Below are 110,264 nucleotides of genomic sequence, written 5' to 3' on the forward strand. Positions count from 1 at the left end.
ACTCATGTACTGGATCAATTTACATTGACTGTTTTAGTTGCCTTATTATTGTACAATAATACTGTAAAGTCACATTTTTCCAATATTGTTGTCCCAACTTACACACGGAAGCAAATTACTCACACTTGTACACAATATTCATACTTTTGAAGTGACTTAAAGGTATATATGATTTTAAAGTTTACAATCTGAGTTTTATTTTGACCAAATTTGTTTAATACACACTCAGATAATATATTTACTATGCATAATTCTAGGTTAAGTATGTTTTTAGCACTACATAGAGGGGTGGCCATTTGACCTGGAAGTGACAATCGAGATCTTTGCTTTGGGATACTGTATAATTAACTCCCTTTGAATTTTTCTATGTTCATGAAAATCGCCATTTTATTTTGTTCTCAGCTACCTGAATTGATGAAATTGACATGAAAAAAAATAGTTTAGCATTACACAACTGAATTAATCTGTAGATCTGAAGATAATATTACTATGTGCCAATTGCTGGAAGGAAAACGTCATTTATCTTGAACGTGATTACAGTCAGAGGAGACTGGAGGGGAAAGACCTTTCAATTGTTCTAGAATAATTGACCTTTTAACTTATATTTATAGACGTTAAAAACTCGTTTTAGTTTTTGAAATAATTATGAAGGGCACCGATTGTTATTTTACATTCAATCTGCGCATCCCATCACGTTTATTTGTTCTCATACTAGCTTGCACGCGCATGTTGCCGTAGAGATATCCGCTCTCGCAGCTCGAGTAGTGCTGTATATTAATATCTAAGCAGGACTGGTTTCTAGCAACCTTTGCAAAAAGTAGCGGTATATTTCTTCAGACAGGGTAAATATTAAAACACTATTTCACTGCTTCAATTTTATATGAAAAATGAAAGTACATGTGTATACGCTCTTGGGAAAGCATGTTTTAATTAAATTCAACAAATATTCCCAATACTGACTAAAGTGTGATATTTTCAAACTTTCAAATTTCATACTGTGTAAAAGATAAATTAATGAAGTATAAATGTTATAGTTCAAAACACATCTCAATTGCTCCCTAACCAACACTATATTGTCATGTTACACATCTCAACAGCACCAATGTCAAATTGTCTTCACGAATCAACGACACCAAGGTAAACTTGAATGTTATTCATTGTTTTGTTACGTAAATGAGGTTATCATTGTTAAAGTTTAAATTATTAACTATAACTAAATCATTCCTTTTTGTCGACAAAATATCCAAATTTTTCACATTTTATGTTGAGTTCATCCTTTAAGCAAATACAATGTATACGTTTTCTTATATTAACCTGATACGTAGTGTTTTGTAGTACATCACATGTATACATGTAGGGAGCTCAAGGGATCAATTACATGTTATTGTGCGATTAGTATTGAATTGCATCATCCGTCCGGGTGTGTTCAGTCACTGTTCGGGATTTTCCTGATGACGCAGAAGGTTACCTTCATATTTTTCCTCGTAAATTTTCACCGGATTTTAAAAGTTCACTTTAAAATTACTGTAATAATTCACGTCTATAAATTAAAACAAATAACTATTTGCCACAAACACCCTTTATTGCAAATAGTCATTTGTTTTAAAATAAATATGAATTTTTGTAGTACTTTTACCGTGTACTTTTAAAATCTGATAAAACTCACGAGGACAAAGAAATTTCGTAAAATTAAAATGTTACTCATTAGTTCGATTATTACCATAATTTACAAACAAATATTGTAGTTTCTAAAAAAAAATACGTATACATATGTAATATACGAATTTTGTAAATTTTTCCTTATTGAATGAATTAGTGCTTTTAGATACGTATTGTACTAAAATGTTTTTTCTTGTGTCCAAATATTAATTAATTTGTTTGTTTTTTGCTTATGTAGAGATAAAATTGAGATGTTCCAAACATTTCAGGGATACTAAAAGAGAAAGTTCTCACTTGAATTGCATAATGTTAAGTTTTATCGCGATATGTGTATCTATGTTTTTTTCACGAATGCAACACTACGGAAGCCTTTTAGGGCCATGCAATTTACTTTTTTGTTATAATTCGTTATAATAGATTAGTGATATGATATAACAAATTACTAATTACTCATACAAGCAAAATCAGTTTCAGGAGCAGGATTATTTTTAATCACAAAAAATATTTTTTTGTTTCCATATTTGAACCATTATGTGTGTTCTCAGACGTATCCGCTTTCTATTTATTACTGTCTATATTATGCCCCGTTTTTCGTCTATCTCCTTTTTTAACAAGGCTAGAAACTATATAAATTCTAAAAATAGAACATTTTTTGCCCACCTTTGACTCAGCTCTTATTTCTCTTAGAATTTTTCCCGGTCGGTATCGACGAATCGTTCGTTTGTTGTCGTATTTTCCTCCTTGCACAATATTTATTTTCGGCACGACATTATATCTATATTCAGAATTTAAACTTTTAAAATTCAAATGCACAGAAAACGTTTCCGAGCCCGGAAGCTTCTTTGAATTTCCAGGGGAGTAACACATATTGACTCCCAAAACGTTCCGAAATAACTGAAATGACCGAAAAGGCATAAGAAGTTCCATATAAGGAGTAAGCACGGACAGGTTGGTAATACCTGAAGTAAGCTGCCTTAGTTTTTTGGTCAATAAGTGGAACGGATCAATTATATTTGTACATATGATTTAATTCTAAAAGGTCACAATATTTGCTTATCTCGACAAGCAGATACTGGGAGGTCCTTTGTAATTCATAAAACAGATTAATCGTTAAGTAAAGGGTGGGGGGGGGGCATGTGGCACTAACCTGCTCAACTGGTATCGGAGTAACGGTGTTTGAGGACGAGAGAGTTATTTTGAGACGAAAAACTGGGCATGGTATTAACAGTAATGAATAGCAAGCAGAAACGTAGACCTGAGAACACACTTAGTAACTCAAATATGGAAACAAAATGATTTAATAATATTTTTTGTGATAAAAAAAGTCCTGGTCCCAAGAGCCTGTGCATTCTAACACAATCAATACAAATCAACTGACTACAATACATATATAAGGTAACTTGAATTCGGTTTTAAATTAAATATAGAACTGACCCTTTGAACTATTTAACATATTAGAAAACCAACTCTGTATAAATTTGTCTTTTAGAATTTGTTGTATACATGATTTTATTTCAATTAATTCCAGTGCACATTGACCGTCTAACTATAACTCGGACCTGCGTCATCTAAATTAATCGATTTAATAAAATTGATCCATTTTGCCTTCAAAAAATATGTTGAGTGCAGTTTGAAAAGTAATTGACAGTTCTGTAGGTCATCTGGCGTTTCAGATTAAAATTGCTGTATCATCAACACAAAACAATATAAATATCATTATGTATATTCTAAATATATCTTTACATTTATCAATAATATTCTGCAGCCCATTTACATTATTATGAACAAATATTCTTCTAGGTCTGACAAAAATATACTGAACAAAAAGGGAGACAAATTTTCACTTCTAGATACATCACCTCCTAATTTTACACACGATTTAATGTTACATGTACGATACATATTATATACCACATTTAGTAATTTACCAGAGACATTATTTTTAACTAGCTTTTGCCATAACCCAAGCCTCCAAACAGTGTATAGGCCTTTTTCAAGTCGACAAATGTACAAAAAAGTTTCTTCCCAATACCCAAACAGATCTCTATCAATACATGCAAGCAGAAAATGTTATCTATTGCAGTATATCCCTTTCTAAACCCAGACTAACTGTTCGGAAACAAAGATTATAAATCAGCGTATTCAGATAATCTGTTATTTAATACAGAAGTAAGGACTTTTCCATTAGATGACACTAATGTGATTTCTCTGTATGCATCTGGGTTCGTACGATCGGGTATAACAAAGTCAAAATCATCACACTCAGAATCTTGCGGACCACTATAGAAGTTCATGTTGAAATTATCTAAAAGCTTCAATAACTCACGGGATCCGTTTTTTGCCGTCACGGTGTTGCGTCGACGATTTTCTAATCTGAACTGATAATCCGCGAAACTCTTAGGATGCACTAGACAGTTACATAAAGGCGCACTGTTTCACACACCAAGTTACCCCAGTCAAATTTTGTAAAACTTAAAATTAAAAGTTGAAATTTGATGGATATATTGTTTAAATGTAGATAAGCATTTATACATAGACAGATGTAATATGTTATGGTAAACTGGTGTAATTTAAATGAAGAATGGTGTCCGGAACGTTTCAGTCCCCAGCCGTATTAGGTTCCCTCCCCAGAATCAGATGGCTGATTTTTCAAAATACCTTATTTCCGCGAACTTTTGGGACTAAAATTGTGAGAGAATGAATCGAAAGAGGTCTTATTATTTTTACCTTTTTTCCACCTACTCCATGCATGCTTTCACCCTGTTGTAGTGTCTAAGTGCCTGATATTTTATAAAACAGTATTGGCTGTTAGTTTTGGAAAGGCACCCCTGATTTGTACTAAAACTCAGTAATATTTTTTGTTCAGTATGTTACCATGGCTACTGGATTTCATAAGAATAATCACTAAATTACTTATAAATAACTTGAACCTACACACACCAAGGATTTAAAAAATATACACTTTTTTATGACAAAACACTAGAAATTTCTGTGCGGACTGCCTCAAAACAGCTTTATTTCAACAAAATGAGACCAAATTTTCAGAAATGACCACTTTATTGTACTACTTTATTAAGTTCTCGTCTAGATAATTTTTCAGGTAGATTTTAATTTAACTCTGCTTTCCTCGGTTTTTAACTCGCTGTCTGTGTTTCGCTTCATGAAAAAACTTTCTCTTTCGTTGGCAATTTTTATTAAACCAAGGTTGCTCGGTATCTCTACGTGATCGATTCGAAGTCCTACGTCCAACCTCCCATAGTGGTATTAACTCAATGTGGATCCTGAAAAATTCGATAGATCTTCGTGAGACCCTAAATTTAAGATTACTATCAGAATAAAATAGCTTTAAAACCTATGATTTTTCAACATTTATACTTCTATTCCCCATGCTCAGTTAAAATCCCGACTCAGAAACGTTATACATCGTTGTTTCTCCAAAAAGAGGGTACACCTAAATACAAATATATAGTTCTTGGTAGAGATTCCTCATACTTTGTAAAAAATAGTTCCAAATCATCTTCCAAATATACAGAAGAAGACGCTTTCAAAATGCTGGAATTTCTTATCGACAACATATTTGTCCAGTGTGGTGGACGCATTTTCCAACAAACGGTCGGCATTCCAATGGGAACACATTGTGCTCCTCTATTTGCTGACCTATTCCTTCACTCTCATGAAGCTGACTTTATAGCTGATCTGATCCGAAAGAAAGAACAACGCTTGGCTAGACTATTAATCTCAGTTCCCGCGGTATAGATGACGTATTATTGTTAAACAATCCTACTGTGCAGGGTCAAAGGATTTTGATTTTCGTGAAATATTACGGAAATTGGTGAAAGTTAGACTTACTTATATTCATCAGAAATAAGGGTATATGGCTTGTATGGCTATCTCCTCATCTAAAATATTTATTGCAGGATGTTTCTATACATAATGATGGTATGCAAGGTCAATTTGTGTCAGAAATTTATCCCCAGCAAAAAAGTTAGGGATTTGTTATGAGGGTATTCAGGGACGTAGTTACGTAAGGCTCGTACAGGCTTGTGCCTGTACGAAATTTTGACTATTTTTTTTCTTTTTTAATATTTGATGGATGCATATAAAACGAGTACAGTAAAAGCTGATATTATTACTTCAATTGCGCTTCATGTAGCAACATGGAATTGGAAATCCAACGTCAGTTACCCGTTATCGGTTTTCTACTAATCATTCCAACGTTCCGATAACTTCTATAACAGTAAATTTGCGATTTCCGCAAAATGGACAAGTTTGTCATTCTACCAAAAAGAAAAAGGAAGAGATGAAAGACCAGAGGAAGGCAGTATTGAGAATGAGCCTTCAGCGTATATTTTAGCAGATACTGAGCCAGCGACCACTGCCAGTATGATATTCGCACATACATGTATCCTTCAGAAGTGACATCAAATTCAAGTAGCTCTACTAGCGTTACACAGTTCCAACCACCATACCCAGATGAAGCTAAACTTCGAAGCGTCAGTGAAATATCTGATACTGACAAACAACCAATTTTGTGCTCCAAATGGACAGATGCCTTCAGCTACCCTTTCCCTGCAAGGAATCAATTTCTTCACCTAATAAAAACAACTGGATTTTACCAACCGTCCCTCAACGCAAACTACTTACCCTATTTTTTTGTTCCTTTTTTACCTAGATTCTACCATCGCCAATTTTTAATTATTGGTAAATTTTGCCGGGAGAAACTTCGAGAAATATAATGATTTTGGTTAAGCAGCGTTAACTTTATTTTTTAAGTCAAGAAGTGTGCCCCTTTCTAAGTCTATAAAATGATTTTGAAAAATAAAATAATTTATCTACCCTATTTTTTCAACCTGAAACAGGCATAACTGTATTTTGTATTGGCCTAATACGACTTTCCGTCTAATAAAACTAGTGTAAATGTCTGAGCTAGATGTATATGTTCCCTGGGCGTGAACGGTCCAGCCGTTTGAAATTTCGTTATCGAAAATTGATCAATGTCCATGTATACAAGAGGGGTAGACAGGGGGTTCCTCTTCCATTTTGCTGTCGGGTTCGAGACCTCTCTCACAAGTTTTCTCTCCTTTACTCCCCATTGTAATATCCCGACAAGCTTGCACCCTTACTCCCATTCCTACCTCCCCTTATTCCCGGGTTCCTATCCCCGTGTCCAACCCGTCATAAATAATTTATAAGGAAATAATTTGATACAAAAAAAAAAACAAAAAAACTGAAGTTAACTTTGTAATTAGAAACATAAATAAAATTATGTTCATAATATTAAAATGTACATGTACATATTAATATAAAAAGAGAAGATATGGAGTGAATGTGCGTATGACAACACTTCACATGATATATTGAAAGAGTAATCAAGATTATGGCGGTAATCAAAAGAATGTAACCCAGGGACAAAGACCCGACATGGAAAACAGACATACACAACAAAGAACATACAGTAACTAAAATCATACATACAAAGTAACAAAAGCAAATGAGCAACTCGGAGTAATGCAACATATGCACACTTATACTGTAGTATATTTTAACATTTTCAGATGTTATGTACTTTAACATATAGGATGCAATAGTACCAATAAGTTTTTTAATTAATACGCCTATGAAAAGTAAGTAATGGTATTATTAATAGACATATATGTGGTTTTACGTCACCGGTAAATGGACCAACCTGAACAGTGTTCATTATTAGGAACTTTATCAATTGAAAGTTTTATCAATATTCCCAAACAAGTTAAATTTTACACATCTTTCGAAAATTATAACCATTTCATGCTGTTTTTTTAACTGTTTAGGTCCAGCTGTACTAGAATGAAATTACCACTGCAATACCCTTCATCCTAAGGATCAGCTGTTATTAACATTAATTAAACTAGGTCAGGCTAAGGAAGATATTGAATTAAGTTTTATGTTCAATATCTCAGTATCTACTGTGTCTAAAATTGTAATTTATTGGATTGACTTTCTCTACTTTCAGTTGAAGGAATTGAATATATGGCAATCAAGAGATGTCATTGATGAGCATATGCCAGAAGATATTTCCCTCCACACGTGTCATTTTGGATGCAGCAGAAACTCCAATGCAAAAACCATCACATGTAGATGCCAAAATTGTTACATGGTCTTCTTACAAGCATAAAAACACATTGAAGACAGTGATTGGATGTACATCCAGAGGGACTGTTTCTTATATCCTATGGTGGATCGGTTAGTGACAGGCAAATTATCGAGAAGTCACCCTTATTACTACCAGAAATTCAAATGTTTGAAAGGGAAGACAGCATAATGGATGACAGGGGCATAATGGTTCAGGATTTATTTGCTGTTCAAGATGTGCAGGTGCATACCCCAACCCTTTTGAATGGTAAAAGCCAACTTGAACCAAGTGAGGTAATGGAAGACAGGACAGTTGTATCCAAAAGGATACATGTGGAGAGAATTATTGGTTTAGCCAAGCGCTTTAAAATTTTGAAAGAGGATCTTCCTTCTGGAAAATTAGTAATGGGTTAACGTATTGTATGTTTGTTTTTGTATTGCTAATTTCAGAAAATCTATTGTGAACAGAAGTGCTTAAGATTTTTAAAGTAAAAATAGAATTTATAAAATTACTCAAAATTTCTGTCGTTTTAAGCAAGGAAAAAATGCTCATTTGACCAGACGGGTGCTTTTGTCCTAATATGACATTATTCATCACTTTATGTAAAAAGTTATTACCTGCATTACTAATAGTGAAAGCGGATCTATTAGCTACTGGACTCCATCCGTCTGTTCGCCCGTCACCCTTATGGGTAACTACATGTACTTTGTGTAATCTGCAACTCAAAAATTTTGCTTGCTGCTCAGAAGTATAATGTAAAATTTTAAAGATAATTCATTATTTAAAGTTTTATAACTGAGTAGCTAAAAGGGTCTATGATGCTTCCCATAGAACAGGGATAACTTTGGAATTAAAGAATTAGTACAATAGTCATCATCAATTGAAATCTTCTGGACAAATAAATCAACAAATGTATACACTGTAATGTAACATTGCTTTTTTAGACAGGAAAAGCTGACCCTGAATTTGTGCAAAGTACTTGCTGTCCTCACACAGTACAATTTCGCTAGAACTCTTCTTGTGGAGATATGGGAAGTTCTTTCCAGGAATAATTAGTTCGTTCCTTCCATTATACGGACATTTTACCTATACAGTTGCACTGTCTCCAACTACCCCATCTGAAGATGCACCTAAATGTGGGTAATCTGTTCGAATAAACATCTCTGCTTAGATTATATTATGATTCAAACTTTTGAATTGCCTTTTGTTCAAATTGTCGACCATGGAGCACTTGAAGGGTAAAAAGGCCATCTCGATTTACCAAACTTATACAGAACTTCAATTTGTTCCTCCTATTTGTCATTTTAGTTATATCCCCACACCTTGATGCTGTGAGCCGCCACTTCCTATGATAGAACCACTGATTTGAAGCACTCTGGTTTATGGTTATTTTCTCAATTACTTCACATTCCTTTTCAGTTACCTTTTAAGGAATCATAAGATAGCAGCTGAGAGCTAGTGTATTGTGTACAATCAAAATGACATTAGAACGATTTTTTTCAAAAAAATTGAAGACATGATTTTTGTAGAAACTTCTTTCAAGAATTATTGCCCTTTAACTTTCAAGCTTTAGTACCATGTTTTTGCTTTACTTTATATAACATGATTAAAGGTTGCACTATACAGATGCCATAGAGGTGCACTGTTTCGTACACAAAGTTGACCCAGACCTAATTTTGTAAAACTTAAAAATAAAAGGTGAAACTTGTTGGAAATATTGATTGTGGGTAGTAAAGCATTCTTACATAAATAGATCTCCATAATGTAAGGATTTTAAAAATGTATAGGTTTTACGGTAAAAATTAGTTGGATGTCTCAATATAGCTTTATTTCCACAACAAAGATATTGGCATGATATATACATCAGAATACTGTAGTTGTATTTCTGTATATTGCAGGTCTTGGATCTTCAAGCATACTAACTAAATGCTTCCTTTTGATGGAATTTTCTCTGCCTTTACTGGATGAAAATAGAAGAAAATATGTGTATACTATGAGAAAATATAACAATATACTGATACTTTAGTAGTTGTCTTTGTAAGAATCATGCAAATTATGGAAAATGTGATTCACCCTGAAAAAGGCTACATATTTTTATTTTGTAATTAAGTTGTTTTATGGGTCTATACTATGAAATGTGTAATTATTCATTCAAATCTGCCTGCTCTTAGGAGATAATCAACATAGAAATTCCAATATAGGTCTCAGTATCGTATTAATTTTCCCATAGACCTCTATAGTGAAGTGCATATTTTTAGGATTTTTTAAAAAATATGTAAATTGATTCAATAAAACTTTCACTTATGTAGCATTTCTAAGGACATGTGAAAAAATAATTTCCTGCAAAGAAAATAGGGTGAGTCCACGAAGATTGGACAGAAAAGTAGTCTTGAACTATAAATAGCCATTTTCCCTACTTTCACTTTCGTTTTGCACTCACCTAACCAACCTTTTCAGTGGAACATTTTTATGATATTATGTTAGATTTTCTTTTAAAAAAGTTCTTCATCTTACAGTGTGATGTTTGCTCTATTTTTTAAGTCATTGTTCATGTCTTTTGACAAAACATTAGTTTGTAGAGAGGCAAAAAGAAAATGCACTATATTTTTATGGCATCCATGTTTTGACGTACACCCGCTCAGGGATATGCAATACGATACTGGTACCTATATTCTATTGTATAAATTGAGCGTCATTTACAGAGTTATCTCCCTCAATTTTGAAATCTACAGTGCATTCTATACATTTTTTTATCTCCTAAGAACATAGGTTATATGAAAAACTTAATGTTAATTTCTGTTTACTGTGGCAATTCAAACAAAATATCAAAAATAAAAATATACAGGCTTTTTACCCATGATAAATGTTTTGCATGATTCTTAAGAGTGCTACTTTTTAAAGGTACTGTGCATATTTAAGGAAATGTGCTGTCTATCTTTTTCCCCTTTTTTGGTGGGGGGACATGAGATACATTGTAAAAATTCTCATTTTTCTGATAATTGTGACATGTAGCCGGACTAATATCCCCCATAGCCTGTTGAACATTTCATCTGGGGCCCAATGTGGACAAAAGGTTCATATTGGATAGTATTTTTAAGAATTGATAGAAAGATATTATTGTTAATCCAATTTTGGTGACTCTGTTGTCAATGAGTTCATTTTGAAATAATGTTTTTAGAGTTTCCACAAGATTCTTCAATTGATAAAGTCCCAGTGTCAAGTTGGTTTATACAAATAACCTATGGAATACGCCCAAGGATACCAGGTCAATCAGAAGGATTATCAAAAATCAAATTAAATTATTAGAAAAAAGCTGATTCTTAAAACGTCAATGTACTATGGATACCATAGGCTTTAGGCTTGTGGAATGTCTGTAGGTTCTCAGTGCAGCATTTCTCCACCTGCACATCACCAGTATCAAGGAAATGTAAAATAATTTAGAAAACAGCAGCGATGGACCCTTTCCTGCATGATATTCAGTGTGAGTTCTGAGTCTCACCTGTTAACTTATTTATTCTTACTTTGTAGTAATAAGTCACCTATAATACAATTTATTAATCAGAGAGGTAAATCTACAGTTTGACAAAGTAGCATGAAATTATATAATTTACAGTATGAGGTTAGTAGTCCCCAAATTTTAAGGAAGAGGACTTTAGCATCAGTCCAACAAATAAATTCATTTGATATTTAATACCTTGCTTAATTGTAATAATGTACAGACCAACTTTAAATTTTCTCCTGCCCATCTATTTTTTATGAGTTATCTTCTTTGGATTTAAAAAATTAATGCAATAAACAGCTGCGCTCAGAGCGCAAGATACGCCCGTCCGTAAGAATAGCTGATGGTATAAATTTAAAAAAACAATCATCTGATTTCTGATTACCAAAACATTAGTCTGTATATATAGTGAGCAAAGTTTTTTCTTCAGTTATTCAAAAAGTATAAATGATCTTACAACTGTTTGTCATGATGAAAGTATACAATAGCATTTAAAGGGATTCTTTGTTTTTGAACTAGATAAAACTATAATAAACTACAGAATTGAAAACTGGACAAATAATTCATTATGTAATAATATTATTACGAGGTAAGACCTACAGTTAATAGTAAAATTCCTTCTACTTCTACTGTAAGGAAGTCCATATTGCCTTGTGGTCAGAATAATAAGTTTCTAAGGTACCATACTGATAATTGTCAGTATTCATAAAAATCAAATCTATCGTAGAATTGAAGTCGTTTGTTGGTCCCAATATAATACAGCTTTTCAAAACTGTAAGTAAGCAGCAATCTTATGTCGTGGTAATTACATCAGATTTGACAACAATATAAATTTTTAAGTGAATAAAGTTCCGTAACTCTGGAACGACAAATAAATAATTCTTCAGAACCGAAAAGGAACGTTCTTCCGTGAATATTAATATTGTGCTAAAATTTCATTTGAATCCGTAAAAGCGAATTTGAGTGATGGACGGAAGGACCAAGGGACGGACGGACGGACGGACAATGGTATACCATTATACAACCATAATCTAGCATGTCTATAAAACTGTACGCAAAATTTCAAGAATAGTATCAGTACAGCTGAGTTATTACATCAGATTTTACAACAATATAAATTTTTAAGTGAATAAAGTTTCGTAACTCTGAAACAACAAATAAAAAATTATTCAAAATAGAACGGGAGCGTTCTTCTGTTAATATTAATATTGTGCTAAAATTTCATATGAATCCGTAAAAGCGAATTTGAGTTATCGCGCAACGTGTGGACGGACGGACGGACAACGGTATACCATAATACGTCCCGTCTATATAGACGGGCGTATAAAAACTTGAAACTTTTTCTCGTCATGCTTGCTGATTTACATTACCATGACAATTTGAATTTTGTTCTGGTTTGATGGTTTTTTATGACTTAATTCATACTCAGTTATGTTAACAAATTATGCATTAAGTCTGCAACAGATTTTTATTAAGGTACTTTTGTATTGTCTTGCAATACTCTCAGAATGCTTCTTTTTAATTTACTATAAAATCAGGTCTTTCACATTATTATAAGGAATGCATAAGGCTTATATAATCAAAATACATGTAGGCAGGTATTAGACAATGAAATATAGGTAAACATGTTGCAAGTGGAATGAACCCCTGTATAGGATGAATTTATTATTTTCACCTTATGCCTCATGGTGGCTTCAACAATACCACTAAAAACATGTTGTTAGATTGCTGATTAAAACTGCAAGCCAAAATCCTATGTCCCTGAAACATTGCCTTCCCTTCTTCCATATCCTTGATATCATTGCAGGCTTCTCCATCTGTTGCCATTCTGCATAGAAAGTAAGCTTCCATTTGGTCTAATGCCATCTTTGGTAATAGGATTTTATTTTCTGGTCTTAAGTAACAGTCCACCTAAGAATCATGCGGTGGGTGATTTATCGATGTCAGACATTTGAACCAAATTGAGTTACAATATGTAGGATTTAATGGAAAAACAAGAATTAATATAAAAAAATGAAAAATGTTTTCACCGTTACCATAGCAACGACCATTTCTTAGCAACCCCCAATTTTGGGCCTAAAAACACAAATACATCACAATTTGAATGTATTTATATTTAATGGTTGAAATTTGTCAAACAACATAATTATATTAATGAAATATGTCTTAGGGGAAACAATTGACAATAAAGTACAAAGCAATCTGATTTGTTTAGATCTGGTTACCATAGCAACCAAAATTCTTAATTTTTGACATTTTGAAATGTACGAAAATAGGCTATATTCAGACCCGTTTTGCTAACAAGAGCAAGAAGATATTAATTAAATGTATGCATGGAAGTGTAGTAAGTGCTCTCCACTCACTGAAACATATCAAAAATAAAAATATGTAGCATATCTTTGTTTTTTGCTCATCTGGACCCAAAATCACCCCCTGTAAGGACTTTTCTTCTTCTCAAGTTTTTCATACAAACTTTGTCTAGACCATAACTTTTTTGTCTTTTGACCTAGACTTCTAATATTTGGTATGTTGGTATATCCTCTCAGGGTAGATTGTTGCATACCAGAGTGGAAGACATTTGACCTTGACCTTTTACCTCAAGGTCAAATAACATACAAATTTTGGCAAAATACGATACATAATTTTGTCTGTACTATTATGTTTTGGTCTTTTCACTTAGATATCTGATCTTTGGCATTTAAGTATATCACAACAAGGCAAGGAGTAATGTTTTAGGTAGGTGACATTTGACCTTGACCTTTGGCCCCAAGGACAAATAACAAAAAAGTTTCGGCAAAACACCATAAAAAACTTTGTCTTTGGCCATATTCTTTTGTCTTTTTACCAAGATATCTGATTTTTGGTATGTAAGTAAATCACATTAAGGTATAGTGTAATGTTCAAGATAGGATAACTTTTGACCTTGACCTTTGACTCCAAGCTCAAACGACATACAAAATTTTGGCCAAATACCATACAAAATTTTGGCCAAATACCATACAAAATTTTGTCTGACCTAAAATTGTTTTGTCTTTTCACTAAGACATCTGATATTTGGTATGGGATTATAAAACCTGAAGGCCAGGCATCACATACTAGGATGGTTGAAATTTGAACTTGACTTTTGACCTCATGCTCAAATAACATACCAAGGTTTGACGCCATTCATACAAATTTGTCCATATCATAACGCTTTTTGTCTTTTGACCTAGACTTCTAATATTTAGTATGTTGGTATAGCCGGGGGCTAGGCGCTCTGTGTGCCCCAGGTGGTGGAATGGGGTACCCCTGGCATGTTACATGCTTGGGTTGTCAGGCTATAATACGGTAAACCTGACCGCAAACCATAGTGGTGCACCGTGTTGGGAAAGGTGTCACGTTCCTCGCACGTTAAAGAACCCTGCTGTGGTATTCGATAGGAGTAGGAACCTTTGCTCTCCGCCACAGGAGAATAAATTGCTCGACCTTACCCATCCCCCCTTTTTCTAGTGGCAATCAAAATTTGTCGACCCTATTATCCTTGTGTCTCATTCTTTTTTCATTTCATTATCATTTCATGTTCATTTTATCATCCGCATATAGCTGAAATATTGCTAAACCCCAACAAACAAACAAACCTTAACCTGTCAACCTCATGGTCAAATAAGATACACAATTTGGCAAAATACCCCCCAAAGTTTTGTCTGTGCCAAAACTTTTTTGCCTTTTTACTAAGATATCTGACATTTGGTATGTGGGTATTTCACGTTAAGGTTGAGTGTCATGTACCAAGGTGTATGACTTTTGAACATGACCTTTGACCTTATGGTCCAATGACATACACAATTTTGGCTTAATGACTGATTTCATACAATATTTCACCTCACAGTATGTCGTAAATGTAAAGAATCACTTGCCTTTTATCACCTGATTGTGCGTAACTCCAGTAGCAGTACTAATCGTTTACATCTGTTATGGACTATGTGTTCTCTTAATTTCAAAGGAGAAGAACTCTGTTTCTTTGTTTGTTTGTTGGGGTTTAACGTCCGAGCAGCAATATTTCAAGTAATCTTCTAACGATGAACATGAAATTGATGATAAAATGAACAAGAAATGATGATGAAATGAAATAGGGATGGGACACAACGATAATGGGGTCGACATATTTTGATTGCCACTTGAAATAGGGAGAGGTGGGTAGGGTCGGGCAATTTAGCCTCCTGTGGCGGAGCCCTATGGTTCCTACTCTGGGAGAATACCACAGTAGGGTTCTTTAACGTGCGAGGAACGTGGCATCTTTCCCAACACAGTGCACCACTATAGTTTGCGGTCAGATTTCCGTATTATAGCCTGACAACCCCAGCATGTAACACGCCAGGGGTACCCCATTCCACCACCTGGGGCACACATCCCAGTTGCTCTGTGGGCAGAGCGCCCTAGCCCCCGGCTAGGTTTCTGAGCACTATTTAGTCGCCTTTTGCCACAAGCTTAGCGCTGCTGCAGGCCTATTCTTTTAACACCCGGACCTGCACGGGGCAGAAGAACTCTGAGCTTAAATAATTATATCTTAATTTTTCCAGACACTTGCAGATATTGAAATATTTTTTTGATTAATAAGTTCACCATGATAAGTTAAAAGTCAGGTTTACTTTTCGATAATTTTTACCGAAATTACGGGCTTTGTACTTATCAAAATTCACAGAAATAACCGTTTTCCTGACATTTTTTTCTGAACATTTTTACATATTGACATGATTTTTATTATAAATTAACCGTGGTAAGTTACAATACAAGTTTGTATGGTTTCGCTTCGATGATTTTACCGAAATTACGGGCCTTGAACTTAGCAAAATTTACAGAAATAATCGTTTTAAGGACTTCTTTCCTAAACGCTTGCAGATGATGACATGATAAGTTCACAATGATAAGTTTAAGTTTACATTTTGTTCCAATACGATGATATTTAATTTAGATTAATTAAAACTTAAATTAATCAAAGTCTGGCGTTTTCAACTAACATTCTGAGTAACAGAATTTAATTAGAAGAGGTTGGTTTTCTCATCGTATATTTAAGCTCATCTGGGACGAAGGTCACTGTGAGCTATTGACATCACTTTGTGTTCGTTGTAGTTGTCTGTTGTAATTGTTGACTTTTTCAAAAATCTTTTTTAAATTTTATTTTGTTGCAATCTTTTCTGATGCCTATAAAAATCATTGTCAAAAATCTTTTTTAAATTTCATTTTTGTTGCAATCTTTTCTATACCTGATTTAACACTAATTCCTAGGTCCTTCTAAATGTATTTCTCTTATAAATCTACCTACATGTTTATGTCTGTGTTCCAACATAGTTGAATATATGGAAAAATATATAAAGGAATATGCCAAAGAAGACAAAAAAACTTAATTTTTTGTAAAAACATCACGATTTAGTACTTTTGGTATCATACCTCATTAAATATAAAAGGCAGGATAATATAACTGAAGTCATATACGGATGCATCAAGGATATTGAATCAGCATCCAAACGAAGTCTGCAACCAATATTTTACATTCCATTGACTGTATTAAAGTTTACCTCTGATCTCATGTATGGGCAATAATAAGTAGGAAGATCATGTAAACTTGTTGACTATAAATTAAAGTAGTTCGCATTTTACAATTATGCAATTTATTCTTAAATGCCACGACAAAATGTCATCAGAAATGAGGGTGACCTCAGCGGTCGTATCTACTATCGCTGTCACCCCCTGACCCTGGACCGCAACTGGGATTCTTAACATGTTCCCTCCCAACACATGTCGGACTGCAACAGTCTCAATTTCTTCCTCCGTCCCGGTTTCTGAACTTTCAATAAAGTCGATAGAATCCCCCTGATTCCTTTCCTCTGTCACCCCCTTGCCTCACTGGGTGATTTTGTTCTATCCACTACCGTTTCAGTATCTACTGTCCCATGATTTCTTTTTCCTTGATCCAATTCCCCTTTTTGACTCACCAACTCCTCCCAGATCTGAGGAGGGAGAGTGTCCCCTTTGTGCTCTTGATCTTCTCACCATTTCGACCAATTTTCCAACTCAGATCTCACTAACCACTTCTAACGTTTCCAATATTACATGTTAAAATAGTAATTTTCCAAGTTTCTCTGTGAATTCCCAGGACAAATGTTGCATACCGTTGCAAAGCTTGGAAAATAAGGCTTCCAAAATCATTATGCTATTGGTACGATGATTGTAGATGTTTGTTTGTTTGTTTGTTGGGGTTTAACACCCTAGCAGCAATATTTCAGCTATATTCAGGCGATGAACATGAAGTGGATGATAAAATGAACATGAAATGATGATGAAATGAAAAATGGGATGGGATACAACGATAATGGGGTCGAGAAATGTTGATTGCAACTGGAAATAGGGAGATGTGGGTAGGGTAGAGTCGGGCAATTTAGCCCCTGTGGCGGAGCCCTATGGTTCCTACTCTGGGAGAATATAACAGTAGGGTTCTTTAACGTGTGAGGAACGTGGCATCTTTCCCAACACAGTGCACCACTATGGTTTGCGGTCATATTTTCCGTATTATAGCCTGACAACCCCAGCATGTAACACGCCAGGGGTACCCCATTCCACCACCTGGGGCACACAATCCAGTTGGTCTGTGGGCAGAGCGCCTAGCCCCCGGCTAGGTTTCTGAGCACTATTTAGTCGCCTTTTACGACAAGCGTAGCGCTGCTGCGGGCCTATTCTTTTGACACCCGGACCTGCACGGGGCGATGATTGTAGAAATTCTTCACAAAATTTACTTGAATAAATAATACTGAAAATCCACATTTTTACCTGTTCTGCTAACTGACAGCATGGAGGCAAATTACTCACACATGTAAACAATATTCATAAACTTTTGTAGTTTATTACATACATGATTTTAAAGTACACACATTCTCAGCTTTATTTTGACCACTTTTAATCATAATACAAACAAATAATGCACTTACAATGCATATGTCTAGGTTAAGTGTGTTTTTGGTACTACATAGGGGGAGGGGGTGGCCATTTGACCCGGAAGTGGTTAGTGAGACCTCAGTACTATCAATTGTTATCTTCCCTGCATTCAGGCGTATGGTGTCATCACTACTAGACAAATCATCCCCATTGACTAACGCCCCAAAGAAGTACTGCGTATCAGACTCATAGCCTTTTTCTGGAGTTGCGGTTACATTATATGGGTCCCAATGGGATAGCTTTTTGTCCCTATTAGTGTCATGTGATGGCAATGTATAGCCACCTGGGCTTGAGGATCGGAAATTTCTAGGCATGGGGCTAGGAGAACGTTCTGGACTTTGCTCACTATGGGCTTGACTAAATGCTGATATGCTATCTAGTCCATGATTTGGAGAACGAGTCACCCGCACCCCCTTTTGTGGTGATGGGCTGTTAGAACGGCACGACTTGACGAGTTTGGGTCTCCTAGGAGTGGTGTCCCCAGATGGGTCCTCCCTATCGTTCTAGGGCAACCTTGTTGGGCTCAACCCCTCCCTGGATACACTTGCCCAGGGTGGGGATTCTCCAACATTGTGTTTGATTCCAGTTGGGCCATGGTTTGAGGTTCTACCCCAGGTCGGGTCCTAGGATACTCTGAGGGAACTTGCTGTCCCTTGCCATCCACATGAGCCCCCGGTTTAAGTTGTTTTTTTTTAGAATAGACCCTTGCACCCTTAATGTACTGTCTGCCCTAACTGCTTCACTACCGGTGAGACCTTTGAGTTCAGGGGTCAAGTTCGGGCCTCGTGAACTGGGTATAGGCTACGGGAGACTGGGGCCTGAATTAACCAGCCATATTGGTAATCAGCCTCCTTAGCTCCTCAATTTTTCCCTCCAGCCGTTTAATTTCATTTTTCCAGGGAGCCTGATTTGCCTTCCCCCCCCTCTGCAGTTGTACATACTTGAGGAAGCTTTCCACCATTTTAACTTCACTTCTGGGCCCCTACCATATATATCTTGGTAGTTATAGTGAAACCAGCGCATCTTATCAACTGCCTCCTCAATGCTTGTGGGGCGTATATTGGAAGCATAGCTCCCTACTTCTTTGTCTGCCGCACCCTGACAGAGTTTCAGAATTGCCTGCTGGTACATGTGGGGATCTGGGAGAGACCTGAATGCCTTAGTAGCCATGGTTAGTACCCTATCAGCCCAGTTCTCAAGGGACTCTTCTGGGGCTTGTCGGGCATTATTGAACTGCACTTGGGCCGTCTCTGGGAGTTCTTTAAACCCAGACCGATTTTCCAACTTTCTGATTAAGTCACCATAAGCCATATTGTGGTTGCGCTCCACCAGAAGTGCGTAATACTCACTGGCCTTCCCTTCCAGGGTCCAACACAACTGGTCCATGCACTCCTGTGGGGACCACTCATTCACCTCTGAGTACCGGGAGAACTTGGCATAAAAAGCTTGCCAGTTAGACTTCCCATCATATTTTAAGGCCTTTGGGATGGTGACACCTTTGGCATTTCCCTCCGTCTCTCATCTTGTTCCCAATCATCTCTACCCATAGGTGCTTAAGGTTACTTAACCCTGTTGTCCAGGTTTGGACCTTGTCCTTACCAACTCGTCAACTCTTTTGACCGTTTCTCCATGCAAATCAAGAATTTGCCCCGCTAAAGCTCTACCTATACCTGGGAGGTCTAGAAGCTCTTCGTATGAGCAGTAATTCACTCTTACCTGTGTACCCATCGTACGCGAAGTGGCTGATGGCTGCACCTCTTCTATATAAAAAAATATCCGTAGGTTTCCAAAATAGTCTGAAAATTGGGGGAAATTGGGCAAGGGCTTTTTTCTGTTATGCATGTATGTAGGTTTTTTAAGGGAAAACTAGATTTTTACACTAGGTCCCTTTTCCTGTGACTCAAAACAATGTTCTTTTGTAAGAGATTAACTGCTGTGATGTAAACTTATATTCCCTATTCCTAAATGTCCTAGACCTAGCTGTCCCACAGCGTACCAGCCCTTCCAGACCTTCCAGGCAATACCCTAGGATTTGGGAAAAATAATTTCCACCGGAAAATTCTTACAGAAAAGAAAAACGAATTCTCACTGTACTATCTCTAACCCCAGATACACAGAGACGATTCCTCTAAATCCCTTAAACTTCCCGAGTGAACAACGAAAATCGGAAGCGATCGTAATGGCCGACCCTCGACCATGCGGTCAACGAGTTCCCTCCCTCAAGTTTTGGAAAAAACAGAATTTTCCGCTAAATCTGCGGCTGGAAAATCCCACAGGTTGTAAATAGTCGCAGCACCAATATAGGGCTTACGACTACTTACTATTTAAATGGTGTACACCGGACTGGAAAATATGGATTGTACAAGTATAGTTCTTGAGCTGTTGGAAGCGTCTAATCTGGTCAATGGTCTGGCAATCGTCTGCCTAGTTCCGGCTGGCTGGTTTTTGGCGGGAACAGTGTCGGGGATTTCCCAAAGCTGCATCCTATTGGGGCGACCTAAACCCCGGACCACTACAGCTTTCTATTTTTAGAAATTCAAATGCACACATAAATGTATACAATGTCTCTGATGTGTGACTGGTCACCTAATGGGTTTCAATTAATTTTAACGCAATACCGGACAGTTAGGAAGTATTAATCAATGATAAATATTTATTTTACAATTCTTTTCTTCTTGAAACGAAATCACAGTGATTATGAACTTCTTCAATTCGACTCATGATCCGGGGTCAAAGGTTATTAAAAAATTACCACCCAGCAGTAAGACATCATGGAGCAACCTCTTACAGAGTTCAAAATTCTACAGTTGACTATGCCAATGTGACCAAGCTCCTTTTTATCTGTCTAGTTTCTGCTTTATCTTCTTGTGACTTTGAGAGGGGATTTAGTAGGTACAATCTGATCAAGACCTATCTTAGGAAGAGGCTCAAGGTTTCATCAGCCTTTTCTAAAGATCTGTCTCCATCCTTCTCGTTTGAGGAGTTTTAGTTTTGAAGAGGGCTTTTGAGGTGTGGTGTTTGGGAAAGGATTTTCTCTTATTAGTTTAGTGTCAGGTCATATCATAATGGTCAAGTAGTAGCTATTTTTAGACTGAATGCATCAAAGCTTTATCATGACATAAAAATCTATTTTTCTAATAGTATCTATTTTATTTTATTACGTAGCACACATATTTTCTTATAGCGAGCACCGCGACGCGGTGTGAGCTCTACGGTTATTATATGTACTATCTAAATTTCCCTTAAGATTCCCTAATATACTAACGAAAAAGAGTCATGTCTCGGAAGTTACAAAAAGTGTATGTCCTTACGGAGAAAATTCATTGCTTCCTTAAATCAAACAAATAAAAATACATTGGTTTAGATTACGTTTAAGTAAAAAATAAATTCACCTGATAGTTTTCGAGTCTTTCTCTATTTTTAACTAATTAAAAGACATGAATATGATGTTCTTAAAAAGTTCGGGAAACACGTAGATGTACGTACGTGTATCTTCGCTGTTCCACTGTCGCTATTGTCAAAAACCTAACCCGCCTTGGAAAAAAATATAACTCCGATTATACTATCCAAATCGAAGCATAGCTTTTCTAAATAGGAAAGGCAATCATATTCTTGTTTGGAATTTGCAGCTGTCAACTGAATTTCGTTTACGTCACATTACATGTGTAAAATATTCCCATCATCCGTGGAGAACTGTAATATTTATGATACCTGTACAGATTGATCCGATTGGCCAAAACTGAAAAGGATGTTGCTAGAGATGCCCTTAAGGGATAAAAAAATGTGAAGTATGGCGAAGTGCTTGAAAGTTATCGACCATTTTGAAGGCAGGAGAAAGAGGGGTATGGGGATGGAATTTTGGAGAAAAAAAACTTATTTTTTTCTCATATTATTCATTTATTGAAAAAAACTTTCCCCATTTAATAAGAAGGCAGATTTTCGAATAAAAATACTGATATTTTGCTTGCTACTGAAATATAAATGGAAATATCAGCATTTGCACAAATATTCCTACGGGCCAACCCGCCCCCTTGTAATTTCCTTTATTATTTTTACGAGTCGAGTCTCATACCAATGGTACATGTATGGAAAAGCTCACGGTGCTCGCTGATTTAGGCAATGCCTACCCCATATTAGAAAATAACAGTTATTTCGTGGTAACATTTATTGTCTTTATTGTTGTGTCTGTATCTGTAAACTTAAGATAAAAATATTAAGCATGTAGTTTATGATACTATTGACTATTTAGAAACTTCTGCTGCCCATAATATGTCATTCGTGCTTTACGCAAAAGTGACTAAAGCCCTCACAATCCTAGCTAAAACACTGGTATAGTCATTAATGGCATGTCGTTTACAACGGTTAAATAGGTAAGACTATTCAAGAAATTGATCACTAATCTTGAGAAACGGGAATGTTGTCTATATTCCAACTTCGATTGGCTTTATAAACCCGGGTTTTAAACCTTGTTCATGAATACATTTTGTTACATGTCACACTTCAAAATATCATAAAACGAGTCGTCTTGGTCATCTCTACAGACTGTTACGCGAAGAGACTTAATATTCAAAACAGTGTCCCGATACTTAACCTTTCAATCAAATCTGTTTTACGACCCTGGGTAGAGGCATTTCGTCGACTAAACTCTGTTTTAAGTTTAGGTACCGAACAACTTGAAATCATTGGCCATTTTGATAATGGAATGAATAGGTTAAACCCCGATAACTTCCGTGGTTCCCTGATTACTCTTCCGAAACGGTTCCGAACGAATAACTGATAGTACAGAAGCGCCACCAGCCGTTAATAACCACGGGTGCAAACCATTCCACTTCGTGAACCGTTCTACAAATTCACCTTGTTATTCAGCGCCTCAACGAACAAGTTTAAAACACCTGTAACAGATCTATTAAATTCTCCTTTTAGTCCACAAATGTATAATATGATTTATTTGTAAAAATGCCAATCTCCAGTTCATCAAAAGCTTCATTCGATGTGTATTTCGAACCCTCAGGTGATAAAAGAAAACCACCACAACAATAAAGATAAAATCGTTACTGAATACCTTAGCAAAAGTAAACCAAAGTACAAAGTCACAATTACTCTTTAAATTCGATGTTCCAAACTCCTTTTTTTAAAAATGACTATCATACCGCCTGACTTTCGTTTACATTTTTTTCTATGTTTTGTATAAAAATTGTTATCTGTATGAAGTTTCAATACATCATAACTAACAGTTTGGGTTTCAACCCATACAAAAAGAAGAAGTTTATTCAATATACCACATACATTTACGTAAGATATTTTCAGGTTATTGGGATCTCCATACTGAACTCTTGTATGCCTAACCTACCTGGCCATGTTATGTACACCTTGTGGTGGGCCAAAATGTCCGTCCAAAAAAGAAGGTTCAATATACTCATGGCCTTGTCGATCCTGTCTGTTCGTGACTTGTGGTTGTGGTTGATTCCCATTGCGTCTGAATTATTCTGGTTTACGCTGTGATCCACTCTAGGAAATGTTCCTGGAAACCATCGGCGGCCATTGATCAATAGTTTATCCCTTCTTAGCTTCACATTCTTATTGCCCATTCTTTCAATAAATATTGAATATATAATGGATACTTTATTTGCAAATTACACCCATATGGGTCAAGCAAATACAATACAAAGAACAAACATAAAATACAAATTGTCCATCAAAAATCAATATATATATATATATATATATATATATATATATATATATATATATATATATATATATATATATATTGGCTAAAATTAGGTTTAGTTTAACAATTTCTGCAAATAGCTTATTTCTTACATTCGAGTATTCGAGTTCTGTTTACAGTTAAGAAAAACTGGTATTCATCATCAACTTCGTATTTACATATTTTACAAAATCTGTTTCCCCTTGAAATATTTTTATACCTGCCTGTTTCAACTTCTAGTGTATGGTCGCTTACACGAAATTTAGTAATCATTTGTCTGTTTTTAAAATTTGGCTTTTTTATCAGATATTCTTCAATTTCTATTTCCGATTTAAATTTACTGTATAGAAATAATTTTGAGCTATCATTGATGGATGAAAGTTTATTTACAATTTTTTCTTTGTATATATTGCTTATTTGTTTGTTAAACTTTACCTTTAAATTTAATTTTATTTTACTACAAAGTTTATCACGGTTATTACATGTACTATCTAAATTTCCCCAATATACTAACGAAAAAAAAGTCATGTCCCGGAAGTTACAAAAAGTGTCTGCTCTTACGGAGAATATTCAACGCTTCCTTAAACCAAACAAATAAAAATACATTGGTTTAGATTACGTTTAAGTAAAAATAAATTCATTTGTTCTAATAGTTTTCGAGTCTTTTTCTATTTTTAGCTAATTAAAAGACGTGAATATGATGTTCTTAAAAAGTTCGGGAAACACGTAGATATACGTACGTGTATCTTCGCTGTTCCACTGTCGCTGTTGTCAAAAACCTAACCCGCCTTGGAAAAAATATAACTCCGATTATACTATCCAAATCGAAGTATAGCTTTTCTAAGATAGAAAAGGCAACCATTTTCTTGTTTGGAATTTGCAGCTGTCAACTGAATTTTGTTTACGTCACATTACATGTGTAAAATATTTCCATCATCCGTGGAGAACTGTAATATTTATGATACCTGTACAGATTGATCCGATTGGCCAAAACTGAAAAGGATGTTGCTAGAGATGCCCTTAAGGGATTAAAAAATGTGAAGTATGGCGAAGTGCTTGAAAGTTATCGACCATTTTGAAGGCAGGAGAAAGAGGGGTATGGGGATGGAATTTTGGAGAAAAAAGAACTTATTTTTTTCTCATATTATTCATTAATTGAAAAGAAAACTTTCCCCATTTATTAAGAAGGCAGATTTTTAAATAAAAATACTGATATTTCGCTTGCTACTGAAATATAAATGAAAATATCAGCATTTGCAAAAATTTTCCTACGGGCCAACCCGCCCCCTTGTAATGTCCTTTATTATTTTTACGAGTCGAGTCTCATACCAATGGTACATGTATGGAAAAGCTCACGGTGCTCGCTGATTTAGGCAATGCCTACCCCATATTAGAAAACAGTTATTTTGTGGTAAAATTTATTGTCTTTATTGTTGTGTCTGTATCTGTAAACTTAAGATAAATATATTAAGCATGTAGTTTATGATACTATTGACTATTTAGAAACTTCTGCTGCCCATAATATGTCATTCGTGCTTTACGCAAAAGTGACTAAAGCCCTCACAATCCTAGCTAAAACACTGGTATAGTCATTAATGGCATGTCGTTTACAACGGTTAAATAGGTAAGACTATTCAAGAAATTGATCACTAATCTTGAGAACCGGGAATGCTGTCTATATTCCAACTTCGATTGGCTTTATAAACCCGGGTTTTAAACCTTGTTCATGAATACATTTTGTTACATGTCACACTTCAAAATATCATAAAACGAGTCGTCTTGGTCATCTCTACAGACTGTTACGCGAAGAGACTTAATATTCAAAACAGTGCCCCGATACTAAATATTTTAATCAAATCTGTTTTACGACCCTGGGTAGAGGCATTTCGTCGACTAAACTCTGTTTTAAGTTTAGGTACCGAACAACTTGTAATCATTGGCCATTTTGATAATGGGATGAGTAGATAAAACCCCGATAACTTCCGAAACGGTTCCGAACGAATAACTATTAGTACAGAAGCGCCACCAGGCGTGAGTAAACGCGGGTGCAAACCATTCCACTTCGTGAACCGTTCTACAAATTTACCTTGTTAGTCAGCGACTAACCGAACAAGTTTAACACCTGTAACACCTATTAAATTCCCGTTTTAGTCCACCAAAGTATAATTCGGTTAAAGTGTAAAAATGACATTCTTCAGTTCAACAAAAGCTTTATCCCTTCTTAGCTTCACATTCTTATTGCCCATTCTTTCAAAAAATATTGAATATATAATGAATACGTTTGACTGGAATGGACCTCAATTTCGCAATTCTAATTATTACTTTAAAAATCACATACTGCTGGCAAAAGTTCAGCTTTTGGAGATAGTATATTTTTTAGTTTATCTAGTGGTTGATATTGGCTAAAATTAGGTCTAGTTTAACAATTTCTGCAAATAGCTTATTTCTTATATTCGAGTTCTGTTTACAGTTAAGAAAAAATGGTATTCATCATCAACTTCGTATTTACATATTTTACAAAATCTGTTTTCCCTTGAAATATTTTTATACCTGCCTGTTTCAACTTCTAGTGTATGGTCGCTTACACGAAATTTAGTAATCATTTGTCTGTTTTTAAAATTTGGCTTTTTTATCAGATATTCTTCAATTTCTATTTCCGATTTAAGTTTACTGTATAGAAATAATTTAGAGCTATCATTGATGGATGAAAGTTTATTTACAATTTTTTCTTTGTATATATTGCTTATTTGTTTTTTTTTTAACTTTACCTTTAAATGAAATTTTATTTTACTGTAAGGTTTATCAGCATATTCAATTTTAAGTTTTTCATTAATGAACGTATGCCAACGTTTTTGTAAGACATAATACTATCCGGATGAAATCTTATCCAGTGGAAATCATTTCATGTTATTTTTTTTCCGGCGGATATCATTTGACTATGAAAAAATTTTCACACCTATTAAATTGTTTCCACTACTTGAACAATTATATTTACTATAGTTTATCTGAAAAAGCTAGAGATTTCCTATTTGTACAAAGGACATTATTTCATACTGCGGTATTAAATAATATCCAAAAAATAGTTCACATAGAGTGAACAAAATTCAAAATTGTACGCAGGATATCATTTCATACTATTGAATAATATCCTGAATATAATTCTCATATGAAGAGAGAACAGAATTTATACTCGTGATAAAATGGATAATATTTTTTTTCAATTAAAAAATATCCCGAATGAAAAACTATGTGTAAAACATCCCATGAAATATCATCCAGGATACTTATTAATATCTGAAAATATCCTGGATGAAAATTAATATCTTTAAGCTAGATACTAGATACTATAACATATTATATTAAAAACTTTCCAAATCTTTAACACCTGTAACACTGTTAACTCTTTTTACCTAACAACAAACCGAGCACCCCCCCCCCCCCGGTTTTATAGTACTTCTTAAGAAAACCCCATTGGACACTTATGTATTTAATCATCATAATTTAAGGTCGATTATAAAAACAAGTTAATAGTCATGGAAACATTTAACTATTATAAAATATCCCCGGTATTATTTTTTTCGGTGGAAAGTATTTCACACAAGATACCATTTGATGTTACATTTTCAGAATGTGTGTTATCAGCACCAATCAACTGTTCATTAGCCGTCTCCCTCTGTTCCGCTGAATAGCTGGTTATCTCTCATCGAACGTTCTTGGATATCTATCATTCGCCTCCTCAGCTTTTCGTTTCCTCTGCGCATTTCCCAATATCCTTTTTAAAGATCTTCATTTCACTCTACAGTTTCCCATCTATATATATATTAGGTTGAATATCTTTGGACAAGATTTTTTTAATGGTGGCAGACTAAGTGACGTACATTTTTCTACGTGTATATGTTCCTAGGAAAGACAGCCCAAATAACATCAGGAAAAAAATGAAATACAAAAAAAAAAAAAAAAACAAACAAACAAAAAAAAAAACCACGAAACTCGCGTGTCATATTGATCACGTGCGATGTCCACCTCTGGTACTAACTACCCTTCAAAATGGCAAAAAATCCTTCGAATTAAACTTTATTTATTTATTCATACATCTCCACGTAAAGGAAATAATTAAAAAAAACAATTAAAAAAGTGTTTGTCCCATACTCATTTCATCGTTTCCATCTAAAAATAAATACTTGTCCCATAGTTTTAGATGGTCCACGCCCATTTGTACTGGTCCCATCCCGTTGGTACATATTACCTGTCCCTTAAATGAAATGAGGGCTTACGATGTACTAGAAAAAAAAATGAATTTTAATTGAATGCGGAAATTAATTTGAAATGATTTTACTCGACTTTGCATTACAACATTTTGTAAAATGTTTGACCTTCAAATTTCATTTCAAGACAACTGAAACAAGTTTTGGTCAAATTAAGAGGCCAAAAAATTATAGTCTTGTTGGCAGGGCTGCTACCAGCAAGAAAAAATAATCTAATTAAAATTATCAATAGTTCCAATTAGTCACTGCCTGTAGGATCAAACGACACGTCATTTTACTAAATCAGACAAAGAACTATTAAAAAAAACCCTCGGCTATCTTATTCATGGTCCAAAATCAGGGACGAAATTCATTTATTGTGTCGTGACGTATCTTGTCACTGCGAGCTTAAAAGTTAATTAGTGTTTTTTTAACAAATGATTTTCTTAATTTGCATTCCGACTTCCATTTATTTATTATCGAACTAATCTGGGTTAGATTTAACTAAATTCAGTGACGGTATAATTATCAATCAAATTTAAGATTGTGTCCCTGATATTATGCAAATGCCTCGGGAATATAATATATATCTACATGAACACATCGGGGTGGGGTTCTCAAAGCTAGCCTAAGATTTGTTCTATGTCACGTCCTACGACCAACTTTAGAATGGAGTTAGGATCATCTTATGACAATGATAGGTTGTGTCTCGATGCTTTCTCAGACATGTCTCCAGTTAAGACGTCATAAAGATTGATTGATAGATGCTTGGGTTTAACGTCCGAGCAGCAATATTTCAGCTATATTCAGACGATGAACATGAAATGGATGATAAAATGAACATGAAATGATGTTGAAATGAAAAAAAAAATGCATATATGATAAGGCAAAAAACATTTGATTATCGGGTAGGGCTCTGTTTTTTTTTCAAAATAGTTTTGTTTCACAATTTTGATGAACAAAAAAATCAAAAGATTGCTTCCCAATTATATGCATGTGAGTGAATTTTTTAGCCGAATGAAGTTATTTATTTTCTATTGTTACATGTATTAGAAATAGGTACAGTAGCAAAATTTGTTTGAATAAAGTGTCACAGAATTGTGAAACATTCAGGTCAAAGTTTAAAATCATTCACATTCCTTAAAAACATGTTTGAACCGACGCGTGCCGGTCATTCTGTGGTAAATAATGAGCAGGAATAAAAGAAATCCAAAGTTTACTGAGGCAGAGTTGCATGTTTTATCAGACGAAGTAGAGAAACAGACCCTAAAGATGATCCTAAGACACCTATTTAGTCGCCCTAAAGTCTTAATTTATGTTGGTTTCGAGGACACGACTTAGGATAGAGACGAATTATAAGATCGTCGTAGTACACGTCTTATCCCTAAGATAGATTCGAGAAACCCAACCCGGCCTATTTGGTTGTTCCTTTATAGTGACAATTGATTAAATCAAACATTGTTTACAAACCTTAAAAAAAAACAAAATGAAGGTTTTATTTAACATATATGCGATTGGGAGTCTTAAATTCTCAAAAACTGTAACTGATGCGAGCTGCACGCATTACCTTCTAAATATGTGTGTGAACACCTTGGAAATTGATTAAAACCTACAAATGTACATTTTGGGCATATTTGTAAGAGTGTTTTCAGCTAATAAAAAAAGTAAATTATAGATGTTTCATAGTTTATGTTTGAGTTTATGAACATAATTTTGACGTGCATTAAAAGAGTGTTAAAATATCTAAAGTTTTCCATTGTTCGTTGATGCAAGATGCATAATTTTCCTTAGCTCTTTGATGTACATATTAAAGAAAATGTGACACTATATTTAAAAAATTAGATAACTGCTAAAACTTCATATCTTTCAATATTTTAGATTTTGATGAGGTAAATCTTTTAGTGCTTTTTTTTGCCTATTTATTTTTATTGGTTTGTTTTGTTTTGTTTTGTTTTGTTTTGTTTTGGTTTTTTGTGAGACACTCTAAAACTGTTTAATAACCTCTCATTTTCGAACAAAAAGCGAATAACTGTTGTTATATTTCTTATTAATAAATGGTATTTCCGGGCATACCATAGACATGAAAAACACAAATAGGTTTATGTACCATTCCATGTAAGAATTAGGCAATGAGTGGCACATTATTTTTCTCAATTTGGTCCTTTTTGCCTCAAAAATGTTCAATACATCTAGAAAACAACTGAAATGCTATTTTCCCGGAAGCATTTGTGACATAGATTAGTTTATACTGCTTATATAAAGAAAAAGGTCAGGAAAATTTTCCCGCTATTTTTCCATAGTGCATTTCAACTTAATTTACTTATCAATTTCTTAAAAATGCAAACTTTACAAACACTTTGATGGTTGTTTCTGCAGGTTATAATGTGTGTATATTTGAATAATGCAATAAAGTAGCTGCGTTTATGTGCCACACCTTATACACATTTTGCCTGATTCATAGTCAGAGAAGTTATTTTAAATCAATTAAGACTGAGGCGCGTAAGTTTAAGATTACCATTGAAATATTTAAATTATATGAGTTACACAAAAATATGACATATTTTCACAAATTAGACGTCTCGGAAACACACACACATATATGTGTTTGAATTCCAAAACTGGAGATGGGTGCAGGGAGTGAAAATCCACTGTTGAATTGCTTATACATCATTTTACTAGTACATTGGCTTTTAAAGTGTATTTTTTTAAATTGTATAACAGTTGAATACTTTAGTTTAAACAATATTTTATTTTGCACAAATAATACAAATATACAATTGAAAAATTAAGGATTAAAAACTGTATAATAATGTAAAAGCGTAATGGTTTTTCGATCAAATTAGCCCATTATGACAGCTCTACGTGAACAATATAAACTTGCTTGTATGAGAATTGAAATTTTATCTGTACTTATGAGATCTTATAGTCCATGGATTTTTCTTCACTATGAGTCTTATGATGTTGACCAGGAAATCAGATTAGGAACCAGATTAAACAACTGGCAATGAATATTCATAGATATAGGGGCCGTGCTATTATATATGACCTATATACATGTAGTCTTGTAACGAGCCCCTGTGCCTGAATCAGAAACTGGGAATGTTCAATGCTAACCGATCATTTATTGTAAACTTCCCGTTCTCATACAAGCAAGAAACACACATGTATGATATTTAAGAGGTACATTTTTATCTCGTATGAAGCTAGAACAATGGAGCTATGGCAGTGAACACGGCGAAGATCTGCAGCATTACGTGGCGTATAACTACATATTTATGCAAATTTATGCGAATATTAAATATTGTAATTACGAGTGCAAGAAGTCGCTAACAATATTAGCGACTTAAAAAACAGCCAAAAGAACAAAAAACAAAACAAAACAAAACAAAACAAAAACAAACAAACAAAAACAAAAAAAACGGATACTTATTAATATTAAGCTCCGTTAAGCAATTCATATAGATTTTATGAAGACGTCGATTAAGGAAAAAGATTATCAATTAGTAGATTATAAACAGGATGCAGAGACGGAGAAAATTCGTATATAAAAAGATTTTGCAGTCTGTTTAATCACTTCCGGTTTGCAAAATATATATATCTGATTCTCTTCTCGCTCACTTACAAATATGTGATGGACTTAAATTCAAATCGATTTTTATTCCTTTACAATATTCATAGTAATAAATTCAAATTTTTAATATTTTTACGATTTCACAGCAAAGCAAATTTAGATTTTATTCGGTAAATTCATTTATCAGGAAAACAATTTAATCCTTATTGCTTAGTACATCGTTGTGTTATAAGTAGTTTTAAAATCCTGTGTAAATTTATAAATGAAAATACTTGTTTTTTCTAATGGAATTTTGGTCATCCCTTTTATAGTTTTATAACTTTAATAGCCTAACAAGTTCAGAGAAAAAACTGTCCAATGTCCTAGCGTGCCAAGATGTAACATTGATTCAAGCTTGTGCCAAAACCTGCAAAATTATTTTTACACCATATATTTTATTGATTGAATTACTTTTTACTTTTTAAACATTTTCACCTCTTTTTAACGGAGTCTTTTTAATATCTACTTCTTTTTAATAAGATAATTCTTGAAGGTTTGTAATGTTCACGACGATGATTTGAAGATTTTTAGATAAAAAGACCGCTTTCCTTGATAAATGGAATACTCTTTTAAGAGCTCCTATTCTTTTTTTTTTATTGCATTATAAACTATCTATATTTTATGTATATATAATGAATGGTTAGACATTTAAAATAAACAATCTGTCTATCTGTCTATGTTGCTCTTAATGTAACATCAGGTTTATCTAAATTGTTAATGGCAAACCTTTAACAATCTGTTTCTTATGAGTTTTTTACCTCCATTATTTTTCCTTTTTTTCCCCCCTTTAAAATGTAAAATATTCTTGTCATAATTCGTTCAAGAGGAACTATAAATGATTGGTGTTGTTATTTTTAACTTTATGAATATGAATTATGTTCTTGATTTTATGGTAATATAGTCAAACTCAAGCCTCACTCTGTTGAACTCATTGGTACAAACTGAACTGCAAGCATTGCATTTGCCTTTGTCATGTTCAATGAATCTTAACTGACTTATAAGGCAACTGCTGAGCTCTGCTCAAACTCTCATAGGAGCTATGAAAATTACAGGCTGTCATTTTAACTACATTTGACTACATGTTGTGATAATTATCCAAATTAGTTCAATATATATACAATATAGGTACATTGTCGAAAACTATTGAAAATATGTGATGAGGCGACGGGACGGGTAGGAAATGCGAGGCTCCGCCGAGCTATTTCCCCCGTTCCAAGCCGAATACACATATCTTAATAATTTTCGACAATGTACCTATATTGTTTTTATCCTGTTATATTAATAGTTTAGTGCGTGTGTACATTTTTAAAATAAAATTTTAAAATGCATATCCCCTGAGGAGCCCCGATCGTTAAACACGAAGAAAAAAAATAATACGCATGGCGCATGACTCAGTAAACATTGAAATTCAATCCGTACCATATAATCCGTCAAAGCTGTTTGAAGAAAATAAGCAATGTATCAAAATTTATTTAATTCCTAGAGACAAATAAGTAAAATGAACAATAAATACAAATATTTTGAATGTGGTAAAGTCGATTTTAAGAACATTTAAGTTTTGAATTTCGCGAGGAAGGTGGAAGCTGACATGTTTCTGTTTGGTATATGGCAGTAGAGTTCAGGGGTGAAATTTGTGCACTAGTTTCTTTGGGATTTGAAATATTTGTTTGAGATTCTTGGAGAAGAGGAGGCAGTTGTATGGGCAGATCTATAATGTAGTGTTCCTCTGATTCATCGTCTTGGGGTTTAGGCAGTAATAAATCCAAGACCATAACAGTTTCCTGGTTATTTGTCTCTTCAAGATTTTTATCATATTGTAATGCTTCAATTTCTTTAAGTGGGGACCAGTTAATGTTAAATTGTGACGGCTCCGAGTCCGATATGACTGAAATGGCAGGGGAAGTCGTCTGCAAACTGATAATGAATCAAATCTGAACGAGATTTGGGATTTGCCATATATGTAACGGTGAAAAAAAATACAAACAAAATCATTATTTGGTTTATATAAAATCTTTTATTTCATTCAGGTGAAAACGAAACAAAACAGCAAAAAAAAGATTAACCGGATACGCAATCGCAATTTGTTTATATCGTATCTATGGTGGCGGCCATGAGTAATTTACGCATACCAGAAAAAAACTATTTCTGCCGATCACGTGAGTGGGAGCAGCCAGAAAGTCGATAACCAGCTAATGTACGGATACAGCAAAAAAAAAATAACCGTATATCTTTATTCTTTTAACAAATAACCTCATTGCAGGATAATTTTTTTAAGCAGCTAACCCTAACAGATCTTGATTGATACAAGTACTTTATATTAAATAAAATAAATTGTAAATAAATACAAATGTATTGAGAGTTTCATACAGTTTATAGCTATTTAAAAAAAATACTAAAATCATATTGGAAAAAAATTAAACTATTTTATTTCAAATGCAAAATTCAATATTTACCTTTAAAAAGAGAGAAATATTTTATATTCTTTAATCTGCTATGAATTTCAATTCACAAAAAATACAAAAACAAAACAAAAACAAAAAAAAACAAACCAAAAAAAAACAAAAAAAAAAACAACAGAACAAAATTTTTTTCATCCAACATTTTTTATAGGAAAATGTAAAATACAGTTAATTTAAATCATCAAGCCCTTTTGAAGACCCTTTAATCCCTAACCTTAATTAGATGTTGTTTTAGTCTAATTATCAAATGTTGGAGAAACGTGAACACACCATTAAAACAGCTCACCCGGTCACTGATTTTCTTACCTGAACCATTACAAAATACTATTGTATAGTGTCGAATTGAAAAGAAAAAAAACACAATACAATGTAGGTATAATTAAGTAATAGGTAATCGATTGCGTAATATATCAAAACATTTTCCTCTAAATCTAAAGCGGGTCGATCACGGGAAACGGATTTGGTTAGAAGAAAATAGTATATTGTAAACTAAGGGAAAGGTCAATTAAATCACGTGAAGAAACAGGGTGAGACCATATAAATAAATATACAGAATCTACAGATTTTATATTACAAGAAGTACAGAGATGTACAGGTAAGCTTTAGTTATTTTAAGATTTCATTTATGAAAGAAAATAACTTCAATCCATAAGCAACGAGTTTTAAATTTGAAAAGAAAATGAAATAAACGTAACAAATAAATTAAGCAAATTAAAAAAAATATCGAATTTGTGTACTATGTTTTCCTTGCATACACAGGTGCTGATTCGAAAGGGGGCAAACCTGGCGTATACCCGCTCCTGAAATTAGGAAAGAATATGTTTTAGCATGAAACCTTGATTTTCAATATTAATTCACCCCTCCCAAGTATTCTTCACTGGCTTCTCCCTGCCTTAAATTATATTTACGCCCCGACTTGAAGTGCTCAAGATCCTCGCTCCTCATATGCTTGTGTTTGAGTAGCTAGAAGGATTCAGTACAGGCACGGATATAGAAATTTTGGGAAAGGGGTTTCCAGTGAAAATGGTTCCAGACTATTGGTAAAATTTTATCTCCAAAATTCACATTAACAATATCATTGAACAAAATTTGATTCCATCAATGCAACGTCAATGTTTGAATTTTTAAATTGTTTATAAAGAATCATTTGAAAACACTGTAGTTCGGTATTGCTAGGCCCGCCTTTGAACTAGACACATTTAAGCTATGAAATGTGAATACTTATGCTGAACCATTACCATACAAAAAGGACTAAGCACTTGCAAACGTAAATTTACGGAAAAATACATCAGTATTTAACCAGCAGTGACTTGGAGAGTTCATGTTAAAATCTAGAGTATTGGTTTATTACTGACGTGCAAATACATGGAATATAAAACTAAACGCAATCTTTAAACTAGATATGAATGTTACACACAGCCCCCTTCAATTGTCACAGTAGAATTTTTAATCAGTTTCAACTGCTCCATGCATTTTTACGTTTTTTTTTCTAATTTAATTTTTTTTTTGACAGATGGCCATCTTGGAATGGCTGCCATTTTTTAAATATAAATTTCAACATGGCCGCCGGTAAGCCTTTGCGATGACCTCTTTTTAAATCAAGTATTAACCGTTCACGATTTTTGTGAGATTTTTTGACGAATTTTTAAAAAGTTTGGAAGGCACGTCTACATATGGTTGTCGATTTTTGTGCGAAGTTTGGTTTTAATATACTCAATCGTTTCTGAGGTGATACGTCGACTAGACGGAGGATTTGAGAGAGAAGAATTATAATTACAAGAGATGCTTATCATCTGAAAATCATGAAGGGCTCCCACTGTACTTAATTTCAAGTTCCTGGTCACCTCGGTTTCCGAGATAACGCAGTGCCCTATATTTTGACCTTTCCCCTTTTTTTAGCCGCCAGGGTTTGAATCCGTTCAGCTGTTTTTGAAGAGGTATGCGAACAACGGGCATTTAGACGAAAGAAGAATATTAATAAAACGAAAGAAAACAATATTTCCCCATTTCGTTGGAGGAACATAAAAATAAACATATAAATAAAAGTTTTTTTGGGACACGTTAGTTCTTTTAATTGCACACGAAAAAAAATGTCACTTGTCGAACAGACATGATGGACTTACTTGATTGATAAACTACTCGACATTTTAAACCCTTTCTTTTGGAATATTCGGTAAGTTTAAACTGTTTGTTTCAATTACATATATTTACATGTATAACAAAAATGTGTTAGTAACTATGACTTTAAACATGTAAAGTTGTCCGTGTGAATTAAAGATTTTTTTCTAAATCACAGCCTGAATAATTCATTGTGTATACAGTATAGCAATTGTCATGAAAAAGTCTCAGTTATTGTATATTAAATGAAGTAATGACTATTGCTTAGTTTTGTTAAATACCCTATTATTGTATCTCATGATTGAAAGGATGGGGTTAGTTTTGATGTCGGTTTTCCATAAATAAACTGCGTTGTTTAAACGGTCGGTCATGTATCATTGAACACAGTATATGTACTTAGCTAAACTTGGTGAACTTTCTTGTGAATCCTGTAGTTTTAAATTATATGTCTACACAGTTAATGAATAGGGATTCTTTGTGAACTTGATTGCAGTTTTACAATCTATCTGTCTATGGAAGATAATTTATGCATTTCTACACCAATCGAACAGACTCTGATTGTACCCAGGTCTCATTTTTACATTCAACAGTCTGAGACTTTTGAAAAAAATAGAATTTCAACAACTAGAGGGCATATAAACACATTTTAATAAGTTAAAACCTTATACAAACTATATTACCAACTGCACCACAACTAAAACTGTTTTAGCACGTGGTTTTTAGAAAGAGATAAAGCTATAGACAGGGAATGTTCAAGGTCATTGTACAATTCCCCACTCATGTCAATGTCGACAAAGAGAAATCGATATTTTAGCTGTTTAACACAAAAGATGATATTAAGGATCATGGACAACAATTTTATTACTTTTTCGACAATTCAGCACAAATCAAACGAATCAAAATATAGCACGATAAAAGGCATGATTCTTTTGGGTTCTTTAGAATGTTATACTATACTAGTCGTAAACTTGGCTCATATCTGAATATTTTAAAATTCAAATAGCAAGGGTTGTTCCACAACATTGACAACCTGCATTTGATACTGACATTTAATGGGTTACGGCCCTTTATTATCAAAGTATAATTAGGTGTGGTAATTCGAAACCTCAAAGTACTCTCTCAATGTTCTGTATTTTCGAAACCACAAAATTAGGATGGATATAAAAGTATAATTAAGGAAAATCAAAATGTTTAAGCTGTAAATCAATTGGTATATTAAAATTCCGTCTTTTGGCAATGGGAATTTCTTTGCGTTATATACCCTTGTATCAACTGAGTAATATCTTAATCCTTTTTATTCTTCCCCCAATAGATAATTGTTCGTGTGTACTTTTAAATCAGTGCGACGAATACATTATTTATTCATTGTTGGTATTGTTCTCATTGCTTTTTTTGTAAATATTTTCAAAGTGAGGTTATTATAGGGGACAGTTCTGATATCTGATAGCTTAAGTAAAAGGTTGATTGATTGATTAGTGGGTTTTAACGCCCGAGCAGGAATATTTCAGCTATACCCAGGCGATGAACATGAAATAGATGATAAAATGAACACGAAGTGATGAATTAAAAAATGGGATGGGACACGAGGATAATGGAGTCGGCAAATTTTGATTGCCACTGGCTGGAAATAGGAAGAGGTGGATAAGGTCGGGCAATTACTAGTAGCCTGCTGTTACGGAGCCCAATAGTTCCTACTCCAAGAGAATAACATAGAAGGAAGTTTTAACGTGCGAGGAACGTGGCATCTTTTCCACCATGGTGCACCACTATGCTTTGCGGTCAGGTTTTCCGTATTATGGCCTGACGACCCCAGCATGTTACATGTACATCCCACCACCTGAGGCACACAAACAGTTGCTCTGTGGGCAGAGCGCCCTAGTCCAGGGCAGGGTTCTGATCCCTATTTAGTCGCCGTTTACGACAAGCTAATGGACCCGCACGGGGCGCTGAAGTATAATTTGTTTTGTTTGTTGGGGTTTAACGTCCGAGCAGCAATATTTCAGCTATATTCAGACGATGAACATGAAATTGATGATAAATGAACTAGAAATGATGATGAAATGGAAAGGGGAAGGGACACAAGGACAATGGGGTCGACAAATTTTGATTGCCACTGGAAATAGGGAGAGGTGGGTAGGGTCGGGCAATTTAGCCAATATGCAACTGAAAGAGACAAAAAAATCGAAATCGAAGGGATATAAAAAGACTAAGAGTATCTGTATTTTGTGTTATTAACAAACAAAAGAATAAACCAAAAATAGAATAGAATAAATTCTTACAGCTTAAAGGAATTCGATCGGAGTAGAATGACTGAAACGCAAAATAGTGTTGACAGAACTTTAAAAATGTATAGAAAAGCAGAATGCTAATAGATAAAATGAATGCAGAAAAGGGAGTCATAAACATTTTTTTTTATTTTGGAAAACGCAAATGAGCAAATGAAAAGAAAATCAATCAACCATCTAATGGGTGTTGATGAAAATCCGATTTTCTGATGGATGGAAAGCTCTTTCAATCGAAATACTAAGTTGTGAAAGGTCCAAATTCTTCTATTGATACTTGTAACATAAAATCATACATGTATATCAAATGCACTTTTTCACTTATCGCAGGAGTTGCAAGATGTTATGTTCCCTTTCTAGACAGACATTGTGTGCATATACGTGGCGGTTGCATTCCACGCACTTGCAAATTTAATTTACCGGTAGTACTGATAATCAAATTAATTAATCTTTTTCTTACGTTTCCCACAAATTAAGACCAATTACTAAAGAGTAATCAAGGGAACCAAGGTTATAGCGGTAATCAAAAGAATGTAATCCAGGGACAAAGACCAGACATGGAAAACAGACATACACAACAAAGAGCATAAAGCAACTAAAATCATACATACAAAGTAACAAAAGCAAATGAGCAACTCGGACTCCACTAGAAATGTATTTTCTTTGAAGTTGATTTAAATCATATAGGGTATAAAAAAATGATTGTATTAGTCTGCTGTGTAGTTTACATGGGGTCATTTGAAAAAAAAAATGAATAATAAAAACCTCAGGTGTAAAATGGCCCATTTGAATAGATGAACGTATAATTGAATGAATGTGAATGAATGAATGGAAAGAAAGAAAGAAAGAAATAAATAAATTAAGAATGAATGAATGAATGAATGAATTTATTTAATATTTGTTGTACATTTTCTTGACCAGTCGTAACTGAAAGTAAATACTGTGCAAGTCCTTTTATTCGTGGATAATTTTTTGGGGGATTGCAGACAAATCGTTGGTTCGTGTTTTCTTCGGATGTTTTAATTTCGTGGTTAGAGTCATCAACGAAATCCGCGAAAATTGGTACCCCACGATTATATAAGTGCTTTCACGGTACAATATATGTATGTTGTATACGTATCTAAAATTCATATTAACGCTACTGTTCTAAATTAGAATATCACTTAGTGAATTCTATGTTTTCAGATTATATCACTTGCTAATTTTGGCGCTCATCGGATCAGCAGTATCTTACCCATCATTCAAAGACATTATTCCTAATGGAAACTATGTCCCCCATCCATGTAAAGCCAATTACGTGTGGCATGGTGTAGGCCACCACAATCCTCTCGGAGGTGGAAGCAGAAATCCTTTTGGACTTGATTTCTATAATGCAAATAAAGTAAGTAGCACTAATATAGTTATTGTTATCATTGGTGGATGGATTTCCTTTTATGGTCGTTTGCATATTAATCATCACCATTTGGCGGATGGATTTTTCTTCATTTGCATATTAATGCTTCGGTTATTTGGACGAATGGGTTTATCCAGTCACGAGTGGTCAACACAACTCAAAACCGTAGAAGATAATATTATCTTTATGTTATATTTATAGCATGGTCTTACGAGTTATTCAAATAGACTTCGAGCCCGCAGTACGAGAAGTCTATTTGGATAACGAGGAAGGCGGTGCCATAAATGATTTGTGACATGAATTGACCTCACCCATTTATAAATAATTGACCAATGAGAGTTATACAGACACGGGTAGCTCCTGCTCTCGTTCCGCGCGGGGTCATTTTCGCTTACCCTTAAGGTGCACCTGGTCCATGCTCCCAGTTTTTAGTGGTGTCCAGTTGCTCATTTGCTTTTGTTACTTTGTATGTATGATTTTAGTTACTTCATGTTCTTTGTTGTTTATGTCTTTTTTCATGTCTGGTCTTTGTCCCTGGATTACATTCTTTTGATTACCGCTATAACCTTGGTTTCCTTGGTTATTCTTTCATAATTATTTGGGATAAAAGAACAAAGTTACAACTTCTGATAAGCCGGAAGCAAAAACTCGGACAATGACAAAAATGTTTCAAGTTGAGCTTATCTGTCAACTTTTTTGTTAACTCACATGCCGCAATCCAGGGTAAGTAAAAGACACAACCTTTAAAAATATATCACCCTTTTCAAACCACTACTCAATATTGTCGATACGAAGCTAACTTTTATAATGAGTTAATATGCAATGCATAGCGCGCTCAAACTTCGAAAAGGACATGACCGCATCTAATTTATCAAAAAAATTACTTCGAAATAAGCCTGATGTAGTTTGAACTGGCCCATAAATATAGCGTAGCCCATCATTATTTCTTTAAGACAACAATATTTCTATACTTCTGCAGAAATGGACAACTGAATTGTGCAACAAAGATTCTGATGGAGACGGACGAACGAACGGTGAAGAACTTGGAGATCCCAACTGTGTATGGAAGATTGGTCAAATACCAACACGGGTGACAAATATTTCACATCCAGGTATGTATCTTATAATTAGGGTAACATGTGATCATTTATTACTGCAAAAACCAAAGTCTTTGTTATATAGTTCAGATTTTGTCTCGCCTGCGACGGTTGTTGCAAAAGACAAGACTAGCACGTTACCATCACTTCGTCACAGTTCCGCAAATGCAAACAATTATAACTGAGGAATCCGTCTATTTTGGTGGTGTCAAGTAGCTGTATTGTCCGTAATCATATAAAAATTGAGTAAATATTATCATCAAACAAGTGAACCTACGAGGACCGTTAATTTAGGACCATGGTTATTTAATATAACACATTAAGTAGCAGTCTTTGTACGAATCATGCAAAAATTTGTTAAATGTGATGCACCACAAAAAGGCCACATATTTTTATTTTTGTAATTAAGTTGTTTTATGGGTCTTTATTATGAAATGTTTAATTATTCATTCCAATCTGTCTGCTGTTATAATCAACATTGGAAATCCAATAGATTATATTGCATTTGAGTGTCATTTACAGAGTTATCTCCCTTAATTTCGAAATTTACAGTGCATTCTATATAATTTTTATCTCCTAAGAACACGGGTTATATGAAAAAGTGAACGTAATTTTCTCTGAACTATGGCAATTCAAACAAAATATCAAAAACAAAAATATGTAGGCTTTTCTACACTGAATCACACTTTGCATGGTTCTTAGCTGAAGTGCACTTCATAATCTTATATGATTACAGATTAGTATTTTGATGTAAAATATTATCATTATTGGATATAATAACAGTGTTTATTTTTAGATTTAATTCTTAAAGTGATGATCCATATTAATTTAAATTATAACCATATAAACACTGATTTCAGTCTGTTAAACAAATTGTAGTGGAACTGGCCTAAGGCTAGTGCTTCCGATAGCTTAAAACGCGGGCCGCGCAGACAAGCCGTCCTAAACCTACTACGACCTAGGACGACACGCGATGTAAGTGACATATCTCGATGAGCTGGCCAGCCTCATATTTTTGTACTAGTACTGTTATTGTCTCCTTGTTTTGTAACATCAAAATGTAAAATACCGAGGTTTTCCTGATTTCTTTTCCAGGAGTATGCACAGAGACTGGTGATTCTATATGTGCGAAGGATAAGGACTGGGTTGATTGCGAAGTTTCTGATAAATTAGAAAACTGTGCAGTTATTGATGAACCAGGTAAATAAAATTATTCTGATTATTTAAGTACTTTTCCGTCTAAGAATCAGGCAAAATTCGTAGAAAGGGTGGCACACGAAGGGGAAAAAAAGCACAGATTTTATTGCATTAACCAAGTATTCATACCCGATAACCTCCAAAAATAACCATCAAAGTGTTTGTAAAATTTGCTGTATAAAGCATTATTTAATGAATTACAAATAATCACAAATTCTCGGGAAAGGGGACGACCATTTGATATTGCGGCTTGAAAAATTTATTACTCTCACAAAGGAAGCGTAATACGAGCATGCGTAGAGCATGCTCTATAAACACTTCCGCGAGTAAAATTCTTTTGTTCTACCCAAGCTCTACTTCGCAGAAGTGTATATTGAGCATGCTAACCAACTTACCACAACAGGGTCTATTGGTTGTATTATCAACTAAGTCTTGCATACTTTATATGGGCAGAAAACTTTGTTCTTTTATCCCAAATAATTATGAAACCTTTCATGGAATTATAATAAAAATAACATCGCCTCATGACAATCTTAAGATGATCATAGTTATGATTGTCTCCAATCTAATTGAAAACCGGGAGCTGCGATATTAGATTTAATTATCCTAAGATAGCTTCGGCTTACACCGTACGATGTGTCCTAAGACCATCCTAATTCTATTCCTAAGACATCGTACGATACTTTCATTGACATGACCCCTGGCTGGAATTTACGTTTTCAAACAATTTGCACCATTATTTTAAAACATGGACTACGATATTTACTTTTTACAAAAGATGTACGCGTGTCCTTTTTAGATTTTTATATTACGAAACTATCTTGGTCACGAGGTTATGACCTAGTTTGAATGTCGTGTGATGTTTACACATTTCTTTTATCCTTATACTGTTTTGTGTTTATTCGTTCAATCTTGAAAGTTGTTTAAGCAACGTGACGAAAAGAAATTAACATGTGAATAATTGAACTTGTATAAATTCTTCTCTCTAGTGTCAATTTATAGATTAATTGATGGTTAACCATTGCAAGGCGCCTATCAAACGTATTCCTATTTAATTTATTTGTTGTTGCTTAAACGATATGGTACAAATATCGCATCAAAACAGATGCTGTAAAAATATAGTGCATTTTCTTTTTGCCTCTACAGACTAATGTTTTGTCAAAAGATATGAACAATGACTTATAAAATAGAGCAAGAAAACCTAACATTATAACATAAAAATGTTCCAATGAAAAGGTTTGTTTGATGAGTGCAAAACGAAAGTGAAAGTGAAGAAAATGGCAATTTATACTTTAAGACTACTTTTCTGTCCCGACCGATCTTCGTAGACTCACCCTACTTTTTGCAGGAAATAATTTTTTTCACATGTCCTTGGAAATGCTACATAAGTGAAATTTTTATTGAATCAATTTACATAATTAAAAAAAATCCTAAAAATGTGCACTTCACCAAGGAGATAAATATCATTGCCTGAAACTAAATTAGTATGTTATTTACAGAAACACAGAATGTAACGATCAGGTTTCCGGAGACGGACGTGCCCAGTGATGAGACGACATACGTCTGTATGGCCTTTAACCTACCATCTGATAATGATTATCACCTAGTGGCCTATGAACCAGTTTTAGACAACAAAGATGTTATGCACCATATTTTGATATACGGATGTGACCCAAAAGGTTTATTTTATTACCATTTTTAAGAAACAATCATTTGGTTTTGTTGAGGGTGGGGGGTCCGAGTTAGGATAACATTTTTGTGTTTTCCACTAGAGGTTCTGACTCTTTATATTGCTTCCTCGGTAGACAGTTTCTTGGTATGACACCATCTAATTTGCAAAACACTAAAATTTTATTCACAATGAAAAAAAAACACATTTATTGTGTAAGCTGATCAAGCCGTTTTTATACGCCTATCAATTTTGACGGCACGTTTTTGGGGGTCCGTCTGTCCGTCATAAACATGTCTCAGAGTAACTTGAGAACAACTTATACAAATTTTTCGAAACTTAACATAGTTATTTCGTATGGTGGTCAAACAGTTTGTATACTTTTGGTGAAAATTATAATAAAACTTTTCGAGTTACGGGACTTTGTGCTTTTGCACAGGTCGCGCCGTATCTCAAAAAACTATTTATGATTATTTTTCACATTTTGCGCCGTATGAGGGGAATTCAGGAGGTGCATTAATCCATATAACATGTATAAATATGTATGGCTTGTTGGATCCCAAAATTCTGCTTTCTAACCCTCCCATGTATTTATTGATGGAATCTCTCTGAGAAAGAATCAATATGGGGAATTTATTGTAGAGAAGCATTATACCATGAACAATGAAACATGTTGTAACAATTTTTGTTTCTCTCTTTAAAAAACTTTCTGTTTTATGGAACTTTGAAACTTTCATTTTATGTACTGACATGCAGATCATATAAAACATGTTTTTTTATTTTTCTCTTATGTAAACTTCCTTTTGAGCGGGAACAAGGAATGAGTCAGTATATACTTAGCATGACATCCTGTACAACCCTGTGTTAATCCAAAAACTTTTATTATGTTTTTTTTTTCACAAGACGACGGGCGTATTATGCGCTCGTGGCGCAGCTGTTTATGTACGGTGTTTTGTTCTTTTTTTGTCCGATGATTGTAGTTTTTCGCCGATGACGATTTTCAACTATCATGTTATCTTCTAAAGTTTAAGTGTCAATCTCCGTAAGAAGCAGGTATTGTGTGAAACATAGTATGAAAAAACCACCATTTTGATAATGTAATTTGACTATTTGTACCATCAGAACCAAGGAAAAAGAGTCGATTTCCCACATCACTTTGGTAAATTGAACATATCAAAGGCAGATAACTCTGTCAAAAACCTATTTTTTTTAGGTCATTGGCATAAAAGGCCACGTGAGCTTTTATCATCACTTGGCGTCCGTCGTTAACCCTTTTTTTTATATCTTCTCGTCTGAAACCACTCAATGGATTATTACCAAACTTAGTCATCAGCTTCCTTAGGGTATTTACTTTTAAAATTGGGTCGATTATGTATATCAATCGTAAAACATGGCCACCGTTGCTATTTTTCGACCACAGGGTGAACTCACCGATTTCTACATATATCTCAAAAATTAAAAGAGATAATTGAAAATAAATGCGACATTTTTTACTTCAACTTGAAAAGCTCTACAAAAGTCTCCAGTGGATCAAAGTTGTCGGACAACTCCTTTTATATTTACTGACGTTGAAGGGCGAAAAATGACAGTTTTTGCAGTTTCAGCCAGTATCATGAAAAGTATAACAGAAAGAAAAAAAAAACTTTCAGTTGATAAAATGATATGTTTGATAAGTCCTAAAAAGGTGTTGATTGGGTTAAAATTGTCAGACGACTCCTTGTTAGAGTTTTTGCCCTTGAATGGCTTAAATTGACAGTTTTTTTAGTTTTCAGCAATTATCTTGAAAACTATAATAGAAAGAAAAAAACTTTAAATGATGAATTGATCCTTATGATAAGGCCTACATATGTCTTTATTAGTTTGAAGTTGTCACACTACTCCTTGCTAGAGCTATTATCCTTAAAAGGTTATCCTGAAAACTAAAAGAGAAAAAAAAAAATTAATGAAAAGATTCTTTAAGATAACTTATGCAAATGTCTTCATCGAATCAAAATTTTCGCACGACTAGGAGCTCCTTTTTGGAGTTATTATACCCCACGCAACGAAGTTGCGGAGGGTATAATGTTTTTGACCCGTCCGTCCGCCCGTCCGTCCGTCAGCCTGCCTTCAGTTTTCCGGATATTTTTTTGAAACGCTTGCAGATATAGACATGACTTTTGGTATATTTCACCGTGATGAGTTACAGGTTAAGTGTACGTTTGGTTCCGCTACGATGATATTTACTTTGGATTAATTAAAACTCAAAGAAATCACAGTCTGGAGTTTGAAACTACAATTCTGGGTAACAGAATTTAGTTAGAAGATAAAGAAAAATTCATTTTAAAAAAAAATCTTATTTAAATTTTATTTTGTTGCAGTCTTTTCTAATGCCTGAAAAATACTCTAATTCCTGTTTCTTCGGGGTCCTTCTACATGTATTTTTCTTACGAACAAATTTACTTGAGTATCCAACATGGGAATGCATGGGGTATGTAAGCATTCTCGTTAAGATTCTTTAATTGCCCTTGAAAGGCCAAAAATGACAGTTTTTGCAGTTTTCAACCAGTATCTTGGAAACTATAATAGATAGAAATAGAAAAATATTGTCAATTGATAAAATGATTTTTATGATATGTCCTATTTAAGGCTAGAAACCACTAATTCCACTTCCCATAGGCTTCTATGCTAATTTCACAATATTCAATGGCTTATCTGGACTTTACCTTAACTTTAACGTGCAGAGGACTATATATCAGCATGATTCTACATGTCAGCTCACAATCCTCAGAATGGCACGTGGGGTTATTAGACTTGTAGTGCAGTACTGGTCACCGGAAGTGAAGGGTCTGTAAATAGCATGGGAAATCCCAGTGTTTTCACAAGATAAGGGTATATTTAAAAATCATTATGGAGATTAGACTTCACATCACAAGAAGCAAAATGCACCTATAAAATGTACAGAAATATTTTTCTTTTCAGAAACTGTTTAAATTTTTAAAATAAAATGAGAACTTTTTTTCACAGCATTATGAGGAACAGGGGGTAATTTCTGCGTAGGACTACTTTTGCGTACGTTCCAAATGCTCATTGGTTGAATTGATAGTCATGATTTGGTCAAATTTGCCAGACGACTCGACTCCTTGTAAGTTATTGCCATTGAAAGGAAAGAAATGATGGTTTTTGCAGTTTTTAGCCGTTTATCTATAAGACTATGATAGATAAAAAATAACTTTTAATTGATGAATTGATCCTTATGATAAGGTAATCAGAGTTGTAGGGCGATTCCTTGTTATTGCCCTTGAAGGCCAAAAATTGAACCAGGCGAGCGATTCAGGCCCATGGGGAATCTCTTGTCTATTGAAAAATTTCTTAGCAAACCCAGAGATGCAGAAAACAAATAGTGGTCATAACAAATAGAGAAAGCATCCTTGAATGAAATTACATTGTCAGAGCGATGGGGTTTTGACATGCATGTCCATGATTTTTCCCATTTTGCCCGATTCTTAATTCTTACAAAAACTTACAGTTAAAAATTCGATTAGGATAAATTCGGTATTTGCACGAAAGAAGAAATTTTGGAAATATGCACCATAGAGAAAGTTCGCATTTGATCCGATGAAGCAAAATTTTGTACTTGTTTTTATCCGATTTGTTCTTGTTTTTGTCCAATGATTTTAAGGTATAGCAATACAATAAAAATGAATAATTTCGAACTGCTTTTTGAATTGTTTGAAATCAAAATACGTATTTTCTCCGAGTAATTCACTTGAAAACGTACATTTTAAATCTGTGAACTCTTAGACTAGCGTTTTGAACCGTCTACTATCAGAGAAACTTGTGTAAAATACACACCTTCTAGAGGTTAAAATTCAAATATGTGTGTCATGCTATGAGCGGTGATATTTTCATTCATAGCATTCTTAGGCAAATATATGAATACATGCATATCAGCATTAATTTGATGATCATCAACGATTCTGAATGTTGAAAAATAACATATGATTCAAACTATAACAGGGACCCATCGGATAAAAAGAAAACGCATCGTATTAAAGCAACAACACTAGGATATTTTATGAAATGTATAATTATAAAGAACTTTGGGTTAATTTAGGTAGAACGTCGATTTCATAATGAATATTATATTAAAGTGAGTAAATATGGCTATCTACATTTAGTACATGATTTTGTGAATTCGTGGCATTTTAGTCAAATCACCTTTAATATGACAAATTAAAGTTTGCGCTCTCATTTCTGATCATACTACATGCAGATAAAAATACCTATTCATATTTGAATATATATTATAGTTTATTCAGAATTAAAAACTTTAGACTGCAAATAATCTTGGTAAATAAATTATCGACGAAAACCAAGAACAGAATAAATCATCGTACAAAAACGACTTATCGAATAATAGCCTTGCCCACTGTGTAAAAGCAACCATTTCTTACTTGAATGCATCAAGTACTCAGAAATCCGGCTTAACACTACCCAGACTTTGAATTTTCAGGTTGATATTATTTTTTTTCTAAAAGGATCTGATGCTCTTACAACAGAATAAAACACTGAACTATTCTTAAAGGTGCTATCTTATATTTTAAGTAGCTGTCTTTGTAAGAATCATGCAAAATCTAAAAAATGTGATACACCCTAAAAAGGCTACATATTTTTATTTTTGTAATTAAGTTGTTTTATGGGTCTATACTATGAAATGTGTAATTATTCATTCAGATCTGCCTGTTCTTAGGAGATAATCAACATTGAAAATCCAGTAGATTCTATTGTATTTGAGCGTCATTTACAGAGTTATCTCCCTTAATTTTGAAATCTACAGTGCATTCTATACAGTTTTTATCTCCTAAGAGCACGGGTTATATGAAAAACCACATGTTAATTTCTGTTTACTATGGTATTTTAAACGAACAATCAAAAAAAAAATATGTAGGGTTTTTACCCATGAATTACATTTTGCACGATCCTTAGCTGGAGTGCTACTTAAAAAGTAAACGATTCGTAAATGCTTAACTTTTGGATTGTTTTTTTTCTAATGCATTTTATCATATTCTTCTGTTTTTACCTAAATGTCTATCTTCCTTTTCACATATCATTTTTCCGACGCAGTCGGTTTAGCTTCGCTTTTTTACCCTTCGACCTAAAGGACGCTCTTCTATGGAAACGCAAGTCCACTGATCGGAGTTCCCGATTGGCCAAATACTGCTAACTTTGTGGCATTCGACAAATCTGTATCAAAATATTGGAATTGCGTTCGCAAAAACTTTATCGGAATCTTAAAAATTGCGTGCCTTGTGTTTTTTCTTGAAAGAAATGTAGAACCTTAGAAATAAAAAAAAACCAAATTTTACTGCGTCGACTATCTTTTTTTTTTAAAGATAGTACCTGTTCTATTCTACTCATGATTGCATAAATACATGTAAAACGAATGTTATAAAATAATGCTAATTCAATGTGTTAATTAATTTGACATTTGATTGCTTAGACTTGTTTCCGAATCCTTATGATTTATTACTATTGTATTGATTATAAATGATGTATTTATTTGAAATAAAATTGAATTAAGAGCAATCTGGAAATGAAATCAAGAATCATGGATGATTTAACATTTAACCTATTAGATATCTTATTAAAGTATTAGAGTCTATAACGTTGATCTTAAAACTTACCTTATTATTGCTACACACAACTTTTATCTTTATACTTAAATTGTATATTTTTAGTTACTAGATATAACTCTGTTCTGTATAGTATTTCTTAAACAGTTAATAAGTACTCAACTTTTCATAGCGTTTGAAATGAATTTTTTTCCAATTTGATACAAAATTTCCAAAAATAGAATTTTCTAATGGAAGTTTTGTAACATAGATTTCATGAAAATACAATGTGGCATGGTTTATTTTTTAGATATAACTTTAAAAAATTGGAATTAAATGCAACGTCTCAATTTAAAAAAAATGATTTTCATTGCAACGTCTTTATTACAGAAACTATACCAGAAGAAGACCTTTATAAAGTCAAAAAATGTGGAATGGGTGAAAAGAAGTGTCAGACCATAATAGGACTATGGGCGGTTGGGTTTTCGGGATACTGTATTAATGGTCCTACCGGATATAGAGTCGGTACTTCCGGTTACAAACAAGCAGTACTGGAGGTTTGTTTATAATTATGTATAATTGTATATTATAAAGATGAAACAATACTTACGAACAATATCGCATTTGTGCTAAACACAATGCTAACGCCTCATGTCACATTTACCCTAAATTATTCATTGAATCTCATAAATTTTGAACAGATTCGCCAATAAAAAAGAATACGATTAGGCTTAACTTGAATATCAATTCTAGTAAATAGTATAAAGTCAAATAAGTTAACTTCTTTGCTCTTCTTCATTGAGTCTGTCTGTTTAATGACGTACTGGATAGATATGAAAATTTGTAAATAGTTTGCCTTTTATTAAACTATAAAACTGTCTTTGTAGTTTCACTGGAACAATCCTTATAATGTTAAAACATACAAGGATTCCTCTGGTATGCGGTTGTATTACACACCTAATCTGCGCCAATTTAATGCTGGGGTAATGACACTTGGACAAAATTATCTAGAAATACCTCCCAAGTCACAGGATGTAATGGTTGAGGGTCGATGTCCCGCGGAATGCTCTAGGAAACTCATCACAGGACCTCTTTACGTATTTTGGGCAGTTAATCACATGCACTATTTAGGTATTTGTAAATTCATTTAAATGTAAATGTAGTCTGTACGTTTGGTAAAACAAGCTCTTGTCTGATTTGTATGAAGCCATCCCTCAAACAAACACTTGTCCAAACTAAACACTTCAGAAAAAATGGACGCATGTTAAAATCAAACCCATCAACTAGGCGTACACTAAAACGTATACATGTCTTAACCGATTCACCTTGTCCTCACAGTATATTATTTCTACTTAAAATACGTCTTCAAAAGGCCTGTAATAGTATCTATCAGGGGTTTTATTTTTGAGACATTAAACAGTTTAACTTATACCGGGTTCACGCTTAAACTTGTACAGGTCTTTGTAAGAAAAAAGGAAAAACGGGAACAATCTGCATGAAACATGCATAACAAAAACCAGCCAACCAGAAAATAAAATTTCACTGAAATTTTCTATTTGAAATGACTACTCTCTTGTCTTTCCATCACTATATATGTTTAGAATTTTTCATTAGAATGGTAGAAATGTTTTTGCATATTAAGTATAAGTATTTGTAAAAATCAGGCAAAATGGGAAAAAATCAAAAACATGCATTTCAAAATCCCACCAATTTGACAACTGACAATATAATTTCACTCAAGGATGCTTTCTCTATTTGAAAAGACTGACCATCATTTGATCTCTGCATCATTGGATTTGCTCGTAAATTTTTCAATAGAATGTCAGAAAAAATGAGGGTTTTGACAAAGTTATCTGCTCTTTGAAATGTTTCAATTTCAGTGCATTTCAAAGAAATTGTAACTCAATTTGCCAAAATGATATGGAAAATATTGTTCTTTTTCCTTGATTCTGATGGTGTAAATAGTCAAATTATACTGTAAAAATGATGTTTTTTTACATACTATGTTTCACCGACTATCTGATTCTTACAGAGACTGACACTTAATTGGCCTGTGTTCATTTGCAAGTTACATTCCAATACAATTATAACTCATTTTGCAAAAAAATATGCGGGAAATCTTGTAGCAATGAGTGAAAGTACACTGGTAAAGTGGTGGATTATTCCATACCGCTTCACCAACTACCTGATTCTTACTCTGACTGTACTTGAAGTATTTTCGCGTAAGGGTCAACTCAGGTCTACAAATTCCCTCTAACCCTTCGCAAATGATAAACTAGGAAGATTTATAACCCATTTGTAAGTTTAAAACTTGATAGGGTTAAAAAAACTGTCTATTCCTAACAGTTACTGCAGGAGTGAAATCGTTGCTTAATTTAACGGTGCGCTCACATGGTCAAATAATGCGCATTCAATGCGAGTTCTCATTAATCCAGTTACGAATTCACACGTCAAACGAATTTCCAATGCGAATTAATGCGAATTGAAATAATGCGCACAATGAATTTGCTTCTGGATACGTTTTCACTAATGCGCACTCAAATGCATATTTCTCTACATGTTCAACGCAAATTTAAGGTTTAGACACATGAGAACGGAAAGCAAATTCAAATTAAAATTAATTAAATATTTTCGACGTTTTCAATGTGCATTGACTCAATGCGAATTGGATAATTCGAAGTAATTCCTATTGTTCATGTACCGTGTAATTTGATTGGTCAACGTTGTGAAAATCAAAACATTTATTTTTGTATAAACGCATGTGTCGTATCAATTTCCTCCGAGACAAAATAATGCAATTAACATTGACGCCAAACATATATATCAAATGTAGGGTTTTTTTAACATAAAATTGCAATTATAAGTATTAAAAGTTGTTTTTACAAAGTGTATTGGTACGCTACCGAGTCGGTAACAAACATTACGTGGTCCTTTGAACCATACTTAGTTTGTGAGTGATTTCGTTGCGCTTATCAATTATCTCCTTCAAAATAACTTTTATTACTATATTGAATCCAAATTATACGTATTAAAGCAGCTATAATGATGGAAATAAAACTTCTCTGAAGTGTCTTCTAGTTTCACTCCAAAAAGCTTTTATTTCAGAGTCATTCGTATCATAACCCTCAAAATGAAAAATGCGTGGTGATTTTTGCAGGTCACAAAATGAAAATAGAGGTGTTTAGAGATGGCGTGTTCTACACACAAATAACAAATGAAGATATGTACAATTATGATGAGCCTATCGAATTTAAGTAAGTAAAATACAATTTAACAAACTCCCGCACATAAGTTTATTTTCACAGGGCATGGTCCGCGACGCTGTTTTCTGTGTAGCGTACTTATTTGCATAAAAGGGTAGAGTTTAGCACTGGGCGTGGCAGATAAAGTTATAGTGAATATATATAGACCACTACTTTCTGTTCCTGGTTTCTTACGTATCATTCCACTGGCTTGAAAAAAGGCGTAAGCATTGCTCACTACAATGCCGCGACCGGCTGTTTTCGGTGTACTCTACTAATTTGCATCAAAGGGGGTTAACACTGGATGTGTCTGGGTTTAATAGTGGGAAAATGTTTTTGAAAGAGCGGAAATACCATCTGGACAGAAAATTGTACTTAACCCTGTCACTTTAAGCGAATTCGAAGATGACACATTAAGAAATTTTGACTTGCATAGTGCTCATGATTTTCATATCCCGGAAACCAACGAACGAAAACACGTCGACTGTAACTGATGAATAGTAATAACAAGATTACCATCTGATGAATTCTGGGTAATAGTAAGAAGGAATAGTCAAAAGGTAGCAGTGCCAAGGGGAGTGATATTGTTGTGTAAGTTATTATGTCTGCGCGGGAGATTGGGTTATTCATTTACAAGTAACGTCTCTTCTGATTGGATGACAGTTTCTATTTATCATCATACGGACGTAATTTTACTATGTGATTGTGAAATCATATAACGGTGTTTGTTGATTTATTTGTTAAATTAAACTTTTTATCTCTCAGCAAATTATTTGAATAATGTGACACACTGAATCAAGGTTCTTTCTTTAGGATAAGCGGCATGTTAGTTGCTGAATTTGAGGGTCTGTACCCGATTTAAAAAAAAAGAAATCTTAAATTGAGATTTCCTCAAACTCAGATTTCGACCAATCAGATCACTTGATTTTAAAGATTTGAGGAAATTCTCAACTTCAGAATTTTTCTTGAAACTAAGGCCAGATTTGGAGCAAATCAAAGCACTCTTTATAAAAAATCTTTTCATAAATTTTTGCATCAGATCCGTCACCACACTTTTAAACTTGTAGATCCATCACTGCGCTTGTTCATTTATGAACTTTCCGTCCGCTTATTTGTTGTCTTTCCACCTCCAGATATTCTAGATTCATACTTCCATGCAGGTGTACATTTATTAGCTTTCCGTCTGACTATTTGTTAATTTCCTCTTTCAGATATTCGACGGCGATTCAGCTTTTACCTGGTGATGAAATAGTGACAACCTGTCATTTCAAATCATTATCGAAAGCAAGGACAACATTTTACGGCGAGGCGACCAACGATGAAATGTGTTTTGGATTCCTAAGTTTTTATCCAGCCGACAACATGCCATTCAAGAACTGCGTATCTTGGAAAGGAATTCCAATGTGCAATATGTGGATGCAGCGGACACACGAAGGTTGCAATTGGTATGAATTTCTTATCGATAGCAACCAGGAGTATAACGCAACTAAAAATTTGGTAAAAGAATATTGTCGACCATTTGTAGGGTGTACCGTAGAGTGCAAAGATTTATTGAGAAGTCTATATGCCGAACACCCGTGTATGAAAGGGGATGTTCATCAATTTCTTCGTAAGCTATCAACAGACTGGGACAATCGGGAAATGCAACATTTCATTGCCGCAGCAGATTCGTGCGCAGTGGAACTTGCAGTGGAAGCACTGGGTAATAGTAACAATGGCGACAACACAAATGGGTCACGTGGTCTAATGACAGTAAATTATGTACTTCTTGTTTTTCTCTCATTTGCCTTTTTGTTTCAATAAGATATTCTCACTTCATCTTTTCTTTATATGATCTACTTCCATTCTTATAAATAAACACGAAAACTTCCGTTCAATTGTTGTTGTTTGTCATATGAAGAGAAATGGATGTGCGCATCTATAATTGATCCCCTGTGAGGGACACTCCAACAGACCTTTCTAAAATATTGAGTACGCAAATATTCCATTGCCCCTAAATTTTACTGATTAGAATTTTAAATAAACGTGCAGATTTATATGCGTTTTCTTGTTTGATGGAGCTTTCTTTAAAGATTTGCAATGTATCCCTTTATAAACCAAAACCCCGAGACGAGAATGTGGATATATCATTAGATCTAACTAATTTTCATTTACCAGTAATTACAGACCAGATCTTATTGTGACCGAACTATTTGTCTATTACGCAGCTTGCATCTAATTACTCTGCATTTTAACTCGAATCCTACAAGCACATAAATAATTACAGTAAAGTTAGTTGATAACAATAAAAATGGTCAGCGATATGAAACATCTCTTTATTATGGAAGTCTATTTTTGTCATCGTGATAAATAAAAGTCGCGACAAATTATCTAGAAAAGTCCATCTTATATTCTAAAGCACATAGTGCTGGGATGCCATAAAGGTTAAACATGATTACCCAAAATGACAAATAGTGTTGTATATATGTATGTCTATTGAGTTGCGTCAAGTCTTACTGTATAAATATGTTATTTAGTAATGTTATTATAGCTACACATTTGAATCACTAAATTATAATTTTTATATAACAAATAAATGAGATGTTTTCATCATAAATTGACCCGTGAAGCCATATTTTGTACGTTAGACGGAGATCAGTAATTGCTTTGTGTCATTCAATACCACATTTATTTTAAAAAAAAAGTGCATGGGAAGAGGCAAAGGGAGACAAAAAAACTAACGGATAAACGGAAAGTGCTATCTTTTTCAACTTTATTGTTATAGTGTTTATTTAAGTATGAAAACCAGACAGGGGCTGATTCATCATATCATAAGATAATCAATGAAACCGTATAAATACATTTGTTATGCCCTCAAAACAACTCTACCCGTGTTCATGTCCTTGGATCTGCTACTTATGTTAACATTTATTGACTGGTTATAGTGTAAAAATTCTGACTGGTATTTTTTCTGTACTTTTTATGTAGTAGAACAAACTAAAATCTGACAGAGTAATCAAGGTGACCAAGATCCTAGCGAAAATCAAAAGAATGTAATCCAGAGACAAAGACTAGACATGGAAAACAGACAAACATAAAAAAGAACATAAAGTAACTGAAAAAAATACATACAAAGTAACAAAAGTAAATAAGCAACTCGAACTTCAGTTAAAACTGGGAACATTGACAAAGTGCACCGTTGGGTAAGCATCCTCTGTTCTTCTAGAAACACCCGTCGAGTTGCTTATAAAAAGTCAAATCCGTGGTAGACGAAAGAGGAAAGGAAAACTATGAAAAATTGAACAAATCAGTTTTCATGGCGCAGATGGATACACCGTAGTGATCCACGAGTTCATGTTGATGACCATTAAACTTCTGTAGTGATGACTTCAATCTTGTAGCAACATAATCCTGTTCCAGAAGTCTAATTGTAAGAAGTTTAGCGCGATGCAAAAATAGTATCTGCGTAGTTACAGCAAGCTCTGGCGTAACGTATAAATTGTGATACGAAAACTCCATACGCAGGTACAGAAGGGATGTTGCCACAGATGAAAGGGAAGCTGACAATTTCGAATGAAAAGTCATCACGTTTGTCGTAAAGTTTGGTCAATAGTTTTCCTTTACCATCGATAAGTGTAGATCAAGATATGAGGCTGACTTCACAGTGTCTGTAGTATCCTTTATCTAAAGTTCTTAGGGGTAGATGCGATGCATCAAATCCACAAAACTGGGTTTGTTTAAAGATAATATAACGAAAATTGAGACCTAAGTGTTAATATCTCTACTGGGCAACTTTCGTGTTTCCACTTGCATTTGCTAATACAGTTTGTATGGGGTTTTGCAAGATTTGCAATAGAATTGCCTGAATTTTAGGTAGAGCTATACTTTATAAACAGACATGCAAGTGAAACAAAGCAGAACTAAATATAGTCATGATGTATTTTTGGAACAAAGATTGACACGTACTATCTATATCACAGCTCATACGTTACGCCAGAGCTTTCCGAAACTACGCAGACTTTTTGTATCGCGCTAGAATTCTAACAAATAGGCTTCTGGAATAGGGTTATGTTGCAACAAGATTGAAGTCATCACTACTAAACATCAAATAACTTAAATAATAATAATTAACTGGACGTTACGTCACTGTCGGTGTAACGTTAGCGAAGGAGATACAATTTGTTACTGTAGTATATTGCGATAAATTCATGATATACTCGGGGCGGCCAGAGTAAAATGAAATGAAAACATTTCACAATTACAAAATGTTATGTTACCTTAAAAGTCTCTTTTGAAAGTAGGAAATCACTATTATATAAATCTGGATCTACTAAAGTCACTATTTAAAATTGAATTTTCCTTTATCCATTATGTTTTCTATCGCTTTCTTTTAGGCTTCTAAAGGTTACAGTTTGGATATCGGTCGGTCTGTTATTCCAATTTGAATTCTAAGTTTTACGGAGCGGATCATCCCATTGTTTTCTTGTATAAGTTCAATTATTTTCGCATGTTTTCAGTTTATTCTTGGTGAATTATCTTCGATTTGCACAATGTCTCCTATTTGAATGTAATGTATATAATTTCCTAAGGTCCTGTAAAATTAACGTAATGAAGTGAAATAATCATTTCATAATCTGTTCGAAGTACACTTTGCGTCTTCTCTTTTTTTGTAATTGACATGCAAAATTGTCAAATTTTCTAGGCAAATATGGTAGACACGTGATTCTACGGCCACCAATAGAAAAGGGCTAAGCACTTGTAAACTCATTTTACATCAATTTAAGGAAAGATACTTCAATAGTAAACCAACGGTGGCTTGAAGGGTTCACGTTAAAATTAGAGTATTGGTTTATTATCGTCGTACAGATTTAAAACTATGGAACATGGTATTAATCAAAATATAAAAGGAAAGATTTACCAAAGTGAAAACAATCTTAAAACTAGATATAATAGTTACACAAAGCCCCCTCCCTACAGGAGCAATGTCAGTTTCTACTGCCCCATGCATTTTTAGCCCTATATTTTGATAATTCTCTTTTTTAAGCCGCCATTTCAAGACGGCTGTCAAGTTTGAAATTTCAAAACCTTTGTTCAAATGTACATACGTTGGCCTATTATTGAGCCAAGTTTAGTTTAAGACAGGCAGGCATTAGAGGTTTAGGCATTTTCACCCTTTTTTTGCCCAGTTGTTTATACTGATTTTTTGTACCAAAACCTCTTGTCGTTCTTCTTGAATTTCACCATACATAACCCCTCGAAAAAAGTAGCCCTTGATATATATCTATATTCATGTAAAATAAAATCTCATTTATTGTTTGTGTTGGATGCTATTGAAAATGTTCACCTTGATATTGATTCTCACTTGAGGTATCAAAATAAAAAAACAAAAAAAACCCAAAAAACAAAAAACAAAACAAAACAAAACAAATAAATAAATAAAAAATTGGTATCGAATTAAATAAGACAATATAGGTCAGCAAATTGCGTAATATATCAAATCGTTTTCGTCTCAACGAAACAGATGACGTGAATTGAAAAAGAGTGTACTTTAAACTAAGGAAATTGGCAATTAAATCACGGGGAAGAAACAGGATGAGATCATATATCATTTGGAAAACCTGGATTTTAAGTTACAAGAATTACAGAGATGGTCAGGTAAGCTTCAATTATTTCAATGATGAAAGAAAGTAACTTTTATCCTTAAACAACGTGTTTGAAATTTGAAAAACCAAAAAAAAAAATAAATTAATTAATAAATTAAGCAACTTAAAAAAATATCTTTAAAGTATTTTACTATGTCCCCCTTGTATACACAGCCGTAGATTCATAATAGAGCAAATCTGGCGTTTACGCATCCCTTAAATTAGGACAGAATATTTATTTTTTGCTTGAAATCATGATTTTATAAGCAACTCGGCGGGCGTTTCTAGAAAAGCAGAGGACGCCTACCCTACCGGTGCAACTGGTCTATGCTCCCGGTTTTTGGTGGAGTCCGAGTTGCTCATTTGCTTTTGTTGCTTTGTATGTATGATTTTAGTTACTTTATGTTCTTTGTTGTGAAGGTCTGTTTTCCATGTCTGGTCTTTGTCCCTGGATTAGATTCTTTTGATTACCGCTATAACCTTTGGTTCCCTTGATTACTCTTAGTACCATGTGTAGTTTACATAGGGTAAATTTGAAAAGAAAAATAATAACCTAATGTACGAAATTGCTATTTTGATTTACAGTCAAGTAATTGCGTTCTAAAGCGTAATGATTAGGTAGTAGGTATATTGTTTTCGATACCCAACTGAATGAATGCAAACAAAATTGGTAGTCGTAGCTTCTCTGCACTGACCGTTAGTTGACAGGGTGACACCCTGCTTAGTTTGGTGTCTTGGAATTTGCCCGATATATAGGAAGCTACCACGTACACATTAGGTTATCTAATTCACACTAATGATAGAAGGTATATATCTTTTTTTTCACAAAGGACATAGAACAATGATCATTCTGCAAATGAATGAATAAATAAATGAATGAAGGAGTGAATGAATGAACTTATTTAATATTTGTTGTCCATTTTCTTGACCAGTCGTCAATGAAAATGAATACCATGAATGTCCTTTTACTCGTGAATATTGTGGATTCTCGAATTCCTGGTTTGATTTTTTCCACATAACAAATAAAGGGAAAATATGTATTTCTTCGAAAGCTTTAATTTTGTGGTTTAAGTCAACAACGAAATCCACGAAAATTGGTAACCACGATTATACAAGTGCTTTCACGGTACATTAATAAGAGATTCAATAAAATGTATAGTGCTGTGTTGGCAAACCGGCTGCAGAAAGCGGTAAGACGAGATCTGGCCAGACGGTACAAACCGGCGAGAAGTAGTAAATTGGCTAAGGTAGGCGTTTCACTGGTAACAGCGATAACGGAAGTTTCTCTGTGCATTACTAAGTGAACAGGGTATTAACGAGTAAACTCACTGATATTTATTAACAGTGAGTTTATTCGACTTTTCTCTACTATATGTTTTGTGCAGTACCAGTATTACCATTTCTTCTGGATAGTATCTCACTGACCCATTTTAATACAGAAAAAAAACTGTGCACTGCCCTTGACGGAGTACATCGTTGTGTTATAAGTAGTTTTACAAGTCCTGTGTAAATTTATAAATAAAAATACTTGTTTTTTTCTAATGGAATTTTGGTCATCCCTTTTATAGTTTTACAACTTTAATAGCCTAACAAGTTCAGAGAAAAAAAAACTGTCCAATGTTCTAGCGTGCCAAGATGTAACATTGATTCAAGCTTGTGCCAAAACCTGTAAAATTATTTTTACACCATATATTTTATTGATTGAATTACTTTTTACTTTTTAAACATTTTCACCTCTTTTTAACGGAGTCTTTTTAATATCTACTTCTTTTTAATAAGATAATTCTTGAAGGTTTGTAATGTTCACGACGATGATTTGAAGATTTTTAGATAAAAAGACCGCTTTCCTTGATAAATGGAATACTCTTTTAAGAGCTCCTATTCTTTTTTTTATTGCATTATAAACTATCTATATTTTATGTATATATAATGGATGGTTAAACATTTAAAATAAACAATCTGTCTATCTATCTATGTTGCTCTTAATGTAACATCAGGTTTATCTAAATTGTTTATAACAATCTGTTTCTTATGAGTTTTTTACCTCCATTATTTTTCCTTTAAAATGTAAAATATTCTTGTCATAATTCTTTCAAGAGGAACTATAAATGATTGGTGTTGTTATTTTTAACTTTATGAATATGAATTATGTTCTTGATTTTATGGTAATATAGTCAAACTCAAGTCTCACTCTGTTGAACTCATTGGTACAAACTGAACTGCAAGCATTGCATTTGCCTTTGTCATGTTCAATGAATCTTAACTGACTTATAAGGCAACTGCTGAGCTCTGCTCAAACTCTCATAGGAGCTATGAAAATTACAGGCTGTCATTTTAACTACATTTGACTACATGTTGTGATAATTATCCAAATTAGTTCAACATATATACAATATAGGTACATTGTCGAAAATTATTGAAAATATGTGATGAGGCGACGGGACGGGTAGGAAATGCGAGGCTCCGCCGAGCTATTTCCCCCGTTCCAAGCCGAATACACATATCTTAATAATTTTCGACAATGTACCTATATTGTTTTTATCCTGTTATATTAATAGTTTAGTGCGTGTGTACATTTTTAAAATAAAATTTTAAAATGCATATCCCCCGAGGAGCCCCGATCGTTAAACCCGAAGAAAAAAATAATACGCATGGCGCATGACTCAGTAAACATTGAAATTCAATCCGTACCATATAATCCGTCAAAGCTGTTTGAAGAAAATAAGCAATGCATCAAAATTTATTTAATTCCAAGAGACAAATAAGTAAAATGAACAATAAATACAAATATTTTGAATGTGGTAAAGTCGATTTTAAGAACATTAAAGTTTTGAATTTCGCGAGGAAAGTGGAAGCTGACTTGTTTCTGTTCGGTATATGGCAGTAGAGTTCAGGGGTGAAATTTGTGCACTAGTTTCTTTGGGATTTGAAATATTTGTTTGATATTTTTGCAGAAGAGGAGGCAGTTGTATGGGCAGATCTATAATGTAGTGTTCCTCTGATTCATTATCGTGGGGTTTAGGCAGTAATAAATCCAAGACCATAACAGTTTCCTGGTCATTATTTGGTTGATATAAAATCTTTTATTTCATTCAGGTGAAAACGAAACAAAACAGCAAAAAAAAAAAGATTAACCGGATACGCAATCGCAATTTGTTTATATCGTATCTATGGTGGCGTCCATGAGTAATTTACGCTTACCAGAAAAAAATATTTCCGCCGATCACGTTAGTGGGAGCAGCCAGAAAGTCGATAACCAGCTAATGTACGGATACAGCAAAAAAAAAATAACCGTATATCTTTATTCTTTTAAGAAATAACCTCATTGGAGGATAATTTTTTTGATCAGCTAACCCTAACAGATCTTGATTGATACAAGTACTTTATATTAAATAAAAGAAATTGTAAATAAATACAAATGTATTGAGAGTTTCATACAGTTTATAGCTATTAAAAAAAAAAAACTAAAATCATATTGCAAAAAAAATAAACTATTTAATCCGGTGTGTTCCACGAACGCCTACTGGATTAAAACAACATCTCATTAGGTATAGGAATTAAGAGGCCTCTCAAGGGGTGTGTAATTATTAATTTACCTGTAAAATTACCTGTAATTGAAAAGTAGACATTCATACTTTAATAATGTGTAGTGATGGACCCTTCATTTTGGTATAACATTTATATAATTTTCTATATCTATATATAAAATAAGAATAAAATTGTAGATTTGCAATAAACAATATTTCATAATTTCATATAAATAAATAAAAGCTAACAACATTATTCATGATGTTTAAAAATAATAGAAAATTTAATATTTTGCAATAATTATTTTCAAAGTAAGCATTATCTAACAGTTATTAAACTATGCAAATATAAAAAAAAATAGATAATTCATAAAACAAACTAAGTGGTCCAAGCTTTGCACAATTTGAAGCAATTAAGCAAATAATTAAATGATTAAAGTCTGGAACTTAACAAGCTGCCTGTAATTGCTGTCCAGTGATTCGTGTTCATCATGTCAGCTTATGTGAACAGCACAAGCTCTAAAGTTGTATAAAGGGGACTGAAAAATGTAAATTCCTCATTCAACGTCAAACAATGGCAAATGCACATCTGAATGTAAAGTTCATAACTAACAGAAAAGGGGGCCAGAACCTAGCCTTAGGTGGTTTCTTATACAGAGTTAACCGCAGGACACCTGACAAGGTGTTTTGGAGGTGCATAGTTCCAGGTTGTTCAGCCTCATTATCAACAGCTAACAACATACCCACTGGTTTTGGAAGGCAACCACATAGTGATGTAGCAGATCATGCAGAAGTTGTTTCAAAACAGATTATGAACCAAATTACCAAACGTTGTTTAGAGGAGGTCAGACCAATCCCTACTATATTCACAGAAGAACTCAACAAACTTCGAGACGATGAGTGGGATAATACTACTAGAGAAGTCGTTGAACATCTGCCCACTTTCAACTCCGCTAAGTCATCCCTTTACAGAGCTCGACGTAAGCAGACACCACCACTACCAAAGACTCAAACAGACATCAGACTCGAGGGTAAATGGACACAAACAGCAACAGGAGACCGATTCTTACTATTTGATAACACACACCAAACCAGCAGAATGATTGCATTCGCAACAACAGAAAATCTTCAAGACTTAGCCACTACTGACAAATTCTTTTGTGATGGTACCTTCTACGCATGCCCTAGTCTCTTTTACCAAATCTACACCATACACATACTTATCGACGACAAAATGACACCAGTTGTATACGCTTTCCTACCAGGAAAAAGTCAAGCTACTTACACCCGTTTTTTCACTCTACTACATGAAAAGGTAATCACTAAATGTATTTAGAAAACATATACACATTTTTGATTTAAAAGAAAAAATGATGAGATATGGAGTAAGTGTAATTGAGACAAATCCCATTAAAGATTTTGTAAAAAGTGCAAGTGAATAACACATTTTTGTAACTGTTATGACTTTGGGCTTGAAGATAAATACTTAGAATTTACTATATTGACATGTTTTCTATAAGAGTCTTTTGTAAATTGATAACAAGTAACAATTACATCAATTATAATGTATACTTTTTATTATAGAAGGCAGAACATGGACTTCAATTCACTGCAACCAATGCATATCTAGACTTCGGGACAGCTGCTCACAATGCGATCAAAGATGTGTTTCCAAGCGTACATACTAAGGGATGTTTCTTTCATTACGCACAGGCCATCTGGAAAAAGACACAAGCCAGTGGACTACAAATACCGTACCGAGACAACAATGATGTGAAAACGTTAGTGAGATGTGCTGCTATTCTTCCTCTTATACCCATGGACGCCATTGAGGATGTTTGGTTCCAGGCTCTTGAAGACCGTGACGACGCCAACATCACACAAATAACTCAGACTTTTACAGATTATGTCACAGAGCAGTGGGTGGAAGGAGACCGAACACGTTTGGAACCACTTTGGAACACAAGGACCTAGAACCAACAACAACATCGAAGGGTGGCACAGCAAAATAAAGAAGATGACACAACAAGCCCACCCCAACATATTTACTGCAATTAAGATGTTTAAAGATGTTCAAAATGCCAACGACATCAACAGAATACAGAGAGCAGCCGGTGGAACTACCAGACCACGCGCCAAGAAATACATGAACATCGACCGCCGTCTCGCCACATTGAAGAACCGTTACCAAACAGGAATCATAGATTTAATGACGTATGCTGATTCTGCTTCCGAACTTCTTCACCTTGCTTGAACATTTCTAAGAACTTAAAAAATGTGATTCATGTTTTCATTTGTGACATTAGTGCTGTACTGTGATATGTGCTTAGAATAATTATGTTGTTACTTGTTGGAAATTCATGTTTTATATTGATAATCATATTAAATTACATATAACATTTGGATAACATGAAATTGAAAAAAGTGGAATAGTGCTGTACTGATAATGTATGTCTGTATGTCATTTATTGTTATAACTTTATGTTGTATGCTTATTCATATTTCATATGACATTTAATGAAATAAAATTGAAATCTTACATTTAGTCTTTTATAATTATAATAAAATATATTTCATAGGTGAAAACAACAAATGTAAAATTTAAAAAATATAGCCATATTATCATCGATGAATTAAATTAATTTAAAAAGGAAAGGTCAATTAAATCGCGTGAAAGAAACAGGGTGAGATCATATAAATAAATATTCAGAATCTATAGATTTTATATTACAAGACGTACCGAGATGTACAGATAAGCTTTAGTTATTTTAAGATTTCATTTATGAAAGAAAATAACTTCAATCCATAAGCAACGAGTTTTAAATTTGAAAAGAAAATGAAATAAACGTAACAAATAAATTAAGCAAATTAAAAGATATCGAATTAAAATTTTGTGTACTTTTTATTTTATGTTTTTCTTGCATACACAGGTGCTGATTCGAAAGGGGGCAAACCTGGCGTATACCCGCTCCTGAAATTAGGAAAGAATATGTTTTAGCATGAAACCTTGATTTTCAATATGAATTCACCCCTCCCATGTATTCTTCACTGGCTTCTCCCTGCCTTAAATTATATTTACGCCCCGAAGTGCTCAAGATCCCTGCTCCTTATATGCTTGGGTTTGAGTAGCTAGAAGGATTCAGTACAGGCACGGATATAGAAATTTTGGGAAAGGGGTTTCCAGTGAAAATGGTTCCAGACTATTGGTAAAATTTTATCTCCAAAATTCACATTAACAATATCATTGAACAAAATTTGATTCCATCAATGCAACGTCAATTTTTAAATTGTTTATAAAGAATCATTTGAAAACACTGTAGTTCGGTATTGCTAGGCCCACCGTTGAACTAGACGCATTTAAGCTATAAAATGTGAATATTTATGCTGAACCATTACCATACAAAAAGGACTAAGCACTTGCAAACGTAAATTTACGGAAAAATACATCAGTATTTAACCAGCAGTGACTTGGAGAGTTCATGTTGAAATCTAGAGTATTGGTTTATTACTGACGTGCAAATACATGGAATATAAAACTAAACACAATCTTTAAACTAGATATAAATGTTACACACAGCCCCCTTCAATTGTCACAGTAGAATGTTTAATCAGTTTCAACTGCCCCATGCATTTTTACGTTTTTTTTCTTAGTTTAATTTTTTTTTGGACAGATGACCATCTTGGAATGGCTGCCATTTTTTGACGTAAATTTCAACATGGCCGCCGGTAAGCCTTTGTGATGACCTCTGTTTAAACCAAGTATGAACCGTTTACGATTTTTGTGAGATTTTATGACGAATTTTTAAAAAGTTTGAAAGGCACGTCTACATATGGTTGTCGATTTTTGTGCGAAGTTTGATTTTAATATGCTCAATCGTTTCTGAGGTGATACGTCGACTAGACGGAGGATTTGAGAGAGAAGAATTATAATTACAAGACATGCTTATCATCTGAAAATCATGAAGGGCTCCCACTGTACTTAATTTCAAGTTCCTGGTCACCTCGGTTTCCGAGATAACGCAGTGCCCTATATTTTGACCTTTCCCCTTTTTTTAGCCGCCAGGGTTTGAATCCGTTCAGCTGTTTTTGAAGAGGTATGCAAACAACGGGCATTTAGACGAAAGAAGAATATTAATACAACGAAAGAAAACAATATTTCCCCATTTCGTTGGAGGAACATAAAAATAAAAATATGAATAATTTTTTTGGGGATACGTTAGTTCTTTTAATTGCACACGAAAAAAATGTCACTTGTCGAACAGACATGATGGACTTACTTGATTGATAAACTACTCGACATTTTAATCCCTTTCTTTTGAAATATTCGGTAGGTTTAAACTGTTTGTTTCAATTACATATATTTACATGTATAACAAAAATGTGTTAGTAACTATGACTTTAAACATGTAAAGTTGTCCGTGTGAATTAAAGATTTTTTTCTAAATCACAGCCTGAATAATTCATTGTGTATACAGTATAGCAATTGTCATGAAAAAGACTCAGTTATTGTATATTAAATGAAGTAATGACTATTGCTTAATTTTTTAAACTACCCTATTATTGTATCTGATGACTGAAAGGATGCGGTTAGTTTTGATGTCGGTTTTCCATAAATAAACTATTATTATATTATCATAATTATATGTCTACACAGTTAATGAATAGGGATTCTTTGTGAACTTGATTGCAGTTTTACAATCTATCTGTCTATGGAAGATAATTTATGCATTTCTAGACCAATCGAACAGACTCTGATTGTACCCAGGTCTCATTTTTACATTCAACAGTCTGAGACTTTTGACAAAAATAGAATTTCAACAACTAGAGGGCATATAAACACATTTTAATAAGTAAAAACCTTATACAAACTATATTACCAACTGCACCACAACTAAAACTGTTTTAGCACGTGGTGTTTAGAAAGAGATAAAGGTAAAGCACAGGGAATGTTCACCGTTATTGTACAATTCCCGCACGGGGCGCTGAAGTATAATTTGTTTTGTTTGTTGGGGTTTAACGTAGAATGACTGAAACGCAAAATAGTGTTGACAGAACTTTAAAAATGTATAGAAAAGCAGAATGCTAATAGATAAAATGAATGCAGAAAAGGGAGTCATAAACATTTTTTTTTATTTTGGAAAACGCAAATGAGCAAATGAAAAGAAAATCAATCAACCATCTAATGGGTGTTGATGAAAGCCCGATTTTCTGATGGATGGAAAGCTCTTTTAATCGAAATACTAAGTTGTGAAAGGTCCAAATTCTTCTATTGGTACTTGTACCATATATTCATACATGTATATCAAATGCACATTTTAACTTATCGCAGGAGTTGCAAGATGTTATGTTCCCTTTCTAGACAGACATTGTGTGCATATAAGTGGCGGTTGCATTCTCCACGCATTTGCAAATTTAATTTACCGGTAGTACTGATAATCAAATTAATTAATCTTTTCGATTTTTTAAGAAATGTTCAAGATATTTTAATTGCTACCAATAAAAAATATTGTATATTTTGCTCTACTGTACACGTGTTTCAATAAACAAGCAAGCAAGAAACGAAAAGTGTCGACAAACGTCGAATTCTGATGTTACCGAATGTGCCGCAATAGAGTGCGTAACGTCTACATTGAAACTACAATAGCATTTTATTAGATTTCTATGGAAAATCATGTTTACGTAAACTTACATATTGACTTAAATTGTAATTTTTGTGAATACCACATTGTAATTGTATTTTGGAATATTATATAACGGTACTTACATATTATGCAATTTTTGTTTTACTATTTCTTACGTTTCCCACAAATTAAGACCAATTACTAAAGAGTAATCAAGGGAACCAAGGTTATAGCGGTAATCAAAAGAATGTAATCCAGGGACAAAGACCAGACATGGAAAACAGACATACACAACAAAGAGCATAAAGCAACTAAAATCATACATACAAAGTAACAAAAGCAAATGAGCAACTCGGACTTCACTAGAAATGTGTTTTCTTTGAAGTTGATTTAAATCATATAGGGTATAAAAAATTTGATTGTATTAGTCTGCTGTGTAGTTTACATGGGGTAATTTGAAAAAAAAATGAATAATAAAAACCTCAGGTGTAAAATGGCCCATTTGAATAGATGAACGTATAATTGAATGAATGTGAATGAATGAATGGAAATAAATAAATAAATAAATAAATAAATAAATAAATAAATAAAGAATGAATGAATGAATGAATGAATGGATGAATGAATGAATGAATTCATTTATATTTGTTGTACATTTTCTTGACCAGTCGTAACTGAAAGTAAATACTGTGTAAGTCCTTTTATTCGTGGATAATTTTTTTGGGAATTGCAGACAAATCGTTGGTTCGTGTTTCCTTCGGATGTTTTAATTTCGTGGTTAGAGTCATCAACGAAATCCGCGAAAATTAGTACCCCACGATTATATAAGTGCTTCTACGGTATAATATATGTATGTTGTATACGTATCTAAAATTCATATAAACGCTTCAGTTCTAAATTAGAATATCACTTAGTGAATTCTATGTTTTCAGATTATATCACTTGCTAATTTTGGCGCTCATCGGATCAGCAGTATCTTACCCATCATTCAAAGACATTATTCCTAATGGAAACTATGTCCCCCATCCATGTAAAGCCAATTACGTGTGGCATGGTGTAGGCCACCACAATCCTCTCGGAGGTGGAAGCAGAAATCCTTTTGGACTTGATTTCTATAATGCAAATAAAGTAAGTAGCACTAATATAGTTATTGTTATCATTGGTGGATGGATTTTCCTTTTATGGTCGTTTGCATATTAATCATCACCATTTGGCGGATGGATTTTTCTTCATTTGCATATTAATGCTTCGGTTATTTGGACGAATGGGTTTATCCAATCACGAGTGGTCAACACAACTCAAAACCGTAGAAGATAAGATTATCTTTATGTTATATTTATAGCATGGTCTTACGAGTTATTCAAATAGACTTCGAGCCCGCAGTGCGAGAAGTCTATTTGGATAACGAGGAAGGCGGTGCCATAAATGATTTGTGACATGAATTGACCTCACCCATTTATAAATAATTGACCAATGAGAGTTATACAGACACGGGTAGCTCCTGCTCTCGTTCCGCGCGGGGTCATTTTCGCTTACCTTTAAGGTGCACCTGGTCCATGCTCCCAGTTTTTAGTGGTGTCCAGTTGCTCATTTGCTTTTGTTACTATGTATGTATGATTTTAGTTACTTCATGTTCTTAATTGTTTATGTCTTTTTTCATGTCTGGTCTTTGTCCCAGGATTACATTCTTTTGATTACCGCTATAACCTTGGTTTCCTTGGTTATTCTTTCATAATTATTTGGGATAAAAGAACAAAATTACAACTTCTGATAAGCCGGAAGCAAAAACTCGGACAATGACAAAAATGTTTCAAGTTGAGCTTATCTATCAACTTTTTTGTTAACTCACATGCCGCAATCCAGGGTAAGTAAAAGACACAACCTTTAAAAATATATCACCCTTTTCAAACCACTACTCGGTATTGTCGATACGAAGCTAACTTTTATAATGAGTTAATATGCAATGCATAGCGCGCTCAAACTTCGAAAAGGACATGGACAGCATCTAATTTATCCAAAAAATTACTTCGAAATAAGCCTGATGTAGTTTGAACTGGCCCATAAATATAGCGTAGCCCATCATTATTTCTTTAAGACAACAATATTTCTATACTCCTGCAGAAATGGACAACTGAATTGTGCAACAAAGATTCTGATGGAGACGGACGAACGAACGGTGAAGAACTTGGAGATCCCAACTGTGTATGGAAGATTGGTCAAATACCAACACGGGTGACAAATATTTCACATCCAGGTATGTATCTTATAATTAGGGTAATATGTGATCATTTATTACTGCAAAAACCAAAGTGTTTGTTATATAGTTCAGATTTTGTCTCGCCTGCGACGGTTGTTGCAAAAGACAAGACTAGCACGTTACCATCACTTCGTCACAGTTCCACAAATGCAAACAATTATAACTGAGGAATCCACATATTTTTATTTTTGTAATTAAGTTGTTTTATGGGTCTTTATTATGAAATGTTTAATTATTCATTCCAATCTATCTGCTCTTATAATCAACATTGGAAAACCAATAGATTATATTGCATTTGAGTGTCATTTACAGAGTTATCGCCCTTAATTTCAAAATTTACAGTGCATTCTATATAATTTTTATCCCCTAAGAACACGGGTTATATGAAAAACTGAATGTAATTTTCTCTTAACTATGGCAATTCAAACAAACAGAAATATGTAGGCTTTTCTACACTGAATCACACTTTGCATGATTCTTAGCTGAAGTGCTACTTCATAATCTGATATGATTACAGATTAGTATTTTGATATAAAATATTATCATTATTGGATATAATAACAGTGCTTATTTTTAGATTTAATTCTTAAAGTGATGATCCATATTAATTTAAATTATAACCATATAAACACTGATTTAAGTCTGTTAAACAAATTGTAGTGGAACTGGCCTAAGGCTAGTGCTTCCGATAGCTTAAAACGCGGGCCGCGCAGACAAGCCGTCCTAAACCTACTACGACCTAGGACGACACGCGATCTAAGTGACATATCTCGATGAGCTGGCCAGCCTCATATTTTTGTACTAGTACTGTTATTGTCTCCTTGTTTTGTAACATCAAAATGTAAAATACCGAGGTTTTCCTGATTTCTTTTCCAGGAGTATGCACATAGACTGGTGATTCTATATGTGCGAAGGATAAGGACTGGGTTGATTGCGAAGTTTCTGATAAATTAGAAAACTGTGCAGTTATTGATGAACCAGGTAAATAAAATTATTCTGATTATTTAAGTACTTTTCCGTCTAAGAATCAGGCAAAATGCGTAGAAAGGGTGGCACACGAAAGGGAAAAAAACACAGATTTTATTGCATTAACCAAGTATTCATACCCGATAACCTCCAAAAATACCATCAAAGTGTTTGTAAAATTTGCTGTGTAAAGCATTATTTAATGAATTACAAATAATCACAAATTCTCGGGAAAGGGGACGACCATTTGATATTGCGGCTTGAAAAATTTATTACTCTCACAAAGGAAGCGTAATACGAGCATGCGTAGAGCATGCTCTATAAACACTTCCTCAAGTGAAATTCTTTTGTTCTACCCAAGCCCTACATGGCAGAAGTGTATATTGAGCATGCTAACCAACTTACCACAACAGGGTCTATTGGTTGTATTATCAACTAAGTCCTGCATACTTTATATGGGCAGAAAAAGCATCAATATCCGGTTTGTGCGTGTAAATTCGGGGGCATAAACAGTATAATGGGAGCTTCATTTTCAAATATTTGGTAAATGCAATTGAGGACCACACCAGTCTATGAAACATAAATTAACTTCTATCGAATCCGAGCATTTTATAATTTAAAAATGGTCAAAACATGGCACCCGAATGAATTTCTGCTACACTAAAAAATTCGGTGTAACTAGAAACTGAAGAGCTGAAGAGTTCCGATTGCTGAATGATTACAAAAATGACGTAATCAGATCTCGATTTCACAAAAAGTCGTAAGCTTTTGTAAAGTTGATCGTAAGTAATGACGTCATAAACTAAAATAGCATTGTGACGTCATGATTTACGATTAATTTCACACTTACGACTTTTTGTGAAACCGACGCCAGTACCAGACAATTCGACCAAAAGGCATTTAGGACCATGACAACCCACAGTTCTTTAGGAAAGTTGGACATTTCGGCCCATACATATTTCAGACCATGACAATAGTAGAATGCATAAGGACAATAAAATATTTTATCAAATTGGAAGTTAATAATAATAGGGCTGACAAAAATATGAAAGGACTTACGTGGTTTAATTCATATATTTCTTCGGGAGGGTTTAAGGTTTCATCTTCCTCATATTAGGATTGAAATATTCATTTACTTGATATTTTTTTTTCATTCGAAAGATCTTTTGGAGACAATCAGTTCAAGACTATTATCAGAATGTAATAGCATTAAAACCTGTGATTGTTCAACACTGTACACTTCTATTCCCCATACTCAGTTAAAATCTCGACTTAAAAACATTATACATCGTTGTTTTTCCAAAAACGATGGTACACCTAGATACAAATATATAGTTCTTGGTAGAGATTCCTCATACCTTTGTAAGAAATAATTCCAAATCATCTTCCAAATATAAAGAGGAAGATATTTACAAAATGCTGGAATTTGTAATTGACAACATATTTGTCCAGAGTGGTGGACGTGTTTTTCAACATAAAGTCGCCATTTAAATGTGAAAAACGGATTGTACTCCTCTACTTGCTGGCCGATTCCTTCACTCTAATGAGGCTGACTTTATAGCTGATCTGATCCGAAAGAAAGAATATCGTTTGGCTAGATCCTTTTATCTCAGTTTCCGCTATATAGATGACGTATTATCTTTAAACAATCCTAATTTTGGGGATTTGATACATCGCATCTACCTCAAAGATCTTAAGATAAAGGATACTATAGACACTGTGAGACCAGCCTCGTATCTTGATCTACACTTAGAAATCGATGGTAAAGGAAAACTATTGACCAAACTTTACGACAAACGTGATGACCTTTCATTCAGAATTGTCAACTTTCCTTTCATGTGGCAACATCCCTTCACCACATGTGTAAGGAGTTTTCATATCACATCTCATACGTTATGCCAGAGCTTGCCGAAATCTACGCAGTCTTTTTGTAGAATTCTACCAAATATGCTAATGAAACAGTGTTATGTTGCTACAAGTTTGAAGTCAACAATACAGACGTTTGTATGGTCGTCATCATGAACTCGTGAGTCGTTACGGTGTATCCATCTGCACCATGAAAACTGATTCGTTCAACGTGTCATAGTTTTCCTTTCCTCTTTCGTTTACTCCGGAATTGACTTTTTATGAGCAACTCGGTGGGCGTTTTTAGAAAAGCACAGGACGCTTACACTATCGGTGTACTTGGTCAATGCTCTCAGTTTTTAGTGGAGTCCAAGTTGCTCATTCATGCTTTTGTTACTTTGTATGTATGATTTTAGTTACTTTATGTTCTTTGTTATACTCCAAGTCATATGATTTCCCCCCATATTTCTGGTTCCCTGCTAATTTATTACTTTATGTGGTAAGACTCTTATTAAGTACCAGTTGTAGCATTTTCATTCGGAACTTCTGGTTTTGTCTTTTACTAAAGGTAAAGAACAGAAATATGGCGGGAAATCATGGTATTTCAGCTCTTCAATTGTGAGATAATAGGGAACATTTCAAAATATCGATAGAAACATGATTGCGGATAAACAATACATTCAATGCAAAATTCTCGTAGGAAAAATAAATTTGGAGTTTTTTCAATCTCGGAGGTAAGAACGAAAAATAATTGTTAGGGAATCGTAGTACAGAACGACATGAATAAAATGGCAAGTTTTTGAAAGGAACCGTTACAATTACAAAAATAAACGCAAAAAACCGCAAACAATCTGAGGTGACTTGGACTATATGTATGTCTGTTTTCCATGTCTGGTCTTTGTCTCTGAAATTCATTCTTTTGATTACCGCTATAACCGTGGTTCCCTTGATTATTTTTTCAAAGAATAATAAGTTAAGAAAATTTAAACTAGGTATCAATGTAAATATCGATTAAATCAAGTACAATCGATGTATAAGTTGACTATACATCAGTAATAAATAGTTGTCTTATTAGATAAAAACAAACTTAAAATTGATTTCAGTTATTTTTATTCTTAAGAAAATTGTATAGTATATTTCATCTCAGCTTTGTTATGGTAGATCAATTTTTTTCTAACATTTATGTAGAGATGTAAATACTAAGATATTATGAAATTATGCCCAACGCAGTGAGGCTGATAAAAAATAGAGTTCACAACTTTTGGACATATTAGGGAGTTGAATTATTTATACATTTTTTTATATTTTTTATATTTTCTATACAGTACAGATCAATATTTTTATTTTCATCATCTGGTCACATTCATTTTTTTTTATTTGAACACTCAAAATAGTTATTTAAAAATATTCCAAGCCTCACCCTCAATATCAAATGATAATCCCCTAATATCAATCTGATTAAAAGTAGACCTCCATTCAGTCACTTAAATTACTGTAGGCCACATGCAGTGACTGAAAGGAACAATTGATATATAGATATTATATCAATTAGATATGTTAATATGCAACCGGCCAATGTTATTTCTTGTTTTAAAAATATACGATGAATCGAAAACCACAATAATATTTTGGTGGACAAAAAATTATATGTTGACGTTTTGTAATTACATGTATTTGTTTTAAAGTGACGAAAACCTTTCATGGAATTATAATAAACATAACATCGCCTCAAGACCATCTTAAGATGATCATAGTTATGATTGTCTTCAATCTAATTGAAAACCGGGAGCTGCGAGATTAGATTTAATTATCCTAAGATAGCTTCGGCTTACACCGTACGATGTGTCCTAAGACCATCCTAATTCTATTCCTAAGACATCGTACGATACTTTCATTGACATGACCCCTGGCAGGAATTTACGTTTTCAAACAATTTGCACCATTATTTTAAAACATGGACTACGATATTTACTTTTTACAAAAGATGTACGCGTGTCCTTTTTAGATTTTTATATTACGAAACTATCTTGGTCACGAGGTTATGACTTAGTTTGAATGTCGTGTGATGTTTACACATTTCTTTTATCCTTATACTGTTTTGTGTTTATTCGTTCAACCTTGAAAGTTGTTTAAGCAAAGTGACGAAAAGAAATTGACATGTGAATAATTAAACTTGTATAAATTCTTCTCTCTAGTGTCAATTTATAGATTAATTGATGGTTAACCATTGCAAGGCGCCTATCAAACGTATTCCTATTTAATTTATTTTTTGTTGCCTAAACGATATGGTACAAGTATCGCATCAAAACATAGATGCTGTAAAAATATAGTGCATTTTCTTTTTGCCTCTACAGACTAATGTTTTGTCAAAAGATATGAACAATGACTTATAAAATAGAGCAAGAAAACCTAACATTATAACATAAAAATGTTCCAATAAAAGGTTTGTTTGATGAGTGCAAAACGAAAGTGAAAGTAAAGAAAATGGCAATTTATACTTTAAGACTACTTTTCTGTCCCGACCGATCTTCGTAGACTCACCCTACTTTTTGCAGGAAATAATTTTTTTCACATGTCCTTAGAAATGCTACATAAGTGAAAGTTTTATTGAATCAATTTACATAATTAAATCAAAATCCTAAAAATGTGCACTTCACCAAGGAGATAAATATCATTGCCAGAAACTAAATTAGTATGTTATTTACAGAAACACAGAATGTAACGATCAGGTTTCCGGAGACGGACGTGCCCAGTGATGAGACGACATACGTCTGTATGACCTTTAACCTACCATCTGATAATGAGTATCACCTAGTGGCCTATGAACCAGTTTTAGACAACAAAGATGTTATGCACCATGTTTTGATGTACGGATGTGACCCAGAAGGTTTATTTTATTATCATTTTTAAGGAACAACAATTTCGTTTTGTTGAGGGTGGGAGGTCCGAGTTAGGATAACATTTTTGTGTTTTCCACTAGAGGTTCTGACTCTTTATATTGCTTCCTCGGTAGACAGTTTCTTGGTATGACACCATCTAATTTGCAAAACACTAAAATTTTATTCACAATGAAAAAAAAAAAACACATTTATTGTGTAAGCTGATAAAGCCATTTTTATACGCCTATCAATTTTGACGGCACATTTTTTGGGGTCTGTCTGTCCGTCATAAACATGTCTCAGAGTAACTTGAGAACAACTTATACAAATTTTTCGAAACTTAACATAGTTATTTCGTATGGTGGTCAAACAGTTTGTATACTTTTGGTGAAAATTATAATAAAACTTTTCGAGTTACGGGACTTCGCTTTTTTGCACAGGTCGCGCCTTATCTCAAAAACTATTTATGATTATTTTTCACATTTCGCGCCGTATGAGGGGAATTCAGGAGGTGCATTAATCCATAAAACATGTATAAATATGTATGGCTTGTTGGATCCCAAAATTCTGCTTTCTAACCCTCCCATGTATTTATTGATGGAATCTTTCTGAGAAAGAATCAATATGGGGAATTTATTGTAGAGAAGCATTATACCATGAACAATGAAACATGTTGTAACAATTTTTGTTTCTCTCTTTAATAAACTTTCTGGTTTATGGACCTTTGAAATTTTCATTTTATGTACTGACATGCAAATCATATAAAACATGTTTTTTTTTTTATTTTTGTCGGTCTCTTATGTAAACTTCCTTTTGAGCGGGAACAAGGAATGAGTCAGTATATACTTAGCATGACATCCTGTACAACTCTGTGTTAATCCAAAAACTTTTATTATGGTTTTTTTCACAAGACGACGGGCGTATTATGTGCTCGTGGCGCAGCTGTTTATTGTACGGTGTTTTGTTCTGTTTTTGTCCGATGATTCTAGTTTTTCGCCGATGATGATTTTCAACTATCATGTTATCTTCTAAAGTTTAAATGTCAATCTCCGTAAGAAGCAGGTATTGTGTGAAACATGGTATGAAAAAAACCACCATTTTGATAATTTAATTTGACTATTTGTACCATCAGAACCAAGGAAAAAGAGTCGATTTTCCACATCACTTTGGTAAATTGAACATATCAAAGGCAGATAACTCTGTCAAAAACCTATTTTTAGGTCATTGGCATAAAAGGCCACGTGAGCTTTTATCATCACATGGCGTCCGTCGTTAACCCCCCCTTTTTTTAAATCTTCTCCTCTAAAACCACTCAATGGATTATTACCAAACTTAGTCATCAGCTTCCTTAGGGTATTTACTTTTAAAATTGGGTCGATTATGTATATCAATCGTAAAACATGGCCACCGTTGCTATTTTTCGACCACAGGGTGAACTCACCGATTTCTACATATATCTCAAAAATTAAAAGAGATAATTGAAAATAAATGCGACATTTTTTCTTCAACTTGAAAAGCTCTACAAAAGTCTCCAGTAGATCAAAGTTGTCGGACAACTCCTTTTATAGTTACTGACTTTGAAGGGCGAAAAATGACAATTTTTGCAGTTTCAGCCAGTATCTTTAAAACTATAACAGAAAGAAAAAAAACTTTCAGTTGATAAAATGATATGTTTGATAAGTCCTAAAAAGGTGTTGATTGGGTTAAAATTTTCAGACGACTCCTTGTTAGAGTTTTTGCCCTTGAATGGCTGAAATTGACAGTTTTTTTAGTTTTCAGCAATTATCTTGAAAACTATAATAGAAAGAAAAAACCTTTCAATGATGAATTGATCCTTATGATAAGGCCTACATATGTCTTTATTAGTTTGAAGTTGTCACACTACTCCTTGTTAGAGCTATTATCCTTAAAAGGTTATCCTGAAAACTAAAATAGAAAAAAAAATTCAATTAATGAAAAGGTTCCTTAAGATAAGTTATGCAAATGTCTTCATCGAATCAAAATTATCGCACGACTAGGAGCTCCTTGTTGGAGTTATTATATTTGCGTGGGGTATAATGTTTTTGACCCGTCCGTCCGCCCGTCCGTCCGTCAGCCCGCCTTCAGTTTTCCGGATATTTTTTTGAAACGCTTGCAGATATAGACATGACTTTTGGTATATTTCACCGTGATGAGTTACAGGTTAAGTGTACGTTTGGTTCCGCTACGATGATATTTACTTTGGATTAATTAAAACTCAAAGAAATCACAGTCTGGAGTTTGAAACTACAGTTCTGGGTAACAGAATTTAGTTAGAAGATAAAGAAAAATTCACTTTAAAAAAAATCTTATTTAAATTTTATTTTGTTGCAATCTTTTCTAATGCCTGAAAAATACTCTAATTCCTGTTTCTTCGGGGTCCTTCTACATGTATTTTTCGTACGAACAAATTTACTTGAGTATCCAACATGGGAATGCGTGGGGTATGTAAGCACACTCGTTAAGATTCTTTAATTGCCCTTGAAAGGCCAAAAATGACAGTTTTTGCAGTTTTCAACCAGTATCTTTGAAACTATAATAGATAGAAATAGAAAAATATCGTCAATTGATAAAATGATTTTTATGATATGTCCTATTTAAGGCTAGAAACCACTAATTCCACTTCCCATAGACTTCTATGCTAATTTCACAATATTCAATGGCTTATCTGGACTTTACCTTAACTTTAACGTGCAGAGGACTATATATCAGCATGATTCTACATGTCAGCTCACAATCCTCAGAATGGCATGTGGGGTTATCAGACTTGCAGTGCAGTACTGGTCACCGGAAGTGAAGGGTCTATAAATAGCATGGGAAATCCCAGTGTTTTCACAAGGTAAGGGTATATTTAGAAATCATTATGGAGATTAGCCTTCACATCACAAGAAGCAAAATGCACCTATAAAATGTACAGAAATATTTTTCCTTTCAGAAACTGTTTAAATTTTTTTCACAGCATTATGAGGAACAGGGGGTAATTTCTCCGTAGGAATATTTTTGCGTACGTTCCAAATGCTCATCGGTTGAATTGATGGTCATGATTTGGTCAAATTTGCCAGACGACTCGACTCCTTGTAAGTTATTGCCATTGAAAGGAAAAATGATGGTTTTTGCAGTTTTTAGCCGTTTATCTAGAAGACTATGATAGATAAAAAATAACTTTTAATTGATGAATTGATCCTTATGATAAGGTAATCAGAGTTGTAGGGTGATTCCTTGTTATTGCCCTTGAAGGCCAAAAATTGAACCAGGCGAGCGATTCAGGACCATGGGGAATCTCTTGTCTACTGAAAAATTTCTTAGCAAACCCAGAGATACAGAGAAACAAATAGTAGTCATAACAAATAGAGAAAGCATCCTTGAATGAAATTACATTGTCAGAGCGATGGGGTTTTGACATGCATGTCCACGATTTTTCCCATTTTGCCCAATTCTTAATTCTTACAAAACTTAAAAAATCGATTAGGATAAATTGGGTATTTGCACGAAAGAAGAAATTTTGGAAATATGCACCATAGAGTAAGTTCGCATTTGATCCGATGAAGCAAAATTTTGTACTTGTTTTTATCCGATTTGTTCTTGTTTTTTGTCCAATGATTGTAAGGTATAGCAATACAATAAAAATGAATAATTTCGAACTGCTTTTTGAATTGTTTGAAATCAAAATACGTATTTTCTCCGAGTAATTCACTTGAAAACGTACATTTTAAATCTGTGAACTCTTAGACTAGCGTTTTGAACCTTCTACTATCAGAGAAACTTGTGTAAAATACACACCTTCTAGAGGTTAAAATTAAAATATGTGTGTCATGCTATGAGCGGTGATATTTTCATTCATAGCATTCTTAGGCAAATATATGAATACATGCATATCAGCATTAATTTGATGATCATCAACGATTCTGAATGTTGAAAAATAACATATGATTCAAACTATAACAAGGACCCATCGGATAAAAAGAAAACGCATCGTATTAAAGCAACAACACTAGGATATTTTATGAAATGTATAATTATAAAGAACTTTGGGTTAATTTAGGTAGAACGTCGATTTCATAATGAATATTATATTAAAGTGAGTAAATATGACTATCTACATTTAGTACATGATTTTGTGAATTCGTGGCATTTTAGTCAAATCACCTTTAATATGACAAATTAAAGTTTGCGCTCTCATTTCTGATCATACTACATGCAGATAAAAATACCTATTCATATTTGCATATATATTATAGTTTATTCAGAATAAAAACTTTCGACTGCAAATAATCTTGGTAAATAAACTATCGACGAAAACCAAGAACAGAATAAATCATCGTACAAAAACGACTTATCGAATAATAGCCTTGCCCACTGTGTAAAAGCAACCATTTCTTACTTGAATGCATCAAGTACTCAGAAATCCGGCTTAACACTACCCAGACTTTGAATTTTCAGGTTGATATTATTTTTTTTCTAAAAGGATCTGATGCTCTTACAACAGAATAAAACACTGAACTATTCTTAAAGGTGCAATCTTATATTTTAAGTAGCTGTCTATATAAGAATCATGCAAAATCTAAAAAATGTGATACACCCTAAAAAGGCTACATATTTTTATTTTTGTAATTAAGTTGTTTTATGGGTCTATACCATGAAATGTGTAATTATTCATTCAAATCTGCCTGTTCTTAGGAGATAATCAACATTGAAAATCCAGTAGATTCTATTGTATTTGAGCGTCATTTACAGAGTTATCTCCCTTAATTTTGAAATATACAGTGCATTCTATACAGTTTTTATCTCCTAAGAGCACGGGTTATATGAAAAACCACATGTTAATTTCTGTTTACTATGGCATTTCAAACAAACAATAAAAATAAAAATATGTAGGGTTTTTACCCATGAATCACATTTTGCACGATCCTTAGCTGGAGTGCTACTTAAAAAGTAAACCATTCGTAAATGCTTAACTTTTGGATTGTTTTTTTCTAATGGATTTTATCATATTCCTTTTGTTTTACCTTAATGTCTATTCCTTTTCACATATCATTTTTCCGACGCAGTCGGTTTAGCTTCGCTTTTTTACTCTTCGACCTAAAGGACGCTCTTCTATGGAAACGCAAGTCCACTGATCGGAGTTCCCGATTAGCCAAATACTGCTAACTTGGTGGCATTCGACAAATCTGCATAAAAGAATTGGAATTGCGTTCGAAAAAAACTTTATCGGAATCTTAAAAATTGCGTGCCTTGTGTTTTTTTTCTTGAAAGAAATGTAGAACCTTAGAAATAAAAAAGAACAAAATTTTACTGCGTCGATTATCTTTTTTTTTTTAAAGATAGTACCTGTTCTATTCTACTCATGATTGCATAAATACATGTAAAACGAATGTTATAAGAGAATGCTAATTCAATGTGTTAATTAATTTGACAAATGATTGCGTAGACTTGTTTCCGAATCTTTATGATTTATTACTATTGTATTGATTATAAATGATGTATTTATTTGAAATAAAATTTAATTAAGAGCAATCTGGAAATGAAATCAAGAATCATGGATGATTTAACATTAACCCTATTAGATATCTTATTAGAGTATTAGAGTCTATAACGTTGATCTTAAAACTTACCTTATTATTGCTACACACAACTTTTATCTTTATACTTAAATTGTATATTTTTAGTTACTAGATATAACTCTGTTCTGTATAGTATTTCTTAAACAGTTAATAAGTACTCAACTTTTCATAGCGTTTGAAATGAATTTTTTTTCCAATTTGACACAAAATTTCCAAAAATAGAATTTTCTAATGGAAGTTTTGTAACATAGATTTCATGAAAATACAATGTGGCATGGTTTATTTTTTAGATCTAATTTTAAAAAGATGAAATTAAATGCAACGTCTTAATTTTAAAAAATGATTTTCATTGCAACGTCTTTATTACAGAAACTATACCAGAAGATGACCTTTATAAAGTCAAAAAATGTGGAATGAGTGAAAGGAAGTGTCAGACATTAATAGGACTATGGGCGGTTGGGTTTTCGGGATACTGTATTAATGGTCCTACCGGATATAGAGTCGGTACTTCCGGTTACAAACAAGCAGTACTGGAGGTTTGTTTATAATTATGTATAATTGTATATTATAAAGATGAAACAATACTTACGAACAATATCGCATTTGTGCTAAACACCATGCTAACGCCTCATGTCACATTTACCCTAAATTATTCATTGAATCTCATAAATTTTGAACAGATTCGCCAATAAAAAAGAATACGATTAGGCTTAACTTGAATATCAATTCTAGTAAATAGAATAAAGTCAAATAAGTTAACTTCTTTGCTCTTCTTCATTGAGTCTGTCTGTTTAATGACGTACTGGATAGATATGAAAATTTGTAAATAGTTTGCCTTTTATCAAACTATAAAACTCTCTTTGTAGTTTCACTGGAACAATCCTTATAATGTTAAAACATACAAGGATTCCTCTGGTATGCGGTTGTATTACACACCTAAGCTGCGCCAATTTAATGCTGGGGTAATGACACTTGGACAAAATTATCTTGAAATACCTCCCAAGTCACAGGATGTAATGGTTGAGGGTCGATGTCCTGCGGAATGCTCTAGGAAACTAATCACAGGACCTCTTTACATATTTTGGGCAGTTAATCACATGCACTATTTAGGTATTTGTAAATTAATTTAAATGTAAATGTAGTCTGTACGTTTGGTAAAACAAGCTCTTGTCTGATTTGTATGAAGCCATCCCTCAAACAAACACTTGTCCAAACTAAACACTTCAGAAAAAATGACGCATGTTAAAACCAAACCCTTCAACTAGGCGTACACTAAAACGTACACATGTCTTAACCGATTCAGCTTGTCCTCACAGTATATTATTTCTACTTTAAAATACGTCTTCAAAAGGCCTGTAATAGTATCTATCAGGAGTTTTATTTTTGAGACATTAAACAGTTTAACTTATACCGGGTTCACGCTTAAACGGGTACAGGTCTTTGTAAGAAAAAAGGCAAAACGGGAACAATCTGCATGAAACATGCATAACAAAAACCAGCCAACCAGAAAATAAAATTTCACTGAAATTTTCTATTTGAAATGACTACTCTCTTGTCTTTTCATCACTAGATATGTTTAGAATTTTTCATTAGAATGGTAGAAATGTTTTTGCATATTAAGTATAAGTATTTGTAAAAATCAGGCAAAATGGGAAAAAATCAAAAACATGCATTTCAAAATCCCACCGATTTGACAACTGACAATATAATTTCACTCAAGGATGCTTTCTCTATTTGAAAAGACTGACCATCATTTGATCTCTGCATCATTGGATTTGCTCGTAAATTTTTCAATAGAATGTCAGAAAAAAATGAGGGTTTTGACAAAGTTATCTGCCCTTTGAAATGTTTCAATTTCAGTGCATTTCAAAGAAATTATAACTCAATTTGCCACAATGATATGGAAAATATTGTTTTTTTTCCTTGATTCTGATGGTGTAAATAGTCAAATTATACTGTAAAAATGATGTTTTTTTTACATACCATGTTTCACCGACTGTCTGATTCTTACAGAGACTGACATTTAATTGGTCTGTGTTCATTTGCAAGTTACATTCCAATAAAATCATAACTCATTTTGCAAAAAATATGCGGGAAATCTTGTAGCAATGAGTGAAAGTACACTGGTAAAGTGGTGGATTATTCCATACCGCTTCACCAACTACCTGATTCTTACTCTGACTGTACTTGAAGTATTTTCGCGCAAGGGTCAACTCAGGTCAATAAATTCCCTCTAACCCTTCGCAAATGATAAACTAGGAGGATTTATAGCCCATTTGTAAGTTTAAAACTTGATAGGGTTAAAAACTGTCTTTTCCTAACAGTTACTGCAGGAGTGAAATCGTTGCTTAATTTAACGGTGCGTTCACACGGTCAAATAATGCGCCTTCAATGCGAGTTCTCATTAATCCAGTTACCAATTCACACGTCAAACGAATTTCAAATTCGAATTAATGCGAATTGAAATAATGCGCACAATGAATTTGCTTTTTCACTAATGCGCACTCAAATGCACATTTCTCTACATGTTCAACGCAAATTTAAGGTTTAGACACATGAGAACGGAAAGCAAATTCAAATTAAAATTAATTAAATAGTTTCGACGTTTTCAATGTGCATTGACTCAATGCGAATTGGATAATTCGAAGTAATTCCTATTGTTCATGTACCGTGTAATTTGATTGGTCAACGTTGTGAAAATCAAAACATTTATTTTTGTATAAACGCATGTGTCGTATCAATTTCCTCTGAGACAAAATAATGCAATTAACATTGACGCCAAACATATATAACATGTAGGGTTTTTTTAACATAAAATTGCAATTATAAGTATTAAAAGTTGTTTTTACAAAGTGTATTGGTACGCTACCGAGTCGGTAACAAACATTACGTGGTCCTTTGAACCATACTTAGTTTGTGAGTGATTTCGTTGCGCTTATCAATTATCTCCTTCAAAATAACTTTTATTACTATATTGAATCCAAATTATACGTATTAAAGCAGCTATAATGATGGAAATAAAACTTCTCTGAAGTGTCTTCTAGTTTCACTCCAAATAGCTTTTATTTCAGAGTCATTCGTATCATAACCCTCAAAATGAAAAATGCGTGGTGATTTTTGCAGGTCACAAAATGAAAATAGAGGTGTTTAGAGATGGCGTGTTCTACACACAAATAACAAATGAAGATATGTACAATTATGATGAGCCTATCGAATTTAAGTAAGTAAAATACAATTTAACAAACTCTCGCACATAAGTTTATTTTCACAGGACATGGTCCGCGACGCTCTTTTCTGTGTAGCGTACTTATTTACATAAAAGGGTAGAGTTTAGCACTGGGCGTGGCAGAGAAATTTATAGTGAATATACATAGACCACTACTTTCTGTTTCCTGGTTTCTTACGTATCATTCCACTGGATTGAAAAAAGGCGTAAGCATTGCTCACTACAATGCCGCGACCGGCTGTTTTCGGTGTACTCTACTAATTTGCATCAAAGGGGGTTAACACTGGGTGTGTCTGGGTTTAATAGTGGGAAAATGTTTTGAAATAGCGGAAATACCATCTGGACAGAAAATTGTACTTAACCCTGTCACTTTATGCGAATTTGAAGATGACACATTAAGAAATTTTGATTTGCATAGTGCTCATGATTTTCATATCCCGGAAACCAGCGAACGAAAACACGTCGACTGTAACTGATGAATAGTAATAACAAGATTACCATCTGATGAATTCTGGGTAATAGTAAGAAGGAATAGTCATAAGGTAGCAGTGCCAAGGGGAGTGATATTGTTGTGTAAGTTATTATGTCTGCGCGGGAGATTGGGTTATTTATCTACAAGTAACGTCTCTTCTGATTGGATGACAGTTTCTATTTATCATCATACGGACGTAATTTTACTATGTGATTGTGAAATCATATAACGGTGTTTGTTGATCTATTTGTTAAATTAAACTTTTTTTCTCTCAGCAAATTATTTGAATAATGTGACACACTGAATCAAGGTTCTTTCTTTAGGATAAGCGGCATGTTAGTTGCTGAATTTGAGGGTCTGTACCCGAGTTAAAAAAAAAGAAATCTTAAATTGAGATTTCCTCAAACTCAGATTTCGACCAATCAGATCACTTGATTTTAAAGATTTGAGGAAATTCTCAACTTCAGATTTTTTCTTGAAACTAAGGCCAGATTTGGAGCAAATCAAAGCACTCTTTATAAAAAAATCTTTTCATAAATATTTGCATCAGATCCGTCACCACACTTTTAAACTTGTAGATCCATCACTGCGCTTGTTCATTTATGAACTTTCCGTCCGCTTATTTGTTGTCTTTCCACCTCCAGATATTCTAGATTCATACTTCCATGCAGGTGTACATTTATTAGCTTTCCGTCTGACTATTTGTTAATTTCCTCTTTCAGATATTCGACGGCGATTCAGCTTTCACCTGGTGATGAAATAGTGACAACCTGTCATTTCAAATCATTATCAAAAGCAAGGACAACATTTTACGGCGAGGCGACCAACGATGAAATGTGTTTTGGATTCCTAAGTTTTTATCCAGCCGACAACATGCCATTCAAGACCTGCGTATCTTGGAAAGGAATTCCAATGTGCAATGTGTGGATGCAGCGGACACACGAAGGTTGCAATTGGAATGAATTTCTTATCGATAGCAACCAGGAGTATAACGCAACTAAAAATTTGGTAAAAGAATATTGTCGACCATTTGTAGGGTGTACCGTAGAGTGCAAAGATTTATTGAGAAGTCTATATGCCGAACACCCGTGTATGAAAGGGGATGTTCATCAATTTCTTCGTAAGCTATCAACAGACAGGGACAATCGGGAAATGCAACATTTCATTGCCGCAGCAGATTCGTGCGCAGTGGAACTTGCAGTGGAAGCACTGGGTAATAGTAACAATGGCGACAACACAAATGGGTCACGTGGTCTAATGACAGTAAATTATGTACTTCTTGTTTTTCTCTCATTTGCCTTTTTGTTTCAATAAGATATTCTCACTTCATCTTTTCTTTATATGATCTACTTCCATTCTTATAAATAAACACGAAAACTTCCGTTCAATTGTTGTTGTTTGTCATATGAAGAGAAATGGATGTGCGCATCTATAATTGATCCCCTGTGAGGGACACTCCAACAGACCTTTCTAAAATATTGAGTACGCAAATATTCCATTGCCCCTAAATTTTACTGATAAGAATTTTAAATAAACGTGCAGATTTATATGCGTTTTCTTGTTTGATGTGTGGCACAATAGAGCAGCTTTCTTTAAAGATTTGCAATGTATCCCTTTATAAACCAAAAACCCGACACGAGAATCTGGATATATCATTAGATCTAACTAATTTTCATTTACCAGTAATTACAGAACCAAATCGGTCTTATTGTGACCGAACTATTTGTCTATTACGCGGCTTGCATCTAATTACTCTGCATTTTAACTCGAATCCTACAAGCACATACATAATTACATTAAGTCAGTTGATAACACTAAAAATGGTCAGCGATATGAAACATCTCTTTATTATGGAAGTCTATTTTTGTCATTGTGATAAATAAAAGTCGCGACAAATTATCTAGAAAAGTCCATCTTGTATTCTAAAGCACATAGTGCTGGGATGCCATAAAGGTTAAACATGATTACCCAAAATGACAAATAGTGTTGTATATATGTATGTCTATTGAGTTGCGTCAAGTCTTACTGTATAAATATGTTATTTAGTAATGTTATTATAGCTACATATTTGAATCACTAAATTGTAATTTTTATATAACAAATAAATGAGATGTTTTCATCATAAATTGACCCGTGAAGCCATATTTTGTTCGTTAGACGGAGATCAGTAATTGCTTTGTGTCATTCAATACCACATTTATTTTTAAAAAAAATGTGCATTGGAAGAGGCAAAGGGAGACAAAAAAACTAACGGATAAACAGAAAGTGCTATCTTTTTCAACTTTATTGTTATAGTGTTTATTTAAGTATGAAAACCAGACAGGGGCTGATTCATCATATCATAAGATAATCAATGAAACCGCATAAATACATTTGCTATGCCCTCAAACCAACTCTACCCGTGTTCATGTCCTTGGATCTGCTACTTATGTTAACATTTATTGACTGGTTATAGTGTAAAAATTCTGACTGGTGTTTTTTCTGTACTTTTTCTGTAGTAGAACAAACTAAAATCTGACAGAGTAATCAAGGTGACCAAGATTCTAGCGAAAATCAAAAGAATGTAATCCAGAGACAAAGACTAGACATGGAAAACAGACAAACATAAAAAAGAACATAAAGTAACTGAAAAAATACATACAAAGTAACAAAAGTAAATAAGCAACTCGAACTTCAGTAAAAATTGGGAACATTGACAAGGTGCACCGTTGGGTAAGCATCCTCTGTTCTTCTAGAAACACCCGTCGAGTTGCTTATAAAAAGTCAAGTCCGTGGTAGACGAAAGAGGAAATGAAAACTATGACAAATTGAACAAATCAGTTTTCATGGCGCAGATGGATACACCGTAGTGATCCACGAGTTCATGTTGACGACCATTAAACTTCTGTAGTGATGACTTCAATCTTGTAGCAACATAATCCTGTTCCAGAAGTCTAATTGTAAGAAGTTTAGCGCGATGCAAAAATAATATCTGCGTAGTTACAGCAAGCTCTGGCGTAACGTATAAATTGTGATACGAAAACTCCATACGTAGGTACAGAAGGGATGTTGCCACAGATGAAAGGGAAGCTGACACTTTCGAATGAAAAGTCATCATGTATGTCGTAAAGTTTGGTCAATAGTTTTCCTTTACCATCGATAAGTGTAGATCAAGATATGAGGCTGACTTCACAGTGTCTTTAAGTATCCTTTATCTAAAGTTCTTAGGGGTAGATGCGATGTATCAAATCCCCAAAACTGGGTTTGTTTAAAGATAATATAACGAAAACTGAGACCAAAGAGTTAATATCTCCACTGGACAACTTTCGTTTCCACTTGCATTTGCCTTTACGGTTTGTATGGGGTCTACAGAAAGATTTGCAATAGAATTGCCTGAATTTTAGGTAGAGCTGTACTTTATAAACAGACATGCAAATGAAACAAAGCAGAACTAAATATAGTCATGATGTATCTTTGGAACAAAGATTGACACGTACTATCTATATCACAGCTCATACGTTACACCAGAGCTTGACGAAACTATGCAGACTTTTTGTATCGCGCTAGAATTCTAACAAATAGGCTTCTGGAATAGGGTTATGTTGAAGTCATCACTACTAAACATCAAATAACTTGGTGTATTAGCGTATGTCTGAGTTAACTGGATTAACAGAACGTTACGTCACTGTCGGTGTAACGTTAGCGAAGGAAATACAATTTGTTACTGTAGTACATTGTGATAAATTCATGATATACTAGGGGCGGCCAGAGTAAAATGAAATGAAAACATTTCACAATTACAAAATGTTATGTTACCTTAAAAGTCTCTTTTGAAAGTAGGAAATCACTATCATATAAATCTGGATCTACTAAAGTCACTATTTAAAATTGAATTTTCCTTTATCCATTATGTTTTCTATCGCTTTCTTTTAGGCTTCTAAAGGTTACAGTTTGGATATCGGTCGGTCTGTAATTCCAATTTGAATTCTAAGTTTTACGGAGCGGATCATCCCATTGTTTTCTTGTATAAGTTCAATTATTTTCGCATGTTTTCAGTTTATTCTTGGTGAATTATCTTCGATTTGCACAATGTCTCCTATTTGAATGTAATGTTTATAATTTCCTAAGGTCCTGTAAAATTAACGTAATGAAGTGAAATAATCATTTCATAATCTGTTCGAAGTACACTTTGCGTCTTCTCTTTTTTTGTAATTGACATGCAAAATTGTCAAATTTTCTAGGCAAATATGGTAGACACGTGATTCTACGGCCACATAAAAGATGTGATGGTGATAATGGTTCCGGATCGTTGATATCCGATGATACATATGTTATAGGTCTGTCATTTAAGATGGCTTCAATTTCAGTAATTACAGTCTGTCTGTAAAGTTTCCATATTCAAGATTGACCTAATATTTTCGTCACGAATAATTTGGTTAATCCGATCATGAAATCCCGATACCCCCATACTACGGGCCACGTTTATGGATGAACTTCCAAGTGATATCTAGTCATTTAATTGTTAATAGAGGGACAAGAAACGTGTTAAATTCATGATTTCCTTCGAAGCTGCTATAATGGTGGTCCTATTGTCGGATAGCATCGTATGAGTTAATGAACGACGGCTTGAAAATCTCCTCAATGCGAGAATAAAAGATTCTTCTGTCAAGTTTGGAAACATTTCCAAATGCACAGCTCGTCATGATAACACATTGAAAAATCATTAAAAGATCCATAATTTCTTTCATCTGTGGCAGCATCCCTTCCGCATCTGCGTATGGAGTGTTCATATCACAACTCATACGTTATGCCCGAGCTTGCCGAAACTACGAAGACATTTTGTATTGCGCTAGAAGTCTAACAAATAGGCTTCTGGAACAGGGTTATGTTGCTACAAGATTGAAGTCATCACTCAAAATTTTTATGGTCGTCATCATGAACTCGTGGATCGCTATGGTGTATCCAACTACACCATGAAAACTGATTTATTCAACGAGTCATAGTTTTCCTTTCCTCGTTTGTCTACCCCGGACTTGACTTTTATGAGCAACTCGGCGCGTGTTTCTAGAAAAGCAGAAGACGCTTACCCTACCGGTGCACCTGGTCCATGCTCCCAGTTTTTAGTGGAGTCCGAGTCCGATTACATTCTTTTGATTACCGCTATAACCTTGGTTCACTTGATTACTCCTTCATGCAATGTAAATTAAATGCTTTTACGTGACTTTTGTTGCCACCTCTTACCTGTTGTCTGATAACTTTGAAAAAAACTTATCATTTTCTGATACCGTAAATTGGATCTTCAAAATTATAATTGCCAATTATTAGGTGAATCTCTTTACTTTGATAATAGGCATATTTGGTGATATTCCGCTTATCATTCAATACAAATGTCATGATTGATCTATAGGCAACACCAAAATAATAAAGTCCGCCTTGTATATAATTTTCTACCTTTTTCATTTCATTTCGATTGAGTCTATTACGTTTCTTTTCGTCTAATTTTGTTACGGTTTGTATTTTGTTTTTGTTTATTTCGTTCAGCAGTTTACAGGTACAAATGTACCCTTACCATGTACTAGAAAAAAGATTTGTTTTAAACTAAATGCGGAAATTAATCGAAAATGATTTCAACAATTTTACTTGACTTTGAATATAATATTTTGTAAATAATTGAATTCAAACTTCATTTCAAGAGAACTTAAGCAAGTTTCGGTCAAATGAAGTGAACGAGCGTACATAAAGCAATGACAACATTTTACTTTTCTTCAAAATGATACATCTTGGGAACTTTCAGTATCATGAAACAATCCTATAACATATAAAATGTGTATTTTCATGATAATTTCTCGAATATTTGTTTGTTTTATCTTGATATTTTGACATTGTATGGTCACAGATGCGTATGTAAAACCATGTAGACTTACCGGAAATCAACCAGATAGTCTCTTATTTTTATCTAGAAATTATTAAATGAATCATACGTATGCGAATATAAATTCCGTTTTGTAGGGTTTGAGTAGCTAGAAAAATACAGTGCAGACACAGATATAGACATTTTGGAAAAGAGGTTTCCAGGCTATTGGTAAATTTTAACCCAAAAAAATGCGCAGATACAAAATCATTGAACGAAAATTGATTCTACCAATGCAAAGATTTCAATGCTCGAAATTTCTTATTGTTTATAAAGAGTAATTTGAAAACACAGGAGCTAGCCCCAATCCCCATTCGGTATTGCAGGGCCTGCCTTTGAACTAGACACATTTAAGCTATAAAATGTCAATATCTTTGCTGAACCATTACCAATAGAAAAGGGCTACGCACTTGTAAACTCATTTTACATCAATTTAAGGAAAGATACTTCAATAGTAAACCAACGGTGGCTTGAAGGGTTCACGTTAAAATTAGAGTATTGGTTTATTATCGTCGTACAGATTTAAAACTATGGAACATGGTATTAATCAAAATATAAAAGGAAAGATTTACCGAAGTGAAAACAATCTTAAAACTAGATATAATAGTTACGCAAAGCCCCCCTCCCTACAGGAGCAATGTCAGTTTCTACTGCCCCATGCATTTTTAGCCCTATATTTTGATAATTCTCTTTTTTAAGCCGCCATTTCAAGACGGCTGTCAAGTTTGAAATTTCAAAACCTTTGTTCAAATGTACATACGTTGGCCTATTATTGAGCCAAGTTTAGTTTAAGACAGGCAGGCATTAGAGGTTTAGGCATTTTCACCCTTTTTTTGCCCAGTTGTTTATACTGATTTTTTGTACCAAAACCTCTTGTCGTTCTTCTTGAATTTCACCATACATAACCCCTCGAAAAAAGTAGCCCTTGATATATATCTATATTCATGTAAAATAAAATCTCATTTATTGTTTGTGTTGGATGCTATTGAAAATGTTCACCTTGATATTGATTCTCACTTGAGGTATCAAAATAAAAAGAACAAAAAAAACCCAAAAAACAAAAAACAAAACAAAACAAAACAAAAAAAAAATAAATAAATAAAAAATTGGTATCGAATTAAATAAGACAATATAGGTCAGCAAATTGCGTAATATATCAAATCGTTTTCGTCTCAACGAAACAGATGACGTGAATTGAAAAAGAGTGTACTTTAAACTAAGGAAATTGGCAATTAAATCACGGGGAAGAAACAGGATGAGACCATATATCATTTGGAAAACCTGGATTTTAAGTTACAAGAATTACAGAGATGGTCAGGTAAGCTTCAATTATTTCAATGATGAAAGAAAGTAACTTTTATCCTTAAACAACGTGTTTGAAATTTGAAAAACCAAAAAAAATAATTAATTAATAAATTAAGCAACTTAAAAAAAATATCGATTTCTTTAAAGTATTTTACTATGTCCCCCTTGTATACACAGCCGTAGATTCATAATAGGGCAAATCTGGCGTTTACGCATCCCTTAAATTAGGACAGAGTATTTATTTTTTGCTTGAAATCATGATTTTATGAGCAACTCGGCGGGCGTTTCTAGAAAAGCAGAGGACGCCTACCTACCGGTGCAGCTGGTCTATGCTCCCGGTTTTTGGCGGAGTCCGAGTCGCTCTTTTGCTTTTGTTGCTTTGTATGTATGATTTTAGTTACTTTATGTTCTTTGTTGTGAAGGTCTATTTTCCATGTCTGGTCTTTGTCCCTGGATTAGATTCTTTTGATTACCCAATAACCTTGGTTCCCTTGATTACTCTTAGTACCATGTGTAGTTTACATAGGGTAAATTTGAAAAGAAAAATAATAACCTAATGTACGAAATTGCTATTTTGATTTACAGTCAAGTAATTGCGTTCTAAAGCGTAATGATTAGGTAGTAGGTATATTGTTTTCGATACCCAACTGAATGAATGCAAACAAAATTGGTAGTCATAGATTCTCTGCACTGACCGTTCGTTGACAGGGTGACACCCTGCTTAGTTTGGTGTCTTGGAATTTGCCCGATATATAGGAAGCTAGCACGTACACATTAGGTTATCTAATTCACATTAATGATAGAAGGTATATATCTTTTTTTTCACAAAGGACATAGAACAATGATCATTCTGCAAATGAATGAATGAATAAATGAATGAAGGAGTGAATGAATGAACTTATTTAATATTTGTTGTCCATTTTCTTGACCAGTCGTCAATGAAAATGAATACTATGAATGTCCTTTTACTCGTGAATATTGTGGATTCTCGAATTCCTGGTTTGATTTTTTCCACATAACAAATAAACGGAAAATATGTATTTCTTCGAAAGCTTTAATTTTGTGGTTTAAGTCAACAACGAAATCCACGAAAATTGGTACCCACGATTATACAAGTGCTTTCACGGTACATTGATAAGAGATTCAATAAAATGTATAGTGCTGTGTTGGCAAACCGGCTGCAGAAAGCGGTAAGACGAGATCTGGCCAGACGGTACAAACCGGCGAGAAGTAGTAAATTGGCTAAGATAGGCGTTTCACTGGTAACAGCGATAACGGAAGTTTCTCTGTGCATTACTAAGTGAACAGGGTATTAACGAGTAAACTCACTGATATTAATTAACAGTGAGTTTACTCGACTTTTCTCTACTATATGTTTTGTGCAGTACCAGTATTACCATTTCTTCTGGATAGTATCTCGCTCAAATTCACTGTCGTGCTCCAAAGTTAAAAAAAAAGAAATAGATAAATGAAAGAAACTTTCTAATGGTAATTTAAATGATTACTTAAATAAGAATACCATAAGTCTGTTTGAATCTGCAGATGCTAAACCCTAAAGTAATATCGATTTTAATAAATTCTATACGCACATCTTTACATACATGTACATATTAAGTAAGATAACCTCCATAAACAGTCTCGTAAAATGTGTGTACAATTAAAGATGTGAAGCCATTAATAATATTCTTCACTCATCATACAGTAATAATGTTTCTTAACTTCTTACATCTTGTGTCAAATTTTGCATCTACATAAAGAGGATTCGACCATACAAAAACAACAATAGACTATCTAGCCCTGTAAAAACTAAACGAACTAATCAATATCTTATAATTGTTAGCCTTTGGACAAAAGGAGTAACTCACTGACCCCAACCACGTGCAAATGAAATACAACAGAAATTTAGGTTTCAAGTGATAATTTCGAGATACATACTCATGCTTTAACCTAAGTATAAATGGCTTTGTACTGTTCCGAACGGTATGCATGACTGACACCTCTGAAAATGTGTGACCTTAACGCTTAAAGTAGTGGATTTAACACTTGGCTGACATAATGCATCTTATTGTAAATAATTGTAATTCAAGATATTCGAAATATTTCTGTCCCCTTTTGTAATGTTCTCTCTCCTAAATATAAACTTGTTAACTTAAGGAACTTATCATGTACCAGAAACCCTTGTATAGGGGTATCGGTTATTTATATATATATTTGCCTCAAGTGTCAGGGTTACATGTAGTTCAATTTCTGATTTTTCAGTCACTGTGTTCTTTTTTCTAGGTCTGTCAATACCTAGCTCCTTGATCTAATCAATGTTTTCTTGCTTCCCTTTTTTTTACTTTGGCATACCGCCTCTGGCGACCAACTCCCAAGTGCCCGACATTTAACAAAACATTTTGTGTGTGTACTTCCATGAATTATATACAAATTTATTCATCATGCCTTTAGGGGGACTATAATTTTCTATTTGACAGCTTTATTTCGACAAAAATTGACCTACCACATAGTGCCTCCTGGGAGGGGGACTGGTGCGGGCCCAAAAGTCACATTTCAGCGGTACAATAAAGCCGTAAATGCCACATACATGTATGTACAATAATAGAAATTCCAATCGTTGCTTTTAAGAGTAACGCCAGCTTGTCATATATGTAGATGATTCGTTTGCGTAGTTAATATACCCATTTTAATATAGAAAAAAAACTCGGCACTGCCCTTGACGGAGGCAAAATTAGCGTTCCATAGTTTACCTATACAGTAATATTATTGCAAATATTGAAGGTGATTTAACCTATAAATATAATTTTATACAAAGCGGTTACAAGTAAAAATGATTTTTTTCCTGAACTTCAAAACATAAACATGAAACTCCCAATTTAAAAAGTGAAGCAGTAAACTTACCGAGATTTATAAACAACAGATCTGGCAGGGTCCACAAAATGGCCCCTTTTCCACCTCGAACTTGAAACAACGTACACTGATTTAAGTTAAGGGATCAGACTATATTGCACGTTCCCCTCACTTCTCTATACCTAAATACATGATGTATATTTTAGTTAGGGGGGGGGGGTATTTGGAAGAAATTGTTCAAGCTAATAGTGTTTAACCCGGAAATCCCTACCTACGGGTATAGACAAAATTTTGTTCCATATAGTTTCTTCTTAAACAGTTCATAAGTAAGTAACTTCTTCCAGTGTTTAGAGATATCTAACACAAAACTTTAAAACATAGAATTTTCTAAGGCACAGACCACTTTTATTTTGAGGAGGGGCCTGGGATTTCCATTGATGTCGATTATTTTTTTTTTTTTGCACAAGCGCAAAATTTTAATTTACATATCAATAGCAACCAATATTGCTATTTGAAAGGGTAAGTTAGGTAATGGGGAAATCTTATTATTTCTATTTAATTAATGGATGAGTAAATTTTTTTCATTCAAAATTTGGAACAATTTTTTTAAGCCTCACCTCATCGCTAATACAACTGAAAGACAATGATACAATACAGATGAGTTTACTTTGTTTATATATCTCTATATTTACGAAGAAATAATTTTAAGAAATCAAATCCAATGTTACTACAGAAACTGTACCAGAAAAAGACTTTTATAAAATGTGGAATGGGTGCAAAAAAGTGCTAGACCATAATCGGACTATGGTCTGTTGGACTTCCGGGATACTGTATTGATGGTCCTACCGGATATAAAATTGGTGCTTCCGGTTTCAAACATGCAGTACTAGAGGTTTGTTTTGGACTAGGTTTATATTTATACCTTTTAATATAACAATAAAACTTATTCTGTTTTAAAAAAAATGTCCCTGTACTTCAACTATAAAACAGCTTCAGCTTGGAGCCTAGACCAAAAAAAATATTAAAGAATATCTACCAAGTTACACTTACACTAAAATTATTCATTCAATTTCATAAATTTTGAACAGTTTCGAAATCACCAATGAATAAAAGAATAAGTTTTGGCTGAATTCGAGTATCAATTCAAATATCCAACTTTGAAAGTAGAAAAAAATGTTAAATAAGTTGACTTCCTTGTTTTTCTGCAGTCTGCCTTTTTAATGACGACGAGCAGAATAAATACGAACATTTGCAAATAATTTTCCTTTTATTGAACTGTAGCACTGCCTTTGTAGTTTCACTGGAACAATCCATATAATGTTGAAATATATAAGGATTCCTCCGGTATTCGGTTATATTACACATCTAAGCTGCGCCAATTCAATGCTGGTGTTATGGTTGTTGGGAAAAGACATCTAGAAATACCCCCCAAGTCGCAGGATGTAGTGACTGAGGGTCGATGTCCTTCGGAATGCTCTAGGGAAATCATCATAGGACCTATTAGCGTGTTTTGGGCAATGAATCACATGCACTTTTTAGGTATGGGTAACTTTTTAAAATAAAAACAGTCAACGTTTGGTAAAATGTGCTCCTTTTTAAATTAAACCTTTTTTACTTAGGTCATATGCATAAAACCATCCCAAATAAATACCTTTCCAAACTGGACACCTCAGTCAAAATGAAATTTGGTAAATCTTTCAGAAATTTGTTATCGCATAACGCCATTGTGTACCGCTAATTTTGTTTTCATCCCAGATCTGAATTATTTTGGGGTTTCCTGATCCAAAACATGGACTTAGTCATAGGTCGACCATTGGTGTGGGGATAGGGAGGGGGGTTGGGGCTCCATCTAATATGCATTTTTTCTGAAACCGCTGAATTGAATTTAATGATTTTTTTTACATAATACTCTTTATCACATAGTGCCATTGTGCACAGGTCTCTTAACTTGTTTTTTTTTTCAATCTAAATGATTTTTGGGGTTTTCTTTATGATTTAAGGGAGACGAGCTAGGGTATTACTAAGTGCGTTTTCTATTTCAAAGGTATTCTAAAGTTAAACAGACCTACAATAGTATCTATCATGTTTTTTGTTGTTGATATATTATACAGGGTTCACACTTAAGTACAGGTCTTTGTAAAAAATCGGTAAAACGGTGAAAATATGCAAGAAACATGCATATCAAATAACAACCAACCGACCTGACAATGTAATTTCACTCTAAGACGTTTTCTTAATTTGAAATGACTACTGTCTAGTCTCTTGCATCATGGATATGTTTGAAAATTTTCATTGAATGTTACAGAAAAGTTAGTGGTTTTTTTGCACATTGTTTGCCTTTGTCGCGTTCATCGGCAAGTTACATACCAATAAAATTATAATTCGTTTACAAAAATATGAGAAATTGAAATTACAATGTCAAAATTGTGGGTCATTTCGTACCTCTTATTTTCACCCACTGCCTGATACCTACAATGACTGACACTTCAAACATTTTCATGAGGGTGAACACAGGTCAATAAATTCCCTTGAAATCGGAAAATATGCTTAAAATTTGATAAGGGTTACATACTTTCTTTTCCTTACTGCCAGAATGAAATTGTTGCTTACCGGTAATTTAAGATGATGGACATAAACCTTCTCTGAATTGTCTTGTTTAATGTTTCAATTCAAAAAGCTTTTATTTCGGAAAGTTATGATCCCCAAAAATTGAACATTTGGTTTTTGCAGGTCATAAAATGAAAATGGAAGTATTTAGAGATGGTGTGTTTTACACACAGCTAACAAATGAAGATATGTACAGTTATGATGAGCCTATTGAATTCAAGTAAGTTAAGTAAAATGAAGTATAATATACTTCCCGCACAAATGAATATATTTACGGAATATGTTCTGCGTTACACTTTTTCGGTGTACTGTACACATTTGCATAAAGGGGCTGGGTTTAGCATTTGGTGTGGCAGATACAATTTATATAGATTATTTATGCATAGATCTCTGAAATAACTGCTACCTGCTTTACTTTACCGTTAATAGGCTCTTCTATACAAAATGTAAAAACAATCACAAGTTAATTTCATTGGTCATTACAAGTCCGCGACCGCCTTTTCCCGTTGTACTCTAGTTTGCTGGGATTAAACACAGAATGTGTCTTGGTTAAACAGTGAAAATCTTTGAAAATAGCGGTTATACCCTCTGAAAAGGAAATTGTATTTAACCCTTCTACTTTATGCATATTAGATATTAAGAATTTGCGTAGTGCTTATGAATACTTTTTGATACTTTTTCTATATAGGAAACCAGCAGGTTCGTACTGGATGTTACTGATGAAGGGTGATAACAAAATTACCAAACTGATAAAATCTAGGAAGTAGTCAGAAGGAATAGTCATAATATAGCATTGCCAATTGGAATAATATTGTTCGTCGGGTTATTGGGTTTTCGAGGAAGATAGGGTTATCTTTATTTATATATAAGTAACGTCTCTTCTGATTCGATGACAATTAACTCATATACGTTATATTGTTTGTTGATTTACTTGTTCAATTAAAATTTTACCGTTTTCTCACAAAACTATTTTTTGGGTTTTCTTATCTTCCCAGTCGAAATGATGCCTACTCAGTTTTCTTTATTCCATTTAAGTGTAAGTTTTTGGCAAAATAGGTGATCTCAGAAAAAAACGCACGTTAAAAACCCACCGATCTGACAATAAGATTTCACTCAAGCATGCTTTTTGTTATTTTAAAAGATCATTATCTGATCTATTCATGGATTTGATCATAATTTTTTCAAAAGAATGTCAGAAAATTGAGATTTTTTTACAAAGTTATCTGCCCTAGAAATGTTCATTTTTAGTGGACTTAAATGAAATTGTAGTTTTACCAAAATGATATCGACAATTTTGTCTTTTTGTCTTGATTTTGATGGTGCAAATAGTCAAATTTAACTTTCAAAATTATAGGTTTTTTTTACACACTACCTGATTCTTAAATAGATTAACATTTAAAACAGTTGAAATGTAATTTGACACGTTGAATCCATGTTCTTTCTGTAAGCATCACGTTAGTTGCTGATTTTGAGAATCTTTTCCTTAACTCAAATTTCGACCAATCAGATTACTTGAAATTGAAAACGAATGGGAAAACTCGGGGTTTGAAGAAATTGACAATTTTGTTTGTAACCCAGGATTTGGAGCCAATAAAAGTATTGAACAGTCTTTTTATTTATGCCTGTATCGCATCCGTCACCATCCTTTTATTTCAAAAGATCAATCCCTGAATATTCTAGATCCATGCTTCCATGCACGTGTACATTTATGAGCTTCCAATCAGCTTATTGGTTATTTTTCCTCTTTCATACCTGCATGCACGTGTACATTTATGAGTTTTCCGTCTGTTTATTAGTTATCTTTCCTCTATTAGATATGCTAGATCAATGATTGCATAAACGTGTACACATATGAACATTTCGTCTACTTATTGTATATCGTTAACTTTTTCAGATATTCGACGGCAGTTCTGCTTTTACCTGGTAATGAAATAGTGACAATCTGTCATTTCAAATCATTATCGAAATCAAGGACAACATTTTACGGGGATGCGACAAGCGATGAGATGTGTTTTGGATTCTTAAGTTTTTATCCAGTCGAGAACATGACATGCAAAAAGTGCGTATCTTGGAAAAGCATTTCAACGTGCAATGCATGGATCCTAGGGTCACATGAAGGTTGCAATTGGTATAAGTTTCTGACCAATAGCAACAAGGAGTACAACGCTACTAAAAATTTGGTAAAAGAATATTGTCGACCATTTGTAGGGTGTACCTTGGAGTGCAACGATTTATTGAGGAATCTTTATGCCGAACACCCGTGTATGAAGGGGGATATTTATCAATATATTCGTAGAAAATCAACAGGCTTGGATAATTGGGAAATGCAACATTTTATGGCGGCAGCACATTCTTGCGCGGTCGAACTTGCAGTGGAAGCACTGGGTAATCGTAACAATGGCGACAACACAAATGGATCACGTGGTCTAATGACAGCAAATTACGTACTTCTTGTTTTTCTCCCGTGTATCCTTTTGTTTCAATAAGTTATCCTCACTTGATCTTTTTATGTTTTACTTCTATTATTTATTTTTGACATATTGTTTAAAATGTTATATTAAAAATTAATTAACAGGTGACTTTTCGTATAACCCTTGTTCTTAGGAGATAAAAGTTATATAGAATGTACAGCAGAATTCAAAATTAAAGGAGATAACTCTGTAAATGATACTGAAATAAAATAGAAATTCGGTTTCTTCTAAGAACAGACAGATTGGCATGAATAATTATATATTTTATCATATGGACATATAAAGCAACTTGATTATCAAAAAAAATTGTGTACCTTTTTATGAGGTATATATATATATCACATATTGCAGAATTTGCATGATTCTTACAAAGACCACTACTTAAGAAGTGTTGGGGTATATCGAATTGTTTAGTACTATACCTCACAACTGTGGTTACGTGTGTGTGTGTATTTGTGTATAAATGAATTCTATGTTATGATTCCTCCAATTTTTTCAATTGAATCACTTAAGGGATTTTCTAGTGCAGAACATGGTCTTTGTAATTGGTCGACCAAGGATGGAGCGTCTTGTAATCCATAACTCCGCTTTAACCGCTGAATATAATTCAATTAAACTTTCACTAAATAATTCTTTATTACATGATACCATTATGCACCTCATATTATTTATTACACGATACCAATATGCACCTCATATTATTTATTACACGATACCATTTTGCACCTCATATTATTTATTACACGATACCATTATGCACCTCATATTATTTATTACACGATACCATTATGCACCTCATATTATTTATTACATGATACCATTTTGCACCTCATATTATTAACTCTTGAAGTTCTTTTGTTTTTTGTTTTTTGTTTTTTTTTTTTTGTTTTTTATTTGTCTGATACAAAACATGTACTTAGCCATTGGTTGACTAAGGGGGACCAACTTAAAATCTGCAACTCCTCTAAAACCATTAAATTTAATTTGATGAAACTCACAAATTCTTTTTCAAATGATGCCACACTGATTTCTATTTCGTTTTTCATATGGATGACTTTTTGGGTTTGCTGATGCAAAACATGGATGTTGTCTTTGGTCGCCCGAAGACGCATCTTTTAACTCGCACTCCTCTGAAACTACTGAATAGAATTCAATGAAATTTATCACATGACGTCATTGTGCAACTCATATTTTGTATTTTATTTGTATCAAAGGGTAACAAATACCACTGAGCGAACTTATGAAATAAATACTAAGCTTATAACTGATAGCTATTTTATAATCAATGCATGTACATGCAATCAAATTCAATTTAAAACTAAATAAAAACTCATTTAATTCAACTGATTTATTAGAATATAGGGTAATTAATTGAATGAAAAATAAGTTACAGGAATGAAAACTGAGAACGGACGAACGGTCAGATGTTATGATCACTATAAACCTCCTACGGGGCGCCGAATGGGACTTGATCTTTTTGTAATCAAAATCAACTTTGCGAGACAAAATTCAATTTTGTGAGAAAATAAAATTTTGTGTCACAAAAGTCAATTTTGTATGCAAATTATTTAACGAATCCTTTGGATATGCAAATGAATTCAAAATGTGCAGCATCATGTACACGTGTATTACAAACTTAAAGCATTCACTACAATACATTGGATAAGGTACGAATGTGCACGGTTATAATAAAGCACATAAGTGAAAGAAATATCGGATATCGTAATCGTATAACCCACTGTGTCACTTAATCTTGAATCTAAAGGGAAACGAAAGTTAGACACGTACTATGTCGGTTTTTCATCTCACCCGACCTGTTCCTTCAACCGAATTTCTTGTGTCATACATCAATAGAAACGAAATGAAATAAGGAATCTATCTGTATCTGGCAAACAAAAACCAAAAAAAACGCGAGGTATATTGGAATAAAATAATCTTTCGTCGACTTGGGAAGATTAACATTTTCACCGCACAACATATTTCTAATATGATTTTCTTGGCTGACGATTTATTTCTTTTTCCATTAAAAATTGGAGCAAATACATTGATACATATTAATCTTGTCAAATTTTAGCAAATTCGGATGCGATTAACAGGTCGGGCAAAAGAATCTTATAGTTGAGTTGAAAGAAGTCAGGAAATGATCACGTGATGCACCAGGAAAACCCCAATAAATTGAAAGTAGAAAAATCGCTTATTTTAAAACCTGTTTTATCAAACAAATCTCATAGAAAACGTTTTTATAGCAGTTTTAGTAATTTCAAAACAGTTTTACTGTAGAATGCAACTTAAAAGATTTTTTTTTTTTAATTTCATTTAAAACGACCTTAAGTTAAGGTAGAACGGTACTATTTCTCATTATTTTAGGTTAGCCTTTTGTGTACCCTACTTAAGTAAATACTTCTGGATACTGTGATTGGACAAATTGTGCTGATACCCAAAATGTTTTATTAATTCCAGGCTTTAACATTATTATACTTTTAAAAAATTGCATCATATTTTTTGAAAACCATTTTATATGAATATTATGAATTTTTAAAATTTATGTGACATTCGCAGAAAAAGTTGGGGGAACTTTAGCCCGAAACATCATCTGTTTAAAATACCCAAGAATCAAGACGGTTTTGCTGTGACTTCGATCGCAATTTTAGTTCGAGAAATGAAGATATTACTGAAAAAAGTCAGTTTATAGCTCCGTCATTGTTTTAAAGGTGTGAATTTTTCAAAAGTTTCACTATTGTCGCCTATGGGAAATAAATAATACCGTTCTACCTTAACCGTCCTGCGTTGTTCCAAGAAATTGGAAACCTGCGTCTGCGAGACCCGCAGCTATTATATCCAATGAGAAACCTTCTTACATATTCGTGATGAGAGAATTCATTTGCATATCCAACTGATTCTTTTATTAAATTAATTTGCATACAAAATAGCCTTGCGTGATAAAATTAATTTTGTCTCACAAAATTGACTTTTGTGACACAAAATAGACTTTTGTCTCACAAAATTAATTTTTGTGATACAAAATTGAAAATTCATTTCTGTTGAATAAATTCACTTTTGTCTACACACCTCCTGCTTTTTTGATAATATTCAGATTCACTCACTAAAGTCTACCACACACATGATAAGAAATTAAAAATATACGTTTTTACAAACATTTTTTGATACAAAATGAAGTTCAACCCAAATTTCCAATAATATTTTATTGAATGAAGCGCAGTACATTTTTTTTGTAATTAAAACAAATAAATATATTTTTTTTTATAAGATTACTCTTTCGTAACCGCGGTACCGGTACGGCCCGGTCGAATGTTTCTCAATCAAAACAACTGGTTACCAGGTGGTGAGGGTAATGTTTTCGTTCCATAAGTTTCTCCCGAATTTATAGCGCGAGCTTTAGATCGCTTATGATATTGACCAGGGAACCAGATATTTAACAAGTGGCAATATATATATATCGGGGCCTTGAATATGTTTATGACCTATATAGTCATTTATCAATTGTCACGAGCCCTTGTGTCTGAATCGGAAACTGGGTAATATTATAACAAGTTCAATGCTAACCGATCATTTTATCTTTCGATAAATTTCTCGGCAGATATAGTGATGTAGAGATCAAATAATGGTCGTTAAAAATAGAGGATACATCATTGATTGAAATTGTATTGTCAGGTCGGTGGGTTTAGACAAGTCATGTATGTATCTTGGGCAGCAGCAATTTGATTTTCTGGGGGAAGGGTGGGTGGCTATGGGTGTTTTTTTTTCTAAGACTGAGTAAAACAATTTTTCCAGGGACAATTAAAAACATTTTTTTTCACCATCTATTGAAAACTATATTTTTTTAGTTATTTCATTTCTTCTTTTTCATGCTTTAAATTAGGCATCAATTTAATTTCTAGTCCTTTTTTTAAATTATTTTTTTCACATTTTCCAGAAACAAACCATTTGTTAAAAAAAATACCCCCCTCTTTCCACATACACACGAAAAATCAAATGGTTGATGCCTTCATACATGAAAGTGTATTCAACCTTTTGAAAATAAATTAACAGACAGGCAAGGGAAACAAAATAGAAGCAAATATACATGATGTATCTTAGCTACCAAAAATATGAGATCGTAAAATGGTTTGTTTGTTTGTTTGTTGGGGTTTAACGTCCGAGCAGCTATATTCAGACGATAAACATGAAAAAGGGATGGGACACAAGGACAATGGGTCGACAAATTTTGATTGCCACTGGAAATAGGGAGAACTATGGAAATATGGATCGGGCAATTTAGCCTCCTGTGGCGGAGCCCTATGGTTCCTACTCCGAGAGAATACCACAGTAGGGTTCTTTAACGTGCGAGGAACGTGACACATTTCCCAACACGGTGCGCCACTATGGTTTGCGGTCAGGTTTTCCGTATTATAGCCTGACAACCCCAGCATTTAACACGCCAGGGGTACCCCATTCCACCACCTGGGGCACACATCCCAGTTGCTCTGTGGGCAGAGCGCCCTAGCCCCCGGCTAGGGTTCTGAGCACTATTTAGTCGCCTTTTACAACAAGCTTAGCGCTGCTGAAGGCCTATTCTTTCAACACCCGGACCTGCACGGGGCGATCGTGAAATGGTGTACAATAAATCAAAATATAATACTAGTACTTTATAGTCACCAAGAATTATGAAAAAAAAACTCAGAATGTGACGACTCTTTCCGCTACACTGCTTCATCGTATCAAATTGATACAGGGAAGACAACGTAAACTGAAAGAAGGATCTAGTGCGACTAAATACTATTCAAATCAGAAAGTTAAGTAGGAATAAATTATCTTCGTCAAGTAAAAAAAAAGTTACAGTAATCATATTTCTAGATTTAAATGTATATTTAATGAGCATACTTGATCACGATAAATCATTCCTGCATATCTTGATGGCTTGAATAGCTTTCAGTAAAAATTAGATAACAAATACGTTTGATGTCATCATATGTTTACGCAGACTGTCGACGCACTTGTTCAAATCGTCTTCAATAAAATTCCATTGCCATCTCAAAAACTGGTATAGATAAAACCGGCAGGCAAAAAGGCAGCAAAAAGCATCAGGAAAGTCCAGAGGCCTCCACAAAACAATGGTAAGCAAGAGAAATTGACGCCAAAGGCAACAAGGAGACGTGATGTGGGAAATGATAAAACGCCAGTCCCGGCGATCTCAGCACAGCCACAAGGTGAACTTTCTCATCAAAACTCGGCCGTTACATTCGCAGCTAATCGATCCACAACACCCACCAGCTGGGAATTGACAAAAAGACCATCAGAAATATCCTTGGGATGGTCTGCCTTGACCGGCGGCAAACACAAAGCATCTGGAGTCCCAATGGTAGAAAACGTTCAGAACGAGTACCAAAGGCAACTAGAAAGTCAGGTAGCCACTGCTGATGGAACAATGAGGCCAATCGCGAGCCAGGTGTCAACACAATGTGTTCTAAATAGGGGTACTACGCCGGGTAGGTTTCAATGCACAGCATTTTCATCAGATTTTTTGGGGAAGCACAATACAGGGGTCATTGGGCTGGGATATCATGCATATAAACCAAACACCATATTACACAACGAGAGTATTTAATCCCATCGGTGCTCATATTCCAACAAAAATCGACGAAAAAATATGGGCGGGCGAACATATAGACCTTCCTAATTTGTTAAAATTTACAAAAGATTTGGCCAGACCATCATCTTAATAGAAATATTACATTAAATGGGGACCAACTTACAGGGGTCCAACAAGAGCAAACCCCTCTGACAAACATACATGTATGGACCTCGGCATTCATGACATTTATGGCGGTCATGTCGAAAAAAAAATGAAGTACATGTATAGCGTCTCGTCATTAGTGACGATTATCCAGTTAGTTAAGGAGGCAGACCTAGGATAAGGGACATAACCCTTTCAAATCATTGAAACGTTTGTGTAAAGCATTTTACATCAATTTCATCTAAGCATCAAAGTAACTTGGTTTAATTTCATTATATTTCAAATGAAAGCTTGATAAAATTGAATATGATGCAAACATATCACTGATTTCAAGAGTTATGTCCCTTACTCTAGGACTACCTCCTTAAATTCCCTTTTCATTAAATATATTTTAAACCGATTTTTTAAAATGAACACCTCTCTGAATCAAACAATCCAGAAAAGAAAAAGATTTTTCCTACCGAAATGGAATGTGAAAATCAAACATTTTGTGATCCTCAAAATATTGTGAAGGTGTTAAATTCTCATTGTACGTCAACTGCTGATGCATTAGTCGGTAATTATGTTTCAGGTATTATTTAAGTTTGTTATAAAAATAAACATATGAAAAACTAAGGGGATACGAAGATTTCAAAATAAAATTGGTTCCTGTCGATGAAGTATATAGACAGTTAAAACATTTAGATTTGAACAAGTCCGCCAGCGAAAGCTATATTTTATAGCCTAGCTGGCCGAGTGGTCTAGGGCGCTGGACTTTGTGCAGGCGGTATTGCCATAGATGTCACAGGAGTTCGAGTCCCGCGGAGAGAACGACCAAAAATTTGCATCGCAAATAGACAATTGTTAAAAATACAATATCGGTCACCATTGATTTTTGCACAAGTCTATAAATGCGTGTTTTCATAATATATATATAAAGTTTCTCGTGATGTTACGCGTCAGAATCGCGTTATAAAGCGAAAAATATATTTTTTATCTACAAAAATGAGCTGCATGGGTTTGCATGATGCTATTATTTGTGACATTTACTTTGTTTTTTTTTTTATCGGAATAAATTTTGGGTTTTCTAATGCAAACTACGGACTTTGTCATTGGTCAACTAAACGCCTCTTAAATGACATATTCGTGTGTAAAACTGCAATCACCATTGAATTAACAAAAAATAGGACAATGTAGTTTGTTTCCAGGACCATTACATGCATTATTTTGTTGTGCACCTTTGACTGACATTTTTGTAGTATTGAATAAAGGTTACAAAAACCCAATGACCATTTCTGCAATTTTTCGGCTGCTATCTTTTCATTTGACGCTCTTAATCAAGAATAAAAATAAAGGATGAGTGGAAAGGCGATTTTCCGCATCTTTGCGTAAAAAAAATCATTTTTAAAAAGCCTAGGAGAACCATGATAGTAGCACAAGACAAGTCAACATTTGTTTTATGTGTTCACTAACGTGTGAAGTATCAAGACACTGAAGGGTCAGTTTGAACAAGTGGTCGCATTAGAAGCTAAGCGATTTCCACTTTTTATTGGGGTGCCAAAAATTGTTTTTATGTGAAAGGTCATATGTGATGGACGACCAGAACTATGAATGGTTAAAAAATATTCTGACGGAAGTGAGTGGACACGGAAGTAGACGATTGCGCAAGTGCGGAGGCGCTTTTTGTCTGCGTATGAATAAATAATTTATTTAATACGCCCCCGAAAGGGGTGTTAATAATTGTATTATCAACTGGGTTCTGTTACCTGTATGCATAAGTACTTATGGTCAGAAAAACATAAATATCTGATTTCAAGGCGGTTTGTACCTTCAGTAATGGCAGTTTCATTTGCATACCCGAGATATACTTTGTAAATGCAATTGAAAACTAAACTAGTCTCGGGAAATATTCGCTAGCTTCGATGATTAAATACAAATCGAATCATAGCTTTTTCCAAGATAGGGACGGCCAAAACAGTCGAAAGCATGACGTCCATAAAAAATGTCAAGTGGCTGTCTTAGGTAGTTGCAGTGAAAACTTTATTACTAACAAAATGTCTTGGATTACACATAATTCATGGTACATAAAAAGTGCAAAACGTTAATGGAGCAAAATGAAACGAAAATAATCGATAAAAAGTTAATCGACACGAACTTACTCGTAACAAATAAATGAAAACGAATTAAATTTTAAAATAAACGAAACAAATCGAACCAGAATGAAATGGAACGAAATGAGATAAAAAATCAAAAACGTTTCGTAGTTTTTAGGTACCGTTTGTTTTACCTATGCCGGACAATTCGAACGAAAGACATTTCGGGCAATATCGATAAGGAGCATGTAATCGTACATCAGGAAGAGGGAGCTTAGCATGATAAAACAGGGCTTATAAAATGGAAGTTGGCAAGAATTCATGTTTCTTTGGGAGTGTTTCAGGTTTCATCAATCTCATTTTGCTATTTTGAACATTTTTGGCTGTGTAGAAATGCACTAAGTTTCCCAGAAGAAAGTGATTAGTTTCATAGTTTCAGGGAACACACTGAATTCCGTCCATCAGACTTAGGCAGATCCTAAAATCATATTAGCTTAAAAGGCTGGCCGTGTCTTATCTTTATTTAATGTTAAGAATAAAATTGTACGCATTTTTATAAAGAATCTGATGGTATTTTGATGGCAAACTTTTAGAATCTTTTTTATGTACATGTAGTTGCACTTACAGTTTTGGTTGTTAATCATACCTTGTTCTCAAATGACACAAGCTAATAGTTTCAAACGAAGTTAGATTAGGATGCAACAATTGATCAAATTGTTAAATTTACTTGCTACTTTAAGTAAATTATTACGTTTTTTTTTTAATTATTTTTTTCTATTGTTCATTAGTGCCCAATTTAAGAGCCGCCATCCCTTGTCTTGTGCGGATTCCCATCCACATTTCAGACAAACCAGCGACTTGAACAATGAGAAATCATTATTTTCTCAACTGTTACCCATGATACGCGACTGGTTATCCTTGCTAAGTTGTTGTGTATCTAATAATGCTCACCGAACATTGAACCTAGATCTATGCATTTCAATTACATTATTTGTATTTGCGTGTATTCTGAACAAAAGTAGTCAAAATGAATAAAGCTGAGAATGTGTACTTTAAAATCATATTTGCAATTACTACAAAAGTGTATGAATGATGTTTACATGAGTGTAATTTGCCTCCATGATGTGAGTTAGCAGAAAAGATAAAAATGTAGATTTTCAGTATTACTGATTCAAGTAAATTTTCACAGGCACTTGGGACCAGGATTTCTTAAAAATTTTCCTAAAAAAATATCATTAAATTATTTTGTTTCCATAATTAAGTTATTATGCGTGTTCTCTAACATGTCCGCTTACTATTTATTACTGTTTATACTATGCCTGGTTTTCATCTATATACTTCTCTAACAAGGCTAGAAACCGTAAATTCTAAGAAGAGAACATTTTTTAACCAACGGTAACTCCGCTTCTTTTTTGTCTTACAATTTTTTTTCCAGTCAGTATCGACGAATCGTTCGTTTCTTATCGTATTTTCCTTCTAGCGAAATACTTATTTCCGAAACGACAGTGTCTTTATAGTCAGAAAATAAACTTTTAAACTTCGAATGCATGGAAAATGTTTCCGTGCCCGGAAATTTCTTATAATTTCCAGGGAAGTAACACAGATTGACTCCCGAGATGTTCCGTATTTGCTGAAATGAAAGAAAAGGCATAAGTTCCGATCAGGAGTATACTTGGCGCAAAATTTAGAAAAGTTGTAAAAATGGAAAAAAAAAGAAATCCTGGTCCGAAGTGCCTGTGTAAATCTTGTGAAGAATTTCTCCGATCGTCATACCATTAGCATAATGATTTTGAAAGCTTTATTTTCCAAGCTTTGCAATGATTTGCAAATTTAAGATGTCATGAAATTCCCAGTGAAACTTTGAAAATTACTTTTTTAACATTGTAAACTAAAGGAAACGTTAGAAGTGATTTGTGAGACCTTGATGATTAGGAAATGGAAATTGTATAGAATGCACTGTGCAGAATTAAATATTAAGGGAAATAACTCTGTAAATGACACTAAAATTCAATAGAAACTATTGGATTTTTTACGTTTATTATCTTCTAAAAGCAGATAGATTGGAATAGATGATTAAACATGTATAGAACTATAAAGAAACTTTTAAAATAACAAAAATAAAAATATGTAACCTTTTTTCGGATGTATCTCATATTAAAGAATTTGCATGATTCTTACAAAGGCTGATATTTATATAAACTGTTCTATTCCAATTTCATTTTCTGTGTCTCTTTATTATCATTTTGTCATTTTAGTGCATTTTGATTCATGCTTCACCGAGCCGCACCGAAAGCATTCCGATTATTTTTGTTAAGGGGTGCACTATACAGTTACATTAAGGCGCACTGTTTCGCACACCAAGTTACCCCGGTCAAATTTTGTAAAACATAAAATTAAAAGTTGAAATTTGGTGGATATATTGTTTAAATGTAGTTACGCATTTACACATAGACAGATGTAATATATGTAATGGTAAACAGGTGTAATTTAAAGG

General features: G+C 33.8%; 4 protein-coding genes and 2 pseudogenes across 11 annotated transcripts; 5 read left to right on the top strand and 1 right to left on the bottom strand.

Annotated features, from left to right (window-relative positions):
* Window positions 1-6,059: 6,059 nt before the first annotated feature.
* LOC148612094 (uncharacterized) lies at window positions 6,060-8,238 on the top strand (annotated as a pseudogene).
* Window positions 8,239-8,438: 200 nt separating this feature from the next.
* Window positions 8,439-23,588, bottom strand: LOC148612095 (uncharacterized; annotated as a pseudogene). Its single transcript, XR_015924604.1, has 5 exons — window positions 22,831-23,588; window positions 12,946-13,098; window positions 11,099-11,310; window positions 9,644-9,731; window positions 8,439-9,194 (listed from the first exon to the last, which is right to left on the bottom strand). The product of XR_015924604.1 is annotated as an uncharacterized LOC148612095 (transcript).
* Window positions 23,589-34,700: 11,112 nt separating this feature from the next.
* LOC148612096 (DBH-like monooxygenase protein 1) lies at window positions 34,701-54,721 on the top strand. Its single transcript, XM_088593221.1, has 9 exons — window positions 34,701-34,857; window positions 39,848-40,043; window positions 41,035-41,167; window positions 42,248-42,352; window positions 43,849-44,028; window positions 50,000-50,166; window positions 50,497-50,740; window positions 52,767-52,863; window positions 54,063-54,721. Exons 1-9 carry the CDS (start codon window positions 34,850-34,852, stop codon window positions 54,652-54,654), a joined length of 1,722 nt encoding a protein of 573 aa, XP_088449347.1. The 5' UTR covers window positions 34,701-34,849; the 3' UTR covers window positions 54,655-54,721.
* A 1,643-nt stretch (window positions 54,722-56,364) lies between these two features.
* On the top strand, window positions 56,365-64,502 carry LOC148612097 (uncharacterized). Of its 2 annotated transcripts, XM_088593224.1 has the most exons (3): window positions 56,365-58,485; window positions 62,657-63,314; window positions 63,584-64,502. In XM_088593224.1, exons 1-3 carry the CDS (start codon window positions 58,478-58,480, stop codon window positions 63,971-63,973), a joined length of 1,056 nt encoding a protein of 351 aa, XP_088449350.1. In that variant the 5' UTR covers window positions 56,365-58,477; the 3' UTR covers window positions 63,974-64,502. The 2 variants fall into 2 exon arrangements, with proteins under 2 accessions (XP_088449350.1, XP_088449349.1); XM_088593223.1 differs by having other exon boundaries at window positions 56,366-63,314.
* A 4,018-nt stretch (window positions 64,503-68,520) lies between these two features.
* On the top strand, window positions 68,521-86,225 carry LOC148612098 (DBH-like monooxygenase protein 2 homolog). The gene is made up of 8 exons (XM_088593222.1): window positions 68,521-68,748; window positions 69,742-69,874; window positions 70,754-70,858; window positions 75,396-75,575; window positions 81,516-81,682; window positions 82,013-82,256; window positions 84,270-84,366; window positions 85,567-86,225. Exons 4-8 carry the CDS (start codon window positions 75,464-75,466, stop codon window positions 86,156-86,158), a joined length of 1,212 nt encoding a protein of 403 aa, XP_088449348.1. The 5' UTR covers window positions 68,521-68,748; window positions 69,742-69,874; window positions 70,754-70,858; window positions 75,396-75,463; the 3' UTR covers window positions 86,159-86,225.
* Window positions 86,226-90,822: 4,597 nt separating this feature from the next.
* On the top strand, window positions 90,823-101,307 carry LOC148612099 (DBH-like monooxygenase protein 1). Of its 6 annotated transcripts, none has more exons than XR_015924309.1 (6): window positions 90,823-92,052; window positions 95,620-95,778; window positions 96,168-96,425; window positions 97,617-97,713; window positions 98,182-98,341; window positions 99,388-101,307. XR_015924309.1 is itself a non-coding variant. In XM_088593230.1 (5 exons), the coding sequence occupies exons 3-5, from the start codon at window positions 96,281-96,283 to the stop codon at window positions 98,258-98,260; spliced, it is 321 nt and encodes a 106-aa protein (XP_088449356.1). In that variant the 5' UTR covers window positions 90,823-92,052; window positions 95,620-95,778; window positions 96,168-96,280; the 3' UTR covers window positions 98,261-101,307. The 6 variants fall into 6 exon arrangements, 4 of the variants coding, with proteins under 4 accessions (XP_088449356.1, XP_088449353.1, XP_088449355.1 ...); XR_015924308.1 differs by having other exon boundaries at window positions 90,824-92,052; window positions 98,182-98,362; XM_088593230.1 differs by having other exon boundaries at window positions 98,182-101,307.
* Window positions 101,308-110,264: the final 8,957 nt, after the last annotated feature.

Source organism: Perna viridis, chromosome 7 (genome assembly GCF_037379345.1).
Source record: "Perna viridis isolate PV_CMFRI_1.1 ecotype Kerala chromosome 7, ASM3737934v1, whole genome shotgun sequence".
Lineage (NCBI taxonomy): Eukaryota > Metazoa > Mollusca > Bivalvia > Mytilida > Mytilidae > Perna > Perna viridis.

Coding starts and splice junctions, on each gene's coding strand:
- LOC148612098 (XM_088593222.1), top strand. CDS start 75,464: ATGACCTTTAACCTACCATCTGATAATGAGTATCACCTAGTGGCCTAT. Junction 75,576..81,515: donor GTACGGATGTGACCCAGAAG/GTTTATTTTATT, acceptor TCTTTATTACAG/AAACTATACCAGAAGATGAC. Junction 82,257..84,269: donor TAATCACATGCACTATTTAG/GTATTTGTAAAT, acceptor TGATTTTTGCAG/GTCACAAAATGAAAATAGAG.
- LOC148612096 (XM_088593221.1), top strand. Junction 50,167..50,496: donor ACAAACAAGCAGTACTGGAG/GTTTGTTTATAA, acceptor CTGTCTTTGTAG/TTTCACTGGAACAATCCTTA. Junction 52,864..54,062: donor GATGAGCCTATCGAATTTAA/GTAAGTAAAATA, acceptor TTCCTCTTTCAG/ATATTCGACGGCGATTCAGC.
- LOC148612097 (XM_088593223.1), top strand. CDS start 62,574: ATGGCAAATGCACATCTGAATGTAAAGTTCATAACTAACAGAAAAGGG. Junction 63,315..63,583: donor TCACTCTACTACATGAAAAG/GTAATCACTAAA, acceptor TTTTTATTATAG/AAGGCAGAACATGGACTTCA.
- LOC148612099 (XM_088593227.1), top strand. CDS start 96,281: ATGGTTGTTGGGAAAAGACATCTAGAAATACCCCCCAAGTCGCAGGAT. Junction 96,426..97,616: donor GAATCACATGCACTTTTTAG/GTATGGGTAACT, acceptor TGGTTTTTGCAG/GTCATAAAATGAAAATGGAA. Junction 97,714..99,387: donor GATGAGCCTATTGAATTCAA/GTAAGTTAAGTA, acceptor TAACTTTTTCAG/ATATTCGACGGCAGTTCTGC.